Genomic DNA, 144,179 nt, shown 5'->3' on the forward strand with positions numbered 1-144,179 from the left:
GTGCTGGCAATCAAGCAGCAGTGCCGGCTGGCCTGCAGAGATGCCAGGGGAGCGGTCCGGGCCCCGACGGTGAGTGGGCCTCCTGATGGTCCAGGGCCCCGGCACTTGCCCAGGTACACAGAGTGAGTGCTGACTCCGGCCCTGCTTTCAACTATATCGGCATCTGCCAATACAGTTGAATGCAGAGTGAGGCCCGATGCAGGGGCGGTGGGGGCCCGATGCGGGGGGGGCTGAACAGCGCAGGCGGTGAGACTGGGCCCCCCGGCTCATGGGCCCCATAGTAGTCGCGTGGCCTGCTGCCATTGGCAGTACGCCACTGGGTTTCACAGGAAGGGCACATTTAGATGCCCTGACTGTAGGCATTAACTGACTGGCAGTATAGAAGGGGGCTGGAGGCATGGGAACCTAGAAGGAAGCCCCACATGACCGGGATTGGCCAGGAGGGTGCAATTTTTAAATCCCAATGGTCGGGATTGGGTATAGGTTTGGAGGGGCTGGCATTTGGATGGGGGTGGGGTAAAGGGGGGAAGAGGTATAATAGGGAAAAGTGCGGGAAAACGGGCAGTCCAGGGAAGAAGCCATTGAGAGAAGTTCTGGAGCACTGATAAAAAAAAAAAAAAAAAAAAAAAAAATTATTTTACCTTTTTAATTGCTGGGACACTCTTCTCGCTATTATGGAGTCTGTGGAGTCCCTTATCGCCAGGCTGAGGGAGACTGCCAGATCCAGGCAAGGAGGGTGGCTTGAGGCCCAGCTGGCCGGACTTCTGGGGAATGCCGGGGAGGAAGAATCCCCGTCGGGTTTGGGAAGAAGTGCCAGGAGGACGCGGCCCCCCGAGAGGCTTTCCCCGGAGATGGTTGGTACGGGCAGCAGGCGCAGGCTGCGGAGCCCCTCAGGGGACCCTGTGTCCGGGGAGCATGCCGGCGGAATCCCCTGCCGGCGTGCCCGCCGCGGCAGGAATCCGCCCAGCCGGTCTGCGGGCTCCCCCTGCAACGGGTCGCGGTCCGCGACTGAAGTTCCCCGGTCCGTCGTGGTGCAGCCTCCCCCGTCGGCGCGCCGCAGTACTAGAGCCCAGGCCACGCCGGAAGCAAGGCCCGGGCCGCAGACGCGTCATCCGGGGGGCGGGGCCTCACCGGAAATGGGGACTACGTCACTTCCGGCCCCGGAGACAGACGAGAGGGACGCACAGCCAATGAGCGGCGGGCGCAGTGACACGCCCCCCGCTCCAAGATCTAGCGGCGATTCAAGACGCCGGTTATTTAAAAGAAAAAAGGGCGGCAATCCTGCAGCGGGGAACGGAGGGAACACCAGCGCGGCAGGCACACCTGGCGACGTTCCTGTCGGGGTGCCTGCCAGACAGACCAGAGGGCGCAGACAGCAGCGGAGCTACACGGGCAGGCAGCAACAATTCCAGGACCTGCTGCCTGGCTCAAGTTTCTCCAGGCAGAGGGATGGAGCGGCGGGCAGCAGCACGGATTTGCCTGGCAGTTATCCACGGACCAACACGGATCGGGCTGGTGAGTCCGGGTCTAAAAATCGCGGATGTGCACGGTCGGCGGTGAGGAGTGGAGGACGAACGGCGGGGAGGTCGGCACGGGCTCGGGTCCCCCCTGGTGACGAGGAGGCCAGGGGCGCGGGCCTTGAGCAGCAGGGGTCGGTCGGACTGGATTATGGAGAAGAACAAGACGAACCAAGGACTCATCAGGACTCGGGGAGTACGGCTGGCGGGGACACAGCACCTGCGCAGCTTCGTGAGTATGCGTCTATGTATGGTTTGTCGCCCGCGGGGTCTGTAGCGGATGGGGTAGGCGATAGGCAGGTGTCTGGGCCCAGCGGGGAAAATGTTAGGGGAGGTAGTGGGTCAGATGTAAGCGGGTTTAGGGATTTGTTGGTTAGCATGTCGCGCATTTTGGCGAGAATAGACGGCGGGGGGGCCATTCAAAGGGGGTTGTCACCGGCGGGGGCTTGGCTACCTAGTCAACCGGCGTTGTTGCAGGTGGGGAGCAGGTCGGCGGGGTGTACAGCTGGGACACCTTCTGGGGTGTCGGTGTGTGTGCAGACAGAAAAGGATAATGCGGATAGTATAAAACTGGATGATAGGGCGAAAGGGGAGGTATACGTGTGCTTTGAGGGGCCATTGGGGGCGCATTTAAAAAAAGAGGTTAAAGAAAAAATTTGGCGGGACGAGTATGTCGAAATTTTTTCCCTTCTTCCGTTGGAAAAGTTTAACCTGGATAAGGGAAAAAAGGAAGACAGTAAAAAAGAGGAAGAAGAGAAGCGTAGGTGGAGGTTGATTCCACAGACGTTTGTCAATTGGTTGCAAGCTTTTGCAATAATGGCTAGCGTTATTGGAGAAAAAGCTCCTGATAATTGTTCGGGTTTGTTTTGCTACCTTGATGCTATTGGGGAGGCTCATAGGACTTACGGGGGTCAGACATGGTTACGTTATGACGAGCAATTTCGTCAGAGGAAGGCAGTCCGCCCTGAGATCAGATGGGATCAAAAGGACATTGGGTTGTGGCTGAAGGTTATGGCCCCAGTGAGGTATGGGCAGTCCTTTCACGGGAGCAGCAGTAGTGGTAACCAACCAGCAGGACAAGGGGGAGGTAACCAAGGGGCACAAAGCACTAAGAAGGAAGTGGGAACTTGCTGGCAATTTAATGACGGCCAATGCAAGTACGGGACCTCCTGTAAATTCAAACACGTGTGCTCCCATTGTAATGGAAGCTCACACGGAGCATCAAAATGCTTTAAGAAGGGTAAGGGAAAGCCGACAGTGGGTACCGGTCAAAGGGGTGACTCCGGTGAGGGTTCACGCGATGGCCCCCTTTCTAAGTAGGTATCCTGATCAGTCGAAGGCTAAGGTCATTTCGGATGGGTTTTTGGAAGGTTTTAGAATCCCTCCTCCTGAGCACGAGGTCCCCTTTTCACTAAAAAATTTGACGTCGGCTTCCCTTCATCCGGATGTGGTTAGCGTGAAGTTGGCTAAGGAGGTGGAATTGGGCAGGATGGCGGGACCGTTTCGGGTATTACCTAGCAGCAGGGTGATTATCTCGCCACTGGGGGTTGTGCCCAAAAAAGAGCTGAATAAGTTTCGTTTGATTCAGCATTTGTCGTACCCGAAGGGGCTCTCGGTGAATGATGGCATTGCACAGGAATTATGTTCAGTTGAATATACATCATTTGATGCGGCGGTGCGATGGGTACAGCGTTATGGGTCAGGATCGTTGCTAGCCAAGACGGATATCGAGTCGGCTTTTCGGTTGCTGCCAGTTCACCCGGATAGCATCCCGTTGTTAGGTTGTTTTTGGAATGGGGCATATTACATGGATAGGTGTTTGCCAATGGGTTGTGCAATTTCGTGTTCTTTGTTTGAAACGTTTAGTACCTTTTTGGAATGGGTGGTGATGGACCTGGCATCAGTTAATTCAGTCATTCATTATTTGGATGATTTTTTGTTTATAGGCCCTCCGCAATCGTTATTGTGTAGGAATTTGTTAGGTACTATGGTGTGGGTAGCGGAGCATTTTGGTGTACCATTGGCAAAAGAAAAGACAGAAGGCCCTTGCACAATCCTAAGTTTTTTGGGCATTGTAATTGATACAGAAAGGATGGAGTGCCGGTTACCTGAAGATAAATTGTGTCTGCTCAAGCAGGAGGTCGATAGAGTCAGGAGGTTGCGCAAGGTGACCCTGAGGGAGCTACAATCGCTGTTGGGGCGCTTAAATTTTGCATGCAGGATTATGCCAATGGGCAGAATATTTTGTCGCAGGTTGTCAGGCGCCACAGCAGGAGTGCGTGGGGCTCATCATTTTATCCGCCTAAATAAGGAACACAAGGAGGATCTGAGGGTTTGGAAGTTGTTTTTGGAAAGCTATAATGGCAGGTCATTAATCCAGCAGGAGTTTGTAAGCAGTTTTGATTGTGAGATTTTTACAGATGCTGCGGGAGGTGCTGGATACGGGGCCTACTGGAAAGGGCGGTGGAGTGTTGGGGCATGGCCGATTGGGTGGACGGAGAGGGGACTTACGAGGAACCTGGCGTTTTTGGAATTGTTCCCTATTGTTGTTGCGGTTACTATTTGGGGGGAGTGTTTTGCCAACAGGAGAATTCGGTTTCATTGCGATAACATGGGAGTGGTGTCTGTCATCAACAGCTTGTCGGCCTCATCCCCGCCTGTGATTAGGTTACTGAGGGAACTAGTACTTTGTTGTCTTAAGCTGAACGCTTGGATTACAGCGGTCCATGTTCCAGGTGTACAAAATTCTATAGCAGATGCCTTATCTCGTCTTCAGTGGGACCGTTTTCGGGCGCTAGCACCAGAGGCAGGGGACGTGGGTCAAGAATGCCCTTCGCATTTGTGGCAACTGGTTATGGAGGAGCCGGACGGTTAATAAGGGAGTCCATTACGAGGCAGACCTGGGCATCATACGAGGCATCGTGGCGAGTATGGCAAAGTTGGATTCTGGAGTGGGGTGTGGTGGAAGGTGAAGGAGATAGAGAGATGGCGGTGTTGTTTCTTGTGGGAAGGGCAGCAGAGATTGGATGGTCTGTGTCAAAAGTTAGTAAATTTGTAGCAGGATTGGCATTCGCTTTTAAATTGCAGGGGTTAAAAGATGTTACAAAATCGTTTTTAGTGAAGCAAGCACTTAGGGGCTTTAGGAGAGGCGGTAAGGTGTTAGATAAACGAAGACCGGTGACTTTTAGTATTTTAGAGCGGTTGGGTTTAGTGTTGGATAAGATTTGTTGTTCATTTTTTGAAGCCACTCTGTTTAGGTTGGCTTTTTCATTGGCGTTCTTTGGCGCACTAAGATTAGGTGAGTTGGTGGCACCAAGTAGGAATAAGGTTGGGGGTTTGTTTGCCGAGGATGTGAGCGGTCGGAAAGGGGGCATCGAATTTTGGATTAGGAGGGCGAAGATGGATCAATTGGGCAGAGGCAAGCTAGTGGTATTGGGGGAAGTTGATGGATCGTTTATGTGTCCTAGGAGATGTTTAATGGCTTACTGGCAGGTTTGGTCGGGACGTAAGGGCCCATTATTGTGTCATAAAAACGGAGAGTTTCTGTCACGTTTTCAATTTATTGCAGTATTTAAAAAAGGGATCCGGGAGTTGGGCCTTAGTCCTGAGGTGTACGGGTCGCATTCTTTCAGAATCGGTGCGGCGTCAGAAGCGGACGGTTTGGGTTTAGGAAAGGATGTGATAAAACGCATCGGGAGGTGGAGTTCAGATCGTTATCTGTCCTATGTACGGCATTAGGTGTGCAGGCTTATGTTTTATCTGGTCAGAAGTGAATACAATTCTTTGGTTGTCTTATTGCAGGTGACGTCCCGTTATTAGTCTGGATTCTTGGACACTCTTTCGTTCATTGGGGGGCGCTGCGGGCGGATGTGAGGCCAAACGGTAGGCAATTGGGTTTTAGCAGAGAGCAAGTGGTGGTCCGGTGGCTGGGTTTTAGAGGGATGGTATGGAGAAGGGTGCTTCCTGAATTCCATAAGGCGGCTCGTTTGGACCGGGCGCCGGACATTTTGGTGGTGCATATGGGGGGGAATGATTTGGGGGTTCGGCCAGTTAGGGAATTGATGAGGGATATTCGAATTGATTTTTTAAGGTTATGGACATCTTTTCCTGGGGTGTTGACGGTTTGGTCTGACATTGTGCCGAGAAAAAATTGGAGGGAGGCCAGATCAGTGAAGGGCATTAATAGGGCACGAGTAAAGTTGAATAGAGCCATAGCAGCTTTTGTTGGTAGAAATGGGGGTGTAAGTGTTCGGCATCTTGATCTCGAGGCAGGGGTTGGTGATTTTTGGGCAAAGGATGGGGTGCACCTGAACGATATTGGGATTGATTTATGGGCATTATCTATACAGGAGGGGATTGAGAGGGCTTTGGCAGTGTTGGGGCGCTCACGAGCCTGAGGTGGTCAGGGCTGTTCGTTTGTGGCGGGGGGTGGGGTTCTTGGAGTTGGCACAGAAGTGTCGGTGGGAAAGTTATTGGAAATTTACAGGCAGTGGCTTGATTAAGCGGGGTGATCTGGCATTTGGTTTTTGGGGCTCTGGACGGGGTTTTACCCTGGGAGCTTTTGGTGCCCTCGAGCTGGTGATGGACGGCTGAGGGTAATACGGTGGTTCGATTTCGGTTTAGTTATGCCAGATCTAATTTTTAACTCCAAGAACCCTCCCTTCTTATTTATTTATTTGAATAATAATGTTTATATGTTAATGTTGTTTGTTAATAAAATGGCCGCTGTGGCCAAATTTATCCAAAGAAATTACAGGTGCAGTGTTTTTATTTGTTAAGCTACTTGAGGTCGGTAAGATGGGGGGGGGTATTACGGAACTATGGAACCCGGGTTGGCCGTACACGGTCAAGAAGGGGGCTGGAGGCATGGGAACCTAGAAGGAAGCCCCACATGACCGGGATTGGCCAGGAGGGTGCAATTTTTAAATCCCAATGGTCGGGATTGGGTATAGGTTTGGAGGGGCTGGCATTTGGATGGGGGTGGGGTAAAGGGGGGAAGAGGTATAATAGGGAAAAGTGCGGGAAAACGGGCAGTCCAGGGAAGAAGCCATTGAGAGAAGTTCCCACCCACCCACCCTCTCTTTTTTGTTTTCCTTTGGTATATTTTGTGATTAATGGTAAAAGGGTGGTTGTTTATCGTGAAAGAATTAAAGGGGCATTTGATGTTATGCATTATAATGGGTTATATTAAAAGTGTTATGTAAAGTTGTGTAAGAAGGTATGTCGCAGTGGCTTGGCGGGGGGTGGGGTTCTTGGAGTTGGCACAGAAGTGTCGGTGGGAAAGTTATTGGAAATTTACAGGCAGTGGCTTGATTAAGCGGGGTGATCTGGCATTTGGTTTTTGGGGCTCTGGACGGGGTTTTACCCTGGGAGCTTTTGGTGCCCTCGAGCTGGTGATGGACGGCTGAGGGTAATACGGTGGTTCGATTTCGGTTTAGTTATGCCAGATCTAATTTTTAACTCCAAGAACCCTCCCTTCTTATTTATTTATTTGAATAATAATGTTTATATGTTAATGTTGTTTGTTAATAAAATGGCCGCTGTGGCCAAATTTATCCAAAGAAATTACAGGTGCAGTGTTTTTATTTGTTAAGCTACTTGAGGTCGGTAAGATGGGGGGGGGTATTACGGAACTATGGAACCCGGGTTGGCCGTACACGGTCATGCATTATACAACATGCAACCAATCGGCGATAGTTTAATACCCTGTTTAGACAGGCCAACATAGTTTTATGTGCACATTTTATCATAGACTGTAAGCTTGTGAGCAGGGCACTCACTCCTTTTGATTTGAGAAATGCTTATTCTGTATTGTTTGTATAAGTCACCCTAAAATTGTAAAGTGCTGCGGAATATGTTGGCGCTATAAAAATAAAAATTATTATTATTATTATGTGCACAGAACGATCATTGATATAATCTTTCTGTGCACATAGAATGTCAATGTTTTCGTCAGAACTTGTCTTGTTTACAAAAATGATATGTTGCTGACAACAATGATTTCAGCCTCTTAACCCCTTAAGGACTGAGCCACTTTGTACGTTAATGACCGGGCCAATTTTTTCAATTTTGACGACTGTCACTTTATGCAGTAATTACTCTGGAACGCTTCAACGGATTCCCCTGATTCTGAGATTGTTTTTTCATGACATATTGTACTTCATGATTGTGGTAAAATTTCTTCGATATCACTTGCGTTAATTTGTTAAATAAACAGAAATTTGGCGAAAATTTTTAAAATTTTGCAATTTCAAACTTTGAATTTTTATGCCCTTAAATCAGAGAGATATGTCACACAAAATAGTTAATAAATAACATTTCCCACATGTCTACTTTACATCAGCACAATTTTGGAACCAAAATTTTTTTTGTTAGGGAGCTATAAGGGTTAAAAGTTGACCAGCGATTTCTAATTTTTCCAACAAAAGTTACAAAACCATTTTTTTTAGGGACCACATCACATTTGAAGTCACTTTCAGGTGTCTATATGACAGAAAATACCCAAAAGTAACACCATTCTAAAAACTGCACCCCTCAAGGTGCTCAAAACCACATTCAATAAGTTTATTAACCCTTCAGGTTCTTCACAGGAACTGAAGCAATGAGGAAGAAAAAAATTAACATTTAACTTTTTTTCACACAATATTAAATTTATACCAAATTTTTTTTATTTTCACAAGGGTAACAGATAAAAATGGACCCCAAAATGTATTGTGCAATTTCTCCTGAACATGCTGATACCAATTTTGTGGCGGAAAACTACTGTTTGGGCGCATGGCAGGGTTCGGAAGTGAAGGAGCGCCATTTGACTTTTTGAATTCAAAATTTGCTGGAATAATTAGCGGACGCCATATTGCGTTTGGAGAACCCCTGATGTGCCTAAACAGTGGAAACCCCCCACAAGTGACCCCATTTTGGAAACTAGATCCCTCAATGAACTTATCTAGATGTGTGGTGAGCACTTTGAACCCCCAGATGCTTCTCAGAAGTTTATAACTTAGAGCCGTGAAAATAAAAAAAAACACAAAAATTTTCTTTTTGCCCCAAATTTTTTATTTTCACAAGTGTAACAGGAGAAAATTGACCTATCCTGAGTAAGCCAATACCCTACATGTAATTGGCAACTACTTTTGAGGCACAGTACATAGGTCAGAAAGGAAGGAGCACCAAATTATAGTACAGATTTTACTGCTGTGGTTTACAGGTGACATGACCCACTGGGAGATCCCCTGAGGTGCCATAACAGCAGATTCCCCCATAAATGACCCCATTTTACAGACTACACCTCTCAATGAACTCATCTAGGGGTGCAGTGATCATACTGACACCAAGGGTGTGTCACAGAATTTTGTTCCAGTGGGCAGTGAGGAAAAAATAATGACATTTTTACCGCAAAAATTTTGTTTTAGCCCCAGATTTGATATTTTCACACTGGATAATGGATAAAAATGGCACCAAAATTTGTCCCATAATTTCTGCTGAATGTGGCAATACCTCATATGTGGCTGTACAGTACTGCTTGGCCACACGGCGACACTCAGGAGGGACGGAGTGCTATTTGCCTGCTGGAGCGCAGATTTTCCTAGAATAGTTTGCGTACCTCATATACAGAGCCCATAAATGCTAGAAGAGCAGAATATCCCCTCAAGTGACCCCATTTTGGAAATTATACCCCTGCCAAACATGTGGACACTAAATGTGGTTTAGACACACTGCGGTGCTCAGAAGGGAGGGGGGATTTGGATTTTGGAGAGTAGAATTTGCTGAATTTCTTTTGGGGGGCGAGGAGCCATTTAGCTTTTCCAGAGCGTTTGTACTACCCATAACGTGGAAGCCCCTATATTCCCATTAACACATGACAGACCTGCGTGGGGGCTTTTATGTGAAGCTTTTATTGGGAACATTTTACATAACATTTTAGATCACATTTATCCGGCGCTCTACGCTGAGCACTTACTTTGGGGTTTCCATCTAAATCTCCAAATGACATGATTCAGATGAAAAACCCTCGAGGGATCCATTCACTATAATGAGGCGGCAGAGTTACTCTGGACTCCGTCTGGCCTCTGTTCAGCGTTATCCTTCTTTTCAGAGGTGCACAAAACTGTGGCTGACCGCGCTTTTATTTACGCCTAAAAAGATGGGCACCGCCGGATCATAGGTCAGACGCCGTCCACAGTGTCTCCATCAGCCTCATTACAGGGAATCTTTCGTCAGGGGTTCCGTCTGAATCACGTATTTCAGACATTTACATGGAAACCCCGGTGTAAGCGCTCAGCAAAGAATAAATGTGAGCCGAGCCTTACTGCGATCTTTGGGAGGCAGAATACCCAAATCAGCAGCCGGTGAAGAATTGGTTTTATATATTTTTTACGCCGTTCCTCATGTGGTAAAAGTGATTAGACAACTTTATTCTTCTGGTTGGTGCGATTACAGCAATACCAGATTCATATTGGGTTTTTATGATTGACAGCTGTCACTCACTAAAAGACGATTTTTTTGCAAAAACTAATGTTTGCATCGCCATACTTAGAGAGCTATAATTTTTCCATATTTAGGTCGACAGAGTCATGTGACGGGTTGTTTTTTGCGGGACGAGTTGACGTTTTTATTGGTAACACTTTTGGGCAAATTACATTTTTTGATTGCTTTCTATTTTGATTTTTTGGAGGTAGAATAAACGAAAAACAACAATTCAGGATTTTTTTTGTTGTTACTTGTGTGGTAAAATTGATAAGGCAGCTTTATTCTTCTGGTCAGTACGTTTACAGCGGTACCGCATTTATGTAATTTTTTTATGTTTTCTCGCTTTTACATAATAAAACTTTTATAGAAAAAATAATTATCTTTGCATCGCTTTATTCTGAGCACTGTAACTTTTTAATTTTTTGGCTGATGGAGCTGTATGGCGGCTTGATTTTTGCGGGACAAGATGATGTTTTCAGCGGTACCATTTTTATTTTTATCTGTCTTTTTGATCGCGTTTTATTCCACTTTTTTCCAGCGGTATGATGAAAAGTCATAGTTTCTCATGTTTTTGTTTTTTTTATGCTGTTCACTGAAAGGGTTAACTAGTGTGACATGTTTATAGATCGGGTCGTTCCGGACGCGGTGATACCAAATATGTGTACTCTTTTGTTTATTTTTATTTTTTTTTACCTATAAATCTGAATTTATTAGTGTAATATATATATATTTTTTTTTACATTTTTTTTTTTAGATTTTTACAAATTTTTTTTACATTTTTTAAAACTTTTTTACTTAGTCCCACTATGGGACTTTCACTTTTTTCACTTTTTTCATAGATATAATGTATTGCAATGCAATGCACTAGCATTGCAATACATTATACCTATATTGAAAGCTCCTGAGACTATGCTGTGCATTGGTCTCAGGAGCTTTCTGTAGCTTGGTGACCTGGGGGTCGTCATGACGACACCTGGTCACCATGGCAACGGTCGGGCCCCCGCGATGACGTCTCGGGGGCACCGATCTGAAGGCAGAGGGAGCTCCCAGCCCTCTGCCTTGTCTCCTGAATGCTGCTATCGCGCTCGATCACAGTGTTCAGAGGGTTAACAGCCATGGGCGGCGCTCCTGGCTGTTTAGCGCCGCAGCTCAGCCAGGCACTGATAGAGCAGCAGACGCTGAAATTTCAGCATCTCCTGCTCCATCATGCTGTGATCGGTCAGTCAGATCTGGGTGCAGGGACCGACGGCATGGGTCCCTGCACCCCTTCTCGTGCCGCTCAGCTGTCACAGACAGCTGTCGGCACTGAACTGGCACAGCGTTCAAAGCCATGACGGACACTGCACGGCAAGGAGCAGTAAGTTATGTTGTGTTATGTTAAGTTTTATGCTGGACGAGTTGTACTTTTGAATGACACTATTCATTTTATCATGTGATGCATTGGAAAGCGGAAAAAAATTACAAAAATCTAAAGTGTGGCGAAATAGCAACAAAAAGTGCACTTCTGTAATTGGCTTCATATGAAAAGGGGTGTGATTTAATCACTTATATTTTCTTCTTTTTTTTTCATTTTTATTTTTACCTTTCACTGTACTTGTTAGTCTCCTTAGGGGACTTCAACCTGCGATCATCTGATCGCTTGTGCCACACACAGCAATGCCACAGCATTTACTAAGATGGCGGATTCTGTTGAGTATTGTCTCTAGCTGTTTAGTCTAGCTCTAGTTCTGAACTGTCTTACCCAGAATATTCTCACCTATCTACGGATAGTTTCCTACAACTCCTTTGCTAACTCCAAGAACATCTACTACCACTTGCTGTTCCTGCTCATGCTTTTTCGGCCACTGATTTCCAGCAGTGCTACGCCAGTATCTATATATATAATCATCTTATCCCGTCTGTCTGTCTGTCTGTCCAGGAAATCCAGCGTCGCTGATTGGTCCGGCCGCGGCCAATCAGCGACGCGGGATTTGAGAAAAAGATGGCGGCCGTTAGCGGCTCATCTGCAGGACGGAGGTCAGTGGCGATGCAGCCGGGAGATGAGGCGGCGCGAGGCGCTCATCTCCCGATGGCAAGTGTGAACGAAGGACCGGGGAGTGGCGCTGCGGAAGTAGCCGCACAGGCTGCGCCGCTGCCCGGTCCTCACTAATACGATTCGCTGATTGGTCACGCGCCGCGACCAATCAGCAAGATTGGCGCCAAATTTAAACAAAGCTCTGCTGATTGGTCGCGGCCGCCGGCCGGCCACGACCAATCGGCGAATCAGCGAGATTGGCGCCAAATTTAAACAATGCTCTGCTGATTGGTCGCGGCCGCCGGCCGACCGCGACCAGTCGGCGAATCAGTGAGATTGGTGCCAAATTTAAACAACGCTCTGCTGATTGGTCGCGGCCGCTGGCCGACCGCGACCAATCAGCGAGATTGGCGCCAAATTTAAACAACGCTCTGCTGATTGGTCGCGGCCACCAGTCGACCACGACCAATCAGCGAGATTGGCACCAAATTTAAACAACGCTCTGCTGATTGGTCGCGACCGCCAGCCGCTACCAATCAGCGAGATTGGCGCCAAATTTAAACAACGCTCTGCTGATTGGTCGCGGCCGGCAACGACCAATCGGAGAATCAGCGAGATTGGCGCCAAATTTAAAAAACGCTCTGCTGATTGGTCGCCTTCGGCCGGCCGCGACCAATCGGCGAATCAGCGAGATTGGCGCCAAATTTAAACAACGCTCTGCTGATTGGTTGCGTCCGCCAGCCGTGACCAATCAGCGAGATTGGCGCCAAATTTAAACCCCGCTCTGCTGATTGGTCGCGACCGCCGGCCGTGACCAATCAGCGATATTGGCGCCAAATTTAAACACCGTTTTGCTGATTAGTCGCGACCGCGACCAATCAGCGATTTTATCGCCAAATTTAAACAAGCTCTCCGGTCCTCACTAACACAGTTCGCTGATTGGTCGCAGCCGCCACCCGCGACCAATCACCGATATTGCTGCCAAATTTAAACACCGTTTTGCTGCTTGGTCGCGGTTGCCGGCCGCGACCAATCAGCGATTTTGGCGGCAAATTTAAACAGCGTTCTGCTGATTGCGCCCGGTTGGCCGCATACATATTCTAGAATACCCGATGCGTTAGAATCGGGCCACCATCTTGTCATAACATAAGTATAAGGGCAGACTGCAGTTAGTACCACGTTATGTTGGGCCCCAAAAATGATTTTCTCTGGTGAGTCCAAAGTACTTCAGTCCGACACTGTGTGTCTCCGAAGAAGCACACTCAGGTGGAAATAGCGTTGGCATCAACAGACCCCTGGTCTATCCACGCCTGGTCATCATTACGCATCATTGCAATCTGTCCCTTGTGTTTTATCCACTTTCTGTGAAATTTGAGTTGACCTTTACTTTGCTTCCGTTTACTCTTATCTTGTATCATCAGCAGCATCTCTGACTGGAGGTGGACCATCTAAGCTACAATGTCCCATATACCTGCCATGCCCGGTGCCTGGGTACTCATAGAGTTAGCCCATGAAGCTGCCACTGTTCTGTTCCTCTACTTATCTTCATGGTATAGAATAGGATTGCACAAATATCACTGGAACTTCAAAAGGGCAGAATAGAAACAGTAACATGTCCATATCCAAGATAATCCTACTTTGTTTCTGTATTCTACCTGCAGTATGAGACCTTGAATAACCATATATTGTCAGAAAACGTCGCATTTTAGGGCAGGCAAGTAGGTAACTAATGTAATAAAAGTTACTGACAGCACCATTTTTCAAGTTTGTTGTGTCACTTTAAGTGTTAATAACTCTGAAATCTTTTTTCTAATCCCAGTAGTTCTGATAGTTTTTATTAATGACACATTGTATTTCATGATGGTTGTAAATTTAGGTCGTTAAGATTTGCATTTATTTATGAAAATATCAGAAATTTAACGGAAATGTTGAAAAAAATAAGAATTTTCAAACTTTGAATTTTTTTTGACATTATTACAGATAGGGAAACAAAATAGTTAAAGGGAACCTGTCATTAGATTCACACTGCCCAAGCCACAGGCAGCATGAGTCAGAGCCTGGCTGAGCTCAGTTACAAGATCCGAGGGCCGGGGACCATAGCCAGATACAACATTTGCTGTTCATATGAGTTTTATTCTGACAAGGTTTTGAAAACTGCACCATGGAGATAAAAAAGGAGTGACATGCCTAATCAAAAGAATGCTAAAAACGCTTAAAAAATCTTGTCAAAACTGTAAAAAAACACATCAGCACTGAAAACCTTGTAAAAAAACAACAAGGATTCCTGAGGTGGAGTTTTTCTTGAAAACCCAGTAGGATTTTTCCGCTCAAAAAAATTCTGAATGAATATACCCTTAAGGCTACGGTCACACTATCAGTATTTGGTCATTATTTTTCCTCAGTATTTGTAAGCCAAAACCAGGAGTGGATAAATAATACTGAAGTGGTGATGTGTTTCTATTATACCTTTTCTCTGATTCTTTCACTCCTGGTTTTGGCTTATAAATACTGATATAAAATACTGATCAAATACTGATACTGTGACCATAGCCTAAGGTTACGGCCCCACTATCAGTATTACAAAGTAATTATACCAGCCTCATCAAGTCTTCATAAAAAAAAGCATAAAAAGCACCAAAATCTTATAAAAAAAAGCAGTTTATTTTTAGTCATTGAAATAAAAGAAAACCACTGATCCTGAGTGTATTCTACAAGGAGAGGTTGTCGTTAGAGTTGAGCAAAAATAATTGCACAACCTTGGTCCAGTGTTCAGTCTTGCCCTCCATCCTGCCAGCCAGACCTGGGCCGTCCTCATTCAGAGTCCGTCAACCACGGCCACACGTCCAAGGCACCGCTAACATTTACTAGGGTCTCTGAAGTTATGGTATGATAGTGTGACACTTGTCATGATGTCGTTGGGTCTAGCACATGTACGAGGCACCCAGGATGCTGGACTGAGTATGTGCCGACTGCCCTGATCTGGCTGCCACGGAGGACAGAACTGGACACTCAACCAGGGCAGCAAAAATCTTTTTGTTCAACTATAGTTGTCGTCCATAAGTGGTAAATCACCACTAAGCTGGAGCTTCATGGGTAAATCGCAATTGATGATATCAAATGAGGTTTGTTGTGACACACATGTTAACAAGACCATGTCACATTTGCTGGATTTTACCGTGACCACATTTAATATCCTTACTTGCGATTTGATGCAGCAACGTTGTGATCTTGATGTCGCCCAACCAGTTTGGCCACATAGTTCTAGCCTTATAGATTGGGAAATGTTCTATCTTGTGGTCCCAATAATAAGGAGTCTGTGATTTAGAGGGGTCACCACCAGTAGACCCTCACCGGTAAGATGTTTATGGCATTATCCAGTCAATACATCATACATTATTTATAGGAAACAATAAATGTGGAATGCTACAAAATGATCCAGTTCTGGGTACAAGAAATACTTGATCATAACAGACTAGAAGCATCTTTTCCAATCTTCAGCTCGCATCCTTTGCTTCCATGACCTTGATCTTTTTCTTTATTTCCTCCATATATTCTTGGTCAGGGTAAATGAGAAATCCTGTAAATAAACTGTCTGTCCAATATGGGTCATAGAAAAGTCCGTTCTGTTCAGAGTAGAAAATCTGTAGCCACACTTCATCTCCAGCCTTGAGGGGAAGTATGGTGGAGCCGGAGGCGATGTCATGGTTCCCAGTGTTTGCATCAAAAGTTTTTATTTTGTATTGACCGTTGTGGACCAGACCAATGGCCAAGTGTTTGTTGGCTAAAGTGATGTCATATGTAAAGAAGTAAATGCCAGGTATGCTACATATGTATTTCCCACTTGTTGCATTGTAATGTCCTCCTTCATTCATGAGGATTTTGTCAAATTTAATGGGCAGACGTTCTTTTGGGTAACTCTTAGTAACTGCTACAGAAAATGCTGACTTTGCTTTCTTGGACCCACAACTACATGGTCCAGGCATTCCTGTATCACCTTTTTTTCCTTTTGGACCCTTTACTCCTCCTTCCCCTACTTTTCCAGGATCACCGCGGATGCCTTTGGGTCCTCTTGGGCCAGCTCTTCCTATGGCACCCTGCTTGCCCTTGCTACCGTGCTTTCCTGGATTTCCAACCCGACCAGGAGTACCTAAGGAAGGAAGGTATGGGCTGGGTTACTTACCTGCAGTAAAACTTTGCAAATTGTACATTTAAATAGGACCTGTCACCAGGTCAAAAGTGGCCAGCTTGTGCTCTTATTGTAACCCCGTTGTTCCCCTGAGTACTCTTTTTTTTCTTTAAATCTGCCTTGGTAAAGACAATAAAAATGATCACTAAATAGACAGGATCTTATCTCTGGAACCGCATGGCAGATTTTAATAAACAAAAGTAAAACAATACTAAGGGGAGAGAGTGCGTCTGTAATCGCTCCCCAATACATTGATTGTCAGCCTGCCCTGCATGCACACACGCTGTAAAGCAGGCTGTCAATCAATGTGCTGAGGAGTGATGACAGCTGTGCTCACTGTATAGCGTGCGGTGACTGGAGCAGCTCACTGCACCGGTGTGATGGCTGAAAGCGAGCGGCTACAGGGAGAGTACAACTTCATTTTCTCCTTGTAGCCGCTGCTCCAGTATGCCGGCCACACAGGATTTAAACACTGTTCACCTGCAAATTACTACCACATCTGCAGGTAAAGAGAGTTTCTCGTGGTGACAGGTTCCCCTTAAAGGGGTTGTCTCATTATAGACAATTATGTCATATCCACAATATATACCATAGAAATCTATCTGTTCCACGTTTTGGACCCACGGCATTCTCCGCTCCACCTGCTGCCATGATAACTGTAACTAGAGAGGTGAAAAATGGCTATTTCTCTCCATTCACTGTCATAGGAAGTTAATATGTCAGAAGTGAATAGACAGTCTTGCATGTGTGTGAATTTCCCCATACAGCAAACACTAATTACCTTCATCTCCTTGCTCTCCTTTATCTCCATCTTTTCCATCTTTGCCATCCTTTCCTGTAAATCCCATTCTTCCAATAATGCCAGCTGATCCTGGATGTCCTGGCACTCCGGGTGGCCCGGCAGGACCTGGTAAACTACAGGAAAGCTGAGAGGAGCCTTTCAGGTAGGGGGATTCTCCACGAACGGTGCTGCTGACAAGGTTGTCTGCTGAGGAATGAACAACCCAAACCAGGAGCATCAGAAACATCATTTTGGAACCTACGTAAGGATGACTGTAAAAAAAGATATGACTCACATTAGAAGAAAGCTTTATATGATTCTGTGATATGCTGAACGTGAACAAAATGGTTTTAGAGTTTCATCAAATAAAGCAAACTTTCCGAAAACTTGTTGACTAAAGGTAATAACATTTTCCAACAGCGCCATTTAAATCTCATTATCAAGATCTCTGCTTCCAGTCATTTCTTAAGAACCTTCAATATGATCCTTTATCATGGTGGTCCCAGCAGTCAGACACCCTCATGATGTAACATTTTACACCCGTCCTGGCTTGAAGTTCACTACCTGGACAAACCCTTTATAAGTAAAGTAGTCCCTCTTGTAAAATAAAAATAACATATGCTCTCCTTACTCACAGGCGGCGTTGCAATGATGTCAGAGCTGGTCTCCTGGGGCATTGTCATGTCATGTGAGCCCTGCAGCCATCAGCGGCTGCTATTAGGCTGTTGTGCGCTCAAGTGTTATATTTATTTTACAAGGGAGACTAGTTTATTTTAAAGTGGTTGTCCTGGTAGTGGACAACCCCTTTAAATAATAACATTATACTGAGAATGCAGTGATTGACAATTATTGGTCGCAGTGAAGTAGGTAAAAGCAATTACTTATTGACAAAGTGCGTTATGATTGTGATACAAGCCTTGCATATATATAGCTAAGGCCAAGTTCACATTACGTTTGGACTACAAGTTTGTGGCTCTGTCGAGGCTTCTGTTCGAAGCACCAAAAAACAGGATTTGGCTGGAATGCAGTTGACCACGCTTTTGTGCCTTAAGAAGGCAGACACTGCCGAAATAGAGGCCAAACAGCATAAAGTGACTCCGTCTGCCTCGTTATAGTAAATGGTCCTGTTGGGAGTTCAATCCAAATCCTGTTTTTGAAAAATTCCCATGGCAGCCCTGACAGAGCCACAAATGTAGTGCGACCCTGGCCCAAGAATGTGTTCAGAGCTCTGAATGGCAGATAGAAGTGACCCTAACATAGCTAACATGCTCTTGAGGTCTGAAGCAGCAGGAATCCTGCTATACTAAACACAGCTGGAGCAGTAACAGGAAACCGGCCGCTCTAGGAAGCAAACATTGGACGTGTCCCCATAGTTCTTCCCAGCGGTGTCCGCAGCGAGACTGATGCTTCCTTCATTGCCTTACACTTTTCATAAATCTGCTATACAGACTGTAGGACAACTTAGGCCTGCTACACACGTCTGACACCGTCCGTGAACAGAACGCAATGACAAGACAGCTACAGGTCTACTTAGCCAAACCCGAGATAGGCAAACACGAGACTATTGCATTCGGGTCAGGAGACCTGCAGTTTCTCTGAAAATCAAACTCTGTAAACAGACCATGAAACGTGGACGTGTGACACTTGCATTAAAGGGAACCTGTCACATCCAATCTGCAGGCACCATGTTATAGAGCAAGGGGAGCTGAACAGATTGATAAGTAGTTTTTGTGAAAATATTCAGTATATGGGCTCGCTCCCACTTACGATGAAATCGAACGAATACAATCCGATAAAATATCGGATTGCAATCGGACCAATGTTATTCTATGATTCTGTGTTCATCTGCGATTTTTTATCCAGATCGGACTGGAAAAAAAAATCGATTATAATCGCAAATCGAATCGCATTCAGCAGTAAAAATCAATGGATGCGATTTTAAATTGGACGGCACTCGAGTAATCCAAATGCCATGCGATTTTGTAGTAACATTCTCCACTGTCCCAGGAAATTGCATCACAAGCTCATGAAAAACGGATGTAAATAGCTTCACATACGCTGAGAGTAGGAAAAAAAATGCAGAATCGCATTGCAATCGCAGAAGAATCGGAAACAAAATCGCAGAACACTCGTCCAACTCTCCTACATCAAAATCGGACCGATTTTAAATTCGCTAGTGTGTCTCCGGCCTAATTTGTGTTTTCATCATTGAACCCTCTGCTCTTTCTGGGATTTTGGGTCCAGTCCTATCCGTGACTGACAGCTTCCTTTTTATAAGTGTTCATACAAAGATAGCTGTCAGTCACTGATCAGGCCGCCCACGGGACCCAAATCCTCCGACAGAGCAGAGGTTTACATTACACAGGTCTGCAAGGGTAAAATTGTTTGAAAAGATGTGATTTTTATATAGTTTCAATCAATGACCTCACTAAAAATAGCTAAAATATTCCAGCACATACAGTTTTTTCACAAACACTGACTCCATTGGCTTTTTCTTGCACCATACTTTGACCCCTTTGCGTGACCTTTGGTGGATGATTTTGGTGTCATTAGATTGGTTAGAAATTAATGGACGCTGTGCTGCGATTGGCTGCTGTGGGCAGAGATGATTTACTTAGCCCAGCTTTCAAAGAGTGTGGTGGTGTCCGTAGCCTCAAATTATAGCACATCTTTCATTTTACCTCAGCAGGATAAGAACTGAAAGCTGCGCTGTGATTGGTTGTTATTGGCAGTAAAGACAAAACATTTTTTTGTCACAGTTCATAACAATGTAGTGGTGTCCAAAGCAGCCAATCAGAGCACAGCTTTCATTTTACATCAGCAGTACACAATCTGAAAGCTGCACTGTGATTAGTTGCTATGAGGAGCAAAGGCAGATTTTCTTTTAGACCGAGGTCATAAGAGTGTGGTGGTGCGCTGCTTACCACCATTCCTTTCAGTATTTAGTGGTTGTGGTGGATTAAGCTTCTGTTTCTAACAACGTGAATGAAATTGCTGCAAGAGAGTGTGGTAATTCACTCAACAACTTTTGCTACATTTCATTAGAAAAGTGTATTAAGAGTACTTTGGGGTACAACTAGGTGATCAGGACAAGTCGTGGGCTTTACATGTAGTGTGTACTGTTTGTGTATGTGAGGAGCTGCCCAGTTACTATGATACTTTTCCAGCACGGACCACCATTTTCATCAATATTATTATTGCATTTTATTAGAGATTTGCTGGTTGTGTTTTATTAATGCTCTGCTTGCTCGTCAGTGTATGGGCACTAATTTTACTTGTAAAGTGTCCAGCATTCCACTATTCTCATCAGTATCTCAGGAGCCTCTAACCATTGTTCCAAAAGTGAATAAGCCCATGGTGTGAGTGTTGATTGTGGACACAGTGGAGCCGTCACCACAGGGGGTCTTAAGGCAGGGACACACTGCCGTATTTCACGTCCGAGGATCGCATGGTAAACTTTGTACTGGCCGACACCTCTCCCGACCTGAGCTTGCCAGCTGCATAGAAATCCATCACACTGTCATGCTCAGGTCAAGAGAGGTGCCGGCCAGTCCGTTCAGTGCGATATGATCACTGCACGAGTTATACGGCCGTGTGTCCCTGCCCTTACATGCAGTCTCAGGTGAAGGCTCTTAGAATATTCTTCATTGTTTCATCTAAAGTAAATGCTTAAGGGGGAAGGTGTCATCACTTCTGACTTTGGGAGGGTCTGACCCCAGGGAGGAAAACGGGCACATGTTTTGTGATGGGTTGTGTGGAAGGACATCAAAAGAATAGGAGGGAGACAGCGTTCTGGACCATGAATGGATCGACAGGATATGGAGATCAGTACCGACTGGGCTGGATAAGCGTGCTACAGTGTGTATATGTCGTCTGGATTTTATGAACTTTCTTAAGGACTGTTGCTACTGGATACCTGGGCTTTCATCATTCTGTCGTCTGGAGGATCGTGGACTGTGGCTACAGACTATACTGACTGGAGATACGAAATCTGTGGGCCAACCAAAAGTTGGGAGACAGTGAGTATGGCCTGATAAAAAGCCAGTGGAACTACTGACCCTAGGTTGGGAACTTAAGGACTGAGAGAACTGCATTTTGGCCATTTACCTGGAATTACGGTATTACCATGAATGTGATTAATAAAATATTGTTGCATCGTTAACCTGCCTAGGTGATTACTTACAACCCACAACCTCATATCTTTACTGTGTAGAAGAACTATAACAGTGGTCTAGAGGGAATAAAGAGAGTTTTGTTTTGGCGTGCCTATGATCTGGAGGGAACAGCAAAAACAGTGATGACTGCTACTTTTGTACGTGCAAAGTGGAGGAATTCAACCTTAAAAATAAGAAGGGAATTAAATACCCGGACCTCCCGTCAGCAATTAGCCCTGTGCCTCAGAGTCCAGGAATACCTGTCCCTTCACCTCCAGAGAAACTTAAAGATACACCTGATTCAGAAGTTTCATAACATGAAGAGCAGGATTCTGATGAATACTTTCACGCTAGTCCCAATGAGCCACAGCTTTTTTCACAGCTCAAAATAAATGATTTAGTCAGGGACTTGAACCTTCCTAAATATTCTGCAGAACTTTTAGGCTCTAGACTAAAGGAAAAGAACCTGCTAGCTCCTGGTACACTGTACCTGTTTTTCATTGTACAGAAGCAGAAAAAAGAATTCCTTTCATACTTTTCTCAAGACGGTGCACTAGTATATTGCAGTGAATATGATGGGCTGATGGAAAAATTTTACATTAAGTACAGTGGGAGCGAGTGAAAACTCTTTGATTCATCCAAAGAAAACAGTCTGAAAGCTGTGATGCACAATGGCAGCAAGTATGCTTCAGTGCCTGTAGGGCATTCTGTGCACTTGATGGAAAGCTATGAGAATGTAGACTTTATTCTCAAGAAATCTACAAGGATCAAGGATGTTCAATATGTGATGATCTGAACGTTCTCTCTTTGCTCCTTGGGCAGCAAAGAGGATACACGAAGTGCCCATGCTTTTTGTGTAAATGGGACAGCCAGGATAGGACTCAATGGAGCCAAAAAAGTTGTCCAATGAGAACACCTTTGCAATCTTGACTACTTACAGAAAGTTTAGTTGATCCCACTAAAGTTCTCCTGCCACACTCCACATTAAGCTTGGACTGATGAGGCAGTTTGTGAAAGCTCTACTGATAGGAGAGACTTTTAAGTACCTGTGAACCAAGTTTCAGGGACTGTCCGAAGCAAGACTGATGGAAGTAGTTTTTGTGGGTTCGGCTATTCAGAAACTCATGAAGGATGATGTGTTCGAAACAAAAATGAAAGCTGTTGAGAAAAGGGCTTGGGATTCTTCAAAAAAAAATTTAAAGTTGTGAAGAAATGTATAGGTAACAACAAAGATCCAAAAATTAAGTCCACCGTGGAGAACATGTTGAAACGTTTCAAAGCCTTGGGTTGTCTGATGAATTTGAAGTTACATTTTTTACATTCCCATTTGGACTACTTTCATGAAAACCTTGGTGCTGTTAACAAAGAGCAAGGAGAAAGATTTCATCAGGACGATTTCAAGGAGATATCAAGACGATACAAAGACAGATGGAATGTGAACATGATGGGGGACTACTGCTCGATGCTTCACAGGGAAGATCTGCAGGCCTTCTATAAGAGAAAAGGCATCAAGAGAAGCTTTGAAGACAAAATGAAAAGGCACAAGAATTAATTTCCAATAAAGTTGCAGAATGAATGTTCAATACATTTTTTTTATATAATACTGTGTATATTTTTGACTACAATAAAAAATTTTCTTGTGCATCTTGCTTTTACATATTTTCACTCGCATTATGTTCAAAATCTATACATGATGGTTAAAATAGAAGTGTTTTTGAAATCAGGGCATAAGAAAACATAAGAATCAATCACTGGATTTGAAAAAAAATTCATAAACCCAAATTTTGCATACCTGTGTTATTATTAAAGCACAGGTTATACTGAATCTTTACCCACAAAATGATCTATCAATCTGCTCAGCTCCCCCTGCTCTATAACACTGTCCCTGCAGATTGGATGGCATCTTTATGGTGACAGGTTTCTTTTAAGGCTGGTTTCCCTTTAAAGGGAAATGCTCTCTACACATGATATCTAACTGCAGTGTATCTATACAGTATTCACCATAAAACATCAAGTGGATGTCTCAGATTCCTTGAGGCACCTTTTTGGTTTTGCCCTGTTAATGAGGCGCCCCTGAGGGTTCAGTCGCCACAGAGGTACTGCACCTCACCCAGAGGTGTGGTGCCTCCTTCTCTCAGGTAAGGAGGGAGTGCTGCCCAGAACCCCAACACCCACATTCAACACTACACTGCTCCAGGCCGGCTGGAAGGGCAAGATGCATTGTGTTTCTGCTGAGCCCTGTCCCTGGATGGAGTGGGGGGAACCAGAGAGGGGGAACCAGTAGTGGGTGTGGGTGGAGGATATAGAGTAAGGGAGCACCATGGTAGGAGGTATAAAAAGGGAAGTCATCTTAGGGTGGCAGGAGAGTCGGTCAGTCAGTCAGTGAGTAGTAAGGAGAGGAGGGGAGCAGAGTCTCTTCAGGAGCTCTGCTCCATAAGTGGGGCCTAGTAATAGAGGCCCAGGAGGGGAGCAGAGGAGAAAGGCTCCGTTTTATAGAAGGGATCCCAGGGGGTACGGTGAGTGCAGGACGGCACCCATACACACCGAATCTGCCAGGTGTCAGAGGGATCAGGCCGCAGGAAGGGACCGGTCCCTGGCCCAGCCGTGTTACTCCAGGTCTCGGCTGGAAAAAACGGAGGCTTCTGCACTTCCATGGTGCAGTCGCCACAGTCTCATCCTAGTCACCGTGAAGGGCATCAAGCAGGTCCAGGAACTCCAGGTTGCCCAGAAGGGACTTCAGAGCACCCGAGCGGGACTGTGTGTGGGAAGAGCAGGGCAGGAGGGACAAGACCCAGCATGAGAAGTCGGTCTAGTAAGGAACATAAAGAAAGTGGGGTTCCGTCAAGCGCTCCTGATATATTTGAGAAAGTGCTGAACCCCTGGTCTGGTGGACGCAGTGCGACATGGAGGCTGACACCCGTACAGTGTACCTGAGAACCTTGAACAAGAACTGTGAGTAAAACTCGGATGATTGCACTGCACTGCCTCTGTTAGTTATTTCCGCTGCACCATCTCTCCTGCACCACAAGTCCCAGCATCAACACCATTTGCAACTACACTGTCCCGGGGGCCCACTCCGCCTGTGGGGAGCAAAACATCCCAGCTGCCATCCCATCACCCCCGGAGGTCTGCAGCAGCGCCGGTAACCATTACCGGAAACCACAGGTGGCGTCACGAAACAAACTGTACACTACAACTCCTTTTTAAAGAGAGACCCAGAGTACGGACCCGGGAGCTGACTGCCGTGACCTCCTAAACAAGGTAAAAGGCCCAGGTACCGAGTCCCCTATATTCCCCCTGGGTGACACATTAATCTTACTGGACTAAATATGAAGTTAAAGGGTTATTTCTAAAATAGTAAGCTATCCACTAGTAAGCTGTCCACTATAAAGCACGGTGTACTGATTACTGGGGGTCCGATGGCTGGGACCCCCTAGCAATCCTGAGATTGAGACTCTGGAACCAAGCTTTGCAGAGCCCCTTCGTGAATGGAGATTCAATCATTCTCTATCGGACCACAAGAGAAAGCCGTGCACATCTCGCAGTTATTCCTGGTACTTTTTTTAATCAGCGTAAACTGAGCTGTGGTGCGTGTTTCAAATCCACACAATAAAAACCTGCACAAAAATGCAATGAAAAAAATGCATGAAACCTAATTTATTTAATAGGTGCAGAAATTCTGCAACATCAAAAACTCACCAAAAGCTCATTGTGGGAACATAGCCTTGAAGTCGATCGCAGCATTCCGGGAGCAAGGGGAGGTAAGAGCGGCTTACTTAACTTGTCTCCGGGGTCCCGTGCTGTCTTTGCCGGGTCCCGGTAGTTGCCATGGTGACCCAATGTCGTCATGACAACATCCAGGTCACCAGGCATCAGGAACTTACTTTGATCATGGGCAGTGCATAATCAAAGTAACTTCTGCATGCAGGCTGAGAGCCTGTATGGCATAGAGCATATGGCATAGAGATGCTGCTGCTGCATGTAGCGTCGGCGTCCCTGCCTCCTGCTAGGCAGGGACGCCGTTCCCCTCACCTCTCCGCTCCGTGCCCGGAGCCTCCCTCCCGCTCTGATGGCAGCGCGCGCTGCTTCCCGGCCTCTGTGCTTAGAACGCGCGCGCACGCGCGCGCTCCCCCTCTCTTAAAGGGGCCGCGCGCGCCGTCCTAAGGAGTCCCCGGCCAATGGCCGGAGGACCTCAACATATATAAGGCACCTCCTCCAAAATGGAGGTGCCCGAGCAATGTTGTTGCAAAGCCTTTCAACTCTGCTTCAGCCCTCAGGTTCCTGCCAGACCTCTGCTTGATACCTACCAGATTCCTGTCTATCTGCTTGCATTCCTGTGGTCCAACAGTCTGCCTTCCAACACCTGTCAGTCTGTCTATGGATCTGCCCGCCTGCTCACCTGGGAGCGCTCACCTGCTACCTGCCTGCTAGCCTACCTGGAGGCTCTGCCGTCACTTGCCGTGACCACCTGCCTGTCCAGAGACTCTTGCCTGCTCACCTGGGAGCGCTCACCTGCTACCTACCTGCTAGCCCATCTAGAGACTCTTTCCCTGCTGTCACTTGCCGTGACCACCTGCCTGTCTAGAGACTCTCACCCTGCTGTCACTTGCCGTGACCATCCGCCTGTCAAGAGACTGTCCCTGTCACTTGCCGTGACCTCCTGCCCTTCTACCCAGAGACTGTCCCTGTCACTTGCCGTGACTACCTGCCCGCCTTCCCTGGGAGCCACCCGCTTCCTTACAAGGACTGCCCCTTTGTATAGTTGCTCTGAGGTTCCACCTCCCAGACCCGTTACAGTTTGCTCGGGCCATGGAACCCGGTGGCACCCAAGCTCCCTCACTCTCGGACCTATGTCATGAACTTTCCTGTCAGAGGTCCCAACAGGAGTCCATCCTGAGCCACCTGCGTAGTGTTAACTCCCGCCTGGACACACTGACTACCTCTTCGGGACCTGCTTCCTACCCCAGGTCTGCTTCGGGACCTGCTTCCTACCCCGGCAGCGTCGCTGCCCATCAATTCCATGGCATCTCTTCCCGGTCCTCACCTCACCGCCCCGCCTCGTTTTGGCGGAGATTCCGGTCAGGTACGGGGCTTCATTAACCTGTGCACTCTGCACTTCGAACTGTTGGCACACCAGTTTTCCACCGACCGAGCCAAAGTAGCCTTCATCATGTCCCATCTCACCGGGGAGGCGCTGGCTTGGCTAAATCCTCTATGGGAGAGAGGAGACCCCCTGGTGTCCAACCTGCCAGCCTTTCTCACGGCTTTCCGGAAGGTCTTCGACGAACCAGGACGGAAGACCTCATCCGCCTCATCTCTGCTACGCCTCCGCCAAGGAAGTCTCACCGTGGGTCAATATGCCATACGGTTCCGTACCCTTGCTTCGGAGCTTGCCTGGGATAACGACGCCCTGGTGTCCGTCTTCTGGGAGGGTCTGTCCGGCCGTATTAAAGATGAACTCGCCGGTCGGGACATTCCTACCACTCTCGATGACTTAATTACACTTGCCACCCGGATTGACATCCGGTTCCAGGAGCGCACCAAAGAGGCCACCCGTGAGAGGAGGTTTCCACGCCTTGCCCCTACCTTCCAGAGACCCGTCACTTCCTCCGTTACTCCCCCGGCGCACTCACCCGAGCCTATGCAGGTCGACCAGACCAAGATGGTCAAGACCCGTAAAGAATTACGCCTTGCCGAGGGGAGCGGCTTCTACTGTGGCAGTAAGGAGCACCGGATCCGTTCCTGCCCGGAGAGGTCGGGAAACGCCTATTTTGAACTGGCTCAACTTGACTCTGGAGCTGCCGGAAATCTCATTTCTCAGGCCCTGGTAGAGAAATACCGCATTCCCACCAAACCTCTGGCTGTACCCTTATCTGTCGCCGCCGTGGATGGGGGCCTCTTACCACATCCCATCCAACTCATCACTGAATCCATAACTCTGCAGGTGGGAATGCTGCACTCTGAGAGCATCTTCTTCCATGTTCTGCCTGGAATCTCTCACGCCCTCTTGCTAGGCCTACCTTGGCTCCAGAGACATGCACCCGTGCTTGATTGGCAGACCGGAGAAGTTCTTCGCTGGGGACAGGACTGCCATAAGACTTGTTTAGTTCCCGTTCATCCTGCTCGTCCTTCTCCTACCCCAGCCAATCTACCCGGCCTACCGGTTCCCTATTGTTTTTTTGCGGACGTCTTTAATAAAAGAGAGGCAGAGACATTACCCCCTCATAGACCATACGACTGCCCAATCGACCTGATGCCCGGCGCTACTCCTCCCCGTGGGCGTATTTACCCTTTGTCCGCTGCTGAGACCCGGTCCATGTCTGAATATATTGAGGAGAATCTGGCCCGGGGATTTATCCGGAAATCTACCTCCCCGGCGGGAGCAGGCTTCTTCTTCGTCAAAAAGAAGGACGGCTCACTCCGTCCCTGTATAGACTATAGAGGCCTTAACCAGATCACAGTGAAGAATAAATACCCCCTTCCGCTCATTCCTGAATTATTTGACCGTCTGAGGGGGGCTAGAATCTTCACCAAGCTGGACCTCCGTGGGGCGTATAATCTGGTCCGTATCCGTCAGGGGGATGAATGGAAGACGGCATTCAACACCCGGGACGGCCACTATGAATACCTTGTAATGCCCTTCGGTGTCTGTAACGCTCCCGTCGTCTTTCAAGAGTTGGTCAATGACATCTTCCGTGACCTTCTCTACTCCTGCGTGGTGGTGTACCTGGACGACATCTTGGTCTTCTCTCCGGATCTTCTCACTCACCGGAGGGACGTTCGTCAGGTCCTGCTCAGGCTCAGGCAGAACCACCTCTACGCTAAATATGAGAAGTGCCTCTTTGAGCAGACCTCGCTTCCGTTTCTGGGCTACATAATCTCTCAGATCGGCCTACAAATGGATCCTGAGAAACTGTTTGCCATCCAGAAGTGGCCCCGACCAGAGGGGTTGAAGGCTATTCAGCGGTTCCTGGGCTTCGCCAACTACTACCGCCTCTTCATTCCGCACTTCTCTTCCCGGACTGCCCCTATCTCGGCGCTCACCCGTAAGGGCGCTAATCCAAGAGAATGGCCGCCCGAAGCAGAGGAGGCCTTCCTTTCCTTAAAACAAGCTTTTTCCTCCGCCCCTGTGCTGCATCGTCCGGACAGCAACAAACAATTCTTCCTAGAAGTCGACGCTTCCTCCTCCGGAGCCGGAGCGGTACTTACCCAAAAGTCATCTTCCGGAAGAATGGTAACCTGCGGCTTCTTCTCCAAACTCTTCTCCTCTTCTGAGCGCAATTATTCTATAGGAGACCGAGAATTGTTGGCCATTAAGCTGGCACTGGAGGAGTGGCGTTACCTGCTCGAGGGGGTTCTTCACCCGGTAATAATTTACACGGACCACAAGAACTTGGCTTACCTCCAGAATGCCCAGAGACTTAACCCGCGCCAAGCCCGGTGGTCCTTGTTCTTCGCCCGCTTTAATTTTATTCTTCATTTTCGCCCGGCTGACAAAAACATCAAAGCTGATGCCTTGTCCCGATCCTTTTTGGTCTCTGATCTTGAGGAGGAGCCTAAACACATCATCGACCCCGCCAAAGTAATGCAGGTGGCCCCCGTGAATCTAAATCGTCTTCCACCCGGTAAGACGTTCGTAACTGTACCTGATCATGAGAAGGTTCTACACTGGGGACACTCGTCCAAGCTAGCTGGCCACGCTGGTCAGAAAAAGACCCTCCAGCTTATTACCCGGCATTACTGGTGGCCTACCCTGCACAAGGACGTAATAGACTTTGTTTCAGCCTGTGTGTCCTGCGCCCGCAACAAAGTCCCGAGACATCTGCCAGCCGGCCGCCTCCTTCCTCTTCCTGTACCTGCTGCTCCGTGGCAGCATATAGCTATGGACTTTTTAACGGACCTCCCTGTCTCCGCCGGTTGTACGGTCATTTGGGTGGTCGCTGACCGCTTTTCCAAGATGGCTCACTTTATTCCCCTGCCGGGTCTCCCGTCTGCATCAGAGTTAGCTAAAGACTTTATCCATCATGTCTTCCGTCTTCATGGTCTTCCTCTCCACATCGTATCCGACCAAGGGGTTCAGTTCACCTCTCGCTTTTGGCGAGCCATGTGTAAACTGCTGGGGGTCACCTTGGACTTCTCTTCTGCTTATCACCCACAGTCCAATGGCCAAGTGGAACGGATCAACCAAATTTTAACCAGTTTCCTCCGGCACTTTGTTAATGCTCACCATTCCGACTGGGTGGATCTTTTACCATGGGCCGAATTTTCATACAATAATCACGAGAGCGAATCTTCCTCCAAATCCCCATTTTTTGTAGTCTACGGTCAGCATCCTCGGATCCCGTTTCCCGTCTCCACCTCGGTGGACAATCCGGCTGCGGAATTGTAGCACCCTGAGGATTCGGCTGCTACAGGAGTATTGCACCTCAACCCAGAGGTGTGATATTCCACTCCCGGGCAAGGATGGAGTGTGGAACTGAGCTCGGTAGGCTGCATGCACTACACACATCCCATTTCCGAGGAGCAGACCGACGGTACTCCCACTTAGAAATGTGCAGGTACGACCGAGTCTGTTCCTGGCTGGAGTGGGAGGGGGGTGGTACATCCCAAGTAGTGTAGGGGCAGATAGGGGGAGCAGCCTGGGTAAAGTTAGGAGCTCATTGGGTGCTGGTCACCTGAGCTCACACATAGAGGGTGTATATAAGGTGGGCACCAACTAAGATCAGGGTCAGATGCAGAGGATCAGATGCAGAGAGTCAGTCAGCTGCAGAGAACAAGTCAGGAGCAGAGGAGAGAAGAAAGACAAAGACCCAGAGTGAGAGAGGAGAAAAGAGAGAGACCCAGAGCACAGAAGAGAAGGACTCTGAGATCCCAACTAAAAGCACCGGGTGAAGAGTCGGCATCAGGGTACCGGAACCCAAGCTGGTGGGGGTAAAAACATTCCCCAGCCAGAGACCGGAGACCGTGGGCAGCGTCTGCCACGGTCACCCATCACATCCACCCCGAAGGCACACCACATGAAGGGTCAGGGAACCCAGGGCCAAGGGTGTCCCAACAGAAGGCCCGAGGGAGCTGGACCTAGGTGGATCACTGGTGGGGACGGCCAGAGAACGGGACAGAAGGAGAGCTCAGGGCCACGCTCCGGACTTGTTTGGGGGTTGGCTGGATCCAGGACCTGGTGGACGCAGCACGGCTCGGGTGGTCACTAGCAGCTGGAGTGACCAGTACAACATCTGCAGTAAGTAAACACCCTTAACTGCACAACCCGACTCTGTCTTCACTGCCGTCTGCACTACACCACCACAACCCCCATCCTCTGCGCCTGTCCCCTCTGAGGCTATACCCCTCCCGTTGGGGGTTATCCCACCAAGCTGCGCATCCACCATCAGCCTCAGCGGAACCTGCTGCAGCGGCGGCCCCAGTGACCGCATCACAACGGGTGGCGTAGTCGACACAAAAGAACTCTTAATAACATCTGTAGGACTGCCACATAACACTGAGCTTGACGCCCTGGGCACGGGCCGGGTCACAGCCGCTCGGAGACTACAACCCCCCATCTGATCCGGTGCCGGGTATTCCCCTCAAAAAGGAATATGTCCCAGGGGGCGCGTCAGAATCTCTCGTTAACGAATTTTCCTCCATTTGGGAAAGTACCAGATCCGCACTCCTTCAGTCATCCGAGCGGATGAGAAAACAGGCTGACAAAAGACGTCTGGATCCACCACAATTCCATCCTGGAGATAAGGTCTGGCTCTCGTCCAAATATGTCCAGCTCAAGATTCCTTCCTACAAGTTAGGGCCTCGGTTCATCGGTCCACTGGAAGTTATCAAACAAATCAACCCGGTGGCCTATAAATTGAAACTCCCGGCCAATTTGCGGATTCCTAACTCCTTCCATGTATCTCTACTCAAACCCGTGATACTTAACTCTTTTTCCAAGTCTACAGGTACGCCTCCTGCTCCGGTTTCCGCTGAAAACGAGTTTGAGGTAGAGAACATTCTGGCCACCAAAAGGGTAAGAGGAAAGACCTTTTTTCTAGTGGATTGGAAGGGGTTTGGTCCTGAGGAGAGAACATGGGAGCCCCGGGAGAACATCCATGCCCCGCTCATCCTTGATAAATTTCTGTCTGGCCTAAAAAAGGGGGGGCCTAAAGGGGGGGATACTGTAGCGTCGGCGTCCCTGCCTCCTGCTAGGCAGGGACGCCGTTCCCCTCACCTCTCCGCTCCGTGCCCGGCGCCTCCCTCCCGCTCTGCTGGCAGCGCGCGCTGCTTCCCGGCCTCTGTGCTTAGGGCGCGCGCGCTCCCCCTCTCTTAAAGGGGCCGCGCGCCATCCTAAGGAGTCCCCGGCCAATGGCCGGAGGACCTCACCATATATAAGGCACCTCCTCCAAAATGGAGGTGCCCGAGCAATGTTGTTGCAAAGCCTTTCAACTCTGCTTCAGCCCTCAGGTTCCGTTACCAGATACCTGCCAGTTACCTGCCAGACCTCTGCTTGATACCTACCAGATTCCTGTCTATCTGCTTGCATTCCTGTGGTCCGACAGTCTGCCTTCCAACACCTGTCAGTCTGTCTATGGATCTGCCCGCCCGCTCACCTGGGAGCGCTCACCTGCTACCTGCCTGCTAGCCTACCTGGAGGCTCTGCCGTCACTTGCCGTGACCACCTGCCTGTCCAGAGACTCTTGCCCGCTCACTTGGGAGCGCTCACCTGCTACCTGCCTGCTAGCCTACCTGGAGGCTCTGCCGTCACTTGCCGTGACCACCTGCCTGTCCAAAGACTCTTGCCCGCTCACTTGGGAGCGCTCACCTGCTACCTGCCTGCTAGCCTACCTGGAGGCTCTGCCGTCACTTGCCGTGACCACCTGCCTGTCCAGAGACTCTTGCCCGCTCACCTGGGAGCGCTCACCTGCTACCTGCCTGCTAGCCTACCTGGAGGCTCTGCCGTCACTTGCCATGACTACTTGCCTGTCCAGAGACTCTTGCCCGCTCACCTGGGAGCGCTCACCTGCTACCTGCCTGCTAGCCTACCTGGAGGCTCTGCCGTCACTTGCCGTGACCACCTGCCTGTCCAGAGACTCTTGCCCGCTCACCTGGGAGCGCTCACCTGCTACCTGCCTGCTAGCCTATCTAGAGACTCTTTCCCTGCTGTCACTTGCCGTGACCACGTGCCTGTCTAGAGACTCTTACCCTGCTGTCACTTGCCGTGACCATCCGCCTGTCAAGAGACTGTCCCTGTCACTTGCTGTGACCTCCTGCCCTTCTACCCAGAGACTGTCCCTGTCACTTGCCGTGACTACCTGCCCGCCTTCCCTGGGAGCCACCCGCTTCCTTACAAGGACTGCCCCTTTGTATAGTTGCTCTGAGGTTCCACCTCCCAGACCCGTTACACTGCATCTCTATGCTATACAAGCGATCAGCCTGCAAAAAGTGAAAGTCCCATAGTGGGACAAAATGTAAAAGTTAAAAAAAAGTGTCAGAAAGTGGAAAAAAAAAATTGTAAAAATATTAAAAAAAAAAATGAACAAATAATTAATCCCCAAAAAATAAAAATATACTGTACCCATAAATAAATATTATTATAAAAAAAAAACAATAAAAGTACACATATTTAGTATCACCGCGTCCGGAACGACCTGACCTATAAAACTATCCCACTAGTTAACTCCTTTACTGAACACAGTAAAAAAATAAGCAAAAAACAATGTTTTTTCATCATACCGCCAAACAAAAAATGGAATAAAACGCGATCAAAAAGACGAATGTCAATAAAAATGGTACCGCTAAAACATCATCTTGTCCTGCAGAAAACAAGCTGCCATACAGTTCCATCAGCTGAAAAATAAAAAAGTTATAGTTCTCCGAATAAAGTGATACAAGAAAAATATTTTTGCTATAAAATAGTTTTTATTGTGCAAAAGCGCCAAAACATCAAAAAATATAAATGTGGTACCATTGTAAACGTACTGAGCCAAAAGAATAACGCTGCATTATCAATTCCACCACACGTGGAACGGCATTAAAAAAAAAAAAAAAAAAAAAAACAATTCCTGAATTGTTGGTTTATGTTTATTCTGCCTCCCAAAAATTGGAATAGAAAGCGATCAAAAAGTGTCACGTGCCTGAAAATGGTACCAATAAAAACATCAACTTGTCCTACAAAAATCAAGCTGTCACATGACTCTGTCAGCCGAGATATGGAAAAATTATAGCTCTCAAAATATGGCAATGCAAAAACTAGTCTTTAGTGTGTGACAGCTGTCAATCATAAAAACCAGATATGAATCTGGCATCGCTGTAATCGCACCGACCCGAAGAATAAAGTCGTCTAATCACTTATATCGCACGAGGAAAGGCGTAAAAAATAAACTTTAGGGTTACGGTTGTATTAGGGTTAGGGTTGTGCTAGGGTTAGGGTTGTGCTTGGGTTAGGGTTGTGCTTGGGTTAGGGTTGTGCTAGGGTTAGGCTTAGGGTTGTGCTAGGGTTAGGGTTGTGCTAGAGTTGGGGTTAGGGTTGTGTTGGGGTTGGGATTTTTTCAGAAGTAAAGAAAAAAAATGATGACGATATGGTGACTAGTGTTGAGCGCAAGAGCTCGCTACTTGAGTTTGCATTGGGCGCTCGAGTATGCACCGAGTATTGCGGGTGCTCGAGTGACATGTTCGAGTCTCCGGCCCATATGTTTCACAGTTGTTATACAGCCAAAGAAACCTCACGGGGATTGCCTGCCATGCGCGAGCGATCCCCGCATGTTTTTTTGGGGTGTCTAATAACCATTAAACATGCGAGGTGGGGACTCGAGCATCCACGATACATGGTTCATGCCCGAGTACCCGATGAAAACTCAAGTAGCAAGCATTTACGCTGAAGACTATTGACTACTTATTCAATATGATGACCTAATGTTATCAAATTCTGTGTCGTACCTCGGGGTTCAAAATGTTCACTATACCACTTGATAAAATCCTTGAGGGTCTAGTTTCCAAAATGGGATCACTTGTGGGGGTGTTCCACTGATTAGACACATCAGGGGCTCTCCAAACACGACATGGCGTCCGCTCTCGATTCCAGCCAATGTTGCGTTCAAAAAGTCACACAGTGCTCCTTCCCTTCTGAACCTCGCCTAGTGCCCATACAGTGCATTTTCCCCACATGGGTATTGGTGTACTCAGGAGAAATTGCACAACAGTTTTTGGAGTCCATTTTCTCCTCTTACCCTTGTGAAAATAAAAAAATTGGGGCTAAAAGATCATTTTTGTGGAAAAGTTAGATTTTTTTATTTTCACGGCTCTACGTTATAAACTTCTGTGAAGCACCTGGGGGTCAGGGTGCTCACCACACATCTAGAGAAGTTCCTTGAGGGGTCTGGTTTCCAAAATGGGGTCAGTTGTGGGCGGTTTCCATTGTTTAGGCACATCAGAGGCTCTTCAAATTTTACATTCAAAAAGTCGAATGGCGCTCCTTCTCTTCTGAACCCTGCTGTGCGCCCAAATAGTGGTTTTCTCCCACATATGGGGTATGGGCTTACTCAGGAGAAATTGCACAACAAATGGTATGGTGCAATTTCTCCAGCTACCCTTATGAAAATGCAAACCTGGGGGCTGAAAAACATTTTTGGGGGAAAAATGTGAAAATTTTATTTTTATGGCTCAATGTTATAAACTTCTGTGAAGCACCTGGGGGTTCAAGGTGTTCACCACACATCTAGATAAGTTCCCTGAGGGGTCTAGTTTCCAAAATGGTGCACCTTGGGGGGGGGTTTCCACTGTTTAGGCACATCAGGGGCTCCCTAAACGCGACATGACATAAGCTAATTATTCAAACTAATTTTACATTCAAAAAGTCAAATGGCGCTCCTTCCCTTCCGAGCCCTGCTGTGTGCCCAAACAGTGATTTTTCCCCACATATGTGGTACCTGCATGCTCAGGAGAAATTGCACAACAAATTTTGGGGTCCAATTTTTCCTGTTACCCTTGCGAAAATAAAAAAAATTTGGGTCTAAAATAACATTTTTGTGAAAAAAAAATAAATGTTCATTTTTTTCTTTCACATTCCAAAAATTCCTGTGAAGCACCTGAAGGGTTAATAAACTTCTTGAATGTGGTTTTGAGCACCTTGAGGGGTGCAGTTTTTAGAATGGTGTCATTTTGGGTATTTTCTGTCATAAAGGCCCCTCAAAGTCACTTCAAATGTGATGTGGTCCCTAACAAAATGGTTTTGTAAATTTTGTTGGAAAAATGAGAAATCGCTGTTCAACTTTTAAGTCTTATAGCTCCCTAATAAACAAAATGTTGGTTCCAAAATTGTGCTGATGTAAAGTAGACATGTGGGAAATGTTATTTATTAACTATTTTGTGTAACATATCTCTCTGATTTAAGGGCATGAAAATTCAAATTTTGAAAATTGCGACATTTTCAAAATTTTCACCAAATTTCCAATCTTTTCAAATAAACGCAAGTCATATCGAATAAATTTTACCACTATCATGAAGTACAATATCTCACAAAAAACAATCTCAAGTGGGATCCGTTGAAGCCTTCCAGAGTTATTACCTCATAAATTGACAGTGGTCAGAATTGTAAAAATTGGCTCCGTGATTAACGTGCAAACCACCTTTGGGGGTAAAGGAGTTAAATGGGTTGTCCACTATTTGGATAAGCACTTCTCAATCTGAATGTTTGCCGATGTTAAAATAAAAGCACACATACTCACCTCCAGTGCTGGAGCCTTTCCAGTGGTGTCAGCACTCGCATTCCCAGGGCTCACGTGAAGTTTGTTACTACTGATGAGCGAGCACTAAAATGCTGGGGTACTCGTTGCTTGGGTCGAGCCCAATGTAAGTCTATGGGAAACTCGAGCATTTTTCAGGCGGCTCCCCCCGGCGGTCAGCAGAGGGCCTAAAAATAGCCCAAATCGATGGGAACAGTGCTCAAATAACAGGGGAACAGCATGGGGAAGACCCCTGGAAGCATTTCTGACTCCCAGGTCACTGCTGTCAACAACGTTGTCAGAGGTATTACGCCACTTTTATGGACTCACAATAAAACATACCAAAACGAAACCAAAAAGGATTTTTCTGGGAAATATGTTAAGGAACAGCCTTTCCATGACATGTACAATGTATATAAAGCAAAATAAACAACCAAAAACAAAAATACTCCTCCACACCTTGGGCTATGTTCACACATAGCGTTTTTGATGCGTTTTTGCACTTTTGCATTGCTTTCAACAAAGACAAATGCATTCACTGGGAAATGTAATTTTAACATTTTACAACCTTATCTGGCCATGTGGTGTGTGACACATCATCAGACACATGCATACAGTGCTGAAAAGACATGGGAACAGCATGGGGAAGACCTCTGGAAGCATTTCTGACTCCCAGGTCACTGCCTAAAAGTGTGCCCATCATAAGGGATCCTTGGTGCATGCGAAGATGCCTCCCGCCATGCACCTGTCGTTGCAGACTTGCAACAATCACCGTCCACGTCCTTGTCCCAGTACAGCGTTCAGTTGTCCCTACCCCATTTCTTGGAATGCAAGTGCAAGTATGCAGCCAGCCAGCCACCCACCCACAGGCTGCAATACTATACTGCCAAATTTTTGACAGCTGCTTGCACCTCGTGGAGGCGGAAGCTTTTCATAACCTCATGCCGGCGGCGGCCCGGTGTCCATACTCGGTCCCCAGCCGCCACTGTTTCTCCCGGTGTCATTTCCGCCTTCCACAAGCACGGGTCCCACAACATTACCCGTGCCCTACCCAGTGCATTTACTGGGAAGGACCGCCTAACCACAAACACGTGGACAGGTGAATGTGGCCCGGGACGGTATGGAGCTAGTCCACAACTTTTTTTTGCTGAGAGTTGTATTTAGCTCAGTGAAAGGACTGGCATAGAGGGAAAACGTATCTACCCTGGGTGTCATTTCTCCCAGGAAGTCCTCTAATGCAGCTTGTTGCAGAAGCAATGGCAGCCCGTCCAACATCAACTCGCACTTGTCGGTGGTGCTTTGACACACACATCTTTCTTTGAGCATTTAATTTCATGACTACAGAGTTGGACAATGGCCTGATCTGTAATGCGGTTTAAGAAATAACATGCATAAGCATGGCCGATCCACATTAAAAAAGCAGCCATAGAGTGCCCGGGAACCTTCCGCCACACTTTTCTTAGCCAGGACTGCTTCTCGGCAGGGTTGGAGGGGCCCACCAGAGAACCAGAGACTCCTCCGGTGGGCACTGGCTTCTCCTTCAGGAGAGTTCATAGTGCCGAGGTGAGGCCATGATGATGATAGAGGCCACCATCTGCTTAGTTTTCTGTTACTTGGAATGCAAGTGCAAGTATGCAGCCAGTCACCCACCCACAGGCCGCAACACTAAACTGCCAGATTTCTGGGCAGCAGCTTGCACTTGAAATATGGCCTTTTAAGCTCGTGGAGATGGAAATGTGGCACCCCAGGGGTCTGGTTTCCACAGTAATGCAATGTTATGTCTGAGAGCAGGTGGGAGGTCTCTTGGTCAGGAATCCTATGCATGCCACACCTCCTGCCCAGTCCTGGGAGGGGAAGGACTTCCCCTATATAAACCTGGGGTCTGAGGCAGGGTTAGAGAGTTGAGAGGGAGAGTTCAGCCAGGAGGGCTGACAGGGAGCTGTGGCTCCGGCTGGGCCCAGCTCCTGGGCCATGCCAGAAGTAGAGAAGAGAAGCAGCATAGGAAGAAACAACAGGAGCTCTGTGGGAGCAGTGTTACAAAGAGTCAGGGGCTGGCAGCTGCAGAGCTCGCCCTGACTGAGAAGATTTCTTACCGGACCCGGAGTCCGAAGCTGTGGGGACTAACTCCTACCCAGCAGCAGAATCCGTCAGGCAGGGGATTTCAGGTCCTCTGGCCAAGAAACCTGAAGGCACGGTCACACGCATGGGACCAGCACCGCCGTCGTGGAGCGGAAGCTACTAGAAGGCCCCGAGTCACCGGCCATACGGGTGAGCACCACACGGTACACTCAGGGACGTGGGCTACTTATACTCGCTTCTAGCAAGGTAGCCAGAAGAGTATCGTTAGTTTGGGAGGCCTACAACTCCGCCTGGCCAGGGGAGATCCCATCTGCTCAAGGACTGACCAGGCCCCAACCGCTAGCCAGTACTCCGGGAGGGTCTATCTTTGTCACCAGTAAAGACCCTGAACTACACCGCATCGTCTCTGAGTGGTTCCTGCTACCCCCATCATCCACGTCGGCTGCCCTGAGGCCATACCCCTCCCGTTGGGGGTTATACCATCCACGCTGCACCATCCTTCCACCGGCCTCAGCGGTCTGCCCTGCAGCGGCAGCTCCATAGCTGCATTCAATGGGTGGCGTAGTCGTCCATCATCTACCGCTGATACAGCGCCACTTAGTCTGACTCCCTGGGCACGGACCGGATCACCGCCACGAGACTACAACCCTCAAGAGATCCGGCTCCGGGTAAGCTCCCGCGTGCGCAACGCAGCGCGACACAGGCCCAGGGGCGCGTCAACTTTTGGCGTAGTTGGCAGGATTTCGTGCCCGCAACCACCGGGTACTGCGTGCCTGAAAAAGACTGTTCAAACTTACCAGTGGTGAAGATTCCCGCCATCCGTGGAGGTTTCCCGCCATCCGGCGCCATCTTCTACCTTCTTCCCGCCATCCGCGAAGTTTTCCCGCCATCCGGCGCCATCTTCTGCCTTCTTCCCGCCATCCGTGGAGTTTTCCCGCCGTTGGACGCCATCTTGAAGACGCCGCGCGGGAAGAAGAGGGGCGTGGACTCCGAAAGCGCGCGAGAACTGAAGCCCCGCCTCACGTCCGGACGTTGCGTAAGGTCCTGGAAGGAGCCCAGCAGACGCCGACGTCACAGGAGCGCGACGGAAGGTCCTCAACCCTGACGATCCACTGCGGAGCCGCGGCCTATGGAAGAGGATCATCGCAAGGTAGGCCACGGTCCACTAGGGGGGAGAAGGATGCCGGATACGGAGGAGAGCTTCACCGCTTCAACCCCCGCCAGCGCCACCGCTGTTGCGGTCATGCCTTTCACCATGCCCTATATCCCGGGGGCAGCCTGGCTACCCCAGTACTCAGGGGAGTCACATACCCTGCATGACTTTAGAGAAAAGCTGGATAGCCTCTTCCAGGTGTATCCCCTCACAGAGGAGCAAAAAGTGAGCATCCTGGTGGCCCAATTAACCGGGGCAGCCCAAAGGGAGGTAAAGTCCTGGCCACCTGGGAGGAGGACTGTCGCAGAGATACTAACCCAGCTAACCGAGGAGGAGCTGCAGTACTACCAATACGAGGAAAGCCAAGAGGACCCGGACGGGTCTGAGGACTACCCTCAGGAGGGAGCACAAAGAGGACATAGCTACTGAAGGGAAGTAGCGTGAATAAAGAGCTGTACATAGTTACCCGTTAGGGTACAAGGACTGCTGCTAATTAAAATATGGTCCCCGTTGGGATTAGTGAATTGTTCCCCGTGTGTCCCTATCCCTTACCAGGCTGAGGACTGTGAGCAGCCATCCCCTATCCCTTACCAGGCTGAGGACTGTGAGCAGCCAATCCTTATCCCCACTGGCCGAGGACTGAGAGCGGCCATATCCTGTAAATAATTATGTGTTTCTAGTTATTTTTTAGGAGTCCTTGGTGGATTTACCGGGAATCCTTGTACAATTGGTTGGAGCGTAACCCAGGAATGGACTAAAGACTGTTAAGGACTCGGGGCAGGACAGACCCCTACCTGCTTACGTCTCCCTGTTTTGGTGAAATGGACACCTTTGTTTTCTTCAAAGACTGCACCCGGTTGCGGACACGCCGTAACCATCTTTATGTGTTTTTCTTATTGTATTATTATTGTTTATACCTTGTTATGTTTTTCTAAAAATATGTTTAGTCCCGGAGTACTAAATTTCACTAGGGGGGAATGTGGCACCCCAGGGGTCTGGTTTCCACAGTAATGCAATGTTATGTCTGAGAGCAGGTGGGAGGTCTCTTGGTCAGGAATCCTATGCATGCCACACCTCCTGCCCAGTCCTGGGAGGGGAAGGACTTCCCCTATATAAACCTGGGGTCTGAGGCAGGGTTAGAGAGTTGAGAGGGAGAGTTCAGCCAGGAGGGCTGACAGGGAGCTGTGGCTCCGGCTGGGCCCAGCTCCTGGGCCATGCCAGAAGTAGAGAAGAGAAGCAGCATAGGAAGAAACAACAGGAGCTCTGTGGGAGCAGTGTTACAAAGAGTCAGGGGCTGGCAGCTGCAGAGCTCGCCCTGACTGAGAAGATTTCTTACCGGACCCGGAGTCCGAGGCTGTGGGGACTAACTCCTACCCAGCAGCAGAATCCGTCAGGCAGGGGATTTCAGGTCCTCTGACCAAGAAACCCGAAGGCACGGTCACACGCATGGGACCAGCACCGCCGTCGTGGAGCGGAAGCTACTAGAAGGCCCCGAGTCACCGGCCATACGGGTGAGCACCACACGGTACACTCAGGGACGTGGGCTACTTATACTCGCTTCTAGCAAGGTAGCCAGAAGAGTATCGTTAGTTTGGGAGGCCTACAACTCCGCCTGGCCAAGGGAGATCCCATCTGCTCAAGGACTGACCAGGCCCCAACCGCTAGCCAGTACTCCGGGAGGGTCTATCTTTGTCACCAGTAAAGACCCTGAACTACACCGCATCGTCTCTGAGTGGTTCCTGCTACCCCCATCATCCACGTCGGCTGCCCTGAGGCCATACCCCTCCCGTTGGGGGTTATACCATCCACGCTGCACCATCCTTCCACCGGCCTCAGCGGTCTGCCCTGCAGCGGCAGCTCCATAGCTGCATTCAATGGGTGGCGTAGTCGTCCATCATCTACCGCTGATACAGCGCCACTTAGTCTGACTCCCTGGGCACGGACCGGATCACCACCACGAGACTACAACCCTCAAGAGATCCGGCTCCGGGTAAGCTCCCGCGTGCGCAACGCAGCGCGACACAGGCCCAGGGGCGCGTCAGAAGCTTTTCACAACCTCATGCCGGAGGCGACCGGGTGTCCATACTCGGTCCCCAGCCGCCACTATTTCTCCCGGTATTGTCTCCGCCTTCCACAAGCACGGGTCGCACAACATTATCCGTGCCCTCCCTAGTGCACTTACTGGGAAGGACCGCCTAACCACAAACACGTGGACAGGTGAATGTGGCCAGGGACGGTACGGAGCCAGTCCACAACTTTTTTGCTGACAGTCGTATTTAGCTTGGTGAAAGTACTGGCATAGAGGAAAACCGTATCTACTCCGGCTGTCATTTCTCCGTCACCAGGTTCAGCCCATTGTCACACACGACCATGCCTGGCTGTATGTTCAGTAGTGAGAGCCACAGATCAGGCTGCTGTGTTACAGCTTTCAACAACTCTGCAGCGCTGGGCGGTTTGTCAATTAAGCATTAAGCATGTTATCTTCAGCACAGCCTGTTGCCGCTTGGCCAAGGCAGTGCTGCAGTGCTGTCAGCTTGTGACTGATGTGGTCATTTCAGAGATGGAGGAGGAGGTGCATGAGCTGAACAATGTGATTACATTGAGGTTAAATTGGTGAAGCTGTTTTTTATACTAATGAAAGATCCTATTGTTTAGCTTTTTTTACGTTATTTTTTAAGACAAATGCATTCACCGGGAAATGTCATTTTAACATTTTACACCCTTGTGGTGTGTGACACATCATCAGACACATCCTGTTTTATTTATGATGGAGGGACTCTGAAAGTCATAAAGCCTATTTTTATAGGGACATCAGACGGCCCTTACTATTCTTAAAAGGCCAGTAGTCGGCCCTCGCTATTGTTAGAGAGCCATCAGCCGGCTATGCTTTGTTATTCCCATTATTAATGAGTGGGTCTCCTATACTGTTATTGCATATCCAGTGACTGCAAGGACTGCCAAAAATTTTGACGCAACCCAATACCCCTTTGAAGAGACATGGAGGAGGGTCTAAGTAAAAAAAATGTTCCCGTTATAAAGGAGCGGGTCTCCTATAGTGGTAATGCCCATGCTGTGACTGCAAGGGCTGCCAAAATTTGGGAAAAACCCCACTAAGAATTTAAAGACACATAGAGCAGGGCCACAGTAACAAGGTACAACATGTTCCCATTAGAAAGGAGAGGGTCTGCTATACAGTTATAGGGTATGCAGTGAGTCCAACTGCTGACCAATTTTAGGAAAAACCCCACTAAGAATTTAAAGCCACATAGAGCAGGGCCACAGTAACGACAAATTCCCATTAGAAAGGAGAGAGTCTGCTATACAGTTATAGGGTATGCAGTGAGTCCAAAGGCTGACCAATTTTAGGAAAAACCCCACTAAGAATTTAAAGACACATAGAGCAGGGCCACAGTAACAAGGTACGACATGTTCCCATTAGAAAGGAGAGGGTCTGCTATACAGTTATAGGGTATGCAGTGAGTCCAACGGCTGACCAATTTTAGGAAAAACCCCACTAAGAATTTAAAGACACCCAGGGCAGGGCCACAGTAACAAGTGCAACATGTTTCCATTAGAAAGGAGAGGGTCTGCTATACAGTTATAGGGTATGCAGTGAGTCCAACGGCAGACCAATTTTAGGAAAAAACCCACTAAGAATTTAAAGACACATGGAGCAGGGCCATAATAATGACAAATTCCCATTAGAATGAGAGTCTGCTATACAGTTATAGGGTATGCAGTGAGTCCAAAGGCTGACCAATTTTAAGAAAAACCCCACTAAGATTTTAAAGACACATAGAGCAGGGCCACAGTAACAAGGTACAACATGTTCCCATTAGAAAGGAGAGGGTCTGCTATACAGTTATAGGGTATGCAGTGAGTCCAACGGCTGACCAATTTTAAGAAAAACCCCACTAAGAATTTAAAGACACATAGAGCAGGGCCACAGTAACAAGGTACAACATGTTCCCATTAGAAAGGAGAGGGTCTGCTATACAGTTATAGGGTATGCAGTGAGTCCAACGGCTGACCAATTTTAAGAAAAACCCCACTAAGAATTTAAAGACACATAGAGCAGGGCCACAGTAACAAGGTACAACATGTTCCCATTAGAAAGGAGAGGGTCTGCTATACAGTTATAGGGTATGTGTGACACCCCAGGGGTCTGGTTGCCACAGTAATAGAGATATTATGTCTGAGAGCAAGTGGGAGGTTTCTCTGGTCAGGATCCCTAAGCATGCAACACGGTCCGCCCAGACCTGGGAGGGGAGGAATCTGCCTTTATAAACTGGGTCTGGGGCGGGATTAGAGCAGTCAGAGTCATAGTGGAGCTGCAGACAGTTCCAGACACAGGGAAAGCAAGAACAGGAGCTCTGTAGGACCAGTAGCAGAAGTCCAGGGGCTGGAGCTGAGCAGAGTTCGCCCTGGACGAAGATACTAAAGCCGGACACAGGAGTCCGAGGCTGTGGGGACTGATATACACCCAGCAGCAGAAACCAGCCGGCAGGGGATTCCAGGTCCTCTGGCCATAGAAGCCCGGAGGCTCAATCACAGAGAAGGGACCAGCGTCGCCATCCAGGAGTGGAGGCTAACAGAAGGCCCCAAGTCACCAGCCATACAGGTGAGCACCACACGGTATACTCAGGGACGTGGGCTACTTGTAACCGCTGACAGCAAGGTAGCCAGGAAGAGTGCAGATTAACGGGGAGGCCTACAACTCCACCTGGCCAGGGGAACTCCTGCTTGCTCGCAGACTGACCAGGCCCCTTATACTAGCCAGTACTCCCGGGAGGGTCTGCCTTGTACCATCAGTAAAGACCCTAAACTGCACCTCCCGTCTCTGTGATTCCTTGCCGCTCCTGCACCATTAGCACTGGGACCCTCAGACCATCACTCCCATCATCTTCCACATTAGCTGCCCTGAGGCAATACTTCTCCCGTGGGGAGTCATCCCATACTTGGCTGCGCAAACAACATCAGCCTCAGCGGTCTGCAGCGCAGCGGCGGTCCCCACTGACCGCAATCCACGGGTGGCGTAGTCGGACACTTATTACAATACAAATAGACTGCCACTGGTTTGACCGCCCTGGGCACGGACCGGGTCACCGCCACGGAGAACTACAACCCCCAGCGATCCGGCTCCGGGTATTCCCCCTGCACAGCAGCAGCAGCTCAGGCCCAGGGGGCGCGTCAACTTTGGCGTAGTCGGCAGGATTTCGTGCCCGCAACCACCGGGTACTGCGTGCCTGAAAAAGAGACTTTGCACTTACCTGTGGTGAAGTTTCCCGCCATCCGGAGCCGATTCCCGCCATCAGACGCCATCTTGGACCGTTTCCCGCTGTCTTCTGCCTTCTTCCCGCCATCCGCAGCTGCTTCCCGCCTTCGGACGCCATCTTCGTGACGCCGCACGGGAAGAAGAGGGGCGTGGACGCCGAAAGCGCGCGAGACCCGAAGCTCCGCCCCACGCTCCGCCCACGCTCTGACGCTGCGCAAGGTCCTGGAAGGGAGGAAGAGCGACGCTGACGTCATCGGAGCACGACGCCAGGTCCTCAACCCCGACGATCGACTGCGGAGCCGCGGCCTACGGAAGAAGAGCATCGCAAGGTAGGCCACGGTCCACTAGGGGGGAGGAGGATGCCGGATACCGAGGGGAGCTTCACTGCCACAGCCACCGCCAGCGTAACCGCTGCAGCAGTCATGCCATTCACCATGCCCTATATCCCGGGGGCAACCTGGCTACCCCAGTACTCAGGGGAGTCACATACTCTAAATGACTTTAGAGAAAGACTGGATAGCCTCTTCCAGGTGTACCCCCTCACAGAAGAGCAAAAAGTGAGCATCCTGGTGGCCCAATTAATCGGGGCAGCCCAAAGGGAGGTAAAGTCCTGGCCACCTGGGAGGAAGAGGACTGTCAGAGAAATACTAGCCCGGCTGAAAGACACATTTGATACCCGCACCTCAGCCGAAATAAAGCTCAGATTTTACGGGTGTAAACAGCGGGCACATGAGAGTATAAGAGACTATGCTCTAAACCTACAAGAGGCCCTGAGAGCCATTAAGCAGGCAGACCCTGACAGCGTGGGAAATGAAGATAAGCTGTTGACTGAACAATTTATTGAGGGTCTACTGTGCAATGCCCACCGAACCCAGTTGCGGGCAATGGCCTTACAGTACCCTGACCTGGACTTTGCACAGTTCAAGGACGGAGCCATCCGGGTGCTCCGAGAACCGGCACCAGGTGGCGCTGTGACCCACAGGCGCCCTGCTATCACTTATCACCAGGAGACGGCGCCCTTGTCTGCAGGGCCTGTGGGAGCTGATGCGCAGGCTTTAAACAGTGACCCGGCTACAGACCTGCACCATCAGGTCCAAGAGCTGACTAAGAGCGTTGCCGCGCTAACCAGAACTGTGCAGTCTTTACAGGTCTCTTCTCCAGGAAAGATCCAGCTGGCATCCGGACCGGAGGACGTCCCGTGGCGCCGACTGAGGAGGACCCCACCGGCCAGAGGAAGACCCAGCGACAGATACAACGAGGACGGACGACCCATCTGCCGCCGCTGCAATCAACCCGGACATGTGGCAAGGTACTGTCATTTAAACGGGCACAACCTGGGGTAGAGGGCCAACCCCCAGGCATAAGACCATCAGGCCCATCAAACTGGCGTGATAAATACGTAGGGGGACGTCCAATCTTGCCTGTGGTACTGGATGGCATTCCTATGAGTGCCCTACTAGACACCGGGTCACAGGTCACCACCATCCCGTACGTGCTCTTCAAGCAGTACTGGAATGACTCGGACATAACCCGCTGCCCAGATGACGACCTGAGTATCATCGCCAGCAATGGTCAGCCCGTGCCGCAGGTGGGATTCAAAGAGGTGACCATTAAGATCGGTAAAGTCGAACTGGCGGCACAAGGACTGATAATAGTGGACATAGACCGTCATGAGAGTCACCCTAGAATAACCTTGGGAACTAATGTGATTGAAAATTGTCTTGCAGAGGTGATTCTCATTTTACAGCAGGTTGCCAAGAACGCCAGTTCCGGCCAGCAGCATGTGCTCCAAAAAGAGATCCGGGCACTGATGAAGCGAGAACAGGTGGAACTATCTGGTGGTGAGATAGGTAGCGTGAGAATGTGTGACCCGTTCCCTATTGCCATGCCCCCAAAAAGTGAGATGATGATTTGGTGCCGGGCAGCTATTGGTCTAAGAGGTAGAGACTACCAAGCAATGGTGGAACCCGTCTACTCAGACAGTAGGCCCACCATTTTGACAGCACGGGGGGTGGTCGATGTACGCCATGGGAGGGTGCCCGTTCGCATCATAAATATCGGGGAGAGAGAAGTATACCTGCCCCGGTATGCCACGCTAGCCAAATTGTTCACCATAAACCAGAATTCTGTACAGGCCGTGGAACCCTTGCCTCCATCTCAACCAGAGGAAGGTAATGGCTCTAAGAAACCAATGGAGGACTGGTGTCAGCAACTGCATTTGGGTACTGACTCCACTCCCTCACACCAGAAACAGGGAGTCTATCGGGTGGTTCAAGAGTACGAGAGAGTGTTTAGTAAACACCCGCTAGACTTCGGGCGAGTAAAGGGGGTAGAACACCACATCCCCACGGGAGACCATCCTCCCATAAAGGAGAGATACCGACCCGCACCCCCGGCACACTACCAACACGCCAAGGGGATGCTTAGAGACATGAAGGAGGCTGGGGTAATCAGGGACAGCTGTAGCCCCTGGGCAGCTCCACTAGTCTTAGTGAAAAAGAAAGACAACACCATGAGAATGTGTGTAGACTACAGGAAGGTCAACCGTATCACACACAAAGATGCGTACCCGTTACCAAGGATAGAAGAGTCCTTAGCTGCATTAAAATCTGCTAACTTCTTCTCTACTTTGGATCTCACTAGCGGGTACTGGCAGGTTCCTGTAGCAGAGGCGGACCGGGAGAAGACCGCATTCACCACCCCGATGGGTCTCAGTGAATTTAACTGCATGCCGTTCGGGCTCTGCAACGCACCAGGAACCTTCCAACGGTTGATGGAATGCTGTCTGGGACACCGGAACTTCGAGACGGTCCTGTTATACCTGGACGATGTCATCGTCTATTCCAAGACCTACGAGGACCACCTGAAACACCTGGCAGAAGTGTTTGAAGCTCTGGCAAACTACGGCCTAAAGGTGAAACCCCCCAAGTGTCACCTCCTGAAACCAAAGGTGCAGTACCTGGGACACGTGGTGAGTGCTGACGGAGTGGCTCCCGACCCTGATAAGATCACCGTAATTAAGGACTGGCCAAGACCCTCCAGCATAAAGGAAGTGCGGCAGTTCCTCGGGTTGGTAAGCTACTACCGAAGATTCATTCCCGGTTTCACCAAAATGGCAGCCCCTATGCAGGACCTCCTGATAGGTCAATCTCGGAAAGCCAAAAACCAGAAGCCGCCCTTCAGGTGGGAAAAGCTGGAAGAGGAGTCCTTCTGCCAGCTGAAGATGGCCCTCACGGGGGATGAAATCCTGGCATATCCAGACTACAGCCAGCCCTTTATCCTCCACACGGACGCAAGCAACATCGGGCTAGGAGCCGTACTGTCCCAGATCCAGCAAGGGAAAGAACGGGTAATCGCTTACGCCAGCCGGAAGCTACGGCCCACGGAGAGGAACCCTGAGAATTATAGCTCATTCAAGCTGGAGTTCCTGGCAGTAGTGTGGGCAGTGACCGAACATTTCAAGCGTTACCTTGCCTCCTCCAAATTCACCGTGTACACGGATAACAACCCGTTGACACACCTGGACACTGCAAGGCTCGGTGCCCTGGAACAGAGATGGATGGCCCGCCTGTCCAACTTTGAATTCACCATCAAATACCGGGCTGGACGATCAAATGCCAACGCGGATGCCCTGTCTAGAATGACGAACTTACCGGACGTAGGGGAAGATCCAGAAGATCTGGAAGAAGTTGAGCTCCCTGCGTTCCACCGTCATGGGATTACCCTGTATTCCCACCGTGTGAAGGACAGGCGCTCCGTGACGTTCAATCCCTTGCCCCACTACAACTGGGCGGAGACGCAAGACAGTGATCCCGCAGTCCATTTGGTGAAGGAAATGCTGACCCAAGCCGATGCCTGTCTTGACCCAGATGCTCCGGAGGAGACCAAGCAACTGTGGAAGGAGAAAAGTAAGCTGTTCCTCTACAGGGAGAAGCTGTGCCGGAGAATGGTTAACTCTCGAACACATGAGTTGACCTGGCAGGTAGTGGTCCCAAGACGAGACGCGGCTATGGTTCTGGAGGCATACCACAACGGAGCAGGACACTTCGGATGGAAGAAGCTGGAGTTCTTGTTGCGTGAACGGTTCTACTGGGTAGGCATGAGAGGAGCCATCGAGAGGTGGTGCAGAGACTGTGGCCCGTGCCACCTGAGAAGAAAAGACCGTGCCAGCCAGAAGACTCCCCTGCAGCCCATCATCACCAGACAGCCACTGGAACTGGTAGCCCTGGACCATGTGAAACTGGCTCCAAGCAGATCTGGGTATGTCTACGCCCTCACAATCGTGGATCATTACTCCCGGTTCCTGGTGGTGGTCCCGGTCAAGGACTTAACGGCTCAAACAGCAGCTAGAGCCTTCCAGCAGCACTTCTGCCGTCCACACGGGTACCCGGACCAAGTGTTGACAGACCAAGGACCAGCCTTCGAAGCGGAGGTCTTCCAGGAGTTCTGCAACCTTTATGGCTGCAAGAAGATAAGAACAACGCCCTATCACCCTCAAACCAATGGACTCTGCGAGAAGATGAACCAGGTGGTGATAGATCTGCTAAAAACATTGCCCCTGGAAGAACGCAGTCTGTGGCCTGAGAAACTGCCCGATCTGGTGGACCTGTATAACCACATCCCTGTAGGTTCCACCAACTGTACCCCGGCTTACCTAATGAGAGCAAGACCTGGTAAGCTGCCTATTGACCTGGATATGGGAGTCCTGACGCCTGAGGACACCTCGCCAGAGGCAGACTGGGATACAGAACGGCAGCAGCAGTATCGGAAAGTACAGGAGAGCGTCGAGCGAAGTCTGTCTCAAGCTAGAGAAAGGCAAGAGAAGGCTTATAACCAGTATGCTCTCGCTGTTCCCCTGGTACCTGGAGAGCAGGTCTTGAAGAGGAAGAGGCGGCTCCACAAGTTGGACGACCAGTGGGAGAAGGACCCGTACACCGTACTGCCATCAAGCCATGAGAACCCAAAAATCTGCGTAATCAGTAAGGATGGAGGAGAAACCACAGCCATTGTCTCCAGAGACCACCTGAAGAAGTGTCCCGAGCAGCTGCAAAGCCCTGAAGAAGATCAAGAAAACCCTCAACCCGCAGAGGAAAGGGAAGAAATGATCAGTACCGTACTCGGAGACTTCCCCCGGTCTTGGACACAAGTAAACGGCGCTGTCGTGGTACCCGTCCTCACCTTTCTCCAGCCAGCCCCGCAAGTGCCTACAGAGGAACCAGTAGAGCTGGAAGAGCAGCCGGCCCAAGAGGCAGAAGAGTCCACACTAGCAGTAGAGGAGGATCAACCCTCTGCTAGTAGTGAGCCTGCTGTGCCCCTAGCGAGCCAAAGAGTGCGCAGAAAGCTGCCCAGCTTGCCCATAACACCTCCTACACCCTGTAGTGCAGAACCAGTTAGTGAGCTCCGTAGGTCCACTAGAGTCACTAGAGGTCAGATGCCCGCTCGCTGGAGAATCTAAACCAATGCACTGTAAAGTTGACTGTTTATTGAAAAATGTTTATGGTTTATGTTTGTTGCCTGTTACTAATTATGTTTCTCAGTTACCCTGCAGATTTATTTGGACTAACAGGTTATGGACACTGGATAACCGGAACAGTTTTGTAGATAGTTGCACCTTGGTGCCTCTTGTGAAGACGGCCGCGGAAGAGAAAACCTGTCTGGCGTGGCCTACTTGCGGCCCAAAGTAGCTAGCTCCAGCCTTGCAGCCACGCCCAAGGACAGCGCAAGGGGTTTGCTTTGGACAGGTCCCCTATTCTGTGCCAAGACTTCGCCTTGTTGGGTGACATGGACACCCCCTTTGTTTCATAAACTTCACCTTGGGTGATATGGACACCCGGTCACGGAAACGCCGTGACCTCTACAGACTAAAGTTTCTTGTAAATATGTTGTCTTATTATTGTTATACCTTGTATTTATGTTTCTTTAAAAATGTGTTTAGTCCCGGAGTACTAAAATTTACTAGGGGGGAATGTGACACCCCAGGGGTCTGGTTGCCACAGTAATAGAGATATTATGTCTGAGAGCAAGTGGGAGGTTTCTCTGGTCAGGATCCCTAAGCATGCAACACGGTCCGCCCAGACCTGGGAGGGGAGGAATCTGCCCTTATAAACTGGGTCTGGGGCGGGATTAGAGCAGTCAGAGTCAGAGTGGAGCTGCAGACAGTTCCAGACACAGGGAAAGCAAGAACAGGAGCTCTGTAGGAGCAGTAGCAGAAGTCCAGGGGCTGGAGCTGAGCAGAGTTCGCCCTGGACGAAGATACTAAAGCCGGACACAGGAGTCCGAGACTGTGGGGACTGATATACACCCAGCAGCAGAAACCAGCCGGCAGGGGATTCCAGGTCCTCTGGCCATAGAAGCCCGGAGGCTCAGTCACAGAGAAGGGACCAGTGCCGCCATCCAGGAGCGGAGGCTAACAGAAGGCCCCAAGTCACCAGCCATACGGGTGAGCACCACACGGTATACTCAGGGACGTGGGCTACTTGTAACCGCTGACAGCAAGGTAGCCAGGAAGAGTGCAGATTAACGGGGAGGCCTACAACTCCACCTGGCCAGGGGAACTCCTGCTTGCTCGCAGACTGACCAGGCCCCTTATACTAGCCAGTACTCCCGGGAGGGTCTGCCTTGTACCATCAGTAAAGACCCTAAACTGCACCTCCCGTCTCTGTGATTCCTTGCCGCTCCTGCACCATTAGCACTGGGACCCTCAGACCATCACTCCCATCATCTTCCACATTAGCTGCCCTGAGGCAATACTTCTCCCGTGGGGAGTCATCCCATACTCGGCTGCGCAAACAACATCAGCCTCAGCGGTCTGCCGCGCAGCGGGGGTCCCCACTGACCGCAATCCACGGGTGGCGTAGTCGGACACTTATTACAATACAAATAGACTGCCACTGGTTTGACCACCCTGGACACGGACCGGGTCACCGCCACACGGAGACTACAACCCCCAGCATTCTACAACAGGCCCGGTTCCGGGTTCCCCTGCACAACACTGGCCCAGGGGGCGCGTCATATGCAGTGAGTCCAACGGCTGACCAATTTTAGGAAAAACCCCACTAAGAATTTAAAGACACACAGAGCAGAGCCACAGTAACAAGTACGACATGTTCCCATTAGAAAGGAGAGAGTCTGCTATACAGATATAGGGTATGCAGTGAGTCCAACTGCTGACCAATTTTAGGAAAAACCCCACTAAGAATTTAAAGACACATAGAGCAGGGCCACAGTAACAAGGTACGACATGTTCCCATTAGAAAGGAGAGGGTCTGCTATACAGTTATAGGGTATGCAGTGAGTCCAACGGCTGACCAATTTTAGGAAAAACCCCACTAAGAATTTAAAGACACATAGAGCAGGGCCACAGTAACAAGGTATGACATGTTCCCATTAGAAAGGAGAGGGTCTGCTATACAGTTATAGAGTATGCAGTGAGTCCAAAGGCTGACCAATTTTAGGAAAAACCCCACTAAGAATTTAAAGAAACATAGAGCAGGGTCACAGTAGCGACAAATTCCCACTAGAAAGGAGAAAGTCACCCATAGTGTTTTCCTATGCAGTGAATACAAGGGCTGCCAAAAATTTGGAGGCACTTCAATGCCCCTTGGAAGAGACATGGAAGTGGGCCTCATAAAAAAATGTTCCCATTAGAAAGGAGCAGGCCTCCTATACCCCGCGCCTCAGGGCCTGTGCGATGGGAGGGTCTGAGTAAACTCTCCCAGAACTTTGACAATGTTCCCCTGCTTCTGCTGGATTGAAGTTGTGTCTCTCTCGCCTGAACTCCTAGGTTGTCCAACGATGTGTGCCCTCTGCCGCCAGTGTTTTCAGATGGGAATTTTTTTAATAGCTCCGCAACAAGGGCCTTCTGGTACAGCCCCATTTTTGTAGGCCTGTCCGCCTCAGGAATAAGAGATATAAAGTTCTCCTTGAAGCGTGGGTCTAGAAGTGTCACCAACCAGTAATGACTGTCACCCAAAATTTTGAGAATGCGAGGGTCATGTGAAAGGCAGCGTAACATAAACTCAGCCATGCGTGCCAGACTACAAACAGGCAAGACTTCCGTGTCCTCACCAAGAGGATGACTGACCATGCTCTCCTCCTCCTCTTCCTCCTCTCTGTCCTCTGGCCATCTGTCACGGATCCGGGTGGTGGAACCTCTGTGCTGCAGTGCAAGGAGGGACCAGAGGGGCGTAACTAGGTATCAACTCGGACCAACCAAGGCCGTACGGCGGCTCAATCGACTCCGTGACCAGGGAGGGACCGAGCAGAGGGACTAGGTGCTACTCTGGGGACCGACCTTGTATGAGAGCAGGTGACTCCCACGGGTCAGAAGGCAGGGACTGACCGGTACAGCAGATGAGCACAGCAGGCAGGCTGATGGGTGATCCGGGCAGATGGACTGGTAGGCACGGCAGGTAACAAGCAGGATCCTCCAGGTAGGCGGGATGGTAGGCACGGCTGGTAACAAGCAGGTGATTCTAGGTAAGCGGGCTGGCAGGCACGGCAGGTAACAGGCAGTAGCCTCCAGGTAGGCTGGCTGGTAGGCACAGAAGGTAACGGGCAGGTGCTTCCAGGTAAGCAGGCGGACAGAGCCCATGGACAGACTGGCGGACTGGACTGTAGACAGACTGTAGGGCTGGAGAGTAGACAAGCAGACGGACTGGACTTGTAGTCTGTCTGGCGGGCTGGACTTGTAGTCAGGCTGGCGGGCTGGACTTGTAGTCAGGCTGGCGGGCTGGACTTGTAGTCAGGCTGGCGGGCTGGACTTGTAGTTGTAGCGTCGGCGTCCCTGCCTCCTGCTAGGCAGGGACGCTGTTCCCCTCACCTCTCCGCTCCGTGCCCGGCGTCTTCCTCCCGCTCTGCTGGCAGCGCGCGCCGCTTCCCGGCCACTGTGCTTAGGGCGCGCGCACGCGCGCTCCCCCTCTCTTAAAGGGGCCGCGCACGCCGTCCTAAGGAGTCCCCGGCCAATGGCCGGAGGACCTCACCATATATAAGGCACCTCCTCCAAAATGGAGGGGCCCGAGCAATGTTGTTGCATAGCCTATCACTCTGCTTCAGCCCTCAGGTCCCGTTACCAGATACCTGCCAGTTACCTGCCAGTTACCTGCCAGATTCCTGCTTGATACCTGCCTGATACTTGTCTATCTGCTTACCTTCCTGCGGTCCGACAGTCTGCCTACCAGCCCTGCCAGTCTGTCTATGGATCTGTTTGCCCGCTCACCTGGGAGCGCTCATCTACTACCTGCCTGCTAGCCTACCTGGAGGCTCCGCCGTCACGTGCTGTGACCACCTGCCTGTCCAGAGACTCTTGCCCGCTCACCTGGGAGCGTCCACCTGCTACCTGCCTGCTAGTCTACCTGGAGGCTCAGCCGTCACTTGCTGTGTCCACCTGCCTGTCCAGAGACTCTTGCCCGCTCACCTGGGAGCGTGCACCTGCTACCTGCCTGCTAGCCTATCTGGAGGCTTAGCTGTCACTTGCTGTGACCACCTGCCTGTCCAGAGACTCTTACCCGCTCACCTGGGAGCGTCCGCCTGCTACCTGCCTGCTAGTCTACCTGGAGGCTCAGCCGTCACTTGCTGTGTCCACCTGCCTGTCCAGAGACTCTTGCCCGCTCACCTGGGAGAGTCCACCTGCTACCTGCCTGCTAGTCTACCTGGAGGCTCAGCCGTCACTTGCTGTGCCCACCTGCCTGTCCAGAGACTCTTGCCCGCTCACCTGGGAGCGTCCACCTGCTACCCGCCTGCTAGCCTATCTGGAGGCTTAGCCGTCACTTGCCGTGACCACCCGCCTGTCAAGAGACTGTCCCCGTTACTTGCCGTGAACTCCTGCCCTTCTACCCAGAGACTGTCCCCGTCACTTGCCGTGACTACCTGCCGCCTACCCTGGGAGCCACCCGCTTCCTTACAAGGACTGCCCCTTTGTATCGTTGCTCAGAGGTTCCACCTCCCAGACCCGTTACAGTTTGCTCGGGCCATAGAACCCGGTGGCACCCAAGCTCCCTCGCTCTCGGACCTATGTCATGAACTTTCCCGTCAGAGGTCCCAACAGGAGTCCATCCTGAGTCATCTGCGTAGTGTTAACTCCCGCCTGGACACATTGTCTACCTCTTCGGGAGCTGCCTCCACACGCACACTTACTACCCCAGCACCGCCATAGCCCATCAACACCATGGCATCTCTTCCCGGTCCCCGCCTCTCCGCTCCTCCTCGTTTTGGCGGAGATCCCAGCCAGGCACGGGGCATCATTAACCAGTGCACTCTGCACTTCGAACTGTTGGCACACCAGTTTTCCACCGACCGAGCCAAAGTAGCCTTCATCATGTCCCATCTCATGGGAGAGGCACTAGCTTGGCTAAATCCTCTATGGGAGAGAGGAGACCCCCTGGTGTCTAACCTGCCAGCCTTTCTCACGGCTTTCCGGAAAGTCTTCGACGAACCAGGACGGAAGACATCATCCGCATCATCTCTGCTACGCCTCCGTCAAGGAAATCTCACCGTGGGCCAATATGCCATACGGTTCCGTACCCTTGCTTCGGAGCTGGCATGGGATAACGACGCCCTGGTGTCTGTCTTTTGGGAGGGTCTGTCCGGCCGTATTAAAGATGAACTCGCCGGTCGGGACATTCCTACCACTCTCGACGACTTAATAACTCTTGCCACCCGGATTGACATCCGGTTCCAGGAGCACGCCAAAGAGGTCACCCGTGAGAAGAGGTTTCCACGTCTAGCCCCTACCTTCCAGAAACCCGTCACTTCTCCCGTTACTCCCCAGGCGCACTCACCCGAGCCTATGCAGGTCGACCAGACCAAGATGGTCAAGACCCGTCAAGAGTTACGCCGAGCCGAGGGGAGCTGCTTCTACTGTGGCAGTAAGGAGCACCGGATCCGTTCCTGCCCGGAGAGGTTGGGAAACGCCTGTGTCTAGGATCGCTCAGAGAGGTCGTCCTAGATAAGTGTAAACCCTCTCCATCTCTGTTGCTGTCGGTCTCTATCATCTGCGGGGAGAACCATTATTTTGAACTAGCCCAACTTGACTCTGGAGCTGCCGGAAATCTCATTTCTCAGTCCCTGGTAGAGAAATACCGCATTCCCACCAAACCTCTAGCTGTACCCTTATCTGTCGCTGCCATAGATGGGGGCCTCTTACCACATCCCATCCAACTCATCACCGAATCCATAACCCTGCAGGTGGGAATGCTGCACTCAGAGAGCATCTTCTTTCATGTTCTGCCTGGACTCTCTCGCGCCCTCTTGCTAGGCCTACCTTGGCTTCAGAAACATGCACCCGTGCTTGATTGGCAGACCGGAGAAGTCCTTCGCTGGGGACAGGACTGCCATAAGACTTGTTTAGTTCCCGTCCATCCTGTCCGTCCTTCTCCTACCCCAGCCAATCTACCTGGTCTTCCGGTTCCCTATTGGTTTTATGCGGACGTCTTTAATAAAAAGGAGGCAGAGACATTACCCCCTCATAGACCATACGACTGCCCAATCGACCTGATACCCGGCGCTACTCCTCCCCGTAGACGTATTTACCCTTTGTCCGCTGCTGAGACCCGGTCCATGTCTGAATATATTGAGGAGAATCTGGCCCGGGGATTTATCTGGAAATCGACCTCCCCGGCGGGAGCAGGCTTCTTCTTCGTCAAAAAGAAGGACGGCTCACTCCGTCCCTGTATAGACTATAGAGGCCTTAACCAGATCACGGTGAAGAATAAATACCCCCTTCCGCTCATTCCGGAATTATTTGACCGTCTGAGGGGGACTAGAATCTTCACCAAGCTGGACCTCCGTGGGGCGTATAACCTGGTCCGTATCCGTCAGGGGGATGAATGGAAGACGGCATTCAACACCCGGGACGGCCGCTATGAATACCTGGTAATGCCCTTCGGTCTCTGTAACGCTCCCGCCGTCTTTCAAGAGTTGGTCAATGACATCTTCCGGGACCTTCTCTACTCCTGCGTAGTGGTGTACCTGGACGACATCTTGGTCTTCTCTCCGGATCTTCTCACTCACCGGAGGGATGTTCGTCAGGTCCTGCTCAGGCTCAGGCAGAACCACCTCTACGCTAAATATGAGAAGTGCCTCTTTGAGCAGACCTCGCTTCCGCTTTTGGGCTACATAATCTCTCAGACCGGCCTACGAATGGATCTTGAGAAACTGTCTGCCATCCAGAAGTGGCCCCGACCAGAGGGGTTGAAGGCTATTCAGCGGTTCCAGGGCTTCGCCAACTACTACCGCCTCTTCATACTGCACTTCTCTTCCCGGACTGCCCCAATCTCTGCGCTCACCCGCAAGGGCACTAATCCCAGAGAATGGCCGCCCGAATCAGAGGAAGCCTTTCTTTCCTTAAAACAGGCTTTCTCTTCCGCCCCGGTGCTGCATCGTCCAGACGGCAACAAACAATTCTTCCTGGAAGTGGATGCCTCCTCCTCTGGAGCCGGAGCGGTACTTACCCAAAAGTCGTCTTCCGGAAGAATGGTAACTTGCGGCTTCTTCTCCAAACTCTTCTCCCCTTCTGAGCGCAATTATTCTATAGGAGACCGAGAGTTATTGGCCATTAAGCTGGCACTGGAGGAGTGGCGTTACCTGCTCGAGGGGGCTCTTCACCCGGTAATTATTTACACGGACCACAAGAACTTGGCTTACCTCCAGAGCGCCCAGAGACTTAACCCGCGCCAAGCCCGGTGGTCCTTGTTTTTTGCCCGCTTTGATTTCGTTCTTCATTTTCGCCCGGCAGACAAAAACATCAAAGCTGACGCCTTGTCCCGATCCTTCCTGGTGTCTGATCTAGAGGAGGAGCCTAAGCACATCATTGATCCCGCCAGAGTAATGCAGGTGGCCCCCGTGAATCTAAATCGTCTCCCTCCCCGTAAGATGTTCGTAACAGTACCTGATCGGAAGAAGGTCCTACACTGGGATCACTCGTCTAAGCTAGATGGCCACGCCGGTCAAAAAAAGACCCTCCAGCTTATTACCCGGCATTACTGGTGGCCTACCCTGCAGAAGGACGTAATAGACTTTGTTTCAGCCTGTGTGTCCTGCGCCCGCAACAAGGTTCCGAGACATCTGCCAGCCGGTCGCCTCCTTCCTCTTCCAGTACCTGCTGCCCCGTGGCAGGATATAGCTATGGACTTTATAACGGATCTCCCTGTCTCTGCCAGTTGTACGGTCATTTGGGTGGTCGCTGACCGCTTTTCCAAGATGGCTCACTTCATTCCCCTGCCGGGCCTCCCATCTGCAAACGAGCTGGCTAAAGACTTTATCCGCCATATCTTCCGTCTCCATGGCCTGCCCCTCCACATCGTGTCGGTTCGTGGGGTTCAGTTCACCTCACGCTTCTGGAGAGCCACATGTAAGCTGCTTGACGTCACCCTGGACTTCTCCTCCGCTTACCACCCACAGTCCAATGGTCAAGTGGAGCGGATCAATCAGATCCTGACCAGTTACCTCCGGCACTTCGTTAATGCCCACCATTCGGACTGGGTGAATCTCCTACCATGGGCCGAGTTCTCTTACAATAATCACGAGAGCGAATCTTCCTCCAAATCCCCGTTTTTTGTAGTCTTCGGTTAGCATCCTCGGATCCCATTTCCCGTCTCCACCTCGGTGGACAATCCGGCTGCGGAATCTCTCGTTAGCGAATTCTCCTCCATTTGGGAGAGTACCCGATCCGCACTCCTTCAGACGTCCGAGCGGATGAAAAAACACGCTGACAAAAAACGCCTGGATCCTCCACAATTCCGTCCTGGAGATAAAGTCTGGCTCTCGTCCAAGTATGTCCGGCTCAAGATTCCTTCCTACAAGTTAGGGCCTCGGTTCATCGGCCCACTGGAAGTTAGCAAACAAATCAACCCGGTGGCCTATAAATTGAAACTCCCAGCCAATTTTCGGATTCCTAACTCCTTCCATGTATCTCTCCTCAAACCCGTGGTACTTAACTCTTTTTCCAAGTCTACAGGTACGCCTCCTGCTCCGGTTTCCGCTGAAAACGAGTTTGAGGTAGAGAACATTCTGGCCACCAAAAGGGTAAGAGGAAAGACCTTTTTTCTAGTGGATTGGAAGGGGTTTGGTCCTGAGGAGAGAACGTGGGAGCCCCGGGAGAACATCCATGCCCCTCTCATCCTTGATAAATTTCTGTCTGGCCTAAAAAAGGGGGGGCCTAAGGGGGGGGGTACTGTAGCGTCGGCGTCCCTGCCTCCTGCTAGGCAGGGACGCTGTTCCCCTCACCTCTCCGCTCCGTGCCCGGCGTCTTCCTCCTGCTCTGCTGGCAGCGCGTGATGCTTCCCGGCCACTGTGCTTAGGGCGCGCGCGCGCACGCTCCCCCTCTCTTAAAGGGGCCGCGCGCGCAGTCCTAAGGAGTTCCCGGCCAATGGCCGGAGCACCTCACCATATATAAGGCACCTCCTCCAAAATGGAGGTGCCCGAGCAATGTTGTTGCATAGCCTATCACTCTGCTTCAGCCCTCAGGTCCCGTTACCAGATACCTGCCAGTTACCTGCCAGATTCCTGCTTGATACCTGCCTGATACTTGTCTATCTGCTTACCTTCCTGCGGTCCGACAGTCTGCCTACCAGCCCTGCCAGTCTGTCTATGGATCTGTTTGCCCGCTCACCTGGTAGCGCTCATCTGCTACCTGCCTGCTAGCCTACCTGGAGGCTCCGCCGTCACGTGCTGTGACCACCTGCCTGTCCAGAGACTCTTGCCCGCTCACCTGGGAGCGTCCACCTGCTACCTGCCTGCTAGTCTACCTGGAGGCTCAGCCGTCACTTGTTGTGTCCACCTGCTTGTCCAGAGACTCTTGCCCACTCACCTGGGAGCGTGCACCTGCTACCTGCCTGCTTGCCTATCTGGAGGCTTAGGCGTCACTTGCTGTGACCACCTGCCTGTCCAGAGACTCTTACCCGCTCACCTGGGAGCGTCCGCCTGTTACCTGCCTGCTAGTCTACCTGGAGGCTCAGCCGTCACTTGCTGTGTCCACCTGCCTGTCCAGAGACTCTTGCCCGCTCACCTGGGAGAGTCCACCTGCTACCTGCCTGCTAGTCTACCTGGAGGCTCAGCCGTCACTTGCTGTGTCCACCTGCCTGTCCAGAGACTCTTGCCCGCTCACCTGGGAGCGTCCACCTGCTACCCGCCTGCTAGCCTATCTGGAGGCTTAACCGTCACTTGCCGTGACCACCCGCCTGTCAAGAGACTGTCCCCGTCACTTGCCGTGACCTCCTGCCCTTCTACCCAGAGACTGTCCCCGTCACTTGCCGTGACCTCCTGCCATTCTACCCAGAGACTATCCCCGTCACTTGCCGTGACTACCTGCCCGCCTACCCTAGGAGCCACCCGCTTCCTTACAAGGACTGCCCCTTTGTATCGTTGCTCAGAGGTTCCACCTCCCAGACCCGTTACAGTAGTCAGGCTGGCGGGCTGGACTTGTAGTCAGGCTGGCGGGCTGGACTTGTAGTCTGGCTGGCGGGCTGGACTTGTAGTCAGGTTAGCAGCGGGACCTGAGGGCTGAAGCAGAGTATCACACACAAAGCTACAACCTTGCATGGGCACCTCCATATTGGAGGAGATGCCTTTTATAGGGGAAGTGCTCCGACCATTGGCCTGGGACTTTTTAGGACGTCTTCTGGCCTCCCTGCAGCTGCTGCTGGTGCACGCAGCCTCCCCGGCTCTGTGCTTAGGGCACGCGCGCATGCGCTCCCTCCCTCTTAAAGGGGCCGTGCGCCCTAAGCACAGAGCCGAGGAGGCTGCGTGCACCAGCAGCAGCTGCAGGGAGGCCAGAAGACGCCGGAGCAGGACCGCGGCGGTAAGGGGGACTCCTGCCCGGCAGAGACGCCGATGCTACATTCCCCCCCCCCCCCTTTACGCCCCCAGCAAGAAATTTTTTAAGGAGAAGCGGGGCGTGGATGTTCTCCCTGGGTTCCCAAGTTCTCTCCTCTGGGCCAAACCCCTTCCAATCCACCAGAAAAATGTTTTTTCCTCTTACCCTCTTGGTGGCCAGAATGTTCTCTACCTCATAGACGTCCTCAGCGGATACCGGAGCTGGGGAGGTACCTGGATTGTCGGAAAAAGAATTAAGCACAACTGGTTTGAGGAGAGATACGTGGAAGGAGTTGGGAATCCGTAAGGTGGCCGGGAGTTTTAACTTGTAGGCCACTGGATTGATTGGCTTGAGGACTTCAAATGAACTGTGGACCCAACTTATAGGAGGGTATTTTGAGACGAACATGTTTGGAGGAGAGCCAAACCTTGTCTCCCGGACCGAATTTAGGTGGATCCAGACGTCTCTTATGAGCATGCTTCTTCATCCGCTCAGAGGATTGAAGAAGTGTGGATCTAGTGTCCTCCCAAATAGTGGAAAATTGGCTGACCAGAGACTCCGCGGCCGGGTTGTCCACTGAAGCGGAGACGGGAAAAGGAATCCGGGGATGTTGACCATAGACCACAAAGAACGGGGACTTGGAAGAAGATTCGCTCTCATGGTTGTTGTAGGAGAAATCGGCCCATGGTAGGAGCTTCACCCAATCGGTATGGTGAGCGTTGACAAAGTGCCGGAGGTAGCTGGTAAGGATCTGGTTGATACGCTCCACTTGGCCATTGGACTGTGGATGGTAAGCGGAGGAGAAATCCAGGGTGACATCCAGCAGCTTACACGTAGCTCTCCAGAAGCGCGAAGTGAACTAGACCCCTCGATCAGACACAATGTGGAGGGGTAGGCCGTGGAGACGAAAGATGTGATGGATGAAGTCCTTAGCCAGCACAGATGCAGACGGGAGACCAGGCAGAGGGATGAAGTGGGCCATTTTAGAAAAGCGGTCAGCGACCACCCAAATGATCGTACAACCGACAGAAACAGGGAGATCCATAATAAAGTCCATAGCAATGTGTTGCCACGGAGCAGCAGGTACAGGAAGAGGCAGGAGACTGCCGGCAGGAAGATGTCTGGGAACCTTGTTGCGGGCACAGGACGAACAGGCCGTGACGAAGTCTACCACATCCTGGCACAGGGTAGGCCACCAGTAATGCCGGGTAATGAGCAGGAAGGTCTTCTTCTGGCCAGCATGGCCGGCTAATTTGAATGAATGACCCCAGTGAAGAACCTTCTTATGATCTGGAACCGCTACAAACGTCTTACCGGGTGGGAGACGAGACAGATCCAAGGGGGCCACATTCATGACTTTGGAGGGATCGATGATATACATAGGCTCCTCATCTTGATCGGAAGACAGAAAGGATCGGGACAAGGCATCTGCTTTAACGTTCTTGTCCGCCGGGCGGTAATGTAGGGTAAAGTTAAAGCGGGCGAAGAACAAAGACCACTGGGCCTGACGCGGATTGAGTCTTTGGGCGTTGTGAAGATAAGCCAAGTTTTTGTGGTCAGTATAGATGACCACCGGGTGCAGAGTCCCCTCGAGCAGGTATCGCCACTCCTCCAGCGCCAATTTGATGGCTAGCAGTTCTCGGTCTCCTATGGAGTAGCTGCGCTCAGACGAGGAGTAGAGCTTGGAGAAGAAGCCGCAGGTTACCATTCTCCCGGATGGAGATTTCTGGGTGAACATCGCTCCAGCTCCGGAAGAGGAAGCATCAACCTCCAGAAAGAACTGTTTGTTGCTATCTGGACGATGCAGCACAGGGGCGGAAGAGAAGGCTTGTTTTAAAGAGAGGAAGGCCTCCTCCGCTTCGGACGACCATTCCTTAGGATTTGCTCCCTTTTGGGTGAGCGCAGAGATAGGAGCAGTCCGGGAAGAGAAATGGGGGATGAAGAGCCAGTAATAGTTGGCGAAGCCCAGGAATCGCTGAATCGCCTTCAACCCCTCCGGACGGGGCCACTTTAAGATGGCAGAGACCTTCTCGGGGTCCATCCGAAGACCTGTCTTAGAGATAATATAGCCCAGGAACGGAAGAGAGGACTGCTCGAAGAGGCATTTCTCAAAATTTGCATATAGGTGATTCTGCATGAGCCTAAGCAGGACCTGACGAACATCCCTCCGATGTGAGGGAAGATCCGGAGAGAAGACCAAGATGTCGTCCAGGTACACCACCACGCAAGAATATAAGAGGTCATGGAAGATGTCATTAACTAATTCTTTGTAATGCTCCCGCCGTCTTCCGAGACCGAAGGGCATCACACGGTATTCATAGTGACCGTCCCGGGTATTGAATGCCATCTTCCACTCGTCTCCTTGGCGGATATGGACCAGGTCATACTCCCCATAAAGATCGAGCTTGGTGAAGATCTTCGCACCTTTAAGGCGGTCGAACAGCTCAGAGATGAGCGGCAGGGGGTATTTGTTTTTGTCAGTGATTTGGTTGAGTCCTCTATAATCGATACATGGATGTAGTGAACTGTCTTTCTTTTTAACGAAGAAGAATCCGGCTCCAGCCGGGGAGGAAGATTTCCGAATTAATCCCCTAGCCAGATTTTCTTCGATGTACTCCGACATGGCCCGGGTTTCGGCCAACCACAACGGGTAGATACGCCCACGGGGTTGAGTGGCACCGGGTATCAGGTCGATAGGGCAATCATATGGCCTATGGGGTGGCAGAGTCTCTGCCTCCTTCTTGTCGAAGACATCAGCATAGGACCAGTAGGGTGCCGGTAGACCGGGTAAATTAGTCGGAGTAGATGGGGCCCGTGCAAACTGTTACGGATCCGGGTGGTGGAACCTCTGTGCTGCAGTGCAAGGAGGGACCAGAGGGGCGTAACTAAGTATCAACTCGGACCGATCAAGGCCGTACGGCGGCTCAATCAACTCCGTGACCAGGAAAGGACCGAGCAGAGGGACCAGCTGCTACTCTGGGGACCGACCTTGTATGAGAGCAAGTGACTCCCACGGGTCAGAAGGCAAGGACTGACCAGTACAGCAGATGAGCACGGCAGGCAGGCTGACGGGTGATCCGGGCAGATGGACTGGCAGGCACGGCAGGTAACAAGCAGGAGCCTCCAGGTAGGCGGGCTGGTAGGCACGGCTGGTAACAGGCAGGTGCTTCTAGGTAAGCGGGCTGGCAGGCACGGCAGGTAACAAGCAGGAGCCTCCAGGTAGGCGGGATGGTAGGCACGGCTGGTAACAGGCAGGTGATTCTAGGTAAGCGGGCTGGCAGGCACGGCAGGTAACAGGCAGTAGCCTCCAGGTAGGCTGGCTGGTAGGCACGGCAGGTAACAAGCAGGTGATTCCAGGTAAGCAGGCGGACAGACCCCATAGACAGACTGGCGGACTGGACTGTAGACAGACTGTCGGGCTGGAGAGTAGACAAGCAAACGGACTGGACTTGTAGTCTGGATGGCGGGCTGCACTTGTAGTCAGGCTGGCGGGCTGGACTTGTAGTCAGGCTGGCGGGCTGGACTTGTAGTCTGGCTGGCGGGCTGGACTTGTAGTCAGGCTAGCAGCGGGACCTGAGGGCTGAAGCAGAGTATCACACACAAAGCTACAACCTTGCACGGGCACCTCCATATTGGAGGAGGTGCCTTTGTCCTCCGACCATTGGCCGGGGACTTTTTAGGACGGCGCGCGCGGCCCCTTTAAGAGGGAGGGAGCGTGCGCGCGTGCCCTATTCACAGAGCCGGGGAGGCTGCGTGCACCAGCAGCAGCTGCAGGGAGGCCAGAAGACGCCGGACCAGGACCGCGGCGGTAAGGTGGGCGGCGTCTCTGCCGGGCAGGAGGCAGAGACGCCGATGCTACACCATCCACGCTGAACAGACGGTATGACAGCTGTGCAGGTAGTACCGTCTGTAGTGCATGAAAGTAGCTCCTGTCCTTCTTCCTCCTCATCCTCTTCCTCATTGTCACCCAATCCACGTTGGGATGACATGAGGCTTGGCTGTGTGTAATCACCCTGTATGGTTCCTTGCTCCATCTCATTGTGCTCCGCCTGCAATGCATCCTCTTTGATTGTGAGCAGAGAGCATTTCAGAAGACAGAGAAGCGGGATGGTGATGCTAATTATGGCGTCATCGCCGCTCACCATCTTGGTGGAGTCCTCAAAGTTTTGGAGGATGGTACATATGTTTGACTTCCATGTCCACTCCTGAGGTCTTATGTGTGGAGTCTGAACTGAATACCGACAGCTTTGTTGATGCTGGTACTCAACAACTGCCTTCTTCTGCTCACAAATCCTTCCCAACATCTGCAGTGTATAGTTCCAACGCGTGGGGACATCACACACCAGTCTGTGAGCCGGAAGCTGCAAACGCTGCTGAAACACTGCAAGGGTGGCAGAAGCTGTAGCTAACTTTCTAAAATGGGCACACAGGTGGCGTGCTTTAACAAGAAGATCCGGCAGCTCCGGGTAGGATTTGAGAAACCGCTGAACCACGAGGTTAAGCACATGGGCCAGGCATGGTACGTGTGTGAGCTTGCCTCGCCTGAGAGCCGCCACCAGGTTCCGGCCATTGTCACACACAAACATGCCTGGCTGTAGGTTCAGCGGTGTGAGCCACAGATCTGCCTGCTCTTTCAGAGCTGTCCACAACTCTTCAGCATTGTGCGGTTTGTCACCTAAGCATATTAGCTTCAGCACAGCCTGTTGCCGCTTGGCCGAGGCAGTGATGCAGTGCTTCCAGCTTGTGACTGATGTGGTCATTTCGGAGATGGAGGCTGAAGAGGAGGAGGAGGCTGAGGAGGATGAGGTGCAGGAGCTGTAGACCGTGGGGGCAACCCTGATTGACCTAGGGCCCGCAATCCTTCGCATTGGGAGGACGTGTTCCGTCCCAAGGTCCAACTGGGTCCTGGCTTCCACTATATTAACCCAGTGTGCCGTCAGCGAGATGTACCGTCCCTGTCCACAAGCACTTGTCCACGTGTCCATGGTTAGGTGGACTTTCCCGGTAACTGCGTTGTTGAGGGCACGGCTAATGTTTTGGGACACGTGCTTGTGTAATGCGGGAATAGCACCCCGGGAGAAATAGTGGCGGCTGGGGACTGAGTACCGAGGGACGGCCGCCGCCATCAGGTTTGCGGAATGCTTCCGTTTCCATGAGCCTAAAAGGCAACATTTCGAGCGCAAGCAGTCGTGAAATGTGAGAATTTAGTAGTGTGGCCTGTGGGGCGTTGGCTGCATATTTGCGCTTGCGTTCCAATGACTGGGTTATGGACAACTGAACGCTGCGCTGGGACAAGGACATGGACGTGCTTCCTGATGCTGCTACTTGAGAGTGCGCAACGACATGTGCAGGGCAGGAGGCATCTTTGCATGCACCATGGACAGGGGATTGGCTTGCATGCACAACAGCAGAACAAGCAATGGTGCCACCTGCAGACACTGTTCCTGGACCCTGGGGTTCGGCCCACAAAGTCGGGTGCTTTGCTGCCATTTGCCTGATCATGCTGGTGGTGGTCAGGCTGGTCGTTTTGTCACGTCTGCTGATGCGGGCCTGGCAGGTGGTGCAAATGGCCTTTTTGGGGTTATCGGCAGAGTCTTTAAAAAAAAACAGACTCTGGAAGACCTAACAGTTGTACTGGCAACTTCCTTCGTGTTGGTGTTACGTAGAACGGTTGCCTGCCTTCTGTCTGCGGCCACCACACTGCTTCTTCCTGCCTGTTGGGGTGCTCTGCCTCCCTCCCCCTGTGTGCTGCTGTCCTCACTCTGCATGTCCTCCTGCCAGGTTGGGTCAGTTACTATATCATCCACCACCTCGTCTTCCACTTCCGCACCCTGGTCCTCCTCCTGACTTTCTGGCAATTGTGTCTCATCACCGTCCACCTCTTGTGACACTTTCCCACCGTCACCTTCGTGTGACCATGGCTGCTCAAATATTTGGGCATCGCTACACGCGATCTCCTCTTGCCCCGCTTCAAGTGGAGCAGGCGAGAGGCCCGAATCTATAAATGGAAAAGTGAACAGCTCTTCAGAGTGTCCAGGTGTGGGATCAGTTGTCTCTGGGTACTCGGCATGGTGGGAGGTAGGAGGATCAGGGTGAGGAATATGCGGTCCAGACTCACGGCTACTGAGACTTGACCGTGTGGAAGACATGGTGGTGGTGGTGGTGGTGGCTAAGTGACTGGAAGCATTATCCGCTATCCAATGAACAACCTTTTGACACTGCTCTGGGTTCAATAGCGGCGTGCTGCGGTCCCCTAGAAATTGGGACAGGAAGGTCAGGCGAGAAGATGTGGGTGTTTGTTGTGGCACAATTTCAGCTTGCCCATAGCCTTGTCCTCGGCCTCTGCATGCACCATTACCATCACATCCAGTTCCCCATCCCTTGCCACGTGCCTTGCCCATTTTAAATGGAGGACAGTATCTTCCACGCTCACTACAAATGACTGAGCTTGAAGCGAACTTATATGTGATCCGTGTGACGGAGAAAACAGAGTTTTAAATACCTGGCCTGTAGGTAAGTAGTTTGAACAGCAAACTGTTGTGAATTGCTTCACTGACACACTGAAAGAAATTTTTAATGGAGGCCAGAAATGGCTGTATTTTCTGACAACGTATATGTGATCCGTGTGACGGAGAAAACAGAGTTGTAAATAGCTGGCCTGTAAGTAAGTAGTTTGAACAGCAAACTACTGTGAATTGCTTCACTGACACACTAAAGGAAATTTTTAATGGAGGCCAGAAATGGCAGTATTTTCTGACAACGTATATGTGATCCGTGTGACAGAGAAAACAAGAGTTTTAAATACCTGGCCTGTAGGTAAGTAGTTTGAACAGCAAACTGCTGTGAATTGCTTCACTGACACACTAAAGGAAATTTTTAATGGAGGCCAGAAATGTCAGTATTTTCTGACAACGTACAGTACAGATCAAAAGTTTGGACACACCTTCTCATTTAAAGATTTTTCTGTATTTTCATGACTTTGAAAATTGTACATTCACACTGAAGGCATCAAAACTATGAATTAACACATGTGGAATTATATACTTAATAAAAAAGTGTGAAACAACTGAAAATATGTCTTATATTCTAGGTTCTTCAAAGTAGCCACCTTTTGCTTTGATGACTGCTTTGCACACTCTTGGCATTCTCTTGATGAGCTTCAAGAGAACCCTAGCACAACCCTAACCCGAGTGTTTATTTTTTATGCCGTTCCTCGTATGGTATAAGTGATTAGATGACTTTATTCTTTTGGTCGGTGCGACTATAGATTGACTATGATTGACAGCTGTCACACAGTAAAAGACGCATTAATTTGTAAAATCTAGTTTTTGCATCACCATATTTTGAGAGCTATAATTTTTCCATATTTTGGCCGACAGAGTCATGTGATGGCTTGTTTTTTTGCGGGATGAGTTGACGTTTTTATTGGTGCCATTTTCAGGCACATGACATTTTTTGATCGCTTTCGATTTCGATTTTTGGGAGGCAGAATAAACAAAAACCAACAATTCAGGAATTGTTTTTTTTTTTCATTTTTTTATTCTGCTCCGCGCGTGGTAAAATTGATAAGGTAGCTTTATTCTTCGGGTCAGTACGTTTACAGCGGTACCATATTTATATCGTTTTTCTATGTTTTGGCGCTTTTACATAATAAAAGCAATTTTATAGAAAAAATATTTTTTTTGCATCGTTTTATTCTGAGAGCTATAACTTTTTTATTTTTTGGCCGATGGAGCTGTATGGCAGCTTGTTTTTTTGCGGGACGAGATGACGTTTTCAGCGGTACCATTTTTATTTATATTCATCTTTTTGATCGAGTGTTATTCCATTTTTTGTTTGGCGGTATGATGATAAAGCATTGTTTTTTGCTTCGTTTTTTATTTTATTTTTTTAAACCGTGTTCACTGAAGCGGTTAACTAGTGGGACAATTTTATAGGTCAGGTCGTTCCAGACCCGGCGATACCAAATATGTGTACTTTTATTGCTTTTTTTTCATAATCATATTTATTGATGGGTACATTATCTTTTTATTTTTGGTGGATTTCTTTTTTTATATTTTTACAAAAAAACATATTTTTTTTTCACTTTCTGACATTTTTTTTTACTTTTATTCTTTGTCCCACTATGGGACTTTCACTTTTTTTATTCTGATCGCCTGCATAGCATAGGAATGGCGCACCATACCTGTGCTATGCAGGCTGTCAGCGCTGCACAGGGAGAAGATAGGCACTGGGCATGACCAAAAACTCTTCCAGCTGTCTGGTGACCCGGATGTTGTCATGACAACATCGGGTCATCATGGCAACATCCGGGAAGTCGCTGTAGACTGCGCTGGAGGCCGGAAGAAGAGGTGAGTATTGCGATCACCTCCCCTTAGCCACCGCAATGCTGCGATCGACTTCGATCACAGCATTGCGGGGGTTAATGTGCCAGGAGCGGTGCGGGACCCCTCCCTGCACATTGTTACAGCTGACACCCGGTGCTATCTTGGGCTTTAAAGGGGTTAAATACCTGGCCTGTAGGTGAGTAGCTTGAACAGCAAACTGTTGTGAATTGCTTCACTGACACACTAAAGGAAATTTTTAATGGAGGCCAGAAATGGCAGTATTTTCTGACAATGCATATGTGATCCGTTTGACGGAGAAAACACAGTTTTAAATAGCTGGATTTCTAGCGCTGTAATATGGAAAGGACATGGCTGTATTCTGCAGTGCCAACAAGCAAATGGCGCAGAAAAATGGTGTTCTCTGGATTGCTTTTTAAGCAAATAATGAGGATTAAGATCCAAAGAAAAGCATTCCTGGCCCCTGAGACCTGGGCCTTTGTATAGAAATATCTAACAGCAGCAGAAGGCAGAATTGGAATGGAGCCTCTTGTGCTATGTGCACTGCAGTCTGCTATATACCCTGCCTTCCTGCCTATATACACTGCCTGTTGTAACGGGTCCGGGAGGCGGAACCTCTGAGCTACTATACAAGGGGGCGGCCCTTGTAAGGGAGCGGGTGGCAGTCTCTGGGTGAACGGACAGGGAGTTACGGCAAGTGATCAGGGCAGTCTCTGGGTAAGGGGTAGGTACGACCTGTGATGGCAGAGCCTCCGGGTAGGCTAGCAGGCAGATGGTAGATGTGTGCTCCCAGGTGAGCAAGCGAGAGTCTCTGGAATAGCAGGTGGTCACGGCACGTGACGGCGGAACCTCCGGGCTGGCAGGCAGGTAGGTAACGGAGAAGCGCTCCCAGGTGAGCGGGCAAGAGTCTCTGGAAAAGCTGGTGGTCACCGCACGTGACAACGGGACCTCCGGGCTGGCAAGCAGGCAGGTAACGGAGATGCGCTCCCAGGTGAGCGGGCAAGAGTCTCTGAGATAGCTGGTGATCACAGCACGTGACAACGGAGCCTCCGGGCTGGCAAGCAGGCAGGTAGCGGAGAAGCGCTCCCAGGTGAGCGGGCAAGCTGGTCCATAGACAGACTGACCGGAGTTGTAAGGCAGACCGTCGGACCTCAGGCAAGCAGGCAGGTAGCTGATGTGCGCTCCCAGGTGAGCGGACAAGTTGGTCCTTAGACAGACTGACCGGAGTTGTAAGGCAGACCGTCGGACCTCAGGCAGGCAGGCAGGTAACAAGTATTCAGGCAGGAATCAGGCAGGTAACTAGCAGGAAACTGGCAGGAAACTGGCAGGTAACTGGCAGGTAACTGGCAACGGGACCTGAGGGCTGAAGCACAGGTGAGACACAGGTGCAAACAACATTGCTCGGGCACCTCCATTTTGGAGGAGGTGCCTTATATATGATGAAGTCCTCCGGCCATTGGCCGGGGACTCTTTAGGGCGGCGCGCGCGGCCCCTTTAAGAGGAGGGAAGCGCGCGCGCGCCCTAAGCACAGGGGCCGGGAAGGAGCGCGCGCTGAGAGCAGAGCAGGAGGAGGACGCCGGGACGGAGCGCGCGCTGACAGCAGAGCAGGAGGAGGACGCCGGGACGGAGCGCGCGCTGACAGCAGAGCGGGGAGAGGACGCCGGGACGGAGCGCGTGCTGACAGCAGAGCGGTGAGGGGAGCAGCGTCCCTGCCTAGCAGAGGGCAGGGACGCCAGCGCTACAGTACCCCCCCCTTTAGGCCCCCCCTTTTTTAGGCCAGACAGAAATTTAGCTAGGATGAGAGGGGCATGGATATTCTCCCGGGGCTCCCACGTTCTCTCCTCAGGACCAAACCCCCTCCAATCTACCAAGAAAAAGGTCTTTCCTCTTACCCTTTTGGTGGCAAGAATGTTCTCTACCTCAAACTCGTCCTCAGCAGAAACCGGAGCAAGAGGCGTACCTGTAGACTTAGAAAAAGAGTTAAGTACCACAGGTTTGAGGAGAGATACATGGAAGGAGTTAGGGATCCGTAAGTTGGCCGGGAGTTTCAATTTATAGGCCACCGGGTTGATCTGACTGATAACCTCCAGTGGGCCGATGAACCGAGGCCCCAACTTATAGGAAGGGATCTTGAGCCGGACATATTTGGACGAGAGCCAGACTTTATCCCCAGGACGGAATTGAGGAGGATCCAGACGTCCTTTGTCAGCGTGCCTTTTCATACGCTCGGATGACAGAAGGAGTGCGGACCGGGTACTCTCCCCTATGGAGGAAGACTCGCTCTTGTGATTGTTGTACGAGAATTCGGCCCATGGCAGGAGATCCACCCAGTCAGAATGGTGAGCATTAACGAAGTGCCGGAGGTAACTGGTCAGGTTCTGATTGATCCGCTCCACTTGACCATTAGACTGTGGGTGGTAAGCGGAGGAGAAGTCCAGAGTGACGTCTAGCAATTTACAAGTGGCTCTCCAGAAACGAGAAGTGAACTGTACTCCTCGATCCGACACGATGTGACGGGGCAGGCCATGAAGACGGAAGATGTGGCGGATAAAGACTCTAGCCAGCTCGGATGCAGACGGAAGACCTGGCAGGGGAATGAAGTGAGCCATCTTGGAAAAGCGGTCAGCGACCACCCAAATGACCGTACAACCGGCAGAGACGGGCAGATCAGTTACGAAGTCCATCGCTATATGCTGCCAGGGGGCAGCAGGTGCTGGCAGAGGAAGAAGGCGGCCGGCCGACAGGTGTCTCGGAACCTTGTTGCGGGCGCAGGACACACAGGCAGAAACAAAGTCCATAACATCCTTGTGCAGGTTAGGCCACCAGTAGTGCCGGGTAATAAGCTGGAGGGTCTTTTTCTGACCGGCGTGGCCAGCTAGTTTAGACGAATGACCCCAGTGTAGGATCCTCTCCCGATCAGGTACCGATACGAACGTCTTACCAGGAGGGAGACAATTTAGACTCACGGGGGCCACCTGCATTACTCTGGCGGGATCGATGGGGCAGTCACATGGTCTATGAGGTGGTAATGTCTCTGCCTCCTCCATATCAAAGACATCAGCACAAGACCAATAAGGAATCGGAAGTCCAGGTAGATTAGCTGGGATAGGAGAGGGACGGACGGAATGGACGGGAACCAGACAGGTTTTATGACAGTCTTGTCCCCAGCGAAGGACTTCTCCGGTTTGCCAGTCAAGCACGGGTGCATGTCTCTGGAGCCAAGGCAGACCTAGCAAGAGGGCGTGAGAGAGTCCAGGCAGAACGTGAAGGGAGATACTCTCTGAATGCAGCATACCCACTTGCAGAGTAATGGATTCGGTGATGAATTGGATGGGGCGAGATAAGAGGCCCCCATCCACGGCAACAACAGACAAGGGTACAGCCAGAGGTTTGGTGGGGATGCGGTATTTCTCCACCAGGGACAGTGAAATAAGATTTCCGGCTGCTCCAGAGTCAAGTTGGGCTAGTTCGGAATAACGATTCTCCCCGCAGATGATTGAGACAGACAGCAGCAGGGATGGAGAGGATTTATTTTTGTCTAGATCAAGTCCTCTGAGCGAACCTAGACACAGGCGTTCTCCCGACCTCTCCGGGCAGGCACGGATCCGATGCTCCTTACTGCCACAGTAGAAGCAGCTCCCCTCGGCACGGCGAAAGTCCTGACGGGATTTGACCATCTTGGTCTGGTCGACCTGCATAGGCTCAGGAGAGTGTACCTGGGGAGAAACGGAAGGAGTGACGGGTTTCAGAAAAGTAGGAACCAGACGTGGAAGCCCCTTTTCACGGGTGACCTCTTTGGCACGTTCCTGGAACTGTAGGTCAATCCGGGTGGCAAGAGTTATTAGGTCATCGAGAGTGGTAGGAATGTCCCGACCAGCAAGTTCATCTTTAATACGGCCGGACAGACCCTCCCAGAAGACGGATACCAGAGCTTCGTTATCCCAGGCCAGCTCCGAGGCAAGGGTACGGAACCGTATGGCATATTGACCCACGGTGAGGCTTCCCTGACGGAGGCGTAGCAGAGATGATGCGGATGAGGTCCTCCGTCCGGGTTCGTCGAAGGCTTTCCGGAAAGCCGTGAGAAAGGCAGGCAAGTCGGACACCAGGGGGTCTCCTCTCTCCCATAGAGGATTTAGCCAGGCCAGAGCCTCCCCGGTGAGATGGGACATGATGAATGCAATTTTGGCTCGGTCGGAGTTAAACTGGTGGGACAATAGTTCAAAATGCAGGGTGCACTGATTTATGAAGCCCCAAGCCAGGACGGAGTCGCCTCCGAAGCGAGGAGGTGCAGAGAGCCGGGGTCCGGAAAAGGATACCAAGGTACTGGCCGTAGTTGCAGGATCAGACAGGGTGTTCAGGCGAGTATTAACATTCCGCAGATGACCCAGGATGGCCTCCTGTTGGGACTTCTGACGGGACAGTTCAAGACAGAGGTCCGAGAGCGAGGGAGCTTGGGTGCCACCGGGTTCCATGGCCCGAGCAAACTGTAACGGGTCCGGGAGGCGGAACCTCTGAGCTACTATACAAGGGGGCGGCCCTTGTAAGGGAGCGGGTGGCAGTCTCTGGGTGAACGGACAGGGAGTTACGGCAAGTGATCAGGGCAGTCTCTGGGTAAGGGGTAGGTACGACCTGTGATGGCAGAGCCTCCGGGTAGGCTAGCAGGCAGATGGTAGATGTGTGCTCCCAGGTGAGCAAGCGAGAGTCTCTGGAATAGCAGGTGGTCACGGCACGTGACGGCGGAACCTCCGGGCTGGCAGGCAGGTAGGTAACGGAGAAGCGCTCCCAGGTGAGCGGGCAAGAGTCTCTGGAAAAGCTGGTGGTCACCGCACGTGACAACGGGACCTCCGGGCTGGCAAGCAGGCAGGTAACGGAGATGCGCTCCCAGGTGAGCGGGCAAGAGTCTCTGAGATAGCTGGTGATCACAGCACGTGACAACGGAGCCTCCGGGCTGGCAAGCAGGCAGGTAGCGGAGAAGCGCTCCCAGGTGAGCGGGCAAGCTGGTCCATAGACAGACTGACCGGAGTTGTAAGGCAGACCGTCGGACCTCAGGCAAGCAGGCAGGTAGCTGATGTGCGCTCCCAGGTGAGCGGACAAGTTGGTCCTTAGACAGACTGACCGGAGTTGTAAGGCAGACCGTCGGACCTCAGGCAGGCAGGCAGGTAACAAGTATTCAGGCAGGAATCAGGCAGGTAACTAGCAGGAAACTGGCAGGAAACTGGCAGGTAACTGGCAGGTAACTGGCAACGGGACCTGAGGGCTGAAGCACAGGTGAGACACAGGTGCAAACAACATTGCTCGGGCACCTCCATTTTGGAGGAGGTGCCTTATATATGATGAAGTCCTCCGGCCATTGGCCGGGGACTCTTTAGGGCGGCGCGCGCGGCCCCTTTAAGAGGAGGGAAGCGCGCGCGCGCCCTAAGCACAGGGGCCGGGAAGGAGCGCGCGCTGAGAGCAGAGCAGGAGGAGGACGCCGGGACGGAGCGCGCGCTGACAGCAGAGCAGGAGGAGGACGCCGGGACGGAGCGCGCGCTGACAGCAGAGCGGGGAGAGGACGCCGGGACGGAGCGCGTGCTGACAGCAGAGCGGTGAGGGGAGCAGCGTCCCTGCCTAGCAGAGGGCAGGGACGCCAGCGCTACAGTACCCCCCCCTTTAGGCCCCCCCTTTTTTAGGCCAGACAGAAATTTAGCTAGGATGAGAGGGGCATGGATATTCTCCCGGGGCTCCCACGTTCTCTCCTCAGGACCAAACCCCCTCCAATCTACCAAGAAAAAGGTCTTTCCTCTTACCCTTTTGGTGGCAAGAATGTTCTCTACCTCAAACTCGTCCTCAGCAGAAACCGGAGCAAGAGGCGTACCTGTAGACTTAGAAAAAGAGTTAAGTACCACAGGTTTGAGGAGAGATACATGGAAGGAGTTAGGGATCCGTAAGTTGGCCGGGAGTTTCAATTTATAGGCCACCGGGTTGATCTGACTGATAACCTCCAGTGGGCCGATGAACCGAGGCCCCAACTTATAGGAAGGGATCTTGAGCCGGACATATTTGGACGAGAGCCAGACTTTATCCCCAGGACGGAATTGAGGAGGATCCAGACGTCCTTTGTCAGCGTGCCTTTTCATACGCTCGGATGACAGAAGGAGTGCGGACCGGGTACTCTCCCCTATGGAGGAAGACTCGCTCTTGTGATTGTTGTACGAGAATTCGGCCCATGGCAGGAGATCCACCCAGTCAGAATGGTGAGCATTAACGAAGTGCCGGAGGTAACTGGTCAGGTTCTGATTGATCCGCTCCACTTGACCATTAGACTGTGGGTGGTAAGCGGAGGAGAAGTCCAGAGTGACGTCTAGCAATTTACAAGTGGCTCTCCAGAAACGAGAAGTGAACTGTACTCCTCGATCCGACACGATGTGACGGGGCAGGCCATGAAGACGGAAGATGTGGCGGATAAAGACTCTAGCCAGCTCGGATGCAGACGGAAGACCTGGCAGGGGAATGAAGTGAGCCATCTTGGAAAAGCGGTCAGCGACCACCCAAATGACCGTACAACCGGCAGAGACGGGCAGATCAGTTACGAAGTCCATCGCTATATGCTGCCAGGGGGCAGCAGGTGCTGGCAGAGGAAGAAGGCGGCCGGCCGACAGGTGTCTCGGAACCTTGTTGCGGGCGCAGGACACACAGGCAGAAACAAAGTCCATAACATCCTTGTGCAGGTTAGGCCACCAGTAGTGCCGGGTAATAAGCTGGAGGGTCTTTTTCTGACCGGCGTGGCCAGCTAGTTTAGACGAATGACCCCAGTGTAGGATCCTCTCCCGATCAGGTACCGATACGAACGTCTTACCAGGAGGGAGACAATTTAGACTCACGGGGGCCACCTGCATTACTCTGGCGGGATCGATGGGGCAGTCACATGGTCTATGAGGTGGTAATGTCTCTGCCTCCTCCATATCAAAGACATCAGCACAAGACCAATAAGGAATCGGAAGTCCAGGTAGATTAGCTGGGATAGGAGAGGGACGGACGGAATGGACGGGAACCAGACAGGTTTTATGACAGTCTTGTCCCCAGCGAAGGACTTCTCCGGTTTGCCAGTCAAGCACGGGTGCATGTCTCTGGAGCCAAGGCAGACCTAGCAAGAGGGCGTGAGAGAGTCCAGGCAGAACGTGAAGGGAGATACTCTCTGAATGCAGCATACCCACTTGCAGAGTAATGGATTCGGTGATGAATTGGATGGGGCGAGATAAGAGGCCCCCATCCACGGCAACAACAGACAAGGGTACAGCCAGAGGTTTGGTGGGGATGCGGTATTTCTCCACCAGGGACAGTGAAATAAGATTTCCGGCTGCTCCAGAGTCAAGTTGGGCTAGTTCGGAATAACGATTCTCCCCGCAGATGATTGAGACAGACAGCAGCAGGGATGGAGAGGATTTATTTTTGTCTAGATCAAGTCCTCTGAGCGAACCTAGACACAGGCGTTCTCCCGACCTCTCCGGGCAGGCACGGATCCGATGCTCCTTACTGCCACAGTAGAAGCAGCTCCCCTCGGCACGGCGAAAGTCCTGACGGGATTTGACCATCTTGGTCTGGTCGACCTGCATAGGCTCAGGAGAGTGTACCTGGGGAGAAACGGAAGGAGTGACGGGTTTCAGAAAAGTAGGAACCAGACGTGGAAGCCCCTTTTCACGGGTGACCTCTTTGGCACGTTCCTGGAACTGTAGGTCAATCCGGGTGGCAAGAGTTATTAGGTCATCGAGAGTGGTAGGAATGTCCCGACCAGCAAGTTCATCTTTAATACGGCCGGACAGACCCTCCCAGAAGACGGATACCAGAGCTTCGTTATCCCAGGCCAGCTCCGAGGCAAGGGTACGGAACCGTATGGCATATTGACCCACGGTGAGGCTTCCCTGACGGAGGCGTAGCAGAGATGATGCGGATGAGGTCCTCCGTCCGGGTTCGTCGAAGGCTTTCCGGAAAGCCGTGAGAAAGGCAGGCAAGTCGGACACCAGGGGGTCTCCTCTCTCCCATAGAGGATTTAGCCAGGCCAGAGCCTCCCCGGTGAGATGGGACATGATGAATGCAATTTTGGCTCGGTCGGAGTTAAACTGGTGGGACAATAGTTCAAAATGCAGGGTGCACTGATTTATGAAGCCCCAAGCCAGGACGGAGTCGCCTCCGAAGCGAGGAGGTGCAGAGAGCCGGGGTCCGGAAAAGGATACCAAGGTACTGGCCGTAGTTGCAGGATCAGACAGGGTGTTCAGGCGAGTATTAACATTCCGCAGATGACCCAGGATGGCCTCCTGTTGGGACTTCTGACGGGACAGTTCAAGACAGAGGTCCGAGAGCGAGGGAGCTTGGGTGCCACCGGGTTCCATGGCCCGAGCAAACTGTAACGGGTCCGGGAGGCGGAACCTCTGAGCTACTATACAAGGGGGCGGCCCTTGTAAGGGAGCGGGTGGCAGTCTCTGGGTGAACGGACAGGGAGTTACGGCAAGTGATCAGGGCAGTCTCTGGGTAAGGGGTAGGTACGACCTGTGATGGCAGAGCCTCCGGGTAGGCTAGCAGGCAGATGGTAGATGTGTGCTCCCAGGTGAGCAAGCGAGAGTCTCTGGAATAGCAGGTGGTCACGGCACGTGACGGCGGAACCTCCGGGCTGGCAGGCAGGTAGGTAACGGAGAAGCGCTCCCAGGTGAGCGGGCAAGAGTCTCTGGAAAAGCTGGTGGTCACCGCACGTGACAACGGGACCTCCGGGCTGGCAAGCAGGCAGGTAACGGAGATGCGCTCCCAGGTGAGCGGGCAAGAGTCTCTGAGATAGCTGGTGATCACAGCACGTGACAACGGAGCCTCCGGGCTGGCAAGCAGGCAGGTAGCGGAGAAGCGCTCCCAGGTGAGCGGGCAAGCTGGTCCATAGACAGACTGACCGGAGTTGTAAGGCAGACCGTCGGACCTCAGGCAAGCAGGCAGGTAGCTGATGTGCGCTCCCAGGTGAGCGGACAAGTTGGTCCTTAGACAGACTGACCGGAGTTGTAAGGCAGACCGTCGGACCTCAGGCAGGCAGGCAGGTAACAAGTATTCAGGCAGGAATCAGGCAGGTAACTAGCAGGAAACTGGCAGGAAACTGGCAGGTAACTGGCAGGTAACTGGCAACGGGACCTGAGGGCTGAAGCACAGGTGAGACACAGGTGCAAACAACATTGCTCGGGCACCTCCATTTTGGAGGAGGTGCCTTATATATGATGAAGTCCTCCGGCCATTGGCCGGGGACTCTTTAGGGCGGCGCGCGCGGCCCCTTTAAGAGGAGGGAAGCGCGCGCGCGCCCTAAGCACAGGGGCCGGGAAGGAGCGCGCGCTGAGAGCAGAGCAGGAGGAGGACGCCGGGACGGAGCGCGCGCTGACAGCAGAGCAGGAGGAGGACGCCGGGACGGAGCGCGCGCTGACAGCAGAGCGGGGAGAGGACGCCGGGACGGAGCGCGCGCTGACAGCAGAGCGGTGAGGGGAGCAGCGTCCCTGCCTAGCAGAGGGCAGGGACGCCAGCGCTACACCTGTCTGATATCTCTGCAGATGGGTTAGTCCTCAGAAGGACTGTTTGTTAAGATGGATATGTGTAATGTACGGTTTTTCTCCCTACACTACCTAATACACAAGCAAATCTCTCCCTGACACAGCAGCAGCTCTCCCTACACTGTCTGATTCCGGAGTGACTGTGACGAACATGGCGGCGATATAGACCTGATGACACTGTGCGGCCAGCCAATCACTGTAATGCCACAACCAACATGGCTACGGCATTACAGTGAGTGGCAGGCAATCCCTGCATGTTGATTGGTGCTCTAAAGAGCGCCAAACATGTAGGGAGGGGACCCGAGCTCCCGCTGAGCAACCCCGGAAATACTCAGCGAGCGCCAAGCATCTCGAGCAGTGAGATGCTCGGGCGAGCACCAAGCAGTAGCGAGCATGCTCGTGTGGCACCCCAGAGGGTCTGGTTGCCACAGTGGTATTGCTTCCCTCAAAAGAAGTAATGCCATGTCTGGAGGCAAGCAGGGGTTTCCTGGTCAGGATCACAATACATGCAACACTTCCTGGCTCTAGACCAGCAAGGGGAGGACCCTCCCCTTGGCAACTGGATCTGGAGGCAGGGTTAGTTTAGCTTAGTGCAGGGAGTTGAGTTTAGGACATCGAAGAGAGAGGAGCTAGGGACTGGAGCTGGAGCTAGCTCGTCCCAGCCAGAATACACAGAGAACCGGACACCGGAGTCCGAAGCTGTGGGACCCTTCAGGCCCAGCAGCAGATACCGCAGAGCAGGAGATTGCAGGTCTCCTGGCCCCCATCAGACGCCCGGAGGCTCAGTAGCACAGAGGGACCAGTACCGCCACGGAGGAGTGAAGCATCCACAAGGCCTACGCTACCAGCCATACGGGTGAGCACCGCACGTTACACTCAGGGACGTGGGCTACAACACAGCTACAAGCAGAATAGCCAAAGAGTATAGTAAGAACAGCAGGCCTACAACTCCACCTGTCCAGGAGGACTCTATGCTTGCTCCCAGACTGACCAGACTCTTATCGCTAGCCAGTACTCCAGTCAAGGCCTGTTTAAAGTGTCATCAGTAAAGACCCTGGGACTGCACTGCACGGACTCTGTGGTTATTTCTGCACCGCGACACCCTGCACAACCACCATCATCCGCACACACTGCGCTGAAGCTACACTCTTCCTGTGGGGAGTTATACCACCCTTGCTGCCAAACCACCAGCTTCAGAGGACTGTTCCGCAGCAACGGCCTCATTAGCCGCACTCCACAGGTGGCGTAGTCGGACATTATAAACCTATACATAAATTACCCTTGGATTGACCGCCCTGGGTCACGGACCGGGTCACCGCCACAGTGACTACAACCCCCAGCATCTACCGGCCCGGCTCCGGGTACCCCACAGCCCAGGGGGCTCGTCACTCGCTCATCACTATTTGTTACGTCTTGGGGAGGATTAAGACTAGCCAGGGTCTCGGGCTGGTTAGAAGGCGTGGCCCCCCATCCTCCAATGTATCACATGACATGTCACATGACCTCCCTTGACAGATCATATGATAAGTCATGTCACTAATACACAGGTGCTCTCGTGCACATTTGTAGATGCAAAATAATAGAGATTGTGCAATTTTTTTCCCTTTTGTGCAGCGCTACACATAACCTAGCACTATATATAATGGAGAATGGGTAGGCAATTACTTTTCCCTAGGGGCCTCTTGAAAGACCGAACCAATAGCAGAAATAAATTCTGCTCAATATTGATACATTAATTATTATATATTAATATTAATTCAATCACTTAATATTGCCCTGAATTAAGTATGCTGACATCCCCTATATAACATATAAGCCAATACAAAGCCTCCTACATACACTATGAGCCAACACATAGCCCCCTATATAAAGCATGAGTCCCCACATAACCCCTATATAAAGTATGAGCCCTCACATAGCCTCCCTATATACAGTATTAGCCCTTACATAGTCCCCTACATACAGTATGAGCCCCCATATAGCTCCCTATATACAGTATGACCCCCTAGATAGCTCCCTAGATACAGGATGAGTCCCCACATAGCTATCTATGTACAGGATATGCCCCCTGTTCTCCCCGTGTTTGCGTGGGTTTCCTCTGGGATCTCCGATTTCCTCTCACACTCTAAAGATATACCAATAGGGAATCTAGATTGTGAGCCCCAATGGGGACAGTTCCGATAATGTGTGTAAAGCGCTGTGAAATTAATGGTGTTATATATGTGAGTAAAATAAACACCTTCCTATATACAGTATGAGCCCTCACATAGCCCCTTATATACAGTATGAGCCCCAAATAGCCTCCCTATATACAATATGAGCCCTACACATAGCTCCTTAGATACATAATGAGCCCCCAAATATCTCTCTATATACAGGATGAGTCCCCACACAGCCCCCCTATATACAGAATGAGCTCTCACATAGCCTCCCTAGATACAATTTGAGCCCCACATAGTCCCCTATATACAGTATGAGCTCTCACATAGCCCCAACATATACAACATGAGACCTACATATTCTCCTCATAAAGTATGAGGCTCCATATAGCTCCATATGTACACTATGAGCCATTACATAGGCCCCTATATATAGTATGAGCCCCACATAGCCTCCCTATAAACAGTATGAGCCCCACACTTAGCTCCCTAGATACAGGATGAGCCCTCACATAGCCTCCCTAGATACAATTTGAGCCCCACATAGTCCCCTATATACAGTATGAGCTCTCACATAGCCCCCACATATACAGCATGAGACCTACATATTCTCCTATATACAGGCACACATACCATACACGTATTTAAAAAACAACAACACATATTTACTTCAGACGTTGGTCAAAGAGATGAGTATGTTTTTTTTTTAATATATTTTTGAAGTACCATGTGCCCATTCGGAAAGATTTTAATAGTAGTGGATAACCCCCTTTAATTTTTCGAGACTGGAAACGAGCCCTACAAATTAATTAGGTGCTGCCGTGGACTGAGATACGATGGCGCAGCTACAGAGTGGGGCACATCCACCTGCAGTCACCAATAAGCGCATGAATTTTCAGTAATGCTGAAATGTTATTTGCAAATGTATGCGCTTATTTGCCCCTGTAGGTCAGTGTGGCTATTGGCTGCTGCAATAGTGCAGTGTGTGAACATAGCCTAACTTGTTTTGTTCTGGTTTTTCCATGAAACCCATTAGGGGAGTGTATCAATGCTTTCACACCAGTTTTTTTTTGGCATGAAAAAGTTGCACATTTTTGCCACACACTACTTCTTTGCAAAAACGAGCAACAATTTGCTATTTTCCACCTCCCCAATTTTAAAAAGTGGGTGTAATCGGGGCATCGTCAGCTATGCAAACAAGATTCAAGCCATAATAGCAACATTTTACAAAGTCACACAAAAAGCTGTAATTTTACTCTAGTAAGGGGCAATGAAAAAAGGGGGAAATCATTTCTATACTAGAGTGTTATATGTAAGTGTGGCACCCCAGGTGTCTGGTTTCCACAGTAACGGCAATGTTATGTCTGAGAGCAGGTGGGAGGTCTCTTGGTCAGGAATCCTATGCATGCCACACCTCCTGCCCAGTCCTGGGAGGGGAAGAACTTCCCCTATATAAACCTAGGGCTGAGGCAGGGTTAGAGAGTTGAGAGGGAGAGTTCAGCCAGGAGGGCTGACAGGGAGCTGTGGCTCCGGCTGGGCCCAGCTCCTGGGCCATGCCAGAAGTAGAGTAGAGAAGAAGAGTAGAGAGAAGAAGAGAAGCAGTGATAGGAAAGAAAGATCAGGAGCTCTGTGGGAGCAGTACTACAAGGAGTCAGGGGCTGGCAGCTGCAGAGCTCGCCCTGACTGAAAAGTTATCACCGGACCCGGAGTCCGAGGCTGTGGGGACTAACTCCTATCCAGCAGCAGAAACCGACCGGCAGGGGATTGCAGGTCCTCTGGCCCAGAAACCCGAAGGCACGGTCACACGCGTGGGACCAGCACCGCCGTCGTGGAGCGGAAGCTACTAGAAGGCCCCGAGTCACCGGCCATACGGGTGAGCACCACACGGTACACTCAGGGACGTGGGCTACTTATACCCGCTTCTAGCAAGGTAGCCAGAAGAGTATCGTTAGTTTGGGAGGCCTACAACTCCGCCTGGCCAGGGGAGATCCCATCTGCTCAAGGACTGACCAGGCCCCAATCGCTAGCCAGTACTCCGGGAGGGTCTATCGTTGTCACCAGTAAAGACCCTGAACTACACCGTACCGTCTCCGAGTGGTTCCTGCTACCCCCATCATCCACGTCGGCTGCCCTGAGGCCATACCCCTCCCGTTGGGGGTTATACTATCACGCTGCACAATCCTACCACCGGCCTCAGCGGTCTGCCCTGCAGCAGCAGCTCCTTAGCTGTACTCAACGGGTGGCGTAGTCGTCCAACATCTACCGCTAATACAGCGCCACTTAGTCTGACTCCCTGGGCACGGACCGGATCACCGCCACGAGACTACAACCCTCAAGAGATCCGGCTCCGGGTAAGCTCCCGCGTGCGCAACGCAGCGCGACACAGGCCCAGGGGCGCGTCATAAGTATCCACAAAATTTATCAAACAATGTTCAACATTTTGATAAGTTTGGTGCAAATAATGGCAATGCAGCTACAAGGACACAGACTTCAAGAATTTGTCTCAATAGAACTCCCCCCTTTGTGTTTGGCTATGAGCACTTTCTTTTTGCAGACAGTGACCCTGGATAAAAATAATATGTTATGAGTCTGAATTAGTAAAACTATGAAAAAGTGTCCTTACATCCTGCAGTGACCAGCAAGGGTCCTGTATATAGATATCATTAATATTTGTCTATGATAAAATATTCGACATCAGAAATAACATATCACAGTGAATTTTTCAGAGAATATCACTCACTTTAAGGCCACGTTCACACGTTCAGTATTTGGTTAGTATTATACATTTGTAAGCCAAAACCAGGAGAGGAACAATCAGAGGGAAAGTATAATAGAAACACGTCACCACTTCTGGATTTATCACCACTCCTGGTTTTGGCTTCCAAATACTGAGATAAAAAACTCACCAAATACTGAACGTGTGAACATGGCCTAAGAGAAATTAAACGTTTGAATAATTTTTTATATGTTGTGATCCCTTTAATTCTGTGCAGATTGACGAGGGTCCTGGTATGATGCTCCTGCCTTTTGAGCTGAACACTCACTTTTAAGAGGTCTTTTCAACAATCTGACTTGGAACGCCACCGATCTACATAGAATTAAAATGTCCTAAAATATAAAGAATATCCAAAAGTTTAGCTACTCTTTAACATCCAAACTCTCTGGCTCAGTTGTAGCTTGCTTACATTCTTGTCTAAGCTCCATGGATTGGTCAAAACTGGAAACATTCGTTCTTTGAGTTCAGGAGAGTAAATTGAAAGCAGAGGCACAGACGTGTCCCCAGTCTACTATGTGTGGGAGTACTCAAGGAAAAAATATTGAGAAAATGTCATATCTATAATTTAGCACACATGTGCAACACTCCTGCAAGGATTCTATGTTAGGACCTAGTTTTTGCAGGACCTTCCCAAGTTCTAAATAAATATAACAATGCAAAAACACCATTAACCTGGAGATATAGATTTAAGGTTAATAGCGTTCTGAAGTCATATAGCCACTGTACTGAAAGCCTGGCAGCCTGGAGGAAATGGAGTTTATTCATCACGGCAGCCTCTGATTTTCAGTCATGGAGGCATGGTTAGCGGGCTTCAGTCACTATTCAGCACATAGTGAGCAGCTGCCATAAGCAGGTCCCAGCACTGACAGCCATCTCTGCACTAATGCACTGCTGAGCCGACGTCAGTGCCAGGGCGTTGTTTCAGCTGCCGCTGACTGTGTATCAAGCAGTGGCTGAAGCCGCACCTCTCTGACTGAAAGCCAGAGGCTGCCGGGAGGAGTTCATTTCCTCCTGACAGCCAGGCTTTTAGTGTGGTGGCGACTCGCTTTTAGAATGCTATTAACCTGCAGGTTAACCCCATATCTGCTAATTAATAGTATTCGTTTACATTACAGGTTCCTATTTAATGGCAGGACCATTATGACATTATTGTAGTATAGTAAAAGTAAAAGGCTCAGCACCGAAGAAGACAAATTGCAGAATTTTATTTTGACCCGGCAAGTTCTTCTAATTTGTCAGATAACATCCAACGTTTCGACCGACAATGGTCTTTGTCAAGGACATTTGTAGTACATATAAACACAACATAGGTACATATTACATTGTATATAATGTGATGAATGATATATACAAAATTTAAGAAAAGTGTAAACAAAAAAAGGGGATGGGGAGGTTGAAGGAAGGAAGGGAGGGTGAAGAGAGGATCAATGTTACATAGGGTATAAGGGTACAAAGATATTCCTTTTTCATTGTCTCCACGGTATCCTTAGACCAGATAATTAAGCTGATTTTATAATAATCTTGTACTCTTTTTGCAACAGTTTTGATTAAATATAATACCTGATATCATTGTACCCTTATACCCTATGTAACATTGAGCCTTTCTTCTCCCCCCTCCTTTTTTTTGTTCATTACATTATATACAATGTATTTATGCTGTGTTCATATGAACTACAGATGTCCTTAACAAAGACCTTATCGGTTGAAATGTTGAATGATATTTTTTTTCCTTGCCGGACCAAAATAAAGTACCGTATACTTACTGTGGCAAGAACTTCTACCTTTTGTCTTCTTCGGTGCTGAAGTTTATTACTTTCGCTAAGTCATGACCATAGTCATACAGGGACCGACAGTGACAGAATTCAGAGGGCGAGTATAATACATGTTTTTTTTTGTTTGTTTTTTTTTTTTTCATCATATTTTAAAAGTTTTTGAAGATCTTGAGAAAAACGTTTAATGATCTTATTAGTATATCCTACAGAGGCAAACAAAGAGTTCAAACTACCTGCCAATGCCTGAGAGTCCACTTAATCCATTCTGCTCAATACCATGAAATAGTGATTAGGTTCAAAATGTCATAGTAGATAACAATGTAACGTGGTGACATCACTAGTCCCATATTAGAAGGCTAGGGTAGTCTCAGGTTATGTGCCCATGACATCCTCCAGACCCCGGCATGCCCATTGAGTTTTTGAAGCGGAAGATGCTTCAGGAAAACGCTGGCAATGTTCTTCCTGACACATCTTCTTGGCAGTCTTTTTGGTCATTTTTGCGGCTTAGTTGCTGGCATCATATATAGTGGGAGTGGTTAAAGCCTTGTTGCCCGCTATCGGACATGTGGGCTGAAGTAGTAGCGCCCAGTAATCTGTTATGCCGCCAGGAGTCGGTTGTGGTGACAAAGTCACATGATTTCAAGCATAGAAGAAGAAGGCAGCTCTGACCGATCTATAAAAAACAAATTAGTCCTTTGTTCCATACTTTGGAATATGAACATAACGGTTATGCAGGGCAACAGAGGAATGAAGGAGAGAAGACAAACAGGACAACGGCCATTTTGTGCTAGTCCAGCGCTTCTACGGATCCAGGTGTCTATAACCCACACTATAATATGTATGGAGGAAATCATCCAGCCCTTTTTTGAAAGCTGTTATGGTATCTGCCATTACTACCTCTTGTGGTCAGCATTTCACAGTCTGATTGCTCTGACTGTAAAGAATCCTTTCCTGTTTAGGTGCCGGAATCGTCTTTCTTCCACCCGTAATGAGTGCCCCCTGGTCCTTAGTATGGATTTTGGGAGGAAAAAGTCATGTGCTAGTCCTTTGTACTGACCAGACATATAAAACACTTTGGCCAGCATATTGAAGACAGCGGATAAGCGGTGTGGAGGGGATACCACTCACACCCCATAACCGCGAAGCAGCGCCTACTCAAAAAACTGATAGACAAACGAAAATGGCAAATGAGTAAACTGGCATAAATAAGCTTTATTATTAAAAATTCTTTTACATAAATAGTATCAAAACATGTGAAGACAATGTATAGACTTGCGGATCAAAAAAGTCCCACCATATCCTTAGCCCCATAGAAAAGTAGAGGACTAGGTATCTAGACAATACATCATAAATATGAGATGAAAAGATATGCACCAATAGAGATGACTATAAATGCGCATGGGTCCCCTAAGGAAAGACGTCCTGAGGGGAATCACCAAGATGTATAAACTGCACAGGATGGGCTCAGGTCAGTGACTAGAGTATGACACTTTACCTAAAGATGCCATCCAAAAAAATGGGGTCTTATTCACAAAAAGACCGTTGAGGCGCTCACGGTGCGCTTCCCAAAAACAGCCACCTTTTATCTTTTACCAAAAATCCACAAGGACGCCCTCAACCCGCCGGGACGTCCGATCGTCTCAGGCTTGGATGGCCTATGTGGCCCCATCTGCCAGTATATTGACAGCCACCTTCGTCCACAGGTTGAAACCCTTCCATCTTATATAAAAGACACGACGGACGTCCTCACGCGGGTTGATGGCGCCCTTGTTACAGACGACACCCTCCTTGTCACGGCCGATGTTGAAAGTCTGTATACATGCATCAGCCACGATCTGGGCCTTGCTGCGGCCCGTCTCTTCCTGGGCAGTTCCAATCTAGACGGCCCATCCAGGGAATTCATCCTTGAGCTCCTCCAATTCGTCCTCTGCCATAATTACTTTCTTTTTAAAGATAGGGTATACCTCCAGAAACGTGGCACGGCGATGGGGGCAGCCTGTGCCCCCTCGTACGCCAACCTCTTCCTGGGCGCGTGGGAGAGAGAAATATTTGGCGACGAGGGTATACAGGGCGCGGACCGGGTCGTGTCATGGATGAGGTTTATAGATGACGTTTTATTTTTCTGGCAGGGGACGGTGGAGGAGCTCGATGATTTTATGGCACGTTTGAATTCTAACAAACGTGCGGTGAGGTTATCCTATATATACCATCCTAAGCAGATCGATTTTCTGGATATCACTTTGGAGGTGGACTCAGATCTCCGTATCCAGACCGATCTGTTTAGAAAACCCACCTCTGTTAATTCCCTGATACATGCTGCATCAGCACATGATTCTTCAACTATCAGAGCCGTCCCGATTGGACAATTTCTCAGGGTGAGGCGGATCTGCTCAACTAACTCCAACTTTGAGAAACGGGCTTCAGATCTGGCTGAACGCTTTAAACAATGAGGCTACAGCAATCGATGCATTGGCCGTGGCTATGTGAGGGCCTGTAATACTTCCTGCTATGATCTTATACATCCTCTTCCCAGACACAATCATGGGTTACCGGAGAGGATCCGCTACATATCCACATTCAACCATGAGTGGGGGGAGATGCGGCGGATCCTCTCCCGTCATCGGAGCGTTTTGGGCACGGAGCCCTCCCTTCGGCACTTCATTGGAAAGTTTCCATGCATGACACCTCGGCGTTCGAACACCCTGGGGGACCTGTTGGTTTCCAGTCACTACATTCCTCCTCTGTGCAACCCCTTCGGATCCCGTGGCCCCACGGTGGGCACCTTCCCATGTGGACATTGCACCGCCTGCACCAATGTCATACGCTGTACGTCGTTCACAAACTCTGATGGCTCCCGCCATTTTGATATTCGCCACTCCATCTCTTGTAGCACCACACACGTGGTATATTATGCCACGTGTGGGCTGATTTATGTAGGTCTTACATCAAGGGAGCTACGAATCAGAGTCCGTGAGCACGTAAGAGATATTGGTGCGGCTCGGGTAGCCACTGATCCCCGGGAGCTCAAGACTCTACCACGGCATTTCAGGGCGTTTCATAACTGCGATCCTCGATCACTGAAAGTACGGGGCATTGATGTGGTACATTTGGGCTCCCGGGGTGGGAATGCTAAAAGCCTCCTGGCACAAAAGGAGGCAAGGTGGATTGTGACTCTTGACACCTTGGCGCCACGGGGTCTGAATGAGAACTTGGGGTTTGCCTCTTTTCTTTGACCGGTATCCATTCCGTTACTGTGCTTCGGTATACTAGATATGGCGCCAATTATTATATTTATCGATTGATGTTACGGCAGTTGGCTCTATCTAATAATATTCATTCACCTTGGATTGTTTGTATATGCTCTCCTGTTGACCCTGCTGAACATTTTCGTATGTGGGGGCTATTTTTCGCTCCTCCCGTTTTTAATCTTGTTCTTAAATTGTTCTGTTTCTAACTTTCTTATATTTTTTTCATATAGACTCTCTTCTAAGGACCGCAACTATGTTCCACTGTCGTGCTTGGACAGACAGAATATCTCACCCTCTTTTTCATGGAATCTAACTGGATTTATGATTCATTTATATATATATTCTCTTTACCAACATTTTTTCTTACTTCCCATACTTTTATCTGTGTGTTTTTCTATTTTTCGTTGTATTTGTCTTTTGCCCCCCCTCTTTTTCCTGTTTATTATTTTCCTTACATGTGGTTTCATATATATACTTATTATTTATTTTTGAATTGCTGGAAATTTTTCTGCTCTTCATACTATTTCTCCACTTTTTCTTGTTTCTTATTTCTCCTCCCGGTCCCAGTAGTATCTGGTATGGCCTTTGCCTCCACCTATCTGTGTATAGGGGGTAGTCTATTTGCTCCGACAGGCTGCCCATTCAATTGACATATTATCACTTACAGACTTAGGGTCCACACAATCGGAGCACTATGTACCGCTACCGGGGGTTGCTGTGCACATGCGCTGGGTTACTCACGCCCTGCGTCCCCGCGCGTCTGTCACCATGGCTGCGGCGCTTCTCCGGATGTAGCCTAGGCTGCACTTCCGGGTCGCGCCAACGCTATGACGGGCGGCACGGGGTATTGTGGAGCGGTGACGCATGCGCCATTGATGCTGCCCCGGGGGCGGCCATATTGCTTGATCACATGACAGTACATGTGATCTTCCAGGGGCAGGCATAAATAGGTCCTTGAGCCCTCTGCACCCATGCCTCTTGAGAAAGCAGTCGCGAAACGAACGTCGAGGCCCGTTCCTGACGGGAGTAACCAGCCCTCCTCTGTCCCCTGTACGAGCAACATTCTATACCTTCGTGGGTGAGTCATTTTTGGTCGTGTTGGTGATATATTAATATGATGAACTCAACAATACACTTCTTTAGCTAATTGACCTGACAGTTTGCTTGTACCACCTTTCCCGCCTTCTCCTCTTCCCACCTCTTTTCTTCTACTCACTCTCTATCTTCATATTTTTTTGGATGGCATCTTTAGGTAAAGTGTCATACTCTAGTCACTGACCTGAGCCCATCCTGTGCAGTTTATACATCTTGGTGATTCCCCTCAGGACGTCTTTCCTTAGGGGACCCATGCGCATTTATAGTCATTTCTATTGGTGCCTATCTTTTCATCTCATATTTATGATGTATTGTCTAGATACCTAGTCCTCTACTTTTCTATGGGGCTAAGGATATGGTGGGACTTTTTTGATCCGCAAGTCTATACATTGTCTTCACATGTTTTGATACTATTTATGTAAAATAATTTTTAATAATAAAGCTTATCTATGCCAGTTTACTCATTTGCCCTTTTCGTTTGTCTATATATTTATACATGTAAATGAGATCTCGTCTGTGGCGTTGTTTTTCTAAGCTAAACAAGCTCAACTTTTCCAACCTCTCATCATATGAGAGGCCTTCCATCCCTTGTAATAATCTAGTTGGCGCCTTTGAACTGACTCTAACTTCTGAATATCCTTTTTAAAATGTGGAGCCCAAAACTGGATCCCATATTCCAGATGTGGCCTCACAAGTGATTTATAAAGGGGCAACAGTACGTTGGGATCGCGGGATTTTATTTCTCTTTTTATACATCCTAAAATCTTATTTGCTTTTGCGGCTGCTGCTTGACATTGAATACTGCTGCTCAGGTTACTTGTCACCAGAATACCCAAGTCCTTCTCCTGTTCTGTAGTCCCGAGTATACTTCCATTTAAAGTATAAGCAGCAATAGGATTATTCCGTCCTAGGTGGATTACTCTACGTTTATAAACATTAAACCTCATCTGCCAAGTGTTTACCCATTCAGACATCTTATCCAGATCGTTCTGCGATATTGTAATGTCAAGATCAGATTTTAATATCCTATTAGTTTGGTGTCGTCAGTAAAGACTGACACTTTACTCACAAACCCATCCACAAGGTCATTAACAAAGAGATTAAAATGAATAATTTATAGCACAGATTATACTGTTATTTTTATTATATGGGAAGCACAGGAGGCATTATTATTACACTGTGTGCACAATTATTAGGCAAGAGAGTATTTTGACAATATCATAATTTTTATGCACATTTCCAACTTCAAGATGTATAAACTTGATGCTTATTGGATGAAGCAGATCAGGTGATGTGTATTTGTGTAATAAGTGGGGTTGTGGATACAACATGACCAGGTACGGCCAATATGGTTTCTTACCTGGTAGCTTACCTTCTCCCGCCTTACCCGAGGACCCCTTCCCCAAAATAAAAACGCTACAACCTGTTGTTCGTTGGATAAATTTTTGGCCACAGCGGCCATTTTATTAACAAACAACAATAACAATCAAAAATATCAATGAAATAAATATATATGGAGGGAGGGTTCTTGGAGCTAATAGATATGGCTTTGAAATAAACTATAAGAACTCAACCGCCATGTTACCCTCAGCCGTGCACCACCAGCTCAAGGGCACCAAACTTCCAAAGTCCGTGAAAGACTAACCAACTAAAAGCTCCTGGGGTAAAACCCCGTCCAGAGCCCAGAACCGACTGCCAGATCACCCCCCACTCAATTTAAACGACCTGGAATTTTCCCAATTCCTTCCACCGACAATTCAATACCAACTCCAAGAACCCCACCCCCCGCCAACCTCGAACAGCCATGAAACCTTAGGCTTGTGAGTGCCCCAAAAACACCAATGCCCTTTCAATCCCCTCCTGTATTGCCAGGGCCCAAAGATCAATACCGATTGTGTTGAGATGAACACCGTCTTTCAACCAGAAATTACCAACCCCAGATTCCAACTCAAAGTGCCTAACGCTTATCCCACCATTCCTTGACACAAAGCTGGATATGGCCCTATTTAATTTCACTCTTGCCCTATTTATCCCTTTTACTGATCTGGCTGCTCGCCATTTTTTTCTAGGCACTATCTATGACCAAAACGTCAGCACCCCCGGAAACGAAGTCCACAACCTCAAAAAATCAAAACTAATATCCCGAATTAACTCTCTCACGGGCCTAGACCCCAAATCGTTCCCTCTCATATGTACAACCAAAATATCGGGTGTTCTGTCCAATCTAGCCGCTTTGTGAAATACGGACATAACCCGGCTCCATACCATACCCCTAAAACCTAGCCAACGGATAACTACTTGTTCCATCGGAAAACCCAATTGCCTACCGTCACGGTTTACGCCAGCACGCAGCGCCCCCCAATGCACATACGAATGTCCCAAAATTCAGGCTAACAAGGGAACGCCACCTAAAAGGAATGATAACAACTATATTCAACAACTCACAAATAAAAAATTCCTGTGGTATTTAACGCCGAACATACGTCAAATAATGGTCCGAACTCCACCTGCCAATCCGCTTTATCACCTCAGCCCCCAAACCTTGCCTATCAGCCTCCGACGCAGCACCAATCCTAAAAGAATGTGAACCATACACATCTGAGCTAAGGCCCAACTTCTGCACCCCCTTTTTTAAAACCGTTATAAACTGAAATCGGGACAGAAATGCCCCGTCGCAGTGACATAAAAGTGGGCCGGATCTCCCTGACCACACTTGCCAATATGCCTCCAAGCACCTTCTTGAACACATCAACGCCCCGTCCACTCTACCTAACACCACCCGCTTACCTCTACCCAACCGATCTGTCTTTGTACGTCTGATCCAAAAATCGATGCCCCCAGCCCAGCAACTCATGTCTTCAGCTAATAAACCCCCTGCCCTATTCCTGCTGGGGGCAACCAATTCACCTACTCTCATCGCCCCGAAAAAAGCTAAAGAAAAAGCTAACTTAAATAGAGCCGTCTCGAAAGTAGAACAAGAAATCCTTTCCAATACAACACCTAACCTTTCCAACATACTAAACGTGACTAGCCTACGCCTATCCAAAATCCTGCTACCTTTTCTAAAACCTCTAAGTGCCAGCTTGACTAAAAAGGATTTTGTGACATCAGACACTCCCTGCAATTTGAAACCGAATGCAAGCCCGGCAACAAATTTACTGATTCTAGATGCCGAGCACCCTAACTCTGCAGCCTTACCAACTAAAAACAAAACCGCCAGTGTTCTATCCTCGTCACTCTCTACCGCCCCCCAATGGGACACCCAGCTTTGCCATACTCGCCACGGTGCCTCATATGAAGACCAGGTTGAACTCTCAACTGACTCCTGGATCAATCTTCCAGCTCGTCCGTAATCAGCTGCCAACAAATACGAAGGGCATTTCACTCCTGCGACTTCTGCCTCTGGTGCCAGTGCCCGAAAACGCTCCCACTCGAAATGAGACAAAGCATCCGCTATAGAATCTTGCACACCTGGCACATGTACCGCCGAAATCCATGCATTCAACTCCAAACACTGGAGTACCAGTTCCCTGACCAGCTTAATAAGCGGAGGAGACGAAGCCGATAAACTGTTAATCACCACCACCACACCCATATTATCGCAGTGGAACCTGACTCTCCGATTCGAGAAGAATTCACCCCAAATTCAGACCGCGACTACGATTGGGAATAATTCCAACAAAGCAAGATTCTTTGTAAGACTCCTCTCCTTCCACGAATCAGGCCATTTACCAACGCTCCACTTTCCCTTACAAAAGGCCCCATAGCCAAAACCGCCAGCAGCGTCCATGTAAATCTCGCAATCAAAGCTGTTCAAAAACTCCTGCTGAATCAATGACCTACCGTTGTAATTGACCAAAAAAACGCTTCCACACCAACAAATCCTCCCTGTGCTCTCTATTCAAACGAATAAAATGATGCGATGCCCGCACACCAGCTGTTGCCCTTGACAACCTGCGACAAAATATTCTGCCCATAGGCATAATCCTACAAGCAAAGTTCAATCTCCCTAACAGCGACTGCAGCTCCTTCAATGTCACCTTGCGCAATTTACCGATTCGCTCAACCTCGTGCCTGAGCAATGACAATTTATCCTCGGGCAATCGACATTCCATTTATTTTTAATCAATCAGAATTCCCAAAAGACTCAATAGGGTACAAGGACCTTCAGTTTTCTCTTTCGCCAAAGGAACACCAAAACGTTCTGCAACCCACACCATGGCTGCTAACAAATTACCACAAACCAACGAATCTGAAGGACCTATGAACAAAAAGTCATCCAGGTAATAACGGACTGCACACCTGCAACATCCCTAACCACCCAGTCCAGAAAAGTACTAAAAGTCTCAAACAATGAACATGAAATTGAGCAACCCATAGGCAAACACCTATCTAGATAATAACCTTTGTTCCAAAAACAACCCAATAACGGAATGCTAGCCAGGTGAACTGGAAGTAACCTAAAAGCTGATTGAATATCGGTTTTTGCTAACAAAGACCCAGGCCCATACCAGCGCACCCATGACACCGCCGCATCAATTGATGTGTATTCTACAGAACATAATTCTGGCGCGATACCGTCATTGACCGAAAAACCTTTCGGGTACGACAAGTGCTGAATCAAACAAAATTTATTCGGCTCCTTCTTAGGAACTACCCCCAAAGGAGAAATGATCACCCCTTCACCCGGCAGACTCTCAAACGGCCCCGCCATACGCCCTAACTCCACTTCCTTTGACAACTTAACACTGACTACCTCTGGATGCAACAAAGCAGACCTCAAATTCTTAACAGAGAAAGGAACTTTATGATCAGGTGGCGGGATCCTGAAACCTTCCAAAAAACCATTACGAATAATTGTAGCCTTCAATTGATCAGGATATCTACTTAGAAAGGGGGTCATCCCTAGCAGATTCACTGGAGTTACCCCCTTGACCGGTACCCACAGACAGCTTTCATTTTCCTTTTTTGAAGCATTTTGAGGTCCCATGGGAGCTCCCATTGCAATGGGAACAAACATGTTTGAACTTACAGCTGTTCCCGTATTTACACTGGCCATCATTAAATTGCCAGCACGTTCCAGACTTCTCTTTTCCTCCCTGTGCTCCCTGACTACCCCCCCCCATGTCCTGACGGTTGACTCCCGCTCCCTCCGCTCCCATGAAGGGACTGCCCGTACCTAGCCGGGGCCATCACTTTCAACCAAAGACCAATATCTTTCTGATCCCACTTAATCTCAGGCCGCACCGCCTTCCTCTGCCTGAATTGCTCGTCATACCTCAGCCATGTCTGACCCCCGTAAGTACGATACGCTTCCCCACTAGAATCTAAATAACAGAATAAACCCGAGCAATTCTCGGGAAACTTCTCCCCAATCACACCAGCCAATATAGCAAAAGCTTGAAGCCAATTTACAAATGTCTGAGGGATCAACCGCGACCTGCGCTTCTCCTCCTCCTATTTGCTATCGTCCTTCTTCCCTTTCTCTAGATTAAACTTCTCCAAGGGAAGGAGGGAGAAAATTTTGACATATTCATCGAGCCAAATTTTCTCTTTCTTTTTTAAATGTGCCCCCAGTGGCCCTTCAAAGCACACATACACCTCACCTTTTGCCCTATCGTCCAGCTTCACAGTATCTCCTTTGTCTTTTTCCGTCTGAACCGACACTGCAACACCCGTAGATGCTACCTCTGTGCCCGCCGCATACCCAACCACACCGTAACTAGACTGTGGCAACACATCCTGTCCTGGCAACCAGTCTCCTACGGGGGATGCCCTTGACCCACTCGCTGCCCCGCCCTCCATTCTAAGCAAAATCTGTGACATACTGTGCAAGATATCCCTAATCCCCGATACCTCTGCGCCACCAGGACCGGCCAGATTCCTCCTCCCTGGCCCTGCAAACTGACCACTAACTCCCCCTAGCAATACAGCCCCTGCGGGCGACAAACCAGACATAGAATCATACTCACGCAGCTGCGCAGGTGCTGTGTCCCCGCCACCCGGAAATCCTGAGTCCTGATGATCTCTTTGTTATGTTCTGCTACCAGAGCTAAGGAAAGAGAGGAGATCTGTCCCTACGATAGAACTCAGCTGAATCCCTACGATGTAACAGGGAACCTGATCCTGCGATCAGACCTGCTAAAGTCCTAAGCTAGTCTGTACGGAGACCTATAGATGTGGGGAAGGAATCCCTACAAGTACTAAGGACTGGGAGGAATATGGGACACCTCCTAACAGAAATAGTAGCAGACAGACGAACAAACAAAATATAAAGAACATAGAGGTCCGTAGACCAAGCAAACTAACAGAGTTAGATACAGAGCACAGGCTAGCTAGAAAGTAGTTATACAATGAAGTCCAGCAAAGCCAGAAGGGCGGAGCAGGCTTAAATAGGCCAACAAGGTCATGTGACCAGCAAAGGAAAAAAAACCTAAGAGCAAGGTTCTAACAGTACCCCCCCTTCTAAGAGGATCCTCCGGATCCCCTAGGACCAGGCTTATCAGGAAATCTCCTGTGAAACGCTCTGATAAGTCTGGACGCGGAAACATCATCCGACCTCACCCAAGAGTTATCCTCGGGTCCGAAACCTTTCCAGGCCACAAGATACTGCAAACTACCTCTATACAGTCTAGAGTTAAGGATGCGAGAAATTTCATATTCCCCGTCCTCCACCACAGGAGGAACAGAGGCAGAGGCGTCACAATCCGATACAACAGCTTTTTTCAACAGAGAGACATGAAATACCGGATTAATTCTTCAGGAGGTAGGAACCTCCAACCTAACAGCAGATTGGTTGACAACCTGAAGCACCTTAAAGGGCCCTACAAACTTGGGACCCAATTTCTTAGAAGGAATCCTCAACCGCAGATTCCTAGAGGACAACCAAACCATGTCACCAACAGCGAACAAAACCTCCTGTCGTTTCCTATCAAAGTAGTCCTTAGATTTTCTGTTGGCCTCCTGAAGATTACCACGCACATCCGTCCAAACTCTCTCCAAATCACCGGAAAAATTCTCCTCCTCAGGCACGGCAGATCCCAACTTGGAGAACGACCCAAACGACGGATGTCTCCCAGAACAACAAAAAAAAGGCGAACAACCAGCAGAAGAAGATGTATGATTGTTCAGAGCAAATTCAGCAAGTGGCAGAAACTCAGACCACCCCTCTTGATTGTCTGCCACAAAACAACGCAAGAACTGCTCAACATCCTGGTTTTTCCTTTCTGTCTGGCCATTAGATTCAGGATGATATCCGGACGAGAACGATAAATGAACTCCCAACCTGTCACAAAAGGCACGCCAAAAACGAGCCACGAACTGAGGACCCCTATCAGAAACAATGTCAGTAGGAACGCCATGAAGTCTGACAATTTCCTTGACAAAGGCCTTAGCGAGAGTTTTAGCGCAGGGTAGTTTGACAAAGGGAACCAAGTGACACATCTTGCTAAAACGGTCCACGACCACCCAGATGACAGTAAAACCCTCAGAGGGGGGAAGGTCAGTTATAAAGTCCATAGCCAAATGTGTCCAAGGAGCACTGGGAACCTCCAAAGGACAAAGCAACCCCGCAGCAGGAGTATGTGAGGACTTAGATCTAGCACATATAGTACATTGACGCACCCACTTAATGACTTCCTTCTGCCATCCAGGCCACCAAAAACTGCGACCTACCAGTCTCTTGGTCTCAGAGATTCCGGGATGACCTGCCAACCGAGATTCGTGACACTCAACAAATAAATCTCTCCTAAAGGTCCCAGGCACAAACAACCTCCCATGGGGAGTTACATAGTTACATAGTTACATAGTTTGTAAAGCCGAATAAAGACTTGCGTCCATCAAGTTCGACCTGTAAGTTCTGTAAGTGTTAGATGGGGCATTCTCCTGTGCTTTAAGAATCTCATCTTCCAAAACGGAGTCCAAAGCAGCTATCACAACACCTTCTTGTAAAATGTTCTCCTCTTTCTCAGTACCGACTATGGGAGAAAAACTGCGAGACAAGGCATCCGCCTTAACATTCTTAGTACCAGGGATGTAAGTAACGGAGAAATTAAACCGCGAGAAAAACAGTGCCCACCTAGCCTGACGGGCATTCAGGCGCTTGGCAGCATCAAGATATATCAGATTTTTATGATCCGTAAGAACCTGAACGGGAAATTCCGCACCTTCCAAGAAGTGACGCCAGTGTTCAAATGCGAGTTTAATAGCCAATAATTCCCGATTACCAATATCGTAATTCAGTTCAGTCTCCGAAAATTTTTTTTAAAAAAAGGCACAGGGATGTAATCCATCCCCGTTATCCTGAGACAATACTGCGCCAACCCCCACAGAGGAAGCATCCACCTCAACCAAAAACGGCTTAGTCACATCAGGCTGCATAAGGATGGGAGCAGAGGTGAACCTCTCCTTGAGATACACAAAAGCTTCAATGGCCTCAGAAGACCACTGAACCGCATCAGCACCTTTCCTGGTGAGATCGGTCAGAGGTTTGACAATACTAGAAATATTTTTTATGAATTTTCTGTAATAATTGGCGAAACCTAAAAACCTCTGTATCGATTTCAAACCAATAGGCCTAGGCCATTCCTGTACAGCTTGAACTTTAACCGGGTCCATCTCAAAACCTTCGCTGGAGATAATGTAACCCAAAAAACTAATTCTCTGTACAGCGAACTCACATTTCTCCAGCTTAGCAAAAAGCGAATTGTCCATTAACAACTGTAATACCTCACGTACGCTCCGCCAATGAGACTCCAGATCCGGCGAATAAATCAAAATGTCATCCAAATACACAACCACATTTTTGCCGATCAAAGGTCTCAGGATGTCATTAATAAGATTCTGAAAAAATGCAGGAGCATTAGTAAGACCAAAAGGCATAACCAGATTCTCAAAATGACCCACAGGAGTGTTAAAAGCAGTCTTCCATTCATCACCCTCCTTCATGCGCAACAGATTGTATGCCCCCTTAAGGTCAATTTTAGAGAACCACTTGGCCCCCATTAACTGGTTAAACAGATCAGGAATCAATGGCAGTGGGTAAGGATTGCGTACAGTAATTTTGTTAATCTCACGAAAATCCAGACAAGGACGTAAACCGCCGTCCTTTTTTTTTACAAAAAAAAATCCAACCGCCACAGGAGACTTAGAGGGCCTAATGTGACCGGTGGCCAAACTTGTCTGTATGTATTCCTCCAAAGCCTTCCTCTCAGGAATAGTAAGGTTAAATAAACGACTTTTAGGAAGAGTCGCTCCAGGGACAAATTCAATAGAACAATCATAGTCTCTATGGGGAGGCAAAACCTGCGATTCCTTCTCAGAAAAAACTCTCCAAAAATCCTGAATAGGAACAGGCAATTCTCCCCTATCCAAAGCTGCAATACGCCCGTTACAACACTTGTCATAACATTTATGGCTCCAGGATTTAATTTCATTGGTAGACCAATCCAGTACAGGATTGTGAAATTTTAACCAGGGCAATCCCAATATTACTGGAGAAGGCAAGTTATTCAAAACTACCAAATCCAATTTCTCATGGTGAACACCATTAATAGTGAGAGGAAATTCACAGACCTTGAGAGTAATATTCTTCAAAGGGGAACCATCCACAGAAACCACAGCAATGGGGGATGATAAAGGTTCGGGTTTTAAATTGAGTCTTTCCAAGAATCCCCCATCAATTACATTCAGAGTAGACCCACAATCAACAAACACCCGAAATTCCATTAATTTTTCCTGAGCAATCGTGGAAGCAGCTAAAAATACACCCTTGGAATTTAAACAGGCAATACGGGCATGACTGACCATTTTTTTTTCTTTCTTCATACGAAGCTCACAGCCTTTAATCAAATGACCAGATTTTCCGCAATAGAAACACAAGCCTTCAGAAAATCGACGGTCTTTTTCTTGAGAGCGAGGTGCCACCGATCCAATCTCCATCGGTTCACCACTGTTAGTACACACATTCTCATAACCAGAAACTGACATAGCAGAGGATTTGCTCTCATTAACCCTTGCACGCAGTCTCCTATCCACCCGTATAGCTAATTGCATAGCCTGTTGCAAATCTTCAGGTGTAGGATAAGCAATTAGCAGGTCTTTAACCCTTTCACTGAGCCCAGCAAGAAATAGACTTTTCAGAGCAGAATCGTTCCACCCTATTTGAGTAGACCAACGACGGAAATGAGTACAATATTTTTCCACATTACCTGATCCCTGTTTCAAACGTCTCAACTCAGTCTCAGCTGATGCAACACGGTCAGGATCATCATATAATAGTCCCAAAGCAGAAAAAAAACTATCCACTGATCTGAAGCATGTATCACTAGGTTGCAAAGAAAAGGCCCACTCCTGAGGCTCTTTGCGCAAAAGTGACATTATGAACCCTATGCGCTGGGATTCATCCCCAGAGGACTTGGGTCTCAAACGAAAATACAATAAGCAAGCATTTTTAAATGAAAAAAATTCTCGATGTTCACCAAAAAATAAATCCGGCAAACATACCTTAGGCTCCAAGAAATGTGCTCCAGGACAGTTACTCACGTGCTGACGGAGCTCGGCCACCTCCAGAGAGAGTCCCTGCAGGCGATGAGTCAAATCCTGAACCGACACCATGATGGAACAGAAAAATCTTTCCTTAGAGAATTTGCAGGCTGGATTTACTGTTATGTTCTGCTACCAGAGCTAAGGAAAGAGAGGAGATCTGTCCCTACGATAGAACTCAGCTGAATCCCTACGATGTAACAGGGAACCTGATCCTGCGATCAGACCTGCTAAAGTCCTAAGCTAGTCTGTACGGAGACCTATAGATGTGGGGAAGGAATCCCTACAAGTACTAAGGACTGGGAGGAATATGGGACACCTCCTAACAGAAATAGTAGCAGACAGACGAACAAACAAAATATAAAGAACATAGAGGTCCGTAGACCAAGCAAACTAACAGAGTTAGATACAGAGCACAGGCTAGCTAGAAAGTAGTTATACAATGAAGTCCAGCAAAGCCAGAAGGGCGGAGCAGGCTTAAATAGGCCAACAAGGTCATGTGACCAGCAAAGGAAAAAAAACCTAAGAGCAAGGTTCTAACACTCTTCCTCCGTCACGCTCGCCGCTGGAATCAGATCCCTCTGAATCCGGTCGCTGCCCAAGGCCCGCGCCCCTGGCCTCCACGTCACCAGGGGGGACCTGAACAGTCCCGGATGATGTAGCCGGGCTTCTCACAGAGGATCGGCTCCCGCCAGACCTCCTTGCGCTCCTAGATGCAGCTCTGGACCTTCTCCGACTACCAGACCCAGACGCACGGGCCTGGTCCATGCTGACGGGACTAAAACTGCCGGGCAATACGGTGTCTATGCCCGCCTCTACCTCCGCTCCGCGTCGTCCGAGTGAGCCAGGCGGCAGGGGTTCCCTGGACTGCTGCCTGCCCGCAGAAAATTGCTGTAATGTTCCCCTGGTGCTCCTCCCAGCAGGCACCCCGACAGGAGCATCGCCAGTGGTGCCTGCTGCATGGGGTCCTTCTCCATCCGTCCTCCTGGTCCCTTGTCTTCTATTGTGGCCCCCACTGCAAGTAACAGCTGGCCTGCGCGGCCCAGCTGCAGTGCGCATGCGCCAGTGGGCCGGGGCCCGGACGTCCGGCACCGGCAGCGCTACTTCTGCAGGTCGCACATCCGGTGCGGCCCTCACTTCTGGCGTGGGCCGCGATCCCCATTATGCTGTGCCCACAGGCCAGCTGGGCGGATTCCTGCCAGGGAAGGGACCGCGCCATCACGCTCGCCTACCGCAGGGTCCCCAGAGGGGCTCCGGAGCCTGCGCCTGTTGCGCGTGGTTACCTCCAGTGACAGTCTCTCCGGGGGCCGGGTCCTCCTGCTTCTTCTCCCCGCTCCTGACGGTGTGTCCTGATTCCCAGCTGCTCCCAGCACAGCAGACAGCTGGGCCTCGAGCCATCCACCGCTGCGTGACCAGGCGACGTCCCTCAGCCGGACCACGAAGCATTCCACGGACTCCATAAGGTACGCTCTTGTGGCTGCTCCTCCAAGAATTGCGGTTTTCCCGCACTTTTTGCTATATACCAGTCTCTCCCAACTGCCCGCCCCCGTAAACTTCCCCCTATCCAGCCCCCACAACCGTAAACTTTTAAAAGGGAAACCACCCGGCCAATCCCGGTCATGGGGGGCTTCCCACTAGCTGTGCCTGTCTCCAGCCCCCTCCTACCTTTATCAAGGTGTGCAGAATTATTAGGCAGTTTGTTTTCTTCAGGCAAAATGGGACATAAAAAAAGAATTCACAATTTTTGACTTTTCAAGAGTCAGTTAAAAGTCTTAAAGAGGGATGCAGAACTCTTGAAATTGCTAAGATATTGGGGCGCGATTGCAAAACAATCAAAAGTTTTGCTGCAAATAGTCAACAGGGTTGCAAAAAACGTGTTAAGAAAAAAAGACACACATGAACTGCCAGAGATTTAAGAATCAAACGTGAAGCGATCAGGAAACAATTATCCTCCACTGCTCTCATATTCCAGAACTCCAACCTCCCTGGAGGCCCAGAAGTACAAGGTGCTCAGTACTCCGAGACATGGCCGAGTACTGGAGGATAAGTGCTGGAGGAAGTCGATCGCAGCATTCCGGGAGCAAGGGGAGGTAAGTGCTGATACTTACCTGCTCTCCGGCGTCTCGCGCTGTCTGAGCCAGGTCCCGGTGGTTGTCATGGTGACCCAGATGTCGTCATGACAACATCCGTGTCACCAGACAGGAGGAAGTTACTTTGATCATGCGCAGTGTGCGATCAAAGTAACTTCTCCCTGTGCAGCGCTGACAGCCTGGATAGCATAGAGATGCTGCTGCACCTCTATGCTATACAGGCGATCAGACTGCAAAAAGTGAAAGTTCCATAGTGGGACAATGTGTAAAAATAAGAAAAGTGTCAGAAAGTGAAAACATTTTTTTTAAAAAATTGTAAAAATATAAAAAAAATACAAAAAAAATACAAATATACTGTACCCATAAATAAATATTATTATGAAAAAAAACAAAAAAACAATAAAAGTACACATATTTGGTATCGCCGCGTCTGGAACGACCTGACCTATAAAACTGTCCCACTAGTTAACCCGTTTAGTGAACACGGTAAAAAGAAAAAAACGATGCTCAATCATCATACCGCCAAACAAAAAATGGAATAAAACGCGATCAAAAAGACAAATGTAAATAAAAATGGTACCGCTGAAAACGTTATCTTGTCCCGCAAAAAACAAGCCGCCATACAGCTCCATCAGCCAAAAAATAAAAAAGTTATAGTTCTCAGAATAAAGCGATACAAATAAATTATTTTTTCTATAAAATACTTTTTATTGTGTAAAAGCGCCAAAACATAAAAAAAATATAAATGTGGTACCGGTGTAAATGCAATGACCCGAAGAATAAAGCTGCCTTATTAATTTTACCACACGCGGAGCAGCATAAAAAAAAAACTAAAAAAACTATTCCTGAATTGTTGTTTTTTGTTTATTCTGCCTCCCAAAAATCGAAATAGAAAGCGATCAAAAAATGTCACGTGCCTGAAAATGGCACCAATAACAACGTCAACTCATCCCGCAAAAAACAAGCTGTCACATGACTGTCGGCTGAAATATGGAAAAATTATAGCTCTCAAAATGACATAGATCAATTGCTAGGTACACTCTCCCATAAGAACATGTTACAAATAACCTCCATACATCAAATACTGCAGTTTGGTTGAACAAAATGGCAGGTATAGAGGATCATATAGGCAGAAACATGTAGGTATATAGTATAATAAAGATATAGAACTCAAAAACAGGGCGTCCCTGTAGAAAATATTTAACCTCAGTATAGCACCTATATAATGGCTCATATAACACTTATATAACTATACAAATCCAGTGTGCGAGCAAAGAACCTGAAATGCAGACTAGTGTAGCCACTCCAACCTGTCAAAGGCAGTGTTGGAGTGGGATGATGAGGAATGCATGTCAATATAGCGGGGAAAATGGGAGAGGGACCATAGGAGTGAGCGAAGCCCACGCGTATCGCCGTCAATACGGCTTCATCAGGGCAGGTCCATGTTTCTGCCTATATGATCCTCTATACCTGCCATTTTGTTCAACCAAACTGCAGTATTTGATGTATGGAGGTTATTTGTAACATGTTCTTATGGGAGAGTGTACCTAGCAACTGATCTATGTCATTATCTGTACCTTCAGGTTATTGATTACTTGTGGACATGGTCTTTTTGTATGGTTTCTGTTTTTAATTGGTTTTAGCATGTTTGTGTCAGTGCACATTAATAAATTTTGGAATTTTTTGATTTAACACTATTGACTCATAGGTGTGCTTTTCCATATTACATTGTCTCTTTCTTCTTTTTTTGCTTCAGATTATCTTGTCAATGTAGGTACTTTGCACCCGGTCATTTTTTGCCCTACGATTGGCACTGGTGCACCCCCATTTACATATATCTATCATCAGCTGTCAATCATTAAAAACCAATATCAATCGGGTATCGCTGTAATCGCACCGACCCAAAGAATAAAGTCGTCTAATCACTTATACCGCACGAGGAACGGCGTAAAAAATAAACTCTAGGGTTAGGGTTGTGGTAGGGTTAGGGTTGTGTTAGGGTAGGGTTGTGCTAGGGGTAGGATTGTGCTAGGGGTAGGGTTGGTCTAGGGGTAGGATTGGGCTGGGGTTAGGATTGGGCCGGGGTTAGGGCTGTACTAGGGCTAGGGTTAGGGTTGTGCTAGGGCTAGGGTTAGGGTTGTGCTAGAGCTAGGGTTAGGGTTGTGCTAGGGTTAGGGTTGGGCTAGGGTTAGGGTTGGGCTAGGGTTAGGGTTGGGGTTGTATTAGGGTTGGGATTTTTTCCAAAAGTAAAGGAAACAAATGATGACGATATGGCGACTAGGGAGCACAAGTACTCGCTACTTGAGTTTGTATCGGGTGCTTGGGTATGCACCGAGTACCGCAGGTGCTCAAGTGACATGCTCGAGTCTCCGCCCCATATATTTTGTAGCTGTTATAAAGCCAAAAAAACATTGCGGGGAGTGCCTGCCATACACGATCGATCCCCGCATGGTTGTTTTTGGGTGTCTAACACCCGTGAAACATGGGGGCAGGGACTCGAGCATGTCACTTGAGCACCCGTGATACTTGGTACATACCCGAGTACCCGATGCAAACTCAAGTAGCGAGCACTTGCGTTCAAGACTAATGACAACTTATTCAATATGATGACCTAATGTTATCAAATTCTGTGTCGTACCTCTGGGTTCAAAATGTTCACTATACCCCTTGATAAAATCCTTGAGGGGCATAATTTCCAAAATGGGGTCACTTGTGGGGGGTTTCCATTGTTTAGGCACATCAGGGGCTCCCCAAATGCAACATGGCGTCTGCTAATTATTCAAGCAAATTTTACATTCAAAAAGTCAAATGGCGCTCCTTCCCTTCCGAATCCTGCCGTGCGCCCAAACAGTGGTTTTCCCCACATATGGGGTATCGGCGTGCTCAGGAGAAATAACACAACAAATCGCATGGTGCAATTTCTCCTGATACCCTTATAAAAATTGGAGGCTGAAAAATATTTTTGTGGGAAAAATTTGAAAATTTTATTTTTATATCTCAATGTTCTAAACTTCTGTGAAGCACCTGGAGGTTCAAGGTGCTCACCACACATCTAGATAAGTTCCCTGAGGGGTCTAGTTTCCAAAATTGTGTCACTTGTGGGGGGTTTCCACTGTTTAGGCACATCAGGGGCTCCCCAAACGCAACATGGTGTCCTTAATTATTTAAGCAAATTTTACATTCAAAAAGTCAAATGGCACTCCTTCTCTTCTGAACCCTGCCGTGTGGCCAAACAGTGGTTTTCCCGCACATATGGGGTATTGGCGTGCTCAGGAGGAATTACACAACAAATTTTGGGGTCCATTTTTTCCTAATACCCTTGCGAAAATAAAAAATAGGGGTCTAAATTAACATTTTTGTGAAAAAAGTTAAATGTTCATTTTTTTCTTCCACATTCCAAAAATTCCTGTGAAGCACCTGAAGCGTTAATAAACTTCTTGAATGTGGTTTTGAGCACCGTGAGGGTTGCAGTTTTTAGAATGGTGTCACTTTTGGGTATTTTCTGTCATTAAGGCCCCTCAAAGTCACTTCAAATGTGATGTGGTCCCAAAAAAAAATGGTTTTGTACATTTTGTTGGAAAAATGAGAAATCGCTGGTCAAATTTAACCCTTATAACTTCCTAACAAAAAAAAAATTTGGTTCCAAAATTGTGCTGATGTAAAGTAGACATGTGGGAAATGTTATTTATTAATTATGGCATATCTCTCTGATTTAAGGGCATGGAAATTCAAATTTTGAAAATTGCAAACATTTCAACCTTTTCCCCAAATTTCGATTTTTTTCACAAATAAACGCAAGACATATCGAAGAAATTTTACCACTATCATGAAGTACATTATGTCACGAAAAAACAGTCTCAGAATCAGTGGGATCCATTGACGTGTTCCAGAGTTATTACCTCATAAAGTGACAGTGGTCAGAATTGTAAAAATTGGCCTGGTCATTAACGTGCAAACCACCCTCGGGGGTAAAGGGGTTAAAATGTACACTGGGGTGGTATTAGCACAATGGAATAGAGTCTAATACTGAAGCCATACAAGGGTATAGCCAGGGATGATGCTAACAAGGTATTTTGCATTGGTCCGGGTATTTCAGTCCTTGACACAGTATCACGTACATGGGGGTGATCATGTGTGGAGGGGATTCAGGATCTGAGCTTTTTCCACATGAGGCAGATACCGGCTTTAATAAATAGCCAGCATCTGTCTCTAACAGACGCTTTTAGAGATGAGCTCAGGCTGTGGCTGTTAACCATTTAAATGCAACTTTCAATCTCTGACACCGGCATGTAAATGAAATGTGCACCACTGATCTCACTTACAGGCTCCCATTGACGCCCTGTGCTGCAATTGCAGGGCGTCGATAGGTTACTATGGCAGCTGGGGGTCTCCTGACGGTCCCCATAGCTGCAATCTTTGTACACCTCTGAAGCTCAGCATATACTGTCGTATTGCATTATAAAGTAAACCCTCCATTTTTTTTTTACAAAAAACAAACCGCCATACAGCTATGTGGATGGAAACATAAAAAAGTTATGGTTCTGGAAGAAGGGGAGGAAAGAACAAAAGCGTAAAGATGAAAATTAGCTTGAAAAAGAAGGAATTGAATACAATGTGTGGGCAACTGATGGAAATTTTCCACAACTTTTCAAGCTTCGGCAAAACGAACTTACCACTCCGGTCGTCTGCTGCGCCAACTCCACAGCGCCCTCCATGATGATGTCCTATCTATTCAGTCACCTGACCGCTAAAGTTCAGGTGACTAATGCACAGGACTTATCATTTCGGGTCCTGGTAACGACCACTATAGGAAAAGCGCTGGAGTATCACACAATTAAATAGTGGAAACCCTGGATAAGGAAAAGCCTAACTATTACTGTATTCATAGATTTACACAAAATTACATTTTGCAGCTCAATATTTGATTTGCCGAGAAGGAGAGTCTGGAATATGTGAGGCAGAAATCCAAGGGTAGAAGATATATTTCTGTCATTTATTAAAACCTGTGGCTTTACTGTCTGAATTTAATATGACATTTTCCATTGGTAAATGCCAAGTCGAAATCCTGAAAATCTCTGGAGAAATTAAAATGGCCACCAAGAATCCCTTTCTAATCTACAGCAAAGGTGTGAAGTAATTTTATAGCTGTAGCTTGTATGAAGGAAACAAATGACATATGGCAGCTATTTCTGTCCATTGGGGTGTCTGAGACTTAACAATAGGCTTCATCCATACTTGAATCATTTTAGAAATTATTTTCAGGGAGATTTGGCATGAAATATGATTTATAGAAATAATTCGTGAACGTCAATATCTCACTGAATACAAGAACCATTTGCAAAATTTTGACAAGATTGAGTTTGATAGAACATTTTTTAATCCATAACATGAAAGTAAGGTTAATAAAATAGCTTTCATTACAAAATCTTTAGTTTTACTCAAATTAGTTGATGTAAAAATGAGTACACCCCACGTCAAAAACTACTACATTTAAAATGTAGCTCCCCAACAACAACAGTAATTATGCAGCCCCACACAGCTACCACCATATTTCTCTGTAGGCATCATGCATTTAGAAAAATGGTGGTGACAGCGTTCTTATATGGGGCTGCATGAGGGCTCCTTGTGTCGGAGAGCTACATTTCATTATTGGTATCATGAATTCACTTCTCTATATTGAAAGAGAAGATGCTACTAGCATCACTCCATGCTCTTGGTAGACGTGCACTTTTCCAACACGACAGTGATCCAAAACACACATCTCTTGCATTTCTGAAGAAGAACAGGGTAAAAGTGGTTCAATGGCCAAGTGTCTCCTGATACGAACCAACCAAAGCACCTCTGCAGAGTTCTGAAGAGACAAGGAACCAATGGCAGTCATGGCAGTCGGAGGTCAAATAATAACCTCCAGGTTTGCAGCTACGGTGGCCTGTTAGATCATGGCATAAGCAAGGTCTAAAAGGTGTTCTGTCAGTGTCACACTGACAGCTGTAATGCATTGCAATATATGTGTATTGCAATGTGTTAGTACAATGATCAGAGAAATAAAAGTTGAAGTCCTATAGAGCAGGGTTCCCCAACTCCAGTCCTCAAGGCCCACCAAAAGGTCATGTTTTCAGGATTTCATTAGTATTACACAGGTGATGGAATTATTGCCTGTGCAGGTGATGCAATTGTGGCGCCCCTGCGGGTCCAGTTGCTACATAGGTATTGCATCTCATCCAGAAGTGTGGTACCCCACTCTCAGGTAAGGAGGGAGCACGACCCGGGACCCAACCACTCACATCCAACACTACATCACTCCATTAGGGAAGGTCCAGATAGCTCCTGAGGGAGAGCACAGGCCTGGTCCCTGTCAGGAGGATGGAACTAAGTAGAGGAGGTGGGTGCAGGAAGTAGTTTAGGGGAGCACTGAAGGAACAGTATAAAAGGAAGGGTAGAAACATCTAGAAGGGTTGTTGTTCAGAGGACCGTGTAGAGTAAGGTCCTGACGGCGAGGGGGCCCAGTAGGAGAGAACACCGGAGTAGTGAGAAAGACTCCAGAGAGAGAAAGGATCCTGGGGGCACGGGAAGTGCGGAGTCCACCCGTGTGCCCGAGTTCACGCTGACCGTGAAGGGATTAGGCCACAGTAGGGGACCGGCCCCAGACTAGTGGAGTACTTCAAGACTCAGCTAGCAAACCGGAGGTTGCGGTATCTTCATGTGCCGTAGCCAAAATCCACACACAATCGCTGAAAAGGTGGCCATATAGGACAAAAGGGACAGACAGGACGTCGCCCACAAGGCCTGCGGCCACTGGCTCGGGACTCTGTGTGTGAGGTGCAGGGCAGAAGGGTGAGAGCCAGCGCAGAGAGAAGACCTGGGAAGGTTCAAGTGCACCCAAGTTATCTGAGAGTTGGCTGGATCACTTCCCCGGAGGACACAGGACTCGGTGGGCTGTTATAATCTGGCAGTTGTAACCTAGAACACCATAAGAACTGTGAGTAAACACATGAAGACTGCACCCCACCGTGTCCTTGACTTAATTGCTGCGTCACCTGCCTTGCACTACAACACCAACATCCTAAATCCCTTATTTAACTGCCCTGAGGCCTAGCTCTACCCGTGGAGAGCTGAACCATCTTTGCTGCGTCACCAAGGGCCCCAATGGATCTGAATAGCAGCGGCGGCCACCTATGGCCGCATACCACGGGTGGCATCACGAATCTCTATTCCCCAATTGACTTTTCCTAGTGACCGCCCTGGGTCACTGACCAGGTCACTGCCACCATGACTACCCCAAAAAGGACCGGCCCGGCTACCGAGTACCCAACGACCCCAGGGGGTGCGTCACAATTATTACCTGAGCAATACTAAGGAAATATTGAAAACTTGGCCTGTAGGTGGGCCTTGAGGACTGGCGTTGGGGAACTCTGCTATAGAGTGACTAAGTAAAAAAGTAAAAAAAAAGTTTAAAAATGTGATATAAATAGAAGACAAATCGTCAAAACTTATTACACCAATAAATACGCATATTTTATGTAAAAACAAAAAAAATAAACAAAAAAAGTTCACATATTTGGTATCGCTGCATCCAGAACAACCTGACCTATCAGTCTATCACACTATTTAATCCTGTCAATGAACAACATACAAAAATAAATCAAAAACAGCAAAGAGTATGTTTTTTCATCATACAGCCTACAAAAAAAGTGGAGTAGAACACGATTAGAAAGATATACAGGTGCTTCTCACTAAATTAGAATATCATCCAAAAGTTAATTTATTTCAGTTCTTCAATACAAAAAGTGAAACTCTCATATATTATAGAGTCATTACAATCAGAGTGATCTATTTCAAGTGTTTATTTCTGTTAATGTTGATGATTATGGCTTACAGCCAATGAAAGCACAAAAGTCATTATCTCAGTAAATTAGAATACTTTATAACAACAGCTTGAAAAATGTTTTTAAAATCCGAAATGTTGTCCTATTGAAATGTATGTTTAATAAATGCACTCAATACTTGGTCGGGGCTCCTTTTGCATCAATTACTGCATCAATTTGCTGTGGCATGGCGGCAATCAGCCTGTGGCACCGCTGAGGTGTTATGGAAGCTCAGGTTGCTTTGATAGCAGCCTTCAGCTCATCTGCATTGTTGGGTCTGGTGTCTCTCATCTTCCTCTTGACAATACCCCATAGATTTTCTATGGGGTTAAGGTCAGGCGAGTTTGCTGGCCAATCAAGCACAGTGATACTGTTGTTTTTAAACCAGGTATTGGTACTTTTGGCAGTATGAACAGGTGCCAAGTCCTGCTGGAGAATGAAATTTCCATCTCCAAAAAGCTTGTCGGCAGAGGGAAGCATGAAGTGCTCTAAAATTTCCTGGTAGACGGCTGCGCTGACTTTGGTCTTGATAAAACACAGTGGACCTACACCAGCAGATGACATTGCTCCCCAAACCATCACTGATTGTGGAAACTTCTCACTAGACCTCAAGCAGCTTGGATTGTGGCCTCTCCACTCTTCCTCCAGACTCTGGGACCTTGATTTCCAAATGAAATTTGGAACTCTGGGACCTTGTGGAGTGTGCCAATGACTGCCTTCTGAACATTTGTCAAGTCAGCAGTCTTCTCCATGATTGCGGAGCCTACTGAAATAGACTAAGGGACCTTTTTAAATGCTTAGGAAGCCTTTGCAGGTGTTTTTTGGTAATTAATTTAATTTACTGAGATAATGACTTTTGTGTTTTCATTGGCTGTAAGCTATAATCATCAACATTAACAGAAATAAACACTTGAAATAGATCACTCTGTTTGTAATGACTCTGTATAATATATGAGTTTCACTTTTTGTATTGAAAAACTGAAATAAATTAACTTTTTGATAAAATTCTAATTTAGTGAGATGCACCTGTATCTAAATAGAAATTGTATTTCTAAATGTCACCTTGTTCTGCAAAAAGCAAGCCCGCAAGCTCCGTTAGTTGAAAAATAAAAAAGCTATAGCTCTCTGTCTCTCAGAATATGGTGATGCAAAAACATAAAAAAAATAGGTTTTACTGTGTAAAAGCGGCAAAACATAAAGAAAACAATATCAATTTGGTATCACTGTAATCATGCTGACCCTAAGAATAAAGTTGTCTTATCTTTTTAACTTGACTACGGAACGTGTAACTATAGGCTCCTATGACAATTCAAGAACCCAATCCCCCTTGAATCCCCTCATCTACTAAATAAAAACACCGCACTGTGTGACGTTGGATGTAATGGCCACAGCAGCTTCGTTTATTTAATAAACAACAATTAGAACATTAAAACAATAGAACATAAGGCTGTGTGCCCACGTAGCATTTTTCAAGCGTATATGCTGCGGAATTTCCGCAGCGTAAACGCTTGAAAAACGCATGTATATCCGCACCCCATGGTCCCCAATGGGATTCCGCAAGTTCTATGCACATGCTGCGGATTTTTCCGCAGCGTTTATGCCGCGTTCAAAAATCCGCAGCATGTCATTTAATTTTGCGTTTCCGCAAGCGGAATTGCCTTTGTCCAATGCATAAAAAACGCAAGGCAATTCCGCATGTGGAAAACGCGTGATAAACGCGTGAAAAATGCGCGATAAACGCGTGCGGAATTCCGCATGCGTTTTTCCGGGAGAGGACTTGCATTTATGCAGCAGAAATTTTCTGCTTCATAAATGCAACGTGGGCACATAGCCTTACCAGCAAAAGGAGGGAGGGGAGAAATTGAAGGTTCAAAACCATTTCCTTGAACTGCATCAAACAGCTCCTTCACACCACCCACAGCCGTACCACACCGTCTCGGGGGCACCCAGCTGCATGTTGGCCATACCAAGTTGTCCCGCTGAGATCTAGCCCAGTAGGGACCCGTTCACTTTCTTACACTCATGCTGACGTCAGTGAGGTGAACGGAGTTCATTGACTATGAACTCCACTCACCTTATTCCCGTCACCACATTCCTTATTCCTAGCACGCACAGCTCAGTGTCTCTGCTGGATGCCAGCTGAATGGTTGCATGATGCGACCATTCAGCCTGCCATCTAGATGTAGCAGAGCTAGCTCGGCGTGGAACAAATGGTTTATATTCTCGTCGGACAGGTGAGAAAAACGGTGGTTTATTTTTTCTTTTACAGAGGACCTGGGCTTCAGTGAATTATATTTTCGTCAGACAGGTGAGTATAATTTTGCTTTTTTATTTTTAATTTGTGTGATTAAATGGGTAAAAGAGGGATGTGGAGTATTTATTTCAATAAAGTCTATGTAATTATTTCAAATAAAGGACTTTATTCTGGGTGTTTTTTATAATATGACTATGGGGATAGTAATGGGAGTGTCTTATAGACGCCTCTCCATTACTAACCCCTGGGTTTGATGTCAGCTGCCAATACAAAGCTGACATCAACCCCAACCCTATGACCCCACTTGCCACCGCACCAGGGCAAGTGAGAAGAGCGGAGGCTAACCTCTAGAATTGGCTCATCTTATGGATGCGCCATTTCTGGGGCGGCTGAGAGTTGATGCTTTTAGTCTGGGAGGGGGGCCAATATCCATGGCCCCTTCTGGGCCTATTAATATCAGCCTGCAGCTGTCTGACTAGCCTTTGCTTGTTATTAATTATAGAGGGACCCCACATCATTTTTTGGTGAGGTTCACCCATTTTAATAACCAGTAAAGGCTAAGTATACAGTTGTGAGCTGATATTAATAGCCTGGGAAGCTCCATGTGTATTACCCCTTCCCATGCTATAAACATCAGCCCTCAGCTGTCCGCTTTCCCTCAGCAAGTTAATAAGAATTCGGGGGACCCCACGCCATTTTTTTCTTCTACCTATATATCTATTCTGCGGCTTCACGCTGTGAATTTACTGTACAAGGCTGATGAAATGTCAGGTTTTCTATGAGATGTGTTATAATCTGCAACATAAACTAAGGAAAGAATGGGAAAAGCTGTCCCTACAGTAAGACTAAGCTGAATCCCTACGATGTAGCGGGCAGCCTGTTCCTTGTGAACAGACCCGCCTTCGTCCTCGGCTAGTCTGAACGGAGACCTATAGAATAAAGGGAGGGGTCCCTAAAGAACTAAGGACTGGGACAAAAAATGGGACACCTCCTTACAGAAGTTGTTGCAGAGCAAAAAGGCAAACTAACAAAAAGTACTAGAGGTCCCAGAGGACCAAGCAAACTAGACAGAGATAGGCACCGAAGCACCTGGCTAGAGACACAGGCAAAAAACACTGAAGTCCAGCAAAGCCAGAAGGGGGGAGCTGAAATATATAGGCAGCTGGTCACGTGACCGCAAAACACAAGATAGCAAAAACTAACAGGAGGGTTCTAACAAGATGGGTGTGTAAAAATTGGACGGCACTCACATGGTCCGTGTGCCGTGCGATTTTTTTATCACACCCATTGACTTGCATTGGTAAATCTCACCCGATATAGGCGGCCACTTGCACCATGCTCCGATTTTTTTTATCAGTCCGATCTGAGCGGAGAGAAAAATTGCAGATGATCAGGGAATCATGGAATATCATTGGTCACAGTGCAATCCGATTTTTTTATCAGATTGTACTCGTCCATTTTTCCTGCAGATGAGTATGAGCCCTTTAGGGCATAAAAATTAAAAGTTTGAAAATTGATAATTTTTCAACATTTTTGTCACATTTTCAATATTTTCATAAAAAAAAACAAATCATATTGACCTAAATTTACCACTAACATAAAGTTCAATATGTCATGAAAATCACCTGGATATATTGAGGCATTCCAGAGTTATTATCACATAATTGAAAAATTTGGCCTGGTCAGGAAGGTGAAAACAGGCTTTGGCATTAATCCTTTAAGTAAAACCAGAATAAGGATGAGAGTAGGCAAACACTTTCTAAATCCCTTTAATCACCAAAAGAGCTTGCCCTATCCCTGCCTTTAATACATGCATAGTTGTCATGCATGACAAGATATCAGACCCCTGGACCCTCAGACTTCTGACTGCTCGTGCTAAAGAATGCGCCCTGCCTGCTGAGGTTTTAGATTGGTTTGTAGTAGCCTTGGCCTAAACAACAGCACAATTTTACCAGCATATTCTCACCTAACCCATCTTGATGGTAGAGGAGCATAAACTATCTCCACCACATCTGCTTAAAGGAATTGTACAAGTTTGGAAGTTTTCCTCTAACTATATATAACATAGTAGACAACTTTGTGATCGCTGGGGGTGAAGGGGAAGGGGGTCCTACCTGTGGTTCTCTCACTAATTTTTTGAATGGGGATTAGAAGAGCATGGTCTAAATGGAGCATAGGTCAAGCACATGTAACTCAGCTCTATCCATTCTCTATGAAACTGCTGGGAAAAGCACTCAGTCTGCAATAAACTGTGTGAACAGCCCCATAACATGGATCATAATTAGTACATTTCTGTACATGGGCCTGGGATAAATACAATTTTTCACTTTTTTGAGATGGAAGTGCTGTCATTTTTCTTTCCATGTATTTATGGTCCAGTGGTCTGGACTCTGTGGCTTGCACCCAAACTTTTTTGATTGGTGCTGCTTTATTCCCCTTTTTGGGGATATTTTACATAGATACAGTGCCTACAAGTAGTATTCAACCCCCTGCAGATTTAGCTGGTTTGATAAGATGCAAATAAGTTAGAGCCTTCAAACTGCAAACGAGAGTAGGATTTATGAACAGAAGCATAAATCTTACAAACCAAAAAGTTATGTTGCTCAGTTGAATTTTATTAAATTTTAAACATAAAAGTGTGGGTCAATTATTATTCAACCCCTATGTTTAATATTTTGTGGAATAACCCTTGTTTGCAATTACAGCTAATAATCGTCTTTTATAAGACCTTATCAGGCCGGCACAGGTCTGTGGAGTTATCTTGGCCCACTCCTCCATGCAGATCTTCTCCAAGTTATCTAGGTTCTTTGGGTGTCTCATGTGGACTTTATTCTTGAGCTCCTTCCACAAGTTTTCAATTGGGTTAAGGTCAGGAGACTGACTAGGCCACTCCAACACCTTGACTTTTTCCCTCTTGAACCAGGCCTTGGTTTTCTTGGCTGTGTGCTTTGGGTCGTTGTCTTGTTGGAAGATGAAATTACGACCCATCTTAAGATCCTTGATGGAGGAGCGGAGGTTCTTGGCCAAAATCTCCAGGTAGGCCGTGCTATCCATCTTCCCATGGATGCAGACCAGATGGCCAAGCCCCTTGGCTGAGAAACAGCCCCACAGCATGATGCTGCCACCACCATGCTTGACTGTAGGGATGGTATTCTTGGGGTCGTATGCAGTGCCATCCAGTCTCCAAACGTCACGTGTGTGGTTGGCACCAAAGATCTCGATCTTGGTCTCATCAGACCATAGAACCTTGAACCAGTCTGTCTCAGAGTCCTCCAAGTGATCATGAGCAAACTGTAGACGAGCCTTGACATGACGCTTTGAAAGTAAAGGTACCTTACGGGCTCGTCTGGAACGGAGACCATTGCGGTGGAGTACGTTACTTATGGTATTGACTGAAACCAATGTCCCCACTGCCATGAGATCTTCCCGGAGCTCCTTCCTTGTTGTCCTTGGGTTAGCCTTGACTCTTCGGACAAGCCTGGCCTCGGCACGGGAGGACACTTTCAAAGGCTGTCCAGGCCGTGGAAGGCTAACAGTAGTTCCATAAGCCTTCCACTTACGGATGATGCTCCCAACAGTGGAGACAGGTAGGCCCAACTCCTTGGAAAAGGTTTTGTACCCCTTGCCAGCCTTGTGACCCTCCACGATCTTGTCTCTGATGGCCTTGGAATGCTCCTTTGTCTTTCCCATGTTGACCATGTCTGAGTGCTGTTCACAAGTTTGGGGAGGGTCTTAAATAGTCAGAAAAGGCTGGCAAAAGAGATCTTTAATCCACACATGTGAAGCTCATTATTCTTGGTGCCTGAACTACTTCTTAATACTTTAGGGGGACCAAACAGAATTCTTGTGGGTTGAGGGGTTGAATAATAAATGACACTCTGAATTAACTTTTAACGTTAAAAAAAAAAAAAAAAAAGAAAAAACAACAACAATATTTGCTGCAGTGCATTTCCCACTTCCAGGCTGATCTACAGTACAAATATCACAATGCCAAGTTAATTCCGCATGTGTCAACCAGCTAAATCTGCAGGGGGTTGAATACTACTTGTAGGCACTGTAGATAAAAAAAAAATCACAAACATGGAAGCAGCACTCCAAAGTTAGATTTTATAAAATTGGAGGTTTTTTGGAGGTTTTCCATGCAAAAGGTTTTGGTGACAGCCTTAGGAGCTTTGTACTGCATGGGAAAGTGCTGCTTTTACTTTTCTATTTCTAGGTAGATAAATATAGATAGATTGAATCCAGGAGCAGGAGGTAGCACTCCCCAAAAAATTTTTGACAAAAAATTGACTCCTTTATTCACCACTACATTATGGGCAAATTTTTCTTTCATGTTCTTGGAGAGTTGCGGCTTCCTGTTCTGGGGATTGCACCCATAGCTACAGAATAATATACCAGTGCTGATAGATATGAGATAGATAGATAGATAGATAGATAGATAGATAGATAGATAGATAGATAGATAGATAGATAGATAGATAGATATTAGATAGATAGATATGGGATAAATAGATATGATAAGATAGATAGATATGGATGATAGGTGGATAGACAGATAGATATGTGATCAATAGATATGATTAGACAGACAGACAAACATATAGATAGATAGATATCTGATTAGACAGGAGACAGATAGATGATAGCATCAGTGATTGTGAGCTGAGAATCCCTTCGATCCTCTGTATCTGACGGAGCCTGGCCGCCTGCACAGCAATCAGTGGAGCTATGATGTACATACACATTCTTTAGAATTCGGCTTGACTACAGTTTCCCTATACAGTCCCGATACACCCAGAGAGAGAATGTGCCCCTCATACACAGATCACAATATAGCACTGCCTGTATCCTGCCTCCTGCCCCATCTCCATGTACTTACATACAGGCAGGGACCCCTCCGTTGAACAGCTGGTGGCTTTCAGTGTCGCTCACTCATGTAGTTGGTGATCTCCTCGGTCACATTGTCTGGCATTGTCAGCCTGTCTTGGGTAGAGTCAGTCTCGTCTGCTCAGATTCCCTCAGCTTCCCTTCAGTCTGAACGTTTTCATTTGCTTTTGCCAAACATATTTTTCTAATGTTGTAATTGGCTTTGGGCTCTTTACATGTTACGTCACAAAGGAAATCAGCCTTCTAAACAGATGGTTGGGGGGAAAGCGGACCCCTTCTATACTACACAACAGATATACATCCCGGCACTATGTAACAGGCCAAGGAGTCTACAGTCGCTCTACCTATATCTTTCAATCATGTCGATTTTTATTATGATATCGTTATTTAGGAATCGCTTGAGCTCAAGTTTTTGGAGTATTTTTATTAAGTACTTCCATCAAACTCTCCACAAATCAATGGAGTCAATATAAGAAACTTTGTAATAAATATTACAAGAACAATCTGCTACTTTCTCCATTTCTTAGCCACTTCTACTTACCTCAGCATCATCAACTAATTCACTCTGAAAAACAGCTATTAGGCCACGTTCACACATTCAGTATTTGGTCCGTATTTTACATCAGTATTTGTAAGCCAAAACCATGAGTGGGTGATAAATGCAGAAGTGGTGATGTGTTTCTATTATACTTTTCCTCTGATTGTTCCGCTCCTGGTTTTGGCTTACACATACTGAGGAAAAATACTGACCAAATACTGAATGTGTGAATATGGCCTAAGGGTCAGACTACAGGCGCCTATTGAATATAAAGGATGTAACAAGTATACAGATGTGTCTTTGCAATCTTTACATTAAAGCAAACCTGTCACCAGGTTTGACCGATATGAGATAAGCCCACCACCTTTCAGGCCTGAAATGCAGCATTCTACAGTTATATGAAAAAGTTTTGGCACCCCTATTAATCTTAAGCTTAATGTTTTTGAAAAATTGGTGTTTTTACAACAGCTATTTCAGTTTGATATACAGTACAGACCAAAAGTTTGAACACACCTTCTCATTTAAAGATTTTTCTGTATTTTCATGACTGAAAATTGTACATTCACACTGAAGGCATCAAAACTATGAATTAACACATGTGGAATTATATACTTAACAAAAAAGTGTGAAACAACTGAAAATATGTCTTATATTCCAGGTTCTTCAAAGTAGCCACCTTTTGCTTTGATGACTGCTTTGCACACTCTGGCATTCTCTTGATGAGGTTCAAGAGGTAGTCACCGGAAATGGTTTTCACTTCACAGGTGTGCCCTGTCAGGTTTAATAAGTGGGATTTCTTGCCTTATAAATGGGGTTGGGACCATCAGTTGTGTTGTGCAGAAGTCTGGTGGATACACAGCTGATAGTCCTACTGAATAGACATTACTTTAAGAAATAAAGGTCAGTCAGTCTGAAAAATTGGGCAAACTTTGAAAGTGTCCCCAAGTGCAGTAGTAAAAACCATCAAGCGCTACAAAAAAACTGGCTCACATGAGGACCGCCCCAGGAAAGGAAGACCAAGAGTCACCTCTGCTTCTGAGGATAAGTTTATCCAAGTCACCAGCCTCAGAAATCGCAGGTTAACAGCAGCTCAGATTAGAGACCAGGTCAATGCCACACAGAGTTCTAGCAGCAGACACATCTCTACAACAACTGTTAAGAGGAGACTTTGTGCAGCAGGCCTTCATGGTAAAATAGCTGCTAGGAAACCACTGCTAAGGACTGGCAACAAGCAGAAGAGACTTGTTTGGGCTAAAGAACACAAGGAATGGACATTAGACCAGTGGAAATCTGTGCTTTGGTCTGATGAGTCCAAATTTGAGATCTTTGGTTCCAACCACAGTGTCTTTGTGCGACGCAGAAAAGGTGAACGGATGGACTCTACATGCCTGGTTCCCACCGTGAAGCACGGAGGAGGAGGTGTGATGGTGTGGGGGGGCTTTACTGGTGACACTGTTGGGGATTTATTCAAAATTGAAGCCATACTGAACCAGCATGGCTACCACAGCATCTTGCAGCGGCATACTATTCCATCCGGTTTGCGTTTAGTTGGACCATCATTTATTTTTCAACAGGACAATGACCTCAAACACACCTCCAGGCTGTGTAAGGGCTATTTGACCAAGAAGGGGAGTGATGGGGGGCTACACCAGATGACCTGGCCTCCACAGTCACCAGACCTGAACCCAATCGTGATGGTTTGGGGTGAGCTGGACCGCAGAGTGAAGGCAAAAGGGCCAACAAGTGCTAAGCATCTCTGGGAACTCCTTCAAGATTGTTGGAAGACCATTTCCGGTGACTACCTCTTGAAGCTCATCAAGAGAATGCCAAGAGTGTGCAAAGCAGACATCAAAGCAAAAGGTGGCAACTTTGAAGAACCTAGAATATAATACATATTTTCAGTTGTTTCACACTTTTTTGTTAAGTATATAATTCCACATGTGTTAATTCATAGTTTTGATGCCTTCAGTGTGAACGTATAATTTTCACAGTCATGAAAATACAGAAAAATCTTTAAATGAGAAGGTGTGTCCAAACTTTTGGTCTGTACTGTATGTAATAACTGTTGGACACAGTAATGTTTCTGCCTTGAAATGAGGTTTATTGTACTAACAGAAAATGTGCAATCTGCATTCAAACAAAATTTGACAGGTGCATAAGTATGGGCACCCTTATCATTTTCTTGTTTTAAATACTCCTACCTACTTTTTACTGACTTACTAAAGCACTTTTTTGGGTTTTGCAACCTCATTGAGCTTTGAACTTCATAGCCAGGTATATGCAATCATGAGAAAAGCTACTTAAAGTGGCCACTTGCAAGTTGTTCTCCTGTTTGAATCTCCTCTGAAGAGTGGCATCATGGGCTCCTCAAAACAACTGTCAAATGATCTGAAAACAAAGATTATTCAACATAGTTGTTCAGGGGAAGGATACAAAAAGCTGTCTCAGAGATTTAACCTGTCAGTTTCCACTGTGAGGAACATAGTAAGGAAATGGAAGAACACAGGGACAGTTCTTGTTAAGGCCAGAAGTGGCAGGCCAAGAAAAACATCAGAAAGGCAGAGAAGAAGAATGGTGAGATCAGTCAAGGACAATCCTCAGACCACTTCCAGAGAGCTGCAGGATCAACTTGCTGCAGATGGTGTCACTGTGCATCGGTCAACTATACAACGCACTTTGCACAAGGAGAAGCTGTATGGGAGAGTGATGCGAAAGAAGCCGTTTCTGCAAGCACGTCACAAACAGAGTCGGCTGAGGTATGCAAAAGCACATTTGGAGAAGCCAATTTCTTTTTGGAAGAAGGTCCTGTGGACTGAAGAAACCAAGATTGAGTTGTTTTTTCATACAAAAAGGCGTTATGCATGGCGGCAAATAAACACAGCATTCCAAGAAAAACACTTGCTACCCACAGTAAAATTTGGTGGAGGTTCCATCATGCTTTGGGGCTGTGTGGCCAATGCCGGCACCAGGAGTCTTGTTAAAGTTGAGGGACGCATGGATTCCACTCAGTATCAGCAGATTCTTGACAATAATGTTCAAGAATTAGTCACAAAGTTGAAGTTACGCAGGGGATGGATCTTTCAGCAAGACAATGATCCAAAACACCGCTCCAAATCTACTCAGGCATTCATACAGAGGAACAATTACAATGTTCTGGAATGGCCATCCCAGTCCCCAGACCTGAATATCATTGAACATCTGTGGGATCATTTGAAGTGGGCTGTCCATGCTCGGCGACCATCAAACTTAACTGAACTGGAATTGTTTTGTAAAGAAGAATGGTCAAAAATACCTTCATCCAGGATCCAGGAAATCATTAAAAGCTACAGGAAGCGACTAGAGGCTGTTATTTTTGCAAAAGAAGGATCTACTAAACATTAATGTCACTTTTCTGATGAGGTGCCCAAACTTATGCACCTGTCAAATTTTGTTTGAATGCAGATTGCACATTTTGTGTTAGTACAATAAACCTCATTTCAAGGCAGAAACATTACTGTGTCCAACAGTTATTACATATATCAAACTGAAATAGCTGTTGCAAAAACACCAATTTTTATAAAACATTAAGCTTAAGATTAATAGGGGTGCCCAAACTTTTTCATATAACTGTATAATGCTGTGTACTATATATGCCCCCAACATGCCTGCAAGACAAGAAAAAGAGCTGTTATCATACACACCTGGGGGGCGGTCTGGTCCGAGGGGTGTCGCAGGTCTTGGTCTGGCGCCTTCCTTCTTCTTTCGATGCCATCCTCCTTCTTGCTTCATGTGTATGACGCTTCCCTATGTCTTCCATACAGTCTTGCCGGCATCACACTTCTGTGCAGGCGTACTTCTCTGCCCTGACAAGAGCAGAGCAAAGTACTGCAGTTTGCAGGCACCGGGAAAGGTCAAAGAGCCCTGGCCCCCAGCGCCTAGTATTTCAAACTTTATGCCCTTCAACCAGAGAGATACAGTATGTCACACAAAATAGTTAATAAATAACATTTCCCACATGTCTACTTTACATCAGTATCATTTTTTTGTTAGGAAGTTACAAGGGTTAAAATTGTAGCGTCGGCGTCTCTGCCTCCTGTCAGGCAGAGACGCCGATCCCCTCACCGCCGCGGTCCCGGTCCGGCGTCCTCCGGCTCCCCTGCTGCATCTGCCCGGGGTGAGCGCACCACATGCAGTTCCCCGGGCACTGTACTTGGGGTGCGCGTGCGTGCGCTCCCTCCCTCTTAAAGGAGCCGCATGCGCCATCCTAAAGAGTCCCCGGTCAATGTCTGGAGGACTGCTCCTATATAAAGCACCTCCTCCAAAATGGAGGTGCCTGTGCAAGGTTGTTGTTTGTGTGCTAACACTCTCCTCAACCCTCAGGTTCCAGTGCCCGCCTGCCTGTCTATCAGCCCTTCTCCAGTTCACTTCTCGCTTCTGGAGAGCCACGTGCAAGCAGCTGGATGTCTATTTGGGCTTTTCTTTGGCCTATCATCCTCAGTCCAATGGTCAGGTGGAACGTGTTAATCAGATCCTTACCAGTTTTCTTCGGCACTTTGTCAACGCTCACCATAGCGATTGGGTAGAACTTCTGCCTTGGGCCGAGTTTTCTTATAATAACCATGTGAATGAGTCCTCTGCTAAGTCTCAGTTTTTTGTGGTTTACGGTCAACACCCCCGAATTCAGTTTCCAGGCTCTTCTTCAGTGGACAATCCTGCCGCGGAGTCTCTCGTCAGTGACTTTTTGGTGATTTGGGAAGACACTAGATCTGACCTTCTTCAGTCCTCGGAGCGGATGAAGAAGCATGCTGATAAGAGACGTCTGGATCCGCCTCTATTTCGTCCGGGAGACAAGGTCTGGATTTCCTCCAAATATGTCCGTCTCAAGATACCATCATACAAGTTGAGCCCGCGGTTCATCGGTCCTTTCGAGATTCTGAACCAAATAAATCCAGTGGCGTACAAGCTGAAACTCCCTGCCTCATAACGGATTCCCAATTCCTTTCATGTGTCTCTCCTCAAGCCTGTTGTCCTTAATCCTTTCTCTGATAATCCAGGTACCACTCCAGCTCCAGTCTCCGCTGAGGATGTCTTTGAGGTAGAGAATATTTTGGCCATCAAGAGGGAAAGAGGAAAGACTTTCTTTCTTGTGGATTGGAAGGGGTTTGGTCCTGAGGAGAGATCTTGAGAGCCCAGGGAGAACATTCATGCTCCTCGTCTTCTAGAAAAATTTCTTGCGGGCCTAAAGAAGAGGGGGCGTAAAAGGGGGGTACTGTAGCGTTGGTGTCTCTGCTTCCTGCCGGGCAGAGACGCCGATCCCCTCACCGCTGCGGTCCCGGTCCGGCGTCCTCCGGCTCCCCTGCTGCATCTGCCTGGGGTGCGCGCACCATGCGCAGTTTCCCCGGCACTGTACTTAGGGCGCGTGTCCTAAAGAGTCCCCGGCCAATGGCCGGAGGACTGCTCCTATATAAGGCACCTCCTCCAAAATGGAGGTGCCTGTGCAAGGTTGTTGTTTGTGTGCTAACACTCTCCTCAGCCCTCAGGTTCCAGTGCCCGCCTGCCTGTCTATCAGCCGTGCCCACCTGCTTGTCTATCATCCGTGCACGCCAGCCTGTCTATCAGCCGTGCCCGCATGCCTGTCTATCAGTCGTGCCCGCATGCCTGTCTATCAGCCGTGCCCGCCTGCTTGGCTACCCGCATCACCTGCCAGTCTACCAGCCGTGCTCATCTGCTGTGCCTGTCGGCTTCGACCATCAGTCCCGTGGGAGTCGCCTGCTCTCACACGAGGTCGGTCCCAGAGTGGCACCTGGTTCTCCTTCCCGGTCCCTCCTTGGTTCACGGTGTCGACTAAGCAGCCGTGTGGCCAGGGTCGGTCCGGGTAGGCACTTAGTTACGCCCCTCTGGTGCCTTCTTGTATCACAGCACAGAGGTTCCACCTCCCGGAATCGTAACAAAAAGTTTCTCAATTTCCCAACAAAATGTACCAAACCAATTTTTGTAGGGACCACATCACATTTGAAGTGACCATGAGGGGTCTATATAAGAGAAAATACCCAAAAGTAACACCATTTTAAAAACTGCACCCCTCAAGGTACTCAAAACCACATTCAATAAATGTATTAACCCTTCAGGTGTTTCACAGGAATTAAAGCAATGTGGAAGGAAAAAATTAAAATTTTACTTATTGCCACAAAAATGTTGATTTAGTCCTTTGCATTTTTCAACAGGATAAAATGGACGATAGAATTTGTTGTGCAATTTCTCCTGAGTACACAATACCCCATATGTGGTGGAAAATTACTGCTTTGGTGCATGGCAGGGATCGGAAGGGAAGGAGCGCCAACTGAATTCTGGAGCTCAATTTTAGCTGGAATAGATTGTGGATGCCATGTCACATTTGAAGACCCCTGACATGCCAAAACAGCAGAAAACCCCACCAGTGATGCCACTTTGTAAACTACACCTCTTGAGAAATTCATCTTGGGTGTAATAATAAGCATCTTTAACCATCAGGCGATTCACAGAATTGTATAACATTAGGCCGAGTAAATGGAAAATTACAATTTTTTTCCACTAAAATGTTGCTTTGGCCCCAAGCTTTTAATTTTCAAAAGGGATAATAGAAGAAAATGGACGATACAATTTGTTACACAATTTCTCCTGCGTTCACCAATACCCCATATGTGGTCGAAAACTACTTGTGAGGCCCATTGCAAAGCTCGAATGGAAGAAGCACCATGTCAGAGTGCAGATTTTGCTGGAATAGTTTGAAGGTGCCATGTCACATTGGCAGAAATCCTGAAGTGCCAGAACAGTAGAACCCTCTGTAAGTGATATTTTACAAACTACACCTCTCAATGAATTCATCTAGGGGTGCAGTGATCATCTTGACACCACAGATTTTATACCATTGGGCAGTGAAGAAAAAATAATTACATTTTTACCACAAAAATTTTGTTTTAGCCCCAAATTTTAATTTTCAAAAGGGATAATAGAAGAAAATGGACGATACAATTTGCTACACAATTTCTCCTGCGTTCACCAATACCCCATATGTGGTCGAAAACTACTTGTGAGGCCCATTGCAAAGCTCGAATGGAAGAAACACCATGTCAGAGTGCAGATTTTGCTGGAATAGTTTGAAGGTGCCATGTCACATTGGCAGAAATCCTGAAGTGCCAGAACAGTAGAACCCTCTGTAAGTGACATTTTACAAACTACACCTCTCAATTAATTCATCTAGGGGTGCAGTGATCATCTTGACACCACAGATTTTATACCATTGGGCAGTGAAGAAAAAATAATTACATTTTTACCACAAAAATTTTGTTTTAGCCCCAAATTTTAATTTTTTCACAAGGGGAAATGGGTAAAAATGGCACCAAAATGTGTCAATTTCTGCTGAACGTGGCAATACCTCATATGTGGCTGTACAGTACTGCTTAGCCACACGGCAAGAATCGGATGGGAGGGAGTGCTATTTGACTCTTGGAGAGCAAATTATTGTAGAATAGTTTGCGGACTCCATATACAGAGCCCTTAAATGCCAGAGGAGCAGGATCCCCTCTCTAGTGACCCCATTTTGGAAATTACACCCCTCTAGGAAGTTATTACAGGTTTAGTGACGATTTTGACTCCAGGGGTGTTTTTCAGAAACAAGCAGAAGTGGATGTTGCGGAGTGAAAATTGCGAATTTTCCATTGTAGTGCCCAGTACGTTATACCCAGCACGTGCTCCTGGAGACATTCACCTGTAAATTAAGGACACAAGGGCATTTGAATTTGAGAGCGCAGGATTCCCTGGATTTCTTTAAGGGGGTGAGGAGCCATGGTGCTTCCAGAGCCTTTGTACTACCAGTAACATAGAAGCCCCCTATATTTCCATTGACAAATGACGAACGTCAGTGGAGACTTGCTTTTTTGGTGGATTGACTTGAAGCTTTTATTGGGAACATTTTACATAACATTTTCGATCATATTTAACCTGCGCTTTATGCTGAGCACTTACATCTGGGTTTCCATCTAAATGACGAGATCCAAGGAACCCATTCACTATACTGAGGCAGCAAAGTTACTCTGGACTCCATCTGGTCTCTGTTCAGCGGTCTCCTTCTTTTCAGAGGTGCACAAAACTGTGGTCAACCGCGCTTTTATGCACCTCCGCAACACAGGAAAGAGAGTTCACAGTGTCTCCATCATTATAGGGAATCTGCCGGGGCTTCGGTCTGAATCACGTATATTAAGAGATTTACATGGAAACCCCGGTGTTTCGATCCTTGGGAGGCAGAATGAACAAATCAACAGCATGTGGAGAATTGGTTTTATTTATTTTTTACGCCGTTCCTTGTGCGGTACAAGTGATTAGACGACTATTCTTCAGGTCGGTGCGATTTCTGCGATACCAGATTTATATTGGGTTTTTTATGTTTGGCTGCTGTCACACACTAAAAGACCTTTTTTGTTGCAATATAAAATTTTTGCATTGCCATATTTTGAGAGCTATCATTTTTTTTATACAGGTATTTCTGCCAACAGATTCATGTGAGGGCTTGATTTTTGTGGGATGAGTTGACGTTTTTATTGGTACCAATTTCATTCACATAACATTTTTTGATCCTTTCTATTCCCATTTTTGGGAGGAAGAATGAACAAAAATCAGCAATTCAGGAATTTTTTTTTTCTTATTTCCAAATGTCACTCTCTGACATCGGCATTTAACACACAGTAATCAGAAGCGCATCACAAGACATGCCCATCAGCACACCTGTCACGTGATCGAGGGGCGCTGATGGGTTGTCATGACAGCCGGGGGTCTGCTAAAGACACCTGTGGCTGTCTTTGGAAATCTCGCGCTGGGGTTCATAGGAGATTGTGATTTTTGCTATACATAGTAGTGCTGAAGCCCTGCATATGTGTAGCACAGGCGATCAGATGATCGTAGCTTCAAGTCTACGAAGGGGACTATTGACGCCAGTAAAAAGTAAAAAAAAAAAAAAAAAAAGTTTATAAGAATATTAAATAAATAAAAAAACACAAAAGTTCAAATCACCCCCCTTTTGCCCCATTTAAAATAAAACAATTAAAAAAAAATAAATAAATACACATATTTGGTATTGCTGTGCTCTGAAATGTCTGCTCTATAAAAATATAAAGTAAATTGCAATAAAATGCAATAACAGGAGATCAAAACATTGTATCTATCCCAAAATTATCAATAAAAACGTCAGTTTGGCACTCAAAAAATAAGCCCTCACCTTCCCCAGATCACTACAGGTCTCGGAAAATGGTGTCATTTTTTTTTCCCCCACTTAAATAAAAATGAACCTATACATGTTTGGTGTCTGTGAACTTATACTGACCTGGAGAATCATATTGCCAGGTCAGTTTTAGGCTATGTGCCCACGTTGCAGAAATGAAGCAGAAAATGTCTGCTTCATTTCTGCAAGTCCTCTCCTGGAAAAAAAGCATGCGGAATTCCGCAAGCGTTTATCGCGCGTTTTCGACATGCGGAATTGCCTTGCGTTTTTTCATGCATTGAATAAGGCAATTCCGCTTGCGGAAACGCACAATTAATGAACATGCTGCAGATTTTTGAACGCAGCATACACGCTGCGGAAAAATCCGCAGCATGGGCATAGGACTTGCGGATTCTCATTGGGGACCATGGGGTGTGGATTACCAAGCATTTTACAAGCGTTTCCGCTGCGGAAATTCCGCATCAAAAAAGCTTGTAATCCGCAACGTGGGCACGCAGCCTTAGCATTTAGTGAACACGATAAATACAAAACCCAAAAAAACTATTGCGGAATTGCACTTGTTTTGCAATTTCACCACACTTGAAATTTTTTTCCCATTTTCCAGTACACTATATGGTAAAATCAATGGTGTCATTCAAAAGTACAACTCGTCCTGCAAAAAACAAGCCCTCATACGGTCATATTGACAGAAAAATAAAAAAAAGTTATGGCCATGGGAAGGAGAGCAAAAAACGTAAAATGGAAAACCGTCCGGGAGTGAAGAGGTTAAAGAGGTTCACTGGGAATAGGAAAAACAATAACTAAAAGAAATATCATTATAAATACGTTGTTATATAAATTTAATTAGCAAATCACAATCGTTTTATCTTGAGAGGTAATCATTATAGAATTACTATGGCCGCTATCTTGTTACCCTGACAGAAACTTGTCCTCGGTTAGTACAGATGCCTGTGAGCGCATAGTAAGCTCCACGGCTGTGACCATGAGGCGATCTATACAATGTATGGTCAACAGAAAGACAGGGTGCTCAGAAGTGTGAGCGGCCTCTTCTTACCTCGCAGTATTAGAGGAGCACGTCTTCCTACATATGAAGGGAGGAGGTGGAGGATCCTACTGCACGCGCTCACAGGCCCCGTCCTAACATTCTAGGACAGGTTTCTGTCAGTGTAACAGGATGACTGCCATTTTAATTCTATAATGATTATCTCCCTAGACAACGCCATTGTGATTTGCTAACTAAATGTATTTAGGAATTTATTTATGACACTTCATTTAGTTATTTTTTTTTCTATTCCTGCATAACCTCTTACCGACATGACATGCCGGCACTCACGTTCCCGAAGCACACGTGAGGTTGTTAGGTCACACGAGCCCTGTACCCAATCAGTGTCGAATTCACTGTCTCCGCCTTAAACATCAAGAGGAAGTCAGAGAACAGGCGCAGCCCCGATTTCCTGTTGATGGTCAATACGTCGGAGGGAGGGGACAGTGACGCCAGCACTGATTGGGTCCAGGGCTCGTGTGACGTAACAACCGCCCGTGAGCCCCGGGAATGCGAGTTTTGCCAATGCTGGAACGGCGCCGGCATGGGAGGTGAGGATGTGTTTTTATTTAAACAGGGCCAAGCATGAGGAATGAGAACGGGTTGTCCTAGTAGTAGAAAACCCCTTTCAGACCCTCAACCATGCTTTATTTACCTAAACTCCAACAATCCCAGGCTGTCGATGGGGAAAAATTCCACTTCTGTCATGCTAGGGATGGGGAGAACCCAGCATATAACGACGGGAGAAGAGAGCCCTACAACAAGGGAAAGTGGAGACCCCTGAATAGAACTAACTGTTACGCTCGCGCCCGGACTGACTGGCGAGAGCGTGATTAGTGATCCCACTGTACCATGAACCGAGGAGTGCCTGGAGGGGCGTAACTAAGTATCAACCCGATCCGACCAAGGTCGCACGGCGGCTTAGTCGACTCCGTGGACCAAGGAGGAACCGAGCAGAGGTACCAGGTGTGACTCCAGGTCAGAACCCGGTCACAGTTGTTGACCAACACCAGGGAATGCAGGAACAGGCAGGTTAGACTGGCATATAGGCAGGTGGCTATTGGCAAGTACGGCTGGTATGCAGACAGGTGGGTACTGGCAAGTACGGCTGGTATGCAGACAGGTGGGCACTGGCAAGCACGGCTGGTATGCAGACAGGTGGGCACTGGCAAGCACGGCTGGAGTGCAGACAGGGAGATACTGCCAAGCAAGGCTGGAGTGCAGACAGGGAGATACTGGCAAGCACGGCTGGAATGCAGACAGGGAGGTACTAGCAGGTTGGAGCGCAGGCTGGATAGGGTCCAGTACAGACTGGGAGACAGGTACAGAGCCGCAGATGCGGTAGACAAGCAGAGTAAAGAGAAACCGCCGGAGCGGAGGGCAAGACAGAGCAGAGCGGAACCGCCGGAGCGGTGGACAAGGCAGAGCAGAGAGAAACCGCCGGAGCGGTGGACAAGGCAGAGCAGAGAGAAACCGCCGGAGCGGTGGGTAAGTCAGGGCAGAGAGAAACCGCCGGAGCGGTGGACAAGGCAGAGCAGAGAGAAACCACCGGAGCGGTGGGCAAGACAGAGCGGAGCGAAACCGCAGGTGCGGTGGACAAGGCAGAGCAGAGCAGAACCGCCGGAGCGGTGGGTAAGTCAAAGCAGAGAGAAACCGCCGGAGCGGTGGGCAAGACAGAGCGGAGCGAAACCGCAGGTGCGGTGGACAAGGCAGAGCAGAGTGGAACCGCCGGAGCGGTGGGTAAGTCAGAGCAGAGAGAAACCGCCGGAGCGGTGGGCAAGACAGAGCGGAGCGAAACCGCAGGTGCGGTGGACAAGGCAGAGCAGAACAGGGCTGAAGGTGCAAGCAGAGAGGACAGGGCTCTGTTCACATGGAACAGACTGGAAAATGCAGGAAGATGGCTAGAACACAGGAGGTGGATACGGAGGAAGGGAAAAGGGACAAGCAGAACCAGATACACACAAGGTACTTACTATGAAGTAGCGAGTGGACACAAAACTCACAAACAGAAGTACAGAGACGACGAGTTGGAGTTAGGTTCGGGTTCAGACACTGCAGGAAAAGGGAAGGTATGGACATAGAGAAAAACAAGTAACAGGCTAGGATACAGTTCAGACAGGAACTGCTACTGCAATGACATACAAGAACGAGCCTGGGAATACAGCCCCCAGAGAGGCGGAACAGACTAGAAGACAGAGATAACAGGCCTGGGTATACAGCCCCCAGAGATGGCGGAAACGGACAAGAAGTCACAGATAACAGATCTGGGTATGCAGCCCCCAGAGATGGCGGAAACAGACAAGAAGCAGAGCTGGACCTGGCAACTTCAGAGTAAAGGAGCACACTGAATGTTAGTGTTGCTCAGGCACCTCCTACTGGGTGGAGGGGGTTTAAATAACCAGTGACTCACAGCAATAGGCTGGAGACGCATTAGGGGGTGCGCCCACAGCAGCTATAAGAATCAGGAAGTAACCGGGCCGCCGCCCTAAGCAGTCAGTCAAGAGACAAGCACACAGCATGAACTGGAGCAAGATTTGCCGGCTGGACTGACAGGTAAGATTGTGGTCTTGCATAGTGGGAGGTGGTGCACTATGCAAGCACGCCGCCAGGGATGTAACACTAACGACAAACTCTGAATCCACTATGGACCCTAAATAGGTTCTGCACCTTTCGCCGAGCAGGAAACCTGGCCCTAGCTGACCCTAAGGCTAGGCCCTAGGAAGGGAGCGGGTGGGGTGAGCACTGAGTCAGCCCCACTACAAACTAAAGTATACACAGGGGAATACACTTAGCTCTAAGATGACACCGGAGACAGCACAGCAAATATCCACAAAGAAACTCCAAGGAAATTCTAGTCGACTACTAGAATCCCACGCCTGATTAGGTATAACATGCTATCTCCAGCAACTCTCTGAGGATCTGAGTGTATTTAAGATAATCAAAGGTAATAAGTCCACAAACTCCAAGTAGTGCCACCAGGAAAGTCAATATAATAGTAAAGAAAACCTTTCGGCACAATGGATATTGATGCAAATCAAGGTATTTATTCAGACAATAAATTGTTCATGAGACAGATGTATGACCTGGTCATACATCTGTGTCATGAACAATTTATTGTCTGAATAAATACCTTCATTTGCATCAATATCCATTGTGCCTGAGTGTATTTAAGGACACAGCCAGGAAATGCTGATTAACAGCAGAAATGTGAGAATAACTCAGGGTCCTAAAGGGAAAGATATAATCCCCAAGCAAGGTGAGGATCATCACTGGGCCCTAAAGAGAGGAATAATGAAAGGATCAGGGAGATGTTTATAAGGCCAAATGCAGTGACCTTCTACAGCTGGACACCATATGACTGTCCGTCAACCCTGACACACCTGTGACAACTTCTCCTGCTACAACACCCTGACTGGTTCCATGGGGAACCAACCAGCACCATCACTGGGCAGAATCCTAATGATATACCCCTCGATAATATAGATACAAACTTTCCCTTCAACGAACTGGGAATATACCACAAAACTTCTCTTGGGCATTCGCTTTTTTTCCTCTGATGCTGGCCAATCAAAACACGGCTGTGCCCACAGAGAAGTTCTGTTGGATCAGCCCAGTTGGTTGAAGGGAAAATTTGCATCTTTATTAAAGGGGTGGTCCAAACCGGATGGAATAGTATGCCGCTGCAAGATGCTGTGGTAGCCATGCTGGCTCAGTATGCCTTCAATTTTGAATTAATCCCTAACAGTGTCACCAGCAAAGCACCCCCAAACCATCACACCTCCTCCTCCATGCTTCACGCTGGGAACCAGGCATGTAGAGTCCATCCGTTCACCTTTTCTGCGTCGCACAAAGACACAGTGGTTGGAACCAAAGATCTCAAATTTGGACTCATCAGACCAAAGCACAGATTTCCACTGGTCTAATGTCCATTCCTTGTGTTATTTAGCCCAAACAAGTCTCTTCTGCTTGTTGCCTGTCCTTAGCAGTGGTTTCCTAGCAGCTATTTTACCATGAAGGCCTGCTGCACAAAGTCTCCTCTTAACAGTTGTTGTAGAGATGTGTCTGCTGATAGAACTCTGTGTGGCATTGACCTGGTCTCTAATCTGAGCTGCTGTTAACCTGCGATTTCTGAGGCTGGTGACTCGGATAAACTTATCCTCAGAAGCAGAGGTGACTCTTGGTCTTCCTTTCCTGGGGCGGTCCTCATGTGAGCCAGTTTCTTTGTAGCGCTTGATGGTTTTTGCAACTGCACTTGGGGACACTTTCAAAGTTTTCCCAATTTTTCGCACTGACTAACCTTCATTTCTTAAAGTAATGATGGCCAATCATTTTTCTTTACTTAGCTGCTTTTTTCTTGCCATAATACAAATTCTAACAGTCTATTCAGTAGGACTATCAGCTGTGTATCCACCAGACTTCTGCACAACACAACTGATGGTCCCAACCCCATTTATAAGGCAAGAAATCCCACTTATTAAACCTGACAGGGCACACCTGTGAAGTGAAAAACATTTCCGGTGACTACCTCTTGAAGCTCTTCAAGAGAATGCCAAGAGTGTGCAAAGCAGTCATCAAAGCAAAAGGTGGCTACTTTGAAGAACCTAGAATATGAGACATATTTTCAGTTGTTTCACACTTTTTTGTTAAGTATATAATTCCACATGTGTTAATTCATAGTTTTGATGCTTTCAGTGTGAATGTACAAATATCATAGTCATGAAAATACAGAAAAATCTTTAAATGAGAAGGTGTGTCCAAACTTTTGGTCTGTACTGTATATATGTATACCGTATATATGTTCTAACTCGGGTATCATCGTGATCGTACTGACCTGGAGTATTTTATTGGCAGGTTATGTTCACCATATAACTAAAGCACCAAAACAACGATGGAGTCACCTTTTTTCCCCATTAGTACTTTAAATGATAAAATGTATGGTGTCATTCCATACTACCATATATCTCATTCCACAAAAACCTCCCCCTAGTGGCGGTAACAGGTACCTCTATGACGGTGTCACAGCAGACAGAGAATGTGACAATCAGATGTAATGTCACAATACAATGCCATCACAATCATCATGCTGCCATGCAGTTGTAGCTCAAGACAGAGCTATATCTTCCCAGAGGGCATATTATGAAGGGTGTAGATGGTACCGCTTCCTATAGGTGATTCTGACTATATTAGTACTGGCATATCCCATATTCACCCCAGTATTCTGCATTTCTGCAGTCATGTGATGCAGTAACTGTAGTTCCAGCCCCGTCCATCAGAGGCAAAAGAACAGCGCACAATCAATAACGTTTTTGCCTCCAATTCATCAGTTGTGATTTGTACTTTTCTTGTGCTATTTGCACACATACCAACATCATTATTATATATAATATCATGCAAAATGAAAAAAAGCTCTTCATTTTTGTCTTTAATCTGTTTTACGACTTTTTAGCAGAAAAAAACTGCATGTTTTGCTAAAATGTCAGAAAATTAGTACAAAAATGATATCTGGTACCCGGGATCACACCACAACGAGGAACACAAGACTCTCCAAGAGATCGCAGAGAAGAGACGCGAAAAAGGCAAAAAACGGAAAGATGAAGGCGCGAATGAGAGAAAGGGGCCAAACACTGAGAATGTGACAGGAAACGGGACAAATACTAATAATGCAGGGGCCCAGGAGGTCAGGGGCCAAACACTGAGAATGTGACAGGAAACGGGACAAATACTAATAATGCAGGGGCCCAGGAGGTCAGGGGCCAAACACTGAGAATGTGACAGGAAACGGGACAAATACTAATAATGCAGGGGCCCAGGAGGTCAGGGGCCAAACACTGAGAGTGTGACAGGAAACTGGACAAATACTAATAATGCAGGGGCCCAGGAGATCAGGGGCCAAACACTGACAATGTGACAGGAAACGGGACAAATACTAATAATGCAGGGGCCAAGGAGGTCAGGGGCCAAACACTGAGAATGTGACAGGAAACGGGACAAATAATAATAATGCAGGGGCCCAGGAGGTCAGGGGCCAAACACTGAGAATGTGACAGGAAACGGGACAAATACTAATAATGCAGGGGCCCAGGAGGTCAGGGGCCAAACACTGAGAAGGTGACAGGAAACTGGACAAATACTAATAATGCAGGGGCCCAGGAGGTCAGGAGCCAAACACTGAGAATGTGACAGGAAACGGGACAAATACTAATAATGCAGGGGCCGAGGAGGTCAGGGGCCAAACACTGAGAATGTGACAGGAAACGGGACAAATACTAATAATGCAGGGGCCCAGGAGGTCAGGGGCCAAACACTGAGAATGTGACAGGAAACGGGACAAATACTAATAATGCAGGGGCCCAGGAGGTCAGGGGCCAAACACTGAGAATGTGACAGGAAACTGGACAAATGCTAATAACGCAGGGGCCCAGGAGGTCAGGGGCCAAACACTGAGAATGTGACTGGGAAAAATACTAATAATGCAGTGGCCCAGGAGGTCAGGGGCCAAACACTGAGAAGGTGACAGGAAACGGGACAAATACTAATAATGCAGGGGCCCAGGAGGTCAGGGGCCAAACACTGAGAATGTGACAGGAAACCGGACAAATACTAATAATGCAGGGGCCCAGGAGGTCAGGGGCCAAACACTGAGAATGTGACAGGAAACTGGACAAATGCTAATAATGCAGGGGCCCAGGAGGTCAGGGGCCAAACACTGAGAATGTGACAGGAAACTGGACAAATACTAATAATGCAGGGGCCCAGGAGGTCAGGGGCCAAACACTGAGAATGTGACTGGGAAAAATACTAATAATGCAGTGGCCCAGGAGGTCAGGGGCCAAACACTGAGAATGTGACAGGAAACGGGACAAATACTAATAATGCAGGGGCCCAGGAGGTCAGGGGCCAAACACTGAGAATGTGACAGGAAACCGGACAAATACTAATAATGCAGGGGCCCAGGAGGTCAGGGGCCAAACACTGAGAATGTGACAGGAAACTGGACAAATGCTAATAATGCAGGGGCCCAGGAGGTCAGGGGCCAAACACTGAGAATGTGACAGGAAACTGGACAAATACTAATAATGCAGGGGCCCAGGAGGTCAGGGGCCAAACACTGAGAATGTGACAGGAAACGGGACAAATACTAATAATGCAGGGGCCCAGGAGGCCAGAGGCCAAACACTGAGAATGTGACAGGAAACGGGACAAATACTAATAATGCAGGGGCCCAGGAGGTCATGGGCCAAACACTGAGAATGTGACAGGAAACGGGACAAATACTAATAATGCAGGGGCCCAGGAGGTCAGGGGCCAAACACTGAGAATGTGACAGGAAACTGGACAAATACTAATAATGCAGGGGCCCAGGAGGTCAGGGGCCAAATACTGAGAATGTGGCAGGAAACGGGACAAATACTAATAATGCAGGGGCCCAGGAGGTCAGGGGCCAAACACTAAGAATGTGACTGGGACAAATACTAATAATGCAGGGGCCCAGGAGGTCAGGGGCCAAACACTGAGAATGTGACAGGAAACTGGACAAATGCTAATAATGCAGGGGCCCAGGAGGTCAGGGGCCAAACACTGAGAATGTGACAGGAAACTGGACAAATACTAATAATGCAGGGGCCCAGGAGGTCAGGGGCCAAACACTGAGAAGGTGACAGGAAACGGGACATATACTAATAATGCAGGGGCCCAGGAGGTCAGGGGCCAAACACTGAGAATGTGACAGGAAACGGGACAAATACTAATAATGCAGGGGCCCAGGAGGTCAGGGGCCAAACACTGAGAATGTGACAGGAAACGGGACAAATACTAATAATGCAGGGGCCCAGGAGGTCAGAGGCCAAACACTGAGAGTGTGACAGGAAACTGGACAAATACTAATAATGCAGGGGCCCAGGAGGTCAGGGGCCAAATACTGAGAATGTGACAGGAAACGGGACAAATACTAATAATGCAGGGGCCCAGGAGGTCAGGGGCCAAACACTAAGAATGTGACAAATACTAATAATGCAGGGGCCCAGAAGGTCAGGGGCCAAACACTAAGAATGTGACAAATACTAATAATGCAGGGGCCCAGGAGGTCAGGGGCCAAACACTGAGAATGTAACAGGAAACAGGACAAATACTAATAATGCAGGGGCCCAGGAGGTCAGGGGCCAAACACTGAGAATGTGACAGGAAACGGGACAAATACTAATAATGCAGGGGCCCAGGAGGTCAGGGGCCAAACACTGAGAATGTGACAGGAAACGGGACAAATATTAATAATGCAGGGGCCCAGGAGGTCAGGGGCCAAACACTGAGAATGTGACAGGAAACTGGACAAATGCTAATAACGCAGGGGCCCAGGAGGTCAGGGGCCAAACACTGAGAATGTGACTGGGAAAAATACTAATAATGCAGTGGCCCAGGAGGTCAGGGGCCAAACACTGAGAATGTGACAGGAAACGGGACAAATACTAATAATGCAGGGGCCCAGGAGGTCAGGGGCCAAACACTGAGAATGTGACAGGAAACCGGACAAATACTAATAATGCAGGGGCCCAGGAGGTCAGGGGCCAAACACTGAGAATGTGACAGGAAACTGGACAAATGCTAATAATGCAGGGGCCCAGGAGGTCAGGGGCCAAACACTGAGAATGTGACAGGAAACTGGACAAATACTAATAATGCAGGGGCCCAGGAGGTCAGGGGCCAAACACTGAGAATGTGACAGGAAACGGGACAAATACTAATAATGCAGGGGCCCAGGAGGCCAGAGGCCAAACACTGAGAATGTGACAGGAAACGGGACAAATACTAATAATGCAGGGGCCCAGGAGGTCATGGGCCAAACACTGAGAATGTGACAGGAAACGGGACAAATACTAATAATGCAGGGGCCCAGGAGGTCAGGGGCCAAACACTGAGAATGTGACAGGAAACTGGACAAATACTAATAATGCAGGGGCCCAGGAGGTCAGGGGCCAAATACTGAGAATGTGGCAGGAAACGGGACAAATACTAATAATGCAGGGGCCCAGGAGGTCAGGGGCCAAACACTAAGAATGTGACTGGGACAAATACTAATAATGCAGGGGCCCAGGAGGTCAGGGGCCAAACACTGAGAATGTGACAGGAAACTGGACAAATGCTAATAATGCAGGGGCCCAGGAGGTCAGGGGCCAAACACTGAGAATGTGACAGGAAACTGGACAAATACTAATAATGCAGGGGCCCAGGAGGTCAGGGGCCAAACACTGAGAAGGTGACAGGAAACGGGACATATACTAATAATGCAGGGGCCCAGGAGGTCAGGGGCCAAACACTGAGAATGTGACAGGAAACGGGACAAATACTAATAATGCAGGGGCCCAGGAGGTCAGGGGCCAAACACTGAGAATGTGACAGGAAACGGGACAAATACTAATAATGCAGGGGCCCAGGAGGTCAGAGGCCAAACACTGAGAGTGTGACAGGAAACTGGACAAATACTAATAATGCAGGGGCCCAGGAGGTCAGGGGCCAAATACTGAGAATGTGACAGGAAACGGGACAAATACTAATAATGCAGGGGCCCAGGAGGTCAGGGGCCAAACACTAAGAATGTGACAAATACTAATAATGCAGGGGCCCAGAAGGTCAGGGGCCAAACACTAAGAATGTGACAAATACTAATAATGCAGGGGCCCAGGAGGTCAGGGGCCAAACACTGAGAATGTAACAGGAAACAGGACAAATACTAATAATGCAGGGGCCCAGGAGGTCAGGGGCCAAACACTGAGAATGTGACAGGAAACGGGACAAATACTAATAATGCAGGGGCCCAGGAGGTCAGGGGCCAAACACTGAGAATGTGACAGGAAACGGGACAAATATTAATAATGCAGGGGCCCAGGAGGTCAGGGGCCAAACACTGAGAATGTGACAGGAAACTGGACAAATACTAATAATGCAGGGGCCCAGGAGGTCAGGGGCCAAACACTGAGAATGTGACAGGAAACGGGACAAATACTAATAATGCAGGGGCCCAGGAGGTCAGGGGCCAAACACTGAGAACGTGACAGGAAACGGGACAAATACTAATAATGCAGGGGCCCAGGAGGTCAGGGGCCAAACACTGAGAATGTGACAGGAAACGGGACAAATACTAATAATGCAGGGGCCCAGAAGGTCAGGGGCCAAACACTGAGAGTGTGACAGGAAACGGGACATATACTAATAATGCAGGGGCCCAGGAGGTCAGGGGCCAAACACTGAGAACGTGACAGGAAACGGGACAAATATTAATAATGCAGGGGCCCAGGAGGTCAGGGGCCAAACACTGAGAAGGTGACAGGAAACGGGACAAATACTAATAAAGCAGGGGCCAAACACTGAGAATGTGACAGGAAACGGGACAAATACTAATAATGCAGGGGCCCAGGAGGTCAGGGGCCAAACACTGAGAATGTGACAGGAAATGGGACAAATACTAATAATGCAGGGGCCCAGGAGGTCAGGGGCCAAACACTGAGAAGGTGAAAGGAAACGGGACAAATACTAATAATGCAGGGGCCCAGGAGGTCAAGGGGCAAACACTGAGAAGGTGACAGGAAACTGGACATATACTAATAATGCAGGGGCCCAGGAGGTCAGGGGCCAAACACTGAGAATGTGACAGGAAACGGGACAAATACTAATAATGCAGGGGCCCAGGAAGTCAGGGGCCAAACACTGAGAATGTGACAGGAAACGGGACAAATACTAATAATGCAGGGGCCCAGGAGGTCAGGGGCCAAACACTGAGAGTGTGACAGGAAACTGGACAAATACTAATAATGCAGGGGCCCAGGAGATCAGGGGCCAAACACTGAGAATGTGACAGGAAACGGGACAAATACTAATAATGCAGGGGCCAAGGAGGTCAGGGGCCAAACACTGAGAATGTGACAGGAAGCGGGACAAATAATAATAATACAGGGGCCCAGGAGGTCAGGGGCCAAACACTGAGAATGTGACAGGAAACGGGACAAATACTAATAATGCAGGGGCCCAGGAGGTCAGGGGCCAAACACTGAGAATGTGACAGGAAACGGGACAAATACTAATAATGCAGGGGCCCAGGAGGTCAGGGGCCAAACACTGAGAATGTGACAGGAAACTGGACAAATGCTAATAACGCAGGGGCCCAGGAGGTCAGGGGCCAAACACTGAGAATGTGACTGGGACAAATACTAATAATGCAGTGGCCCAGGAGGTCAGGGGCCAAACACTGAGAATGTGACAGGAAACGGGACAAATACTAATAATGCAGGGGCCCAGGAGGTCATGGGCCAAACACTGAGAATGTGACAGGAAACGGGACAAATACTAATAATGCAGGGGCCCAGGAGGTCAGGGGCCAAACACTGAGAATGTGACAGGAAACTGGACAAATACTAATAATGCAGGGGCCCAGGAGGTCAGGGGCCAAATACTGAGAATGTGGCAGGAAACGGGACAAATACTAATAATGCAGGGGCCCAGGAGGTCAGGGGCCAAACACTAAGAATGTGACTGGGACAAATACTAATAATGCAGGGGCCCAGGAGGTCAGGGGCCAAACACTGAGAATGTGACAGGAAACTGGACAAATGCTAATAATGCAGGGGCCCAGGAGGTCAGGGGCCAAACACTGAGAATGTGACAGGAAACTGGACAAATACTAATAATGCAGGGGCCCAGGAGGTCAGGGGCCAAACACTGAGAAGGTGACAGGAAACGGGACATATACTAATAATGCACGGGCCCAGGAGGTCAGGGGCCAAACACTGAGAATGTGACAGGAAACGGGACAAATACTAATAATGCGGGGGTCCAGGAGGTCAGGGGCCAAACACTGAGAGTGTGACAGGAAACTGGACAAATACTAATAATGCAGGGGCCCAGGAGGTCAGGGGCCAAACACTGAGAATGTGACAGGAAACTGGACAAATACTAATAATGCAGGGGCCCAGGAGGTCAGGGGCCAAACACTGAGAATGTGACAGGAAACGGGACAAATGCTAATAATGCAGGGGCCCAGGAGGTCAGGGGCCAAACACTGAGAATGTGACAGGAAACGGGACAAATACTAATAATGCAGGGGCCCAGGAGGTCAGGGGCCAAACACTGAGAATGTGACAGGAAAAGGGACAAATACTAATAATGCAGGGGCCCAGGAGGTCAGGGGCCAAACACTGAGAAGGTGACAGGAAACGGGACAAATACTAATAAAGCAGGGGCCAAACACTGAGAATGTGACAGGAAACTGGACAAATGCTAATAACGCAGGGGCCCAGGAGGTCAGGGGCCAAATACTGAGAATGTGACAGGAAACGGGACAAATACTAATAATGCAGGGGCCCAGGAGGTCAGGGGCCAAACACTAAGAATGTGACTGGGACAAATACTAATAATGCAGGGGCCCAGAAGGTCAGGGGCCAAACACTGAGAATGTGACAGGAAACTGGACAAATGCTAATAATGCAGGGGCCCAGGAGGTCAGGGGCCAAACACTGAGAATGCGACAGGAAACTGGACAAATACTAATAATGCAGGGGCCCAAGATGTCAGGGGCCAAACACTGAGAATGTGACAGGAAATGGGACAAATACTAATAATGCAGGGGCCGAGGAGGTCAGGGGCCAAACACTGAGAAGGTGACAGGAAACGGGACAAATACTAATAATGCAGGGGCCCAGGAGGTCAGGGGCCAAACACTGAGAATGTGACAGGAAACTGGACAAATACTAATAATGCAGGGGCCCAGGAGGTCAGGGGCCAAACACTGAGAGTGTGAAAGGAAACGGGACAAATACTAATAATGCAGGGGCCCAGGAGATCAGGGGCCAAACACTGTGAATGTGACAGGAAACGGGACAAATACTAATAATGCAGGGGCCCAGGAGGTCAGGGGCCAAACACTGAGAAGGTGACAGGAAACTGGACAAATGCTAATAATGCAGGGGCCGAAGAAGTCAGGGGCCAAACACTGAGAAAGCGACAGGAAACTGGACAAATACTAATAATGCAGGGGCCCAGGAGGTCAGGGGCCAAACACTGAGAATGTGACAGGAAATGGGACAAATACTAATAATGCACGGGCCGAGGAGGTCAGGGGCCAAACACTGAGAAGGTGACAGGAAACGGGACAAATACTAATAATGCAGGGGCCCAGGAGGTCAGGGGCCAAACACTGAGAAGGTGACAGGAAACTGGACATATACTAATAATGCAGGGGCCCAGGAGGTCAGGGGCCAAACACTGAGAATGTGACAGGAAACGGGACAAATACTAATAATGCAGGGGCCCAGGAGGTCAGGGGCCAAACACTGAGAATGTGACTGGGACAAATACTAATAATGCAGGGGCTCAGGAGGTCAGGGGCCAAACACTGAGAATGTGACAGGAAACGTGACAAATACTAATAATGCAGGGGCCCAGGAGGTCAGGGGCCAAACACTGAGAATGTGACTGGGACAAATACTAATAATGCAGGGGCTCAGGAGGTCAGGGGCCAAACACTGAGAATGTGACAGGAAACGTGACAAATACTAATAATGCAGGGGCCCAGGAGGTCAGGGGCCAAACACTGAGAATGTAACAGGAAACAGGACAAATACTAATAATGCAGGGGCTCAGGAGGTCAGGGGCCAAATACTGAGAATGTGACAGGAAACGGGACAAATACTAATAATGCAGGGGCCCAGGAGGTCAGGGGCCAAACACTGAGAAGGTGACAGGAAACTGGACAAATGCTAATAATGCAGGGGCCCAGGAGGTCAGGGGCCAAACACGGAGAAGGTGACAGGAAACTGGACAAATACTAATAATGAAGGGGCCCAGAAGGTCAGGGGCCAAACACTAAGAATGTGACAAATACTAATAATGCAGGGGCCCAGGAGGTCAGGGGCCAAACACTGAGAATGTAACAGGAAACAGGACAAATAATAATAATAATAGTTTTTATTTATATAGCGCCAACATATTACGCAGCACTTAATGCAGGGGCCCTGGAGGTCAGGGGCCAAACACTGAGAAGGTGACAGGAAACGGGACAAATACTAATAAAGCAGGGGCCAAACACTGAGAATGTGAAAGGAAACGGGACAAATACTAATAATGCAGGGGCCCAGGAGGTCAGGGGCCAAACACTGAGAATGTGACAGGAAACTGGACAAATACTAATAATGCAGGGGCCCAGAAGGTCAGGGGCCAAACACTGAGAATGTGACAGTAAACGGGACAAATACTAATAATGCAGGGGCCCAGGAGGTCAGGGGCCAAACATTGAGAATGTGACAGGAAAGGGACAAATACTAATAATGCAGGGGCCCAGGAGGTCAGGGGCCAAACACTGAGAATGTGACAGGAAACGGGACAAATACTAATAATGCAGGGGCCCAGGATGTCAGGGGCCAAACACTGAGAATGTGACAGGAAACTGGACAAATGCTAATAATGCAGGGGCCCAGGAGGTCAGGGGCCAAACACTGAGAATGTGACTGGGACAAATACTAATAATGCAGGGGCCCAGGAGGTCAGGGGCCAAACACTGAGAATGTGACAGGAAACGTGACAAATACTAATAATGCAGGGGCCCAGAAGGTCAGGGGCCAAACACTAAGAATGTGACAAATACTAATAATGCAGGGGCCCAGGAGGTCAGGGGCCAAACACTGAGAATGTGACTGGGACAAATACTAATAATGCAGGGGGGGGCTCAGGAGGTCAGGGGCCAAACACTGAGAATGTGACAGGAAACGTGACAAATACTAATAATGCAGGGGCCCAGAAGGTCAGGGGCCAAACACTGAGAATGTGACTGGGACAAATACTAATAATGCAGGGGCTCAGGAGGTCAGGGGCCAAACACTGAGAATGTGACAGGAAACGTGACAAATACTAATAATGCAGGGGCCCAGGAGGTCAGGGGCCAAACACTGAGAATGTAACAGGAAACAGGACAAATACTAATAATGCAGGGGCTCAGGAGGTCAGGGGCCAAATACTGAGAATGTGACAGGAAACGGGACAAATACTAATAATGCAGGGGCCCAGGAGGTCAGGGGCCAAACACTGAGAAGGTGACAGGAAACTGGACAAATGCTAATAATGCAGGGGCCCAGGAGGTCAGGGGCCAAACACGGAGAAGGTGACAGGAAACTGGACAAATACTAATAATGAAGGGGAACAGAAGGTCATGGGCCAAACGCTAAGAATGTGACAAATACTAATAATGCAGGGGCCAAACACTGAGAATGTAACAGGAAACAGGACAAATACTAATAATGCAGGGGCCCTGGAGGTCAGGGGCCAAACACTGAGAAGGTGACAGGAAACGGGTCAAATACTAATAAAGCAGGGGCCAAACACTGAGAATGTGACAGGAAACGGGACAAATACTAATAATGCAGGGGCCCAGGAGGTCAGGGGCCAAACACTGAGAATGTGACAGGAAACGGGACAAATACTAATAATGCAGGGGCCCAGGAGGTCAGGGGCCAAACACTGACAGTGTGACAGGAAACTGGACAAATACTAATAATGCAGGGGCCCAGGAGATCAGGGGCCAAACACTAAGAATGTGACAGGAAACGGGACAAATACTAATAATGCAGGGGCCCAGGAGGTCAGGGGCCAAACACTGAGAATGTGACAGGAAACGGGACAAATACTAATAATGCAGGGGCCCAGGAGGTCAGGTGCCAAACACTGAGAATGTGACAGGAAACGGGACAAATACTAATAATGCAGGGGCCCAGGAGGTCAGGGGCCAAATACTGAGAATGTGACAGGAAACGGGACAAATACTAATAATGCAGGGGCCCAGGAGGTCAGTGGCCAAACACTGAGAAGGTGACAGGAAACTGGACAAATGCTAATAATGCAGGGGCCCAGGAGGTCAGGGGCCAAACACGGAGAAGGTGACAGGAAACTGGACAAATACTAATGATGAAGGGGACCAGAAGGTCAGGGGCCAAACACTAAGAATGTGACAAGTACTAATAATGCAGGGGCCCAGGAGGTCAGGGGCCAAACACTGAGAATGTAACAGGAAACAGGACAAATACTAATAATGCAGGGGCCCTGGAGGTCAGGGGCCAAACACTGAGAAGGTGACAGGAAACGGGACAAATACTAATAAAGCAGGGGCCAAACACTGAGAATGTGACAGGAAACGGGACAAATACTAATAATGCAGGGGCCCAGGATGTCAGGGGCCAAACACTGAGAATGTGACAGGAAACTGGACAAATGCTAATAATGCAGGGGCCCAGGAGGTCAGGGGCCAAACACTGAGAATGTGACTGGGCCAAATACTAATAATGCAGGGGCCCAGGAGGTCAGGGGCCAAACACTGAGAATGTGAAAGGAAACGTGACAAATACTAATAATGCAGGGGCCCAGAAGGTCAGGGGCCAAACACTAAGAATGTGACAAATACTAATAATGCAGGGGCCCAGGAGGTCAGGGGCCAAACACTGAGAATGTAACAGGAAACAGGACAAATACTAATAATGCAGGGGCCCAGGAGGTCAGGGGCCAAATACTGAGAATGTGACAGGAAACGGGACAAATACTAATAATGCAGGGGCCCAGGAGGTCAGGGGCCAAACACTGAGAAGGTGACAGGAAACTGGACAAATGCTAATAA

At 48.5% G+C, this 144,179-nt stretch overlaps 1 protein-coding gene across 1 annotated transcript; it reads right to left on the reverse strand.

The window, feature by feature from the left end:
• Nucleotides 1-14,639: 14,639 nt before the first annotated feature.
• Nucleotides 14,640-116,912, reverse strand: C1QTNF2 (C1q and TNF related 2). Its single transcript, XM_073649515.1, has 3 exons — nucleotides 116,718-116,912; nucleotides 16,965-17,236; nucleotides 14,640-16,144 (listed from the first exon to the last, which is right to left on the reverse strand). The coding sequence occupies exons 2-3, from the start codon at nucleotides 17,212-17,214 to the stop codon at nucleotides 15,492-15,494; spliced, it is 903 nt and encodes a 300-aa protein (XP_073505616.1). The 5' UTR covers nucleotides 17,215-17,236; nucleotides 116,718-116,912; the 3' UTR covers nucleotides 14,640-15,491.
• Nucleotides 116,913-144,179: the final 27,267 nt, after the last annotated feature.

This window comes from Phyllobates terribilis, unplaced genomic scaffold (assembly GCF_046119375.1).
Source record: "Phyllobates terribilis strain yellow unplaced genomic scaffold, ASM4611937v1 Scaffold_10__3_contigs__length_209671492, whole genome shotgun sequence".
NCBI classification, from domain to species: domain Eukaryota; kingdom Metazoa; phylum Chordata; class Amphibia; order Anura; family Dendrobatidae; genus Phyllobates; species Phyllobates terribilis.

Excerpts from the sequence above, each read along its gene's own strand:
- C1QTNF2 (XM_073649515.1), bottom strand. The coding sequence starts at position 17,214 with ATGATGTTTCTGATGCTCCTGGTTTGGGTTGTTCATTCCTCAGCAGAC. Across the intron at positions 16,145-16,964 it reads AGGAGAGCAAGGAGATGAAG|GTACTCCTGGTCGGGTTGGA; the intron begins GTAATTAGTGTT and ends TTCCTTCCTTAG.